Source organism: Papio anubis, chromosome 7, assembly GCF_008728515.1.
Source record: "Papio anubis isolate 15944 chromosome 7, Panubis1.0, whole genome shotgun sequence".
NCBI classification, from domain to species: domain Eukaryota; kingdom Metazoa; phylum Chordata; class Mammalia; order Primates; family Cercopithecidae; genus Papio; species Papio anubis.
In genome coordinates this window covers 86,402,453-86,546,631 of record NC_044982.1, presented here as the reverse complement: position 1 = coordinate 86,546,631, position 144,179 = coordinate 86,402,453, and the positions used below count along the sequence as shown (strand labels likewise).

At 35.1% G+C, this 144,179-nt stretch overlaps 7 protein-coding genes and 1 pseudogene across 7 annotated transcripts; 2 read left to right on the top strand and 6 right to left on the bottom strand.

Annotated features, from left to right (window-relative positions):
- The first annotated feature begins 21,527 nt into the window (after positions 1 to 21,527).
- Positions 21,528 to 25,140, top strand: LOC116275657 (olfactory receptor 4K13-like). Its single transcript, XM_031667754.1, has one exon. The coding sequence runs from the start codon at positions 22,219 to 22,221 to the stop codon at positions 23,131 to 23,133; it is 915 nt and encodes a 304-aa protein (XP_031523614.1). The 5' UTR covers positions 21,528 to 22,218; the 3' UTR covers positions 23,134 to 25,140.
- Positions 25,141 to 37,288: 12,148 nt separating this feature from the next.
- Positions 37,289 to 40,165, top strand: LOC101020932 (olfactory receptor 4K14). Its single transcript, XM_021940301.2, has one exon. It carries the CDS (start codon positions 39,118 to 39,120, stop codon positions 40,048 to 40,050), a length of 933 nt encoding a protein of 310 aa, XP_021795993.1. The 5' UTR covers positions 37,289 to 39,117; the 3' UTR covers positions 40,051 to 40,165.
- An 8,755-nt stretch (positions 40,166 to 48,920) lies between these two features.
- Positions 48,921 to 53,026, bottom strand: LOC101021270 (olfactory receptor 4Q2). Its single transcript, XM_021940937.2, has one exon. It carries the CDS (start codon positions 51,951 to 51,953, stop codon positions 51,012 to 51,014), a length of 942 nt encoding a protein of 313 aa, XP_021796629.1. The 5' UTR covers positions 51,954 to 53,026; the 3' UTR covers positions 48,921 to 51,011.
- Positions 53,027 to 78,928: 25,902 nt separating this feature from the next.
- On the bottom strand, positions 78,929 to 80,188 carry LOC101021626 (olfactory receptor 4K15). The gene has a single exon (XM_003901464.4). It carries the CDS (start codon positions 80,117 to 80,119, stop codon positions 79,085 to 79,087), a length of 1,035 nt encoding a protein of 344 aa, XP_003901513.1. The 5' UTR covers positions 80,120 to 80,188; the 3' UTR covers positions 78,929 to 79,084.
- A 3,440-nt stretch (positions 80,189 to 83,628) lies between these two features.
- Positions 83,629 to 94,839, bottom strand: LOC101023038 (annotated as a pseudogene).
- Positions 94,840 to 107,782: 12,943 nt separating this feature from the next.
- Positions 107,783 to 136,365, bottom strand: LOC103886096 (olfactory receptor 4K1). The gene is made up of 4 exons (XM_031668283.1): positions 136,284 to 136,365; positions 114,409 to 114,491; positions 113,855 to 113,957; positions 107,783 to 109,291 (listed from the first exon to the last, which is right to left on the bottom strand). The coding sequence occupies exon 4, from the start codon at positions 109,270 to 109,272 to the stop codon at positions 108,337 to 108,339; it is 936 nt and encodes a 311-aa protein (XP_031524143.1). The 5' UTR covers positions 109,273 to 109,291; positions 113,855 to 113,957; positions 114,409 to 114,491; positions 136,284 to 136,365; the 3' UTR covers positions 107,783 to 108,336.
- Positions 121,446 to 126,383, bottom strand: LOC101022329 (olfactory receptor 4K5). The gene has a single exon (XM_021940940.2). It carries the CDS (start codon positions 124,369 to 124,371, stop codon positions 123,400 to 123,402), a length of 972 nt encoding a protein of 323 aa, XP_021796632.1. The 5' UTR covers positions 124,372 to 126,383; the 3' UTR covers positions 121,446 to 123,399.
- Positions 133,170 to 136,674, bottom strand: LOC110743733 (olfactory receptor 4K3-like). Its single transcript, XM_021940939.2, has one exon. It carries the CDS (start codon positions 136,646 to 136,648, stop codon positions 135,674 to 135,676), a length of 975 nt encoding a protein of 324 aa, XP_021796631.2. The 5' UTR covers positions 136,649 to 136,674; the 3' UTR covers positions 133,170 to 135,673.
- Between the last annotated feature and the right edge of the window lie 7,505 nt (positions 136,675 to 144,179).

Here is a 144,179-nt window from a genome sequence, read left to right as displayed (position 1 = left end):
TTCGTTTTTGGATCAAATATGGATTCTGACCCAATTAAACATTCCTCCAGGTCCTGTACTTCCCAGACTAATAGTTTTCTTTTTTTTTTTTATTGGTTGATTAAATCTTTATCCTAACTTATTGGCTAGAATAAAACTCTGAGATTCTTAAATTATTCCTTCCCCATCTCAAGTACTTAATATTTTTTATTTATATTCCCTTTATAATATATTCAGTGGTAGCAGGGATTGTATCTATCAAACATCTCTACCCCTAGTTTAATGTCTTACTTTTGGTAGATTTAATAAATTTACTGCTTCTTCCCTGATGGCCTTCAACTCTCTGATGTTGTATATATTCTCTTTTGATTTTCTTTGAACATTTTACTGGGTGACAAATTAAGCTGTTCTAACTTCAAATTTGTTTTCTGGCAGCATATATACTTATAGTGTAGCTCTTGTTCCAAGAAATAAGGAAATTATCCACAAGTAGTTCACAAGGGACTAAAATAAGGCCTTGAAGTTAAGTACTGAACTCAGCAAAACTGAAAGCTTTATTGAGCCTAAACTGGATGTCAGGAACTTGTCCTCAGGAAGCTTTATCATTGGAGACTGACCCCAAATAATAAAATGCTGAGAGTAATAATATAGATATGGCATGAGTCAAACTGTTTTGTGGAGTTTGCAAATTTTCTCATAAAAGAGATCACCTCTTTCAAAAGAAACAGTTGTGCCTCTAATAAGTAGAGACTTTAAAGGCAATAGAAACTGCTAAGAGAAACCCTACTGGAATCACAGATAATCCTGGGAATAAGAGACACTGTGGATACGTACCAGCTACATCCACTTAGAAGAAAATCAGAGAAAGGTATGTGGCAGAAATGAAAACATTCTTCAAGCCACACACAGTTCCACTGACAAAGGGTTGAAGCCTTACTGGCACAAGAAGCTTAAGCAAAACCTCTAAGCAAACGCTAGCTAAAAAACAAACAACATTGAACCAAGAGCAACTTCTTAGGAAGTCGGGCTTACAAATACAATTACACAAATACCTGGCAGCCTGGAGGACTGAGTGAATGTCCACATGTGTGTACTTTTTAGGAGTGATTGGAAGGGGAATATTCTAGTCCCTAAACAAATGTGGGGCAAAAGTGTGTAAACTTCCTGAATTGTGATAGAAGCCTCCTAGCCACACCCACATTTAGTGATAAAGGATAAAAATCTAATTTGTCAAGAAGGATACTTAAGCAAAATCTTTGTTCCATAAGTTGCTTGTGCTGTCTTTGAGATAATCCACAAGTAGCAGGCTAGGAGAATTTTTAAAAGGGATATATTTGGAGTGGAGACATCAGACAGTGCACACTGCAGGGGAAATCGACTTCACAGGATTAAGCCGAGTCATTATATAAACAATTAAACAAACAATAACAAGAAAATCATCAGTGGATGGGAGTGGTGGTCAGTAATCAGTTACTACAATAAAATGTCCAATATTCAAGTGAAAAATGATGAGAAATGCAAAGAAACACAAAAGTGTGACATATACATGAAAAAAGACAATAGAAACTGCTTTTATGGGAACCAAGATATTACACTTAGTAGAGAGCAACTTCAAAAGTTATTATAAATATATCTTGAGAACTAAAGAAAACCATGTCTAAAGAATTAAATGAATGTATAAAGTCCATGTCTTAGTAAATAAAAAATATCAATAAAGATATAGAAATTATAAAAAAAGGGCCAAATGGAAATTCAGAAGTTGAAAAATACAATAACTCAAATGAAGAAATCAATAGAGGAGCTCACCAGTAGATTTGAGCTGGCACCAGTGGACCTGGAAACATATCTATAGCAATTATGCCATCTCAACAGAGAGGGATAAAAATAAGGAAAAATAAATAGAGCCTCAGAGAATGTGGAGCACTAGTGAGAGCACCCATCTATATGTTATGAAATGTCAACTTTGGCTTCTGGATTGGACATTAGCCTGATAATGATCATATTACTTCAAATAGGGAGTACAGAAAAAATAACAGTCTTTGGAAGTTAGGTAATTTAATTTTTTTGCATTTCAGCCTTCAGATACCTTCAAGATAGCTGGGGAAGGGTAAGTAGGAAGTTGAAAATCAAAATAGCTCAGAAAAAAAAGTAGCTCAGAAATAAGGAACAAAAAAGGTTAGATGATATTATCAACATTTAGGTAACTGCAGAAAGCAACTACCACTCTAAAGGCTAGATTAGAAAAAAAGAGGAAGCAATATTATACAGAGCCCACAATTCCTGATGGCAGAGTGCTATCATTGCTGCTGTTGGAACCTCTATCCTGTATTAAAAATTAAGAGCTCACATGCTTAAGAAAGCTTCAAGAGCCTTCAATCTTGCTGATGCTGCTGGTCCCAGCAAGACTTCTACAGCCCACAGTTGCCTGCTACTGCTACTGAGAAAGACAGAAGAGAGATCGAAGGCTTCTCCATTTTTTCATTTTTTTCGCCTTTTAGTGTCATGAATGTCTTCCACTGGCAGAAACTCACAGGAATACGTTTACAAGAGAGTCTAGGAAATGCAATTCTTAGGCTTGTAACTCCCTACTGTAGAGAGAAGACTATAGAGCTGACATGGGGCTGAAAGTCAACAGACAAACATTCAGAATGTTCCACTTTGGTTACTCAGTATCAATACACATCATTCTACATTTATTTAAACTTCCAAAGAATGACAATAGCTTCAGTCTAAAGATGCATCTATCCTGCAAACAAATTAAGACACTCTGGCCTCCTTTCTCTAACTGAAAACCAAAAATCCTCATTGGTTACTATATCCATTTCTGTATGGTGATGCCATCTTTTCAAATTCAGTCATAATCCCACATTAATATTCTGTAACCTAGAGACTAAATTGTAAATTAGTCTCCTTGATAAGGAAAAATTAAAAGGAAAAAAGGAATCAGGAATTTATGAACAAATGCAATTTATATATAAAAAATATTGTAGCTTCTAGAATCATCATTTTACTAACAAGTTGTGAGACAATATTCATGGCTGCCTTCTTTTACTGCCTATTTTATTCCTCTTTGTATGCATTCAGATCTCCAATGACGGTGATTCTTTACATGGTGGAATGAATAAAAATTTTACTTTTCCTAGGCGATGTAATTTTCACTTATTTTTATTACTTGATATGCAAATAATATGAGGTACCACAGCAAATCACTTGGGTTTCAGACATGGTCTTCCCTACCCCACCATACAACAGCAATTCTAGTATGCATTGATAATTGGAGTGAATCAACTTAGCTGGTTTAATAAGCTCTTCTCATTTTAATTAGAGATGAAAGATGACTGAAACGTCTGAGATGGGTGTGGTGAGTCACGCCTGTAATCCCAGCACTTTGGGATGCCAAAGCGAAATCGATTGCTTGAGCTCAGGAGTTCAGGACCGGCCTGGGCAGCATGGTGAAACCTCATCTCTACAAGAAATACAAAAATTAGCTGGGCATTGGTGGCTTGTGCCTGTAGTCCCAGCTACTTGGGAGGCTGAAGCTGGAGAAGTGCTTAAACCTGGGGGGCAGAGGCTGCAGTGAGCTGATATAGGGGCACTGCACTCCAGCCTGGGTGACAGAGCGAGACCCTGTCTCAAAACAAATTACCAAACACACACAAACAAAGAGAAAAAAAACGTGGAGGGGAAGAAGATTCAAATGTCTTGGTCTTGGTGACAGTTTTTACTTTCAGGTTAATAAAATACTACTTATTTTCTTTTTGCAAAGACATTTATTGAGAACTATGATCTGTAAAGAAGGATACAGAACACAAAAAATTTATGTTATTAAAATGTAGATAGGAAAATATTTTTAGTTAGAAAAACATAGATTTTGTAGTTAGGTATAGGATCTGATACTGGATCTAGTACTTACATTTCTGTGGCAAGTTCATTACATTTTATAATGCTCAGTTTTGTTACCTATTGACAATATGTAAATAATATTCTCTATTTTCCTTGTTGTGAAATAGGAGAAAATTTATGGAAAGTGCCTCATACATGAATAGCACTCAATAAATTACATTTAAAAAATCACTTAATCAATAAGCAACATAAAATTACAACATAAGCAAATAACATATTGGAATAGTTTGTACTTGGAGGAAAAACCATAATGTTTTATTGCATATACACTTACATAGGGATCGATTATTGTATCCCAAAATATGGCTTATGTTTGGTACAAAAATCATCCACTTCAGTGTCTTCGGATCATCACGATGACAGCAATACTGGTGATGCTTTTAGTGATTATAGTATTTTAGTTATAAAGTGGATCTAGAACTCACAAAGTTAATCTTTATTTTTCTTAATGCTTTCCTCATGTCGTTATTCCTGAATGTGTAGATGATTGGATTTAAAAGGGGAGCAAAAATTGTTTAAAACACAGACATCAATGGAGACAGTGCTGAATGGCCTTTCATAGATAAAGACACAAGCTCTGAAGAACTGTACCACCACTGTAATGTGGGCTGAAAGAGTGGACAAAGTTTTGGAAGACCCCCTGGAGGAATGATGTCAAATAGTAATCAGGATGATGCTTTAGGAGATTAACAGAAAGATGAAACACAGCAAAGAAAGTAGTCCACTGTCTGCAATGACTCATAGCTCCAAGACGTAAGGGTCTGCACAGGCAAGTTTGATCACAAGGCAGATCACACACAAAAAAAATATCCACAACACTGAGACCACAGAATGGCAAAGTTACTGTGAAAACAATTTGGCTCATGTTGTGCATGAAATCCGTGGTCCAGGAGCGAGGAGCAAGTCTGATGCAATGGACTTGTAATGGAGGAGTTTGCATATGGCAAAGTATCTATCGATTGCCATGGGTAAGAGTAACATCATCTCACTTCCACCTAAAAAGTGAAGGAAAAACTTCTAGGTCATGCAGCCTTCATAGGACATGGTCCTATATTCACTAATTATATTATAGATTATCTTAGGAGTAGCAAAGGAGGCCAGGGGCATATCAATAAAAGACAGGTTGGCCAGTAGGAAGTACATGGGAGAATGCAATTGAGGATCCAGTTTCACTACAAAGATAATGATTAGGTTACCTAATTATGGATATATATATAATGGAAAAAAATAAGAAAAAGAAAATCTGTAGCTCATGAGATTTTTGAATCCCAGTAAAATAAACTCAGCCATCATGGACTGATTTTGTTTTTCCATTTGTTTGTCTGTTGGCATATATGACCTAAAACAAAATAAAAATAGATTAAATTCTGAGAGATATGAGAAATGAAATACATATGCACTTAACACGGCTTTCTAAAATTCACTGAAATGTGCAAAAAGAATCAAAAGTATTGAACAACAATAAATCCAATATCTTTTAAAGAGTAGACATAATTTCTCAGCAAAGATTATGAATAACTGCCAATAGGTTTGAATAAATTTGAAGCCGTCAATATGTAACTCATATCTACATCAATCTTGAGAAAAATGAATAACCCAGTTGGGAAGGAAGTATGAAAGTTTCCTGCCACCTCTTTAGAATTTGAGGAACAGATTTATTGATCCTCCATAGGCAAAGAAGAGGGCCTGTCCATCTCCAAATCTCTTTCTACACTCAAAAATAATGAGGAACATGCAAGTGAAGGAGGAAGCAAATGGTTTTTTAATTGAGAAGGATCAAGAAAAATGAAATTGATAAGATGGAATATAGAACATTAACATACTATGAGTCACTTCTGTAGTTGCTGCTGAAAGTAAGATAAGCAGAGATGATAAACAGAATGAATCTTTGATACACATGAGTCTATGGTTGTGCAAATTGAAGTAACTTCTCACCTTTTTCCTGAGATTGAAAGAAAGGTCCAATATTTGAGTTTCCTCCCATGGGCACATGAATTTAGTATATTGGAAAGTATAGCACACAGAGATAGCATAATGAACATTTATTGCTGGCTTCCCTGCTTCACTTAACTTACTTTCTCTGAAAGTCCAAACAGATCTCTTAAACTATCCATGCTATTTATAACGCTATTATAAAGTGCAGAACTCTGGTTAAAATAAAAAGTGGGGGGATTGACAGGGAACACCTCCATATTGTTCTAGATAGGTAAAGCAGACCCATGTGAAACAACACCCATTTAAATATAAATAACGGTAACCAAAATTTTTGAAACAAGATAGCTAAGACGTAATAACAGAGTATTTTTTAAATGAGAGCTAAAATAAACAGAAAAAGATGAAATAGTTTATATCTAACTGGAAATCTTTTATTTATTTATTTATTTATTTCAGACACAGTCTCGCTCTGTCACCTAGGCTGAAGTGCAGTGGTGTGATCATAGCTCACTACAGCCTTGGAATGGTGGGCTCAAGCAATTCTCCCACCTCAGCCTCCAGAGTAGCTGGGACTAAGGTGCATGCCACCACTTTTGGCTAACGTTTTTTTTAAATAGAGACAGGGGGTCTCATTTTGTTGCCTAGGCTTGTTTTGAACTTCCAACTTCAAGAGAGCCTCCCAACTTGGCCTCCAAAAGTGTCGGGATTACAGGTGTGAGCCACGGTGCTCCGCCAAAGAGACCTTACTAATAGAAAAGACATAATGTAGTTTTTAAATATTTTTAAATGTTTTAAGGAGTCAGAAAAACTAAAGAAAAATATAATAAAGATCTCCATACTACTATTCAGAATTAATAAATGTATTTTTATCACTTTGCTTCACAATTTTTCAATAAAATAAAGAATACTGGCAAAAGAACAGTTTTTCATCTTAGTATTTGGTGTGTGGTTTATTAAAAATTGAATAAGTGGTATCCTGTCATACCATTCTACAAATAAAAATTTTAGTTTTATTAACTAATTGCTATTATAAAAATTAGGCTATATATATATTTACATGTCAAAGACTTTTTCAAGCTTAGATTACAAGAAGTAGATTAGTAGGCCATTTTCAACTAATCAAATATTGTCAAAATTCTCAACAAGGGGTTATATATAATTATCCTGCTGATTCCCTATATATCTGGGTATTTTATTAGCTCTCATTCATTGTAGGAATGCAAGAATGCCTCAATATTGGGGAATCTAAATATGTCAAGTATCTTTAAATTCATCTGTATATTCAACACAATCTCAACCTGAATTCCAGAAGAAGTTTTTTTCTGAAAATTGACAAGTTAATTCTAACATGTATATGGAGATGCAAAAGGCAAAGTAAACCAAGGCAATCTAACAGAACAAAGATGGAGAATTTATGCTATTGTGTAGCAAGACCTACTATTGAACTACATAATAAAACAATTTGGTGTTGACTCAAGGATACAAAAGTAAACCAAATGAAACTGAAAATGTAAGAAAAGTTCTAAATTTTCTACATGATAACAACAAAAAAAAAAACATTCTACAACATTTGGGAGACACTAACAGCATAGTTCACTAGTCTCCAGGGGGGTTGCAGTATGATGCTTTAGCTGCTGCTCATGGCTCTTCCTTAGGAAAAGGGGCTCTTCCTGATGTCAGATATCCACAGTATCAATAAACACCAGCAGTTGGCTTTGTTATGTTCTCCTAAAGAAGCTGACTTCAAAATTCATATTGCCTAGCTTCTATGGCTTGGTAATTTAATCCTTTCTTCTACGTTTGCTTTCAAGTTTTCCTAATAAAAAAAGGTAGAGTCATTAGCAGATGAGGTGGCTTTCCTAGGACACATTACAATGCTGCACGCAGCAGTAACTTGGCCCCTGCATGCTTCTCCATGAGATGACAGGATAAGGAGATGCTTTTCTAAATGTTTACTTATAAGCTTCCCTAATAAATCCTGCCTTTCTTATGCGTGACTATGCCATGTGACATAGCAGCATGTTCCTTCATGCTCTACTCACTCTACATTATAGAGTTACAACATTTCAAGAATAAGGGGCCAGAATAGGAAGAGTGAGACAGTGAAATACAACAGAAAACTATTATCCAGATCTAGACACAAATATTTATGTACATGTGACATATGATAGGAATAGATTTTTTATCAATAAGGAAAATATTGAGTATATGATGACAGGGTAATTTGCTAATGCCTGGAGAGCAGTATCAGATTCTAATCTCATATGAAAATAAATTTCAGAGAAGTAAAATATTTACATCTGTAAAAATAAAATTATGATATTAGTGAAAGAAAAATGGGTGAATATTATTTTAACATAATGGAATGGATAAAAATATTCTAGACATAAAATTAGAATCCATGAAAACAAAGACATACATTTGACTATGAAAGTGAAAAAGTAAAAAAAGAGTAAACACAAGAAAAGAGATGATAATATATTTTCAAAACACGAAATAAAGAGCTGTTATCACTGATTTATGAATAACTTGTAGCATTTAGAACGGAAAGATTAAAGAAGCAATGAAAAATGAAGAGATTATATGGATTGTCAGTCCACAGAAGAGGTACAAATATCTTTAAAAACAAAAGTATTCTTGAGACCATCCTGGCTAACACAGTGAAACCCCGTCTCTACTAAAAATACAAAAAATTAGCCGGATGTGGTTGCGGGCGCCTGCAGTCCCAGCTACTCGGGAGGCTGAGGCAGGAGAATGGCCTGAACCCAGGAGGCGGAGCTTGCAGTGAGCCAAGATTGCGCCATTGCACTCCAGCCTGGGTGACAGAGCGAGACTCCCTCTCAAAATAAATAAATAAATAAATAAATAAATAAATAAATAAATAAATTCAACCTTATCTATAGTTAAAGAAATTCAAGTTAAAATAACAAAATGCGCATTTTTAAATCTATCATATTAAAATATAAATTCAATTTTGGTCAAGATGTGTGATGATGCTATAAAAAGTCTCATAAACTACTTTTTTATATATCAACACAATATTTTTGGAGGACACTTGACACTTTTTCTTATATGTAAAAGTTTTTCAACAACTGGACAGAGAACCTTTACTTCTAGGATTTATAACCTAAGTTTTCAAATAAATATAATCAATAATGCTTATTGTAGCATTGTCTTTAATAAGAAAATATTAGCACCCCAGAAACCCATCCTTAATAGAGTGATTTAAAAATAGAAATCTCTATGTGTTGATATGAAAAATGTATATTACTAAAATTTAAAATGTCATGCTTTACATTGTGATAGTATATTAATGAAAAATTATGCATATATGCATATTAGCATCATAAAAATCTAGGTGAACCATAAATTCATCACACTAGCAACAGTGCTTATCTCTGGTATATTGGCTTATAGGATTTAACTCAGATTCTAGTTTTTACAAGTTCAAAATCTATGAAATTTTATAAGGTACAATTAGACTCTAGCCCTGTCTCTAAAAATGTAGTTGGCATTTCACTACTGAAGATTTCAAATCAGAGATTCACTTATTTTATATATAACTGTAAAAAATAACCTGTAAATAATTTGAGGTTTGTGATGGTAACTGGCTGTGCTGATTCACCATCTACTACCTAAAACGTGGAGAATTGCCACAACACTGAAAATTGAGGTTGACGACTATTGATTAGGCAATCTACTACAGATAGTACAGATTGGAAATACATTCTAAATCATTTATCATCTTAAAATTTTTGTTTATTTACTACTGACCTATAATAATTGTACAAGTTTATGGAATGCAGTGTGATGTTTTGATTACGTGTACATTGTATTGTGATCAGTCACGGTAGTTACCATGTCCATCACTTCGTACATTTGTTACTTCTTTGTGGTAATAAAGAAGTAGAATTAGTAGATGAATTTGTTACTTCTTTGTGGTGTCATCATATACTCAATATTTTTCTTATTGATAAAAAAATCTATTCCTATAATATGTCACTTTTATATAAATATTTGTGTCTAGATCTGGATAATAATTTTCTGTTGTATTTCACTGTCCCACTCTTCCTATTCTGGACCCTTATTCTTGAAATGTGGTAACTCTGTAACATAGAGTGAGTAGATAATTTTGAGATCCTTTATTCTAGCTATCCTGAAATATAAAATACATTGCTATTAGCTATAGTCACCCTACTCCATAATAGGGCACCAGAACTTGTTCTTTCTAACTATAATTTTGTACCCATTAACCAACTTCTCCCTCTGTCTCCTACTTCCCACCCCAGCCTCTGGCAACCACTATTCTACTTGCTACTTCTATGAGCTCTACTTTATGGATTCCATATATGAATGAGATTGTGTGGTATTTGTTTTTCTGAGCCTAGCTTATTTCACATAACCTTATGTCCACCAGGTTCATCTATGTTGCTGAAAATAACAGAATCTCATTCTTTTTTACAGCTGAATAGCATTCCATTGTGTATATATACTACATTTTATTTATCCATTCACTTGTTGATGGACACTTAGATTGATTCCATTTATTGGCTATTGTGAATAGTGCTTCAATAAACATGAGAGTACACATATATCTTTGAAATATATTATCAACTGAGTAAATGTAAAAAATGTTTAAGAAAATATATAAATGATGCTTAAACAACTGAAAAAAATAGTTTAATTTCAGTAGAAAAATAGATTGAGATCATGCACATCAAAGTGCTTTAGTGATTTGCTTTGGAGGTAAAATTACATCTCATTATATTTTTCTTATATCTCTTGATATTTCACAAATAGTCTGTAATGAACATGTTTTACTTTTAAAATTTGAAAAAAAATTTAATAAAATGCTAACATAAAAATGTTTTCAACGTTACTTTTCCAGCATACCTCTTGCTAGCTTTGGAAGTTGTGACCGGAAGTTACTGCAACTTTTAGAATTTTTTCACTTGTCCCCACTTTGTTTAGTCTTCTTTTTCATGTTCCAATTCTCATAAAGTAGAAATTCCTTTTATTTTAAAGTTGTATAAGACAACATGAACAATGTGTCGGTTAATGACCCTGAGAAAACCTTGCGTCTTGTAAATGAATTCCCCCAGCAATTAAAGGCCATGGAATTGGGAAGTTAGACTCTTTGGAATCTCTCAATAGTGTGTGGCTTTTCACCATAAAGAAGATACAAAAATAAGACATTACTAATCAGAAAATATAGCCATAAGTCCATGCACAGACGTAGATATAAAAGGTATCTATTTAGAAAATAGATAAAAATGAATTTTCAAGGCTCCAAAGTAAGAAGAATTTAGGAACACAATATAGAGAAGATTAATAGTATTATATTTCACTTTATTATGGAAAATTTCTTAGAAAACTTTGGTGGCCATAAATCTCTTTCTTTACTCATATTATGTAAATGAAGATCAAGTGTACCAATTTAATTGGAAATATTGGAAATAACTATTTCCTAAGAGTCACATCTCTCTGATACCTTTGTTTACCTTTGTAATTTTCCATTATAATTAATTCCTCTTGGATTTGGGAGCTGTGTTGGAACTGCATTGTGCCAAAACAGTTAACAGTTAAAATAAAAGAAATTCACTATTTTTAATTGTTTGATCTCTCCCATCGCAAATAATAGCTAATTTCTTGTCTCTTGCATTTGATGACCTGCATTTATCATGTCAGCAAACAGCCTATACAGCCCACTGCTTTGTCAAATTACATTGTGATTTCAGTGAAAAGCCTGGTCAACAGGGTTCAAAATAATTTTATTGTTGTTGTCTCTGAATTAGTAACTTCATTTATTGATTACTTACACACTCACAGCTTAGATCCTTTTAAGGAAATAGCATGGCTATTAAAGGTGTTGATGAAATAGATTCATTTTTCATTTCCTAGTTCTGTTTTTCTCCTACAGTGACTAGATATAAATATGTGTTTTCATTTTCTCTCCTTATATCAGGAGATAAAAACCATCTCAATTCCAAATACAAATTTGTCTTTATTACATATTAAAAATATACGAAATGATTTTTATAAAATATCTAGAGGGTAACATATAAATGATAATATCAATATGCATTAACCTACCACTAATATAAAGGAAAAGATTATTTCATTTCTTTCTTCTCTTTGTTTATTTTGTCTTTTTCAAAATAAACTGTTGAGTTTGTTACATAATTCAAATGTGTGCTTATTTATGTTACATGAAGAGATATTTGAAAGATTTCCTACAAACTGCTGTATCAATATGGTTGTGTTTACATTTCTACACAAATTTTGCTCTTTTCAATATAGCCAGTTAAAGTTTGAATCTCTTTTTGTGTCCCCAAATAAAATTCCTTCTGAAAGATCCTTTAGGCAGCTGCAATATACTTATTACCCAAGGCTTTCATTCTGCTTCACTATTCCAGACACAAATAAAATCCCTTGTCTTTTCAGACATTATAATCTTGATAACAGATTATTAAAAATACTATATGAAAGAATGTACTTAATTTATTCCTATCTTAAACATTTGTGTGTTTATTTCTTAAGAGGTGTAACACATATACGACAAATTGTGCAAAATGGTTTTACATAAAGTGTGCAAAGATTTAAAAATTCATTTTTACAGTTAAATAATTTATTTTTATATATGTATCTGCCAGTGTAAACACAGCTCAGATCAAGACATAGAAGTCAGACTAACTTTACATAGGTTGCGGGGGAGTAGAACCAGGAAAGAAGCACAGCACAACTTTATGGGTAGCTGTAACTGTTCTATCGTCGTTTATTAGTTTTGCCTTTTCTTTGCCTGAACTTTATATAAATCAAATTAAATAGTATGTACTACTTTGTGACTGTAATTTTCACTCATTGTAATATCTGTGAGATTCATCCATGTCATATCAGAAGTTTCTTCTTTTTAAATGTGGGGTGATATGCCATTGTGTGATCTTCCAATGTTTTTATCCACCTACCTCTTACTCTTATCCACTTACCTCTTATAGAAACAGTTACTTTGTTTCTATAAAAGTTGGATATTTGTTATGAATATAATCACTCATTTCTCTTATTATATAACTCGGAGTGGAATTACTGAACCATGGGATAGCCATGTCTATTAGAAACTGCCAATGGGTTTCCAATGTGATTGCACCACTTTACACTCCCACTAGCAATGCAGGAGAATTTTAGTTGTTCCACATGCTTAACAGACTTTGGTATTCTCAAGACTTTTTAATTTTAGCTATTTTTTGGGGTACCTACCAATAGTAATTATGGTTATAATTTGCATTTTCCTTATTTTTAATGATGTAGAACATCTTTTCATATTGTTACTAACCATTTGAATATTCCCCTTTGTGAAGTACCTATTTAGCTTTTTGCCCCATTTTCATGAATGGCTGACAACTTGGATATAATAAGCAAATTCCTTGAAAGCACAATTACATGACCAAGAAAAGAAGAAAAAGTTGGCTATTACATATTTATTAAAGAACTGAAAACCATAATGCTAAATTATAAGAAAACATGGATACATAGAGGGGAACATCACACACTGGGGACTATCAGAGGGTGGAGTCTGGGAGGAGGGAGACGATCAGGAAAAATAACTAGTGGGTACTAGGCTTAATACCTGGGTGATGAAATAATCTGTACAACAAACCCCCATGACACAAGTTTACCTATGTAACAAACCTACACAGGCACCCCAGAACTTAAAATAAGAGTTAAAAATTAAAATTAAATAGTCTTTCTAAAAAACAGAAGAACGAGTGGTCTTCATTGATGATCTTTTCCAAACATTTAAGATGGATTAGAGACTTAAATGTTAGACCTAATACCATAAAAACCCTAGAGGAAAACCTAGGTAGTACCATTCAGGACATAGGCATGGGCAAAGACTTCATGTCTAAAACACCAAAAGCAACGGCAGCAAAAGCCAAAATTGACAAATGGGATCTCATTAAACTAAAGAACTTCTGCACAGCAAAAGAAACTACCATCAGAGTGAACAGGCAACCTACAGAATGGGAGAACATTTTTGCAATCTACTCATCCGACAAAGGGCTAATATCCAGAACCTACAAAGAACTCAAACAAATTTACAAGAAATAAACAAACAACCCCATCAAAAAGTGGGCAAAGGATATGAACAGACATTTCTCAAAAGAAGACATTCATACAGCCAACAGACACATGAAAAAATGCTCATCATCACTGGCCATCAGAGAAATGCAAATCAAAACCACAATGAGATACCATCTCACACCAGTTAGAATGGCGATCATTCAAAAGTCAGGAAACAACAGGTGCTGGAGAGGATGTGGAGAAATAGGAACACTTTTACACTGTTGGTGGGATTGTAAACTAGTTCAACCATTATGGAAAACAGTATGGCGATTCCTCAAGGATCTAGAACTAGATGTACCATATGACCCAGCCATCCCATTACTGGGTATATACCCAAAGGATTATAAATCATGCTGCTATAAAGACACATGCACACGTATGTTTATTGTGGCACTATTCACAATAGCAAAGACTTGGAATCAACCCAAATGTCCATCAGTGACAGACTGGATTAAGAAAATGTGGCACATATACACCATGGAATACTATGCAGCCATAAAAAAGGATGAGTTTGTGTCCTTTGTAGGGACATGGATGCAGCTGGAAACCATCATTCTTAGCAAACTATCGCAAGAACAGAAAACCAAACACTGCATGTTCTCACTCATAGGTGGGAACTGAACAATGAGATCACTTGGACTCGGGAAGGGGAACATCACACACTGGGGCCTATCATGGGGAGGGGGGAGGGATTGCATTGGGAGTTATACCTGATGTAAATGACGAGTTGATGGGTGCTGATGAGTTGATGGGTGCAGCACAGCAACATGACACAAGTATACATATGTAACAAACCTGCACGTTATGCACATGTACCCTAGAACTTAAAGTATAATAATAATTAAAAAATAAATAAAATTTAAAAAAAAAGAATGAGATAATGCAAATCCAGAGAAAGAAGGAGCACTTCACAAATATTTGTATTAGTCTAGAATAAAATTGATATCAAGTTTACTAAAGATATGAAACCTAACAAAATACAAAAAATACAAAACTATAGAGCAAAATATAAAGAAAATCTTTAAAAATCAAATACGTAAGATGTATGATAACCAAGCTGACAGCGTCTGAAAAATTAATCAATATAATTCATCACATTAGCAGAATAAAGGATAACCACATATGGTCATAACAATCGATACCCCAAAACAATTTGATAAAATTCAGCCACTCATTTATAATTTAAAAAATAAAATTATCAGTAATGTAGAAATAGAAGAAAACCTCGACAATTTTATTAAAGACAGTAACAATAGTTGTCAGTCAGTTATATTCAGGATTGAAAAACATAAAGACCAGAAAAACAATCTTCACTATTACTACTTCTATGCATATTTTATTAGAGGTCCTAGCAAATGTATAATACAAAAATGAGAAATAATAAGCATAAATACTGGAAAAGAATAAACAGGACTATTTTCATGCAGAAACAACATGATTATCTAATAAAAATTCCAAAAGAATAAAGTAATCTCTATTAAAATTAGTAAGTAGCCGAGCGCGGTGGCTCATGCCTGTAATCCCAGCACTCTGGGAGGCCAAAGTGGGTGGATCACCTGAGGTCAGGAGTTCCAGACCAACCTGGACAACATGCTGAAACCCTGTCTCCACCAAAAGATACAAAAACTGGCTGGGCGCAGTGGCGTTCCGGTAGTCCCAGCTACTCCGGGGGCTGAGGCAGGAAAATCCTTTGAACCCTGAAGGCAGAAGTTGCAGTGAGCCAAGATGGCGCCACTGCATTCCACCCTGGGAAACAGAATGAGACTCTGTCTCAATAAATAAATAAATAAATGAACTCAAGAAGGTTTCTGAATTTAAGATCAATATACTAAAATTAATTGTAACTATGCAAGACGTCTCCACTGAAAATTACAAAATACTGCTGAATAAAATTTTTAAACTTAAGAAAAATAAGAAATATATTACATTTAAGAAGTAGAAGACTCATTATTATTCAGACATCCAATCCCCTCCCACCATTCCTCTATATATTTAGTACAATTCCCTTAAAGATCTTAGCAGGCTTTTTCGTGAAAATGCACAAGAAAATTTAAAAATATATATGTGAAACTTTTACACTGTTGGTGGGACTGTAAACTAGTTCAACCATTATGGAAGACAGTGTGGCAGTTCCTCAAGGATCTAGAACTAGAAATGCCATTTGACCTAGCCATCCCATTACTGGGGATATACCCAAAGGATTATAAATCATGCTGCCACAGAGACACGTGCACCTGTATGTTTATTGCAGCACTATTCACAATAGCAAAGACTTGGAACCAACCCAAATGTCCATCAATGATAGACTGGATTAAGAAAATGTGGCACAAATACACCATGGAATACTATGCAATGATAAAAAAGGATGAGTTTGTGTCCTTTGTAGGGACACGGATGCAGCTGGAAACCATCATTCTCAGCAAACTATCTCAAGGACAGAAAGCCAAATGCCACATGTTCTCATTCATAGGTGGGAATTGAACAATGAGAACACTTGGACACAGGAAGGGGAACATCACACCCCACATTGTTGTGGGGTTGGGGGAGGGGAGGGATAGCATTAGGAGATATATCTACTGTAAATGATGAGTTAATGGGTGCAGCACACCAACATGGCACATGTATACATATGTAACAAACCTGCACATTGTGCACATGTACCCAAGAACTTAAAGTATAATAATAATAGTAAAGAAAGAAAAAAAAGAAAATACTCTGTGTGATACTATAATGATGTATACATGTCATTATACATTTGTCCAAACCCACAGAATGTGCAACACCAAGAGTGAACCACAATGTAAACTATGGACTCTGGGTGATTATGATGTGTCAATGTGGGCTCATCAATTGTAACAACTGTACCACTGTGATGTGGGATGTTGATAATGGGGGAAACTGCATGTGAGGGGCAGTTATTTGAGAAATCTCTGTACCTTCTCAGTTTTGCTGTGAATCTAAAGCTGCTCTAAAAACAATAAAGTCTTAAAAACACAACAATAAATATATAAATGTGAAAATGCAAAAGGCTTTAAATAGCCAACACTGAAGAAGAAGAGCAAAGCTGGAAGGTTTATGCTACTGGATTTGAATGCTTTTTAGGAGCTTATAGTAACTTAGACATTGTGGTTATGGAGTAAGGATATACAAGTAAGATTAATGAAATAGTGTTCAAGATCTAGAAGTTGACTAGCATACATACAACCATTTGATACAGAACAAAATGCTACTGTAATTCAGCGGGGAAAAATACAGCCTTTTAAATAAATTGTGTGGGAGCAATTAGGTATTCACTTGGAAAAATAAATGTTCCTTTTCCTTACCTCATATCATACACAAAATATTAATATGAGATGGAATATATGTCTAATTACGGAAAGTAAAATAACATATTACAATGTCATGAACATAATAAATTATCTTCATATTTTTTATTCCTTAAGCAGTACAAACAACAAGTAGGTGTTCAATTATAATTTGTCTTTTTCTCTTCATATTTTGATGAATATAGTCTCCTGTAATTAAAGTTTAGCTTCTAATACTCAGTTGGATTATCGTTATTGCTCATGAGTCCATGCATTAGAATTAAAATATTGATTTCCAAATTCATGTATCTTTATCCCCAGTTTTTTAATTATCCTTTAAGTTCTGGGATACATGTGCAGAACGTGCAGGTTTGTTACATAGGTATACACAAGCCATGGTGGTTTGCTGCACCCATCAACCCGCCATCTACATTAGGTATTTCTCCTAATGCTATTCCCCCTAGATCCCCAACCCGTGACAGGCCCCAGTGTGTGATGTTCCCCTCCTTGTGTTCATGTGTTCTCATTGTTCAACTCCTACTTATGAGTGAGAACATGAGAACATGCAGTGTTTGGTTTTCTGTTCCTGTGTTAGTTTTCTGAGAATGATGATTTCCAGCTTCATCTATGTCCCTACAAAGGACATGAACTCATTCTTTTTTGTGGCTGCATAGTATTTGATGGTGTATATGTGCCACATTTTCTTTATCCAGTCTATCATTGATGGGCATTTGGGTTGGTTCCAAGTCTTTGCTATTGTGAATAGTGCTGCAATAAATATATGTGTGCATGTGTCTTTATAGTAGAACGATTTATAATCCTTTGGGTATATACCCAGTAATGAGATTGCTGGGTCAAATGGTGTTTCTAGTTCTAGATCCTTGAGGAATCACCACACTGTCTTCCACAATGGTTGCACTAATGTACACTCCCACCAACAGTGTAAAATCGTTCGTATTTCTCCACAGCCTCACCAGCATCTGTTGTTTCCCGACTTTTTAATGATCGCCATTCTAACTGGTATGAAATGGTATCTCACTGTGGTTTTGATTTTCATTTCTCTAATGACCAGTGATAATGAGCTTTTTTTCATATGTTTGTTGGCTGCATAAATGTCTTCTTTTGAGAAGTGGCTGTTCATGTCTTTCACCTGCTTTTTCATTGAGTTGTTTGTTATTTTTCTTGTAAATTTGTTTAAGTTCCTTTGTAGATTCTGGATATCAGCCCTTTGTCAGATGGATAGATTGCAAAATTTTTCTCCGATTCTGTAGGTTGCCTGTTCACTCTGATGATAGTTTTTTGCCATGCAGAAGCTCTTTAGTTTAATTAGATCCCATTTGTCAATATTGGCTTCTGTTGCCATGGCCTTTGGTGTTTTTGTCATGAAGTCTTTGCCCATGCCTAAGTCCTGAATGGTATTGCCTAGGTTTTCTTCTAGGGTTTTTATGGTTTTAGACTTACATTTAAGTCTTTATTCTATCTTGCATTAATTTTTGTATAAAGGGTAAAGAAGGGGTCTAGTTTCAGTTTTCTGCATATGGCTAGCCAGTTTTCCCAGCACCATTTATTAAAAAGGGAATCCTTTCCCCATTGCTTGTTTTTGTCAGGGTTGTCAAAGATCAGATGGTTGCAGATGTGCGGTGTTATTTCTGAGGCCTCTGTTCTATTCCATTGGTCTATACGTCTGTTTTGGTACCACTACCATGCTGTTTTGGTTACTGTAGCCTTGTAGTATTGTTTGAAGTTAGGTGGCATGAATCATTTTAGAATATACTTTAAGTGTTTCACAGTAAAAAGAAAGCTAAGGATCTTTGTTTCTGCAGGAAGGAGGGATGCCAGAAAGATCAAAATGATCCTTTTGAAAGCAAACATTTTCTCTTTTCTCTCTCTGTCTCCCCCTGCCTCCTCAACACCGTTTGAAAGTGTGCATGCATATGTGTGTGTGTAGGGTTTATAATTACAAACTGTTCTGTAAAGGAAAATTATTGATTAGTTTAAGTTGCAGAAAAGACTGAAAAGTTGAAAAATTATTTGGCATGCAATCCATCTATGCCATAGTTAAATATTATTGGTTGCATAATGCCCAGCAAAGTATTTTCAAAGGTTTTCTTTTTAGATATATGTCTGATTCTAGTCAGACACTCTATTGACAAATCTATTGACAACCTACATAATGTGTATTATGAGGAAGATAAGAGTAATTTATCTGTATTCAAGGAACTTAAAATTAACTTGAGGAAAGAAGAATGAAAAATGAAAGGGATCTAGGCTTAGAACAAATTTGTATAACTCTTGTTCAAGTGTTCCTTCTGTTTCAGAATATCAATACAAATGATATAACTGGAAAGTAATTAAGTGTCAGAGTAAGTGAAATGAACCACAGATATAGTGGAGATTGATATGAGTTCCATGTCTAGAAAAGGTTTTACTACTTAGGAGAGAAGGCTTGAGATATACTGAATAATGTGGTTACATATAGACAGAGGAACTTGTGTAGCTAAAAAGAACAAAATAAGCAGGAATAGGACAAAAAAAGTATCAATAATGCAGAAAACCACGAGGCTGTTTTTACTGAAATGTTAAGAAACAAAATTGGATTTTTAGGGTGAGTGAGGAGTTGATTGTGACTATCCAGGAGAATTTTGGGATTGATAAGGCAGTTACCACAGGTTTATAAAGAAGAAAGTGATATGATGAAAAAGAATTTTTATAAGTAATGTGAAATTCCTAAGAATAAACTGTATTTGTGGGGAGATTACATTATGCAACATCTACAAAATGGAATTCTATATACCTATTAAAAAGTTATGTTTCTATATATTAATATAAACATATTTTAATGTAATAAGTTAAAAACTCAAGAAAAATAACTATACATATAATATAAAATTTGCACTCTTAATAAAAATGATATAAATGTAAATATTAATACCCGTAACACTAACACACACACTGTACTGAAGTGTGTATTGTTTTTCTGGAAAGCTATCTAAGAAACTCTTAAAATGTTCACAGTCAGTTATCTTTCTGTTATTTGTGATGTGCTTTTTCACAATAGCATAAACTACTTTTTTTAAAGATAATTAAAAGAAAAATATATATTTTAACCAGCTTTTTAAAAATGGCTGATATATTTCTGGTTTTAAAATACTTCAGCATTCCATTTGACATTTAAAAATAAATGTTGTTAAAATCCCCGATTTTGTGGATTTTTCTGTGGATTGAGTCAACTGACTTAATCTAGATGATTAATATGTACTACATAGTTTATTCATTCAACAGATATTCACTTAGTGCTTTTGATGTGTACTATTACAGATGCTGGAGCATTTATAAACTACTTTGTATGTATTTGAAAACTGTTCTGTTGTGTTTAAATGCAGCTTCAAAAAATAGATTTCAAAAAGGAGCATTAGTAGGAATTCTTAAATATGAGACATAAAACTGAAGGGAGCTATAACCTTTTTAGACATATAAATGAATGGCTCTAATTACATATTTGATGCAATTTAACATTTTGCATCCTTTTCTCAGAGCGAGAAATTGGCCAACAGATATGATTACACAGGGAAAAAAATACATCCCTAGTTGGATAAATGTTCCTATGGGATTATCTCAAGGAAACATATAGCACTGTGTTCTCTCTTTTTTCTGTTTCTGATTATTGGAAGAGTAAATTGCAGGTAACTGTTGGGGATACAGGAAAAGGAGATAAAAGGCCATTCCTGGGATTCACATAAGGCACCATCACGAAAGTATCCTTCCCCTGTCTTGTAAGTGATAATGGCACAAAAAGATGACTACACATACTTTATTTACCGAAGGTGTTTTGTAAAAACCTAGATTAATTTAAAACTATTAACAATTAAGGTAATTTTTTAAAAAGCTGAACCAATACAACCAGTTTGTAATAAGCGCAGGTTGATGACAAATTTTGTCATAAATTTAGATGATTATACTGAAAAAACTGCATTTCTTTTACCAATATAAATGTTACATCAAGCTAAGTCATTCTGAAACCTATGACAAATAACCATGCACAGGCCAACCAACTAACCACTACATAATAATAACCAGGTAAATGAATGAATAAAAACAAGCTGAAAATGAAATTAGTTGTTACATTTGACTGTGAGCTGTTTGTACACATTGTCTAACCCTATAGAGGATGTATTTGATGTGAATAATATGAAATGTTGAATGAACAAATTATATAAATAATTATATATAAATACATGAAATGTATATAATATACATGTTATATATAATATATACACTATACATATATTTGACACTTCAAAAGAGTGTAGTGATTACCACTAATACTGATATGTGAGGGATTCATGCAAGAATGGGGCATGGAGGAAATAAGATAAGTTTCTCAAGACCTAATTCATATATGTTTACCAGAGTCCATTTCAAAACATGGTTCTTGAGAATCCTGGATGTATTTTCTATATCATTTTCATGTTAATAAAACTCAATATATGTGACTATAAAACTCACCAGAATCATTATCTTATTCATAGAGATTTTTATAGCACAAAGAGGCATTAGATACCATGTAGTCCAATTTTTTTTTTTTTTTTTTTTTTTTTACTGAGAAGAAAACCCTCAAAAGGAGAGTTGCTTGTCCTATGTCACCCAGTGAGCAGCTTACCCAGGTGTCCTCTAGACACCTTCTGATTCTAATTCACGACCTATATATTTGTGGTTTCATGTACTATTAATGTTTTTATTTTTGTCTTCCAGAAACTTACATTCTGAATCCTACTGACTATTTGGTATACTTCTCTGGGCCATTAGTAAAATCACTGACCAACAAAATTCCACAAAAGTAAGGGTCCTTGTAAGTTCAAGTGCCTTGACTGAGTGCCAAATGTGGACACTAACATGAACATTTCTTTCCAAAATGCATCATTTCCCTACCCCTTATTCTCACTTATTTTGATCATTATGGGATAAAGTTGACAATATGGAAAGAGCAAACCATTCAGTGGTATTTGAATTTATTTTGTTGGGACTTTGCAAATCTCAAAATCTTCAGATTTTATTCTTCTTGGGATTCTCTGTGGTCTTCGTGGGGATTGTCTTAGGAAACCTTCTCATTTTGGTGACTGTGACCTTTGATGCACGCCTTCACACACCAATGTATTTTCTGCTTATCAACCTCTCCTGCATTGATATGATCCTGGCTTCTTTTGCTACCCCTAAGATGATTGTAGATTTCCTCCGAGAACGTAAGATCATCTCATGGTGGGGATGTTATTCTCAGATGTTTTTTATGCACCTCCTGGGTGGGAGTGAGATGATGTTGCTTGTAGCCATGGCAATAGACAGGTATGTTGCCATATGCAAACCCCTCCACTACATGACCATCATGAGCCCACAGGTGCTCACTGGGCTATTGTTATCCTCCTATGCAGTTGGATTTGTGCACTCGTCTAGTCAAATGGCTTTCATGTTGAATTTGCCCTTCTGTGGTCCCAGTGTTATAGACAGCTTTTTCTGTGACCTTCCCCTTGTGATTAAACTTGCCTGCAAGGACACCTACATCCTACAGCTCCTGGTCATTGCTGACAGTGGGCTTCTGTCACTGGTCTGCTTCCTCCTCTTGCTTCTCTCCTATGGAGTCATAATATTCTCAGTTAGGCACCGTGCTGCTAGTCGATCCTCTAAGGCTTTCTCCACTCTCTCAGCTCACATCACAGTTGTGACTCTGTTCTTTGCTCCATGTGTCTTTATCTATGTATGGCCTTTCAGCAGATACTCTGTAGATAAAATTCTTTCTGTGTTTTACACAATTTTCACACCTCTCTTAAATCCTATTATTTATACATTAAGAAATCAAGAGGTAAAAGCAGCCATTAAAAAAATACTCTGCATATAAATGTAAAACATACTTTTTAGTTGACACTTTTGAAGAGACACTGTCTTGTTTGTTTGAACATTTAAGAAACTCATTTTTAATGTATCAGGTTCATGCAAAAGTAATTGTGGTTTTTGCCATTAAAGTAAATGGCAAAATTAAAGTGCTGGCAAAAACCGCTATAACTTGTGTACCAGCTAATAGTTCAAGTCTGTATGAGGAAACAGTAGATGTAATTGTTAAAAAGCAAACACCTTTTTGTGATCTTTTATGGTCAAACACATAACATCTACAGTTTGGCTTGTATACATTTAACTCCCACCTTTATCTGTTTCTCTGATGCAAATTTGAACAAAATAAATAAGTTACCTGTGATTTAGTTTTTTCGTCTATACAACTTTGTTTATATGCATCTTTCGTTATTTTAGCATGCTCTTAAACCTCAGAAAACACATTATTATTGTTACGATTTTTGTTGGTGGTGGTGGTAATCTATGTTTAGAGAAAGCACACAGATGACATCTCATCACAGTAATATATCCAAGTGCCTTACAGACTAGAAAACTGCATGTTCTGGGTAATCCATGATTAGTGTGTATTAAATTATACTAACTTCCTTGCCGTAAGCACAGTGTGTTCAACCATTCTTCGCATATTTTGTGAGCCTACAGAATGCCAGAAGATATAGCCAGGGCTTCAAGAAACTTATACCTATGGATGGATAGAGAGAACTAAATTAGTAATTGTTCTGTGGCACGAACAGCACTGTTACATGATGCACAGGGTGCTTTGAGAGTGCAGAGGAATGGCGTCTCAATCAGGGCAGGGCAGGAAGGTTTCCACTCATAGTTAGCATCAGCTAGATGGAGAAGAAAGACATTCCATGAGAAAGAAATAGTATGTTGAGAATGCGTAGAAGCATGACACAGAGGAGAACCTACACACAGTTTCATTGAGCTGGGTCGTGGGCTACGATGTCAAGAGATGAGATAGAGAGGTATGTCAAATGTAGTCTGATCATATAATAGAAAATATAGGATACTCTTTGGAATTCAAAACTATGTCATACTGAAATTTAAAAGACAGACAGGAAGGGAAAAAAAGTAAGCATAGACCATTCTTGTCCAAACTTGTACATTGTACTGCTTCTGTTCCAAGTTTACCTCCTGCTTCTTAGCTCTGTTCATATTTCTCTTTGCAATCTAGGCAACTAGGCCTGTAACTGAATAGAAGGCAAAAGCAAATTTAAAGCAACTCGGTATCGGAGATGACTACTGTCTTTCAACTTTAGCAAAAATCCAAAAAGAACTTTATGCCTTTTATCGGATATATTATACCTAGTATCCAGAAAAGCCATTCCAGAGGCTGAAGATAAAACATTGAATACTAGGTCTCTAACATGTATTTAGATTATTTGTTACATAAAGGGTACCTCACATCAGCCTTAGTTGTTTTATACTGAGCAACTAATTTTATGAAGAAAACATTTTATATACAAGTTGAATTATTGTAGCCAAGGATCCCAGCCTCAAAATGCATTTTCAAACTTTTTTTTCTTTCTTTCTGAATCTCAGAATGTAGTCTTGTGTTGTAAGACTTTATCTCCCTTTCCCAACAGGTACGTTCATACACAGTGTTTCTTATCTAGTTAAGTGCTTGCTTAGAAATCTTAGGGGCCGATTTTGAAACAAACAAGGCAGGGAAACCTGGCTGCAGAATCCTCCCTTGAGAGGGGAATTACTTACAGTTAACCCACCACTACCAGGCCACAGTCAGGAAAAGGTAAATCAGACCTCAGGACAGGCCATTACTCAAGATAACCTTCAGAACAAGACACGCAGACCTGCACCTTCCTGCACTATTCTCACATAGTTTCCATATCTTTTCCGTCTTAAACTCCTTTACTCAGCCCCCAAATGGGGAATGATCTGTTAAAGGCATGAACCTGGCCATTTCCCATCTGCTCACATTTGAATAAAATTGTTTTCCTTTTACCACTCCTTGCTTCACTTGTTTTCAGCCTCTGAGAGGGGTGGTAGACATGGATGGGTGTGTTGGGGGCTAGGTGGGCAGCGGGGAGGGGAGACACTTAAGCTGGTTATATTTTAAGCTGGTTATATTAGATCTGTCCACCTTGGTCTCCCAAAGTTCTGGGATATAGGCATAAGCCACCACACCCGGCCAAGACAATCTCTTAATAAATGATGTTGGAAAAACTGTTTATCCATATGCAGAAGAATAAAATTGACCATTATCTTACATTATACACAAGAATAAACTCAAAATGGATAAAATACTTAAATGTAAAACCTGAAACTGTAAAGCTAAGAGAAGAAAACATAGGGAAAATCTCCACAATATTGATCTTGGCAATGTTTTCTTATATAGAACTCCAAAAGCACAGACAACAAAAGCAAAAATAGACAATGGGATTGCATCAAACTGAAAAGCTTCTGCACAACAAAGTAAACAACTAACACAGTGAAGAGACAACTCACATATTGAAATATATATATATTTGCAAACCATATATATAATAAGGGGCTAATATCCAAAACATGTAAGGGACTCAAAAACAAACCATTTAAAATGGGCAAAAAGATATAAAAAGACATTTCTCAAAAGAAGAGTTATGAATGATCAACAGATATATGAAAAAATGTTCAACATCACTAATCATCAGAGAAATGCAAATTATAAACACATCAGATATCCTGTTGACCCAGTTAAAATGGCTAGTATCAAAAAACAAACAAACAAAATAAATGCTAGTAAGGATACAGAGAAAAGGGAGCTCTTTTACACTTTTGGTGGGCGTGTAAATTAGTAAAGCAATTATGAAAAGCAGTACAAAAGTTCCTCAAAAAAATAAAACTAGAACTACTATATGATCCAGCAATCCCATTTCTTCACATATACCCAAAAGAAATGAAAACAGTCCATCTGCACCCCTATATTTATTGAAGTGCCATTCACAAAGGCCAAGATATGGAATTAAATTAGATATCCATCTACAGATGAATGGATAAAGAAAATGCAGCATATATAAGTACATATATATGTATAAACACACACGCACGCATACATACACACACATACAGTGAAATACTACTCAGCTAGAAAACAGAATCAAATCCTGTCATTTGCAACAACATGAATGAGCCCGAAAGACATGTTAAGTGATATAAGTTAGGCACAGAAGAATAAATGCTCTATAATCTCTCCTATCTGGAACCCAAAAAAGCTGATTTTGTAGACACAGGGAGTAAAAACTGGTAAACAGAGCCTGGGAAAGGCAAGGAGAGGAGGAGTACTGGGAGAGGTTGGTCAATAGGTATAAAGTTACACTTAGTCAGAAACAATAAGGCTTGGTGTTCTGTTAAGCAGTAGGATGATTATGACAATGTAGTGTATATTTCAAGATAGGTAGAAGAGAAGATTATGAATGTTGTCATCACAAAGAAATGATAAATGTTTAAATTAGTGGATAGAGTAATTACCTAAAATTGATTGTTATACTATGCATACATGCATTGAAACATTATATTATACTTCATTAACATGTACAATTATTATGTGTCAGTTATATCTTTAAATGCAAAGAGAATAAAATACCTAGGAATCCAACTTACAAGGGATGTAAAGGACCTCTTCAAGGAGAACTACAAACAACTGCTCAACGAAATAAAAGAGGACACAAACGAATGGAAGAACATTCCATGCTCATGGATAGGAAGAATCAATATTGTGAAAATGGCCATACTGCCCAAGGTAATTTATAGATTCAATGCCATCCCCATCAAGATACCAATGACTTTCTTCACAGAATTGGAAGAAAACTACTCTAAAGCTCATATGGAACCAAAAAAGAGCCCACATAGCCAAGAAAATCCTAAGCAAAAACAAGAAAGCTGGAGGCATCATGCTACCTGACTTCAAAATATACTACAAGGCTACAGTAACCAAAACAGTATGATACTGGTACCAAAACAGATATGTAGACCAATGCAACAGAACAGAGGCCTCAGAAATAACACCACACATCTACAGCCGTCTGATCTTTGACAAACCTGACAAAAACAAGAAATGGGGAAAGGATTCCCTATTTAATAAATGGTGCTGAGAAAACTGGCTAGCCATATGTAGAAAGCTGAAACTGGATGCCTTCCTTACACCTTATACAAAAATTAACTCACGATGGATTAAAGACTTAAATGTGAAACCTAAAACCATAAAAACCCTAGGAGAAAACCTAGGCAGTACCATTCAGGACATAGGCATGGGCAAAGACTTCATGATTAAAACACCAAAAGTAATGGCAACAAAAGCCAAAATTGACAAATGGGATCTAATTAAACTAAAGAGCTTCTGCACAGCAAAAGAAACTATCATCAGAGTTAACAGGCAACCTACAGAATGGGAGAAAATTTTTGCAATCTACCCATCTGATAAAGGGCTAATATCCAGAATCTACAAAGAACTTAAACAAATTCACAAGAAAAAAACAGACAACCCCATCAAAAAGTGGGCAAAGGATATGAACAGAAGAAGACATTTATGCAGTCAACAGACACATGAAAAAATGCTCATCATCACTGGTCATCAAAACCACAATGATACACCATCTCATGCCAGATAGAATGGTGATCATTAAAAAGTCAGGAAACAACAGATGCTGGAGCGGATGTGGAGAAATAGGAATGCTTTTACACTGTTGGTGGGAGTGTACATTAGTTCAACCATTGTGGAAGACAGTGTGGGGATTCCTCAAGGATCTAGAACTAGAATACCATTTGACCTAGCAATCCCATTACAGGGTATACACCCGAAGGATTATAAATCATTCCACTATAAAGATATATACACACGTATGTTTATTGCACTATTTACAATAGCAAAGACTTTGAACCAACACAAATGCCTATCAATGATAGACTGGATTAAGAAAATGTGGCACATATACACCATAGAATACTATGCAGTCATAACAAAGGATGAGTTCATGTCCTTTGCAGGGACATGGATAAAGTTGGAAACCATCATTCTCAGCAAACTATCACAAGGACAGAAAACCAAACACCACATGTTCTCACTCATAGGTGGGAACTGAACAGTGAGAACACATGGACACAGGGTGGGGAACATCACACCACGGTCTATCGGGGGTGGGGGTCTAGGGGAGGGATAGCATTAGGAGAGATACGTAATGTAAATGATGAGTTGATGGGTGCAGCAAGCCAACATGGCACATGTATACCTATGTCACAAACCTGCACATTGTGCACATGTACCCTAGAACTTAAATTATAATTTTAAAAAAATAAAAATATTTTTTAAAGGCTGAGAAGGGAATACGGAAGCGAGAATGAAGAGGAATTTGTTAATGGACAAAAATATAGTTTGACAGAAGTAATAAGCTCTAATATTCTTTAGTGCAGAAGGACAATTATAGTTTACAATAACATCAAATAGTTTCAAATAGCTAGAATAGAATTGTCATATTTCCAAAACAAGGAAAAGAAAAAAGTTTGAGGTGATGGATATCCCAATTACCCTGATTTGATCACTACACATTATGTATATGTATCAAAATATAACATGTACCCAAAAAATACGTACAAGTATTATACAATAATAAATATAAAAATATAAATATGTTCCAAAACAAAAGAAAATGTTTTATATATATATATGTGTGTGTGTATATATGTGTGTGTGTATGTATATATGTGTGTGTATATATATGTGTGTGTGTATATATATGTGTGTGTGTATATATATGTGTGTGTGTATATATGTGTGTGTGTATATATGTGTGTGTGTGTATATATATATGAACAACAGAATACTACATGGCCTTTAAAAGAGAAGGAACTTCTTTCCATTGTGACAACATGAATGAAACTGGAGAACAATATGCCAAGTGAAATAAGCCAGGAACAGAAAAATACTGTATGACCTTACTTATATGTGGAATCTGAAAAAGTGGATCTCATAGAAACAGAGTGTAGAAAGGTGGTTACCAGAGGTGGGGGGTATGGGGAGAGATGGAGAAAGGAAAGATACTGATCAAAAGGTACAAAATCTCAGACTGGAGGAACAACTTTTAATGATCTATTGCACTGCACGATAACCACATTTAATAATAATGTTTTGAAGGTATATACATATCTCTAGATAGACAGAGAGAGAGGAAGAGATGGGATCTTGCTCTGTTGCCCAGGCATCCTGGAACTCTTGGCCCTAAGCAATTCTCCTACTTCAGCCTCCTGAGTAGCTGGGACTACAGGTGTGCACCACTGCAACCGCTTGATTAGAAAAATACATTTTAGAGACTCCTTGCCCAGGCTGGCCTCAAGCTCCTGACATTAAGCTATCCTCCTGCCTCAGTCTCCCAGGTAGCTGATTACAGGTACAAGCCACCATACCTGGCTTTGTTTTCTATGTTTTAAAATTGTTAAAAGAATAGATTTTTAATGTCTCATCACAAAAAGGATAAGTCTGTGAGGTGGCACATATATTAATTAACTTGATTGGCTCTTTACACAATGTATAGATAGATTAAGTCTCATAAATATACATAATTATTTGTCAATTAAAAATAAAATTTTAAAAAATGTATTGAACAAACATTTCACCAAAGAAAACACATAAGTTAGCACATGAAAAGATTTTCAACATCATTATTTATTAAGAAAATACAAATTAAAACCACAATAAGATACCATATCATACTCTCTACAATGACTGTTCAAAATAGGATAAACAATAACAAATGTTGGTGAGAATATAGGGAAGTTGCAATTCTCATAAATTGCTGCTGGGAATGTAAAATGATACAGTCACTTTGGAAAACAATTTGTCACTTTCTCAAAAAGTTAAACCTAAAATTGTCATATGAACAAGCAATTTCACAGAAGATAAATGAAAATATATGTCAACATAAATACTTGGGCACATATGCTCATAGCAGCATTATTCATAATAGCCCCAACCTGGAAACAACCTAAATGTCCATCATTTGCTTAATGGATAGATAAAATGTGATATTCAGCAACAAAAAGAAAGAAAGTATTGACACTGACACATGCTACATCATGGATGAGCCTCTAATACACTATTCTAAGTGAAGAAAGCCACCGAGAGATCTGACATTATATAATTTATATTATATTAAATATCTAAAACTTGCAAATTTATAGAGACAGAATGTAAACTGGTGGTTGTTTTGAGCCAGGTAGGGAGTAGGCATTAACTATTATGAGCTTGAAGGATCTTACTGGGGAGATGAAAATATTCTAAAACTGAGGTTTGGAGATGGTGGCATCACTCAGTACAATTACTAATAATCATTGACTTGTATACTTGAAATGAATGATTTTGTGATAGATTAAATATATCTCAACAAAGTTGTCTTTAAAAAGAAAAAAAAAGGCAACCTTCTCTGTTACCTGATAAATTGGTTGGAGGAGAATTCCCAAGGCTATGTTTTGGAGTAATCAGACAACTGGATGCCTAAAAATGTTATTAATGTGGCAGGTACCTGAATATCTTCCCTGGTATGCAGGTGTCTTATCAGGAAACACTAGTGACTAGTAATCAGTAGTAACATCCAGTTACTACTCCCCAGGTACCATTCATAAGTCATCAATACAGTAGAGAAGTTTGGTGTTTGGCGAGATGTCCAGATAGTCAAAATCTCTTCAGACAATATTATGACAGGAGAAATAACATTCTACTGGGATAAGATCATGCATGTATAGTGCCGTCATTTCAAAGTGAGTTCAAATTACAAATGACTGTTTTCCCTGTTAAGAATTGAGAACACGTTTGTCAGACTGATGGCTACATAATTACTAGAACCTGTATCAGTGAATTCTAGTAAATATACTATATTCAGCACAATCGTTGCATTTGGACCTACCAATTGGTTATATTTACCTCACTCCATTGTATTTTGTCATAATTTTTTAAATTTTTCCTTTCTTTCCTTCCTTCATTCCCCCCTTTCTCTCACCTCTATTTTTTCTTCTTTCTTGCTTGGTTGCTTGCTTTCCTTTTTGCGATATCAGACTGGTAAACTAAAGCTTTCTAAAATGACAATCATCTGCCATTCTATCTGGGATGTCACGTTGCTTCTAATTAGTGTTGTTGTCGGTGTTGCAGTTTCAGGGACTTCCGCTTGGTGTTTTCTATTTTAATGCTCATATTCTATATGCCAAGGAACCAATCTGAAAATTCTGTCGGCCACTTAGTATATTCATTCTAATTATGCATCAGGAGCCAGGAAAATGACACAAATAGACCCACTGGAAAGGATTTACTCTAACAGGAACCATAATGGGATTTTTGTTTCCCAGATATGAGTACTGTCTCAGACTCTAGACCTCAAATATCTGAATATTTCCCTTTATTCACTGTTCGGTTACTCTAGTAAATGGGCATAATTAATTCTGGGAAATGATTGGGGGAGTTGTTTTTGTATATACTTACTGTAGTGCGGAGCTCTTCTTCAAATGGACCTGGCCTCTTGAATTGATGGGTGCTAGATCTCATGAGTCACTCATTTTTAGAAACTGGGTAATAGATTGTTTTTATTCCATTATGGTGGCTTTACCAACATTTTGCTTACCACTTCTTGATTTCCTTTTTCCTCCTTAGAATATGTAAGTCAAGCAATACTTCTGTTGGCTGCCTACAGCTCTTGCTCCATCTAGTTATCATAACAGACACCTGCAGGTCAAGATCTAAGCTTTTTGTTACAGACTCGTTGCACACTGTCAAAATTATTATAGTTGCCTCTGATGGCTAATGACTGCTACCCATCCTCTTATAGTCCAGGTTCCTATTGTTGTGACTGACAATAAGGAGTCCATTCTTTAAGCTTTAGTGAAAGACCCTCTAGACCTTCGCTTGTCAGTTGGTCGGTGCACTAGTATTATAAGCTAAATCCATTTGATTTTTCCAAGCTTACTTAGACTTTTGAGCCTTTCGTTTAAAATATGCCAAGGCAGTTCCAGCATTTCTACCTTGGACAGAATGGATCATCCCACACTCTGCCCCCACGCATTGTTCCAGCCTCCAACATTCATTCATTTTCCAGTGCATATTAACCAGTTCATGAAGTTCTGTTGGTTATTTCTCTTTTATTTGAGAGTAGGGTTAGTATTTCCCCAGTCTCATATTATGTACCTATACTCTAGTTATTTACCTAGAAGCAGTGAGGATAGATGGGACTGATCTTAAGATGAATGTGTATTATTTTGCAATGCATATATCTTAGTTAGAGCCTTCAGCTTTTTTTCCAGGGAAAGTGAAAGTGCTACTTTCCAGTAAGAAGGAGGAAGCCACTTCTGCTGGCCCGACATGTTCAAAGGAGGATATTCTTATATCAGATATTAGATTCTAATATTTCTCTTATTAGACCTTAGCATAAAATAGTTTCCAGATTTGTGAATTCAGCTTTTTCTGTAACTTCACTATTCTCACAATTAGTATCTGTCCTGATTTATAGCACTGGCTGTCCCTAGACTCTAGACAACAGAGATCGCTTTGTATACTGTCATGGGGTCTTCTATTTTTTATACTGTGGCCTGAGTTGATAGTTGACTGACTTGAGCCTGTTATTTTCTTCTGCAAGCACTTCGATGCCAACTAGAAATAACCAGCCAATTCCTTATTTTTATAAAGTAGCATTGTCCTGCTCTCAAATTCTAGGTCTCTAACCCAACTTAAATCATCGCAAGTGAGAGTCTGGTAGTTGTGATATACAGTGTGCCAGAGATTCTCGTGATCTTACTTACCATCAACAATGAGGGACTGTTGCATTGGGCTTGTGAGCAATTTAATTTCAAAATCTCATTCTGAGAATCTGTTCTGTAGAAGCAGGTCTAGTATTAACTGTCCTACCTTGTACTCATCCAGAAGTCTCTGAGATCAAGATTGGAGTACAAATACTTTTACTGGCCAAAAGTGATCCTAAGAAAATCTGGTAGTTTTCTGGTAGAGTGAGGAAATGGGAGAAGGGAGAAGAGAACCAATAAACAGCACATAACCAAACTATTTGCCACTGTAGGCAATTGAAGCAATTGTTCTTCTGGCATTCTCAATATTCCTTACTCTGCTTAATTTTTTCCTTAGTGCTTATCATAGATGACTCATTTATTTGTATTTATGTGTTTGTGTTTTCTGCTAGATAGTAAGCATCAAGAGGAAAGTAATTCTTATCTGTTTTATTCATTGATGCAACCTAAGGATTTATATTGTATGTATAGTTAGCTGTCCTCTTTTTTTGGCCTTAACAAAACACCATGAATCCTTCTTCATATATTGAAATGTTTGTTGAAAACATATTTTTCATGTGTTATTATCTTCTGTCACATAGATATACTTTAATTGATTTTAATTATTCTGGCAAATTTAAATTGCTTAATAATTCTTGATCTATAAATTAGTAAATTGCTTAATAATTCTTGGCCTATAAATCAGTAATTTGCTTAATAATTCTTGATCGATTAATCAGTAATGATATTATGGACATATTTTAACATAGAAATGACTAGGTCAAGATCTACTAGCATTTTTTAGTGGGTCTGTTCTATGTTTCCAAAGTGTCTATCAAAAAGTTGTCCCAAATCTACAGTGTGGGCCTGCTGGCTAGAGACCCAGGAGACCTGATGACACAGATGAAGGTCTGAGGCAGTCTGATGGTCTGATGGGGAATTCTCCCTTCCCTTGAAAGTCTGGTCCTTTCGTTCTATGCAGGCCTTCAACTTACTGGATGAGCTCCACCCGCATTATGGAGAGCAGTCCACTTTACTCAAGTCTCATCATTTTAAATGTTAATGGTACCCAAAAATGCCCTCTATGTTGAATCATAAATAAATCCACCACATTTAGTAAATCTTTCCTTATCTCCAAATCCAGTATTCACTTAATTTGTTTGTCAAAAACTTCTCTATGATTCTTTATTTTACACAATATATCTGTACCACCTAATGACTGCATTGCAGAAACAAATCACACTGAAACTGATAGACTGCTTCTGCAGACCTCCTTTAGTAATCGTTATCTGTGTGTTTAAAAGACAGAAACAGAACTTAGATTTTGCAACTCATTTTAAGTGAAACACGATTATCTAATGCCAATGTGCCACTTGAGACTTTTTACTCTACTCAGATGCTGTCTTGGTAGTCAAATGTCTTATACATTTAGTAGAACCTACATACCTAATATGGAAGTAAATGTCATGTGAATAGTTGTAAATGTCATGTGAATAGTTATAAATGTGATGATCATTTATCAGAATGTTTTGAAATATTTGTCTTCAGCATGGACCCATTAGTAGAAGAATCCTGCATTAACCTTGAATGATTTGGGGAAGTAAGTAGGCTATCAATAATAAATGATGAACAAAGTAACCCACACACCTGGAGATTTCATCATGCCTGACCATACAAATCTAGAGAAGGCAAATATTTTGGCACATATAAATCTGATTCTCCTTGTATGAGTAAATCTTTTTCAAAGTGTAATGCTTGATCAAAGTTATATAATGTGCAGAGTTGGCAAATTTTCAGCATATTTTTAGAGTGTAACTTGTTAATTTGATTATTTAAAGATAAATTTGTCATTTTATACTTGATTAACTGGATAATGGTATATATAATTCTGCTTGAATTACTAAAATAAATGCAGCTATGTATACTAATATAAATCCAGCTTATATAATCTGACAGATCTGTAATTATTTTTCTTTTGTCACCTGGAGAAATGAACATGATTCATTACTGCAAATTTCCATCCTCAGATGATTTATTCCCCAGCCTTTGTTATGGTCATTGGTCACAAATGGCCTGTAGTTAAAGCATTCTTAATTGGTGGGAGACAGGGTATATTTATATCTTAACTCCAAGGAAGACTCAAATCTGAAGTTCTCTAACTTTAAGATAATGCTTTTCCCGAATTATTTTTAAGGGGAAGAAGAAAGATGATTAAATCATCTCTGGGATAAAATATGTGTATTTTCAATAGCTCCATTTAAGTATAGTAGATGTAAAATATAAATTGGGTGAGCTACAGTGTCAGCACTGAGCATCTTAACTCCAGGTTAGTAAAGAACTTTTGTAATAAATATGAACATGCATGAGATATAAGTTGAATAGAGACTAATTATTATATTATCTTATATATTAAATCATTGGATTACATCATAATAACTTGCAAGTTAAAATTAATGTTTTTCATTATTAGTTGGATTTTATATTTTAATTTAAAAATACCATTGGTTTGTATACATCAATGTCATTTTTTCTGATTACAAACTTAATGTTTATTTGCTTTTAGATGATTTACACATCATAAAGAGTTCTCAGAAATTAGAACTATAATTGAGACTATTTATTACATTTCTTTTAATATCCATTTTAAAAGCATTATTGAGGTATAATTTATATATCATAAAGTTCACTCATTTTTACATGTATAATTCAATGATTTTTCGTGTATTTACAGAGTTGTACAACCATCACCAGTATCTAACTGCAGAACATCTTTGATTCAATAGCAAATTGAGTTCCTTTATGTTTGTTTCCCGAGTTTTCCATTTGATTATTTCAACTTTCTGTTCACTTAATCTTCATAAAACAGTATATTAAATACAATTATATTTTAGATTTACAAGTGAAATTTTTCAGGGGCATAAAAAGGAAAAGAATGTCAATAAAAGTGTAGCTCTATGACCTGTGATGTGTGTGCTAGAATGGGTATCAGAAGAATCTAAGTAAACTTCCTAAGAATGCTTGCTTTGTGATTATGTCCCTTGTGCCCACTGGAGATTTTGGCTTCAGATTTAAAATTTCAGACTAAAAATGGTTAGCATCTAATTGTCAAAAAAAGTGTTGCAATTAAATGATTTAATGTAATGCTTTTAAAAAATTCAAGGAGAACCAAAGGAATTTTGAATTTTTGTTATCTTGACAACAGTCTGGTTGAGATGGGTGCTATTTGAGTGGACTAAAGAAGATATGGTAATCATTAATCCCTTTAGATTCTAAAATTCTATTACTCCATCAAATTCTCACTGTTAGGCTATTTCACAACTAGAATAAGTTACCTTATTTCCCTGTAGAAGCCTTACAAGACTTTTCTTTTGTGGTATATCCTTCAGTTTTATAAAGGAGCAACATTAAAAAGCTCATATGAAGGAGAGTCCTGCACCTTTTTTGTAATTTATCATGAAGGATTCTATGTGATACCCCTTATAAAAAGGTTTATACAGTATTTCCTTCTCAGTGAGAAGAGTGAGACTCCAGTTTATTGCTCATAAAAAATAACTAATAATGGAACCTATGAATTCTGTTCCATTTCATCAGCAAACTCAGAGCTACATTTTTAAATAACATGATGAACTTATTAGTCAATCATGTGTAATGGTGAAAAGCCCCCCAAAAAATTATTTCATAGGTTTTATGCTCTGATCCTTGTTGAGAGGTCTTGGAAATATCTTTTTCATTGAAAGTCATCCTAACTACATTTTTATACGCATTAATCATCCTCCCTTTATCCTCCAACCCTCCCCACTACCCTTCCTATTGTCTAGTAACCATTTTTATACTCTCTGTATCCATCAGTTTATTTTATTTAGTTTCCACATAATAATTTAAAGTATTTTTTAAAAGAAAGTCATTCTAAATCATCTCAAAGTTTATAAATAACAAATCTATCTATAAATCAATTAGAGCAATGGTTTTTTATCCCAAATACAATTAGTTTAAAAATGATAAGAGCAAAAATAAAAATCTGTGGGGTGAGGAAACTAAATAAAACCTAGGTCAAGTGATTTATTTCTTCTTGTATTGATTGGTTTTTATACCAAATAAAGTGAGATGAAAAAAATGTGTTAGTGTCTTATAGATACAGTCTGAATGAATGAGTGTGTAAGTGAGTAAATGAATAAGGAAGAAGATAGCTTGACTACTGCCAGGAGGGGTCCTGGAAGGGACTGAGATTTTCAAAATTCCAAAGGAAGTGTTATGGAGACAACCAAGTTTGTAAAATAATTTAAAAATAATTGAGCAAACATTTCGAATAGGTGATTTTATAGTGGTTGGGAAAAAAATAAATATTCCAAGCAGATTTAATATGGGAGAAATCTCAACATTATGGCTCTATAGGAAGCCATTTCTTGAGCTGAAATTTAACTGGAGAATAAGATATGAATGCCCTGAACCAGATCTGGATCCTTTTTCACTCATTTAATTAAAAGCACTACAACACATTTTACCATAAATATTTTTATTCATTTTTGAGAAAAAATTATAACACATTAAAAGCATGATTATAAAGAAATATGTTAATAATATAATACTGTATGTCTCTGTTAGACTGATAAGTATCAGTCTACACTCTTCTTTCTTCCTCCTTCCACCTTTTATCTCTTGTTTGCTGGTTACGGCGCATATTTCCAGCATATTGAAATATTCTATAAGTCTGTAAGTAAATCATCTCAGATTTGTGCTATCTGCAAACCTGCAAATTGTGTCATATCCAGGTTGTTGATGAAGGGCAAGGAAGAGGAAAGAGTCCTGTGGCCTGCAATTATAGGCTGTCCTCCCTGATAGCAACGATTAACACTTTAGATTAAAACTTTATGAAACTGAGCTATTATTTAGATCAAATTTTCCTCAAAGATATCACGTGAGAATATAAGAAGAGTCATTCTACAACTCACATATAACACAATAAATGAGGCTTTTATAGCATTACTAGGCAACATACATAACTTGGGTACACGATTTGGGAGCTCGTCTGTATTTATACATCATCCCCCGCCCATAGTTGTTATATCCAAAACATGCGTTTTAGCTTAAAGTAATTTTTCTCCTTTAAATTTTGTCATTGAGAAACAAAATTTGCTTCTCTTGGATTCAGGAGAAAGACATGTAAATCATATTTAGATACACAGATACATCTACCTATCAACATGCCTTTGCTAGGTTTTGTTTTGTGTTTGTGTGTGTAAACGAGAGAGAAGAAGAAGAAGAGACACTTAATAATGTACATTCAGTTGCCCATGTTTTACGTGTTGACATTATTTTTAAGTGAAACTTTAATTTCCATATTTAGTGCTTAAGAATAATTAATTATCCATTGGGCAATGATATCGACACAGATGGTGAGAAGATGGTACCCCTGAAAAAATCTTCATCTTCTCAGTCCTCTTAAGGAATTTTGGTTCACCTACTGCACTTGATTGATGCATGTTTTTACATGGACAAAGGCCATGGAAAGAAGGGGGAAAAAAAAGTTCCTACAACTCTCACCTATGCAGAAGTCTTCCAGAATGTCTAATTGCCCCTCAGGAATCACTGAAGTTTGAAAAAGGCAAATATACATGCTTGGTAGTATATAACATTCTATATTTTACAGTATCTCTTGCAAGTTAAAAATTATACAGAGATAACACTCAGTTGATCACTTTCATGTGCCAGGCAATTGACAGGCACTTTTGCTTACTTCTTTTCTTCCTTCCTCTCCCTCTCTCTTTCTTTCTAATTGACAAATAAAAACTATATACCTTTATAATGTACAACATGATGTTTTCATATATGTAAACATTAGGGAATGGCTAAATCACATACTTATTTTCTGTGATGAGAATGCAAAATCTATTCTCTCAGTGATTTTCAAGTGTATAATATATTGCTATTATCTATAATCACAATGATGAGATCACTTGAATTTTTCCTTCTGTCTAATTGAAACTTTGTTCTTTGACAAACTTATCCCTCACCCTCCTCCTTCCCAGTCTCTGGTAACCACCATTTTACTTTCTATTTATGTAAATTTGACTTTTTTATATTCCACATATTAAGTGACATCATTTGATATTTGTCTTTCTGTGCCTGGCTTACTTCACTTAACACAATATCCTTGAGGTGTTGTTGCAAATGACAGGATTTTTTTCTTTATTTAGATTACAAACAAAGTCTGAAACTCGAGGCAATGCACATGCAGAACTATTCCTTGGTGTCAGAATTTGTGTTGCATGGACTCTGCACTTCACGACATCTTCAAAATTTTTTCTTTATATTTTTCTTCGGGATCTATGTGGCCATTATGCTGGGTAACCTTCTCATTTTGGTCACTGTAATTTCTGATCCCCGCCTGCATTCCTCCCCTATGTACTTCCTGCTGGGGAACCTATCTTTCCTGGACATGTGGTTGGCTTCATTTGCCACTCCCAAGATGATCAGGGATTTCCTTAGTGATCGAAAACTCATCTCCTTTGGAGGATGTATGGCTCAAATCTTCTTCTTGCACTTTACTGGTGGGGCTGAGATGGTGCTCCTGGTTTCCATGGCCTATGACAGATGTGTAGCCATATGCAAACCCTTGCATTACATGACTTTGATGAGTTGGCAGACTTGCATCAAGCTGGTGCTGGCTTCATGGGTCATTGGATTTGTGCACTCCATCAGTCAAGTGGCTTTCACTGCAAATTTACCTTACTGTGGCCCCAGTGAGGTAGACAGCTTCTTCTGTGACCTCCCTCTGGTGATCAAACTTGCCTGCATGGACACCTATGTCTTGGGTATAATTATGATCTCAGACAGTGGGTTGCTTTCCTTGAGCTGTTTTCTGCTCCTCCTGATCTCCTACACTGTGATCCTCCTCACTGTCAGACAGCGTGCTGCCGGTAGCACATCCAAAGCACTCTCCACTTGCTCTGCACATATCATGGTAGTGACGCTGTTCTTTGGCCCTTGCATTTTTATTTATGTGTGGCCTTTCAGTAGGTTTTCTGTGGACAAGCTGCTGTCTGTGTTTTATACCATTTTTACTCCACTCCTGAACCCCATTATCTACACACTGAGAAATGAGGAGATGAAAGCAGCTATGAAGAAACTGCAAAACCGACTCGCGACTTTTCAATGAATTCCAGCCTTCCATAGTGTGACATGTTTCTACTCATACAGGGGATATAATTTCTTTAATATAACTCTGCTCAAAGATTTCATTCTGACACTACATTGATATAATTTGTAATGTGTTATATTACAGGGAAAAAGTTGATTTCAACAAAAAAATATCATTTTATTTTATATTACAAATTTGTAAATATAATGTATTACATATATACATAATGTATGTATTTATATAACAAATATATACACGTATTTATATATTTTTTGTATATATATACAAAGCTTAAAATATATATGCATACGTACATGTATATATGCAATATAAAATATGTCATTTATTCAGAGAAGCTATATATATTACTATATATTCAGAGAAATGATATATACATCATTTATTCAGAGAAACAGTTGATTTCAACAAAAATATATCATTTTATTTTATATTACAAATATATACTTACATGTATGTATGCATATATATATTTTACATATACAGAAATGTATGTATTTTATTACAAACATATACATGCATGCGTGTATATGTATATATGTAATGTATCTATGTATGTGTATATATTAGTAAAATAAGATAAAATGATATATATATCTGTGAAAATATATCTGTGTGTGTATATACACACACACATAACACATATGTATATATATCTTCAACTCCACACATATATTTTGGAATGAACTCTGCATTTTCTAAAACCAGATTTATCTTACTAGTTTATTCTGCCCCAAAAGTTAATATGAAAAGACATTTTTATTTCCTAATCATAGCTCAGTACTGCAAAGTGCATTATTCAAAACACGAGACATTAGGCACAGGGAGGCATGCCTGGGATTAAGTAATGCCCAGCAAATATTTGTCCTAATTTTGGAAGCTTGAAAGGAGAAAAAAGACAGCACCATTTCAAGATTTTATTGATTTAAAAAATATACTTTTCCTAGCAGATGTGTGTTATACTGAACACTTTTATTTAAAAAATGAATACATTCCAGTGATTTTCATTACAGAAATCCATTTTAACATTGAAAAATCCATATTTTACAGCTAAATATTTTATAATGTAAACATAAATGATAGTGTTACATTTAATATATATTCAATTATTAAATTAACACATTTTCACCCAAAGTAGATTTTCAATAAACACTGCATCTCTTTCTGATTTGATTCTGTCTCCTGGGGAGTCATTTATCAGGAAGCGTATGTTTGAATGCCACAGATGCAGATGTTGTGCTGAATTTTTACATGTCCATGGATCTTAAGAAGACAATTATAAACAAGAGTTAAATTTCATTTTTACTAAATTAACGTGCAGGGAACTCAAGCAATTTTCTCCTGGGTTGACTGTGAGATATTAAACCAAAGGAGCAAATTGAGTAATGATTGAGTTACTTAAGCAATTGAATGGAACGACCAATGACTTTGGATATTGTGTTCAATCCAGGAAGGCATGCTCCTGCGTACTTACAACTTGCCCTATAATTGCAATCCAAACATATGCATAAATATAAAAGAACACAGAAGGAAAACAATTTCTGCCTTAAGATAAAGTCCCCTTGCCTATTATAAGACTCTTTTTTTTATTTTATAGACTTTGAACATAGTCAAGTTTTACAATCAATTACACCTATATATGTGAACATTAACAAAAACTTAAAGAGAAATCAAGATCTGCCTTAAAAGTAATTTTCTTTGTTGTTATGGATGTAATACTGATCACTGACTTGCTGCAGACTTTGGACATAATTTTTTAATCAAAATATAATAAATACTATCTATATATTTATTTATTCAATTATTATATGCTTTTCAAGTACCTACAACATTTCAGATTCCAGGCAATGATCTAGGAGTGAAGATAGAGTATTTAAGAACATACATTACCAGACACTTGGATCTTTTCAATTAGTGAAATAAAGACAAGTATACAGACAATCACAAAATATGAGGCAAAATGAAAACTATGATAGAAATAAACAGGATATCCTCTGAAGGCCCATCAAAGAGAAACCTAATCCAATGCTGATTTTTAGGAAGACTTTATTCCTTCAGCTTTTCTCTGATTTTCTAGGATTCTTTCTTATTAAATTTTATATATATAATTATATATTTAAAATATATTTATATATAATATATAGTGTGTATATGCTTTATGCACTATAAATACATATGATATATTGTATGTATATATAATGTGTGTATGTGTATATAAATATATATATATAGTTGGTGTGTGTGTGTGTTTAGCATAGGAATAGTCATGTAGTAAATGCCCAAATATATACGAGATCCCATGAGGTGTTTCTGAGTTCTCAGAACTATCCAATGGCTCATGCTCCATTCCTAATCTCTGCTCAACTCTCCACATTGCTTTGTCCAGATCCATAAAGATAAATGTGGATCATTGCACTCTCTAGGCACAGACATTCCTGGGGTTTATCTAGTAGTTTGGACTGAGTAAACCTGGCTATTGATAGGTTAGTGAAACTTGAGAGAAATCACCAGTTTTTGTTTTTCACAAACAATGTGCATTTGCAGAGAACTTGTCACCGTCAGTTCATAAGAAGCCACAGATTTCAAATTAGAGGAAGCTTCCTGAATTGTGAGGAAGCATTTACAAAGCTCATTTTCTGATTTTGAAATGAGGTAAGTTAAATACATATTACAGTGAATGTTTCAAAGTGCAAATAATATGGTTCCATAATTGGCCAGCTGAATTTGAACGTTAGGAACCAGTGCCAGAAATCTGCTTTTTACTATAAATTGCCTCAAGTGATTCTCATTCACTGTTATGACTGAGAACCACTGAATAATTGCTGATGTTATCTGCAGGAGTAAATGCTATTAAGGAATGGTTGGAAGGGTTTTCTTAACGTATAAGTCTCTATTAATGGACCAGGATGCATTTTCATAATTAAATATCCTAGAAATCCATCATTAGGATATACTAATTTTTAAAAACACAACCTCCTAAGATACATTATTGATGGTTATAAGACCAGGTCAATGATAAGTTTCTGTGAAACTGAAGGAATCTTAAATATCCCTCCATGTCTCTAACTGCAATCATTAAGATATCTGCTGATTCCTCTCCTAATTCTCTTTGATATATTCATGCTTTTCTTCAACATGAATATTAAAACAATGTTAAAATCAAATTATTTTGTCTGAAGACTTTTATTAATGTAAGTCATTTTAAATGCTAAATTTTCATAAGAGAGTTTCAAATTTAAGGGTTTTCTTTTTTTTTCTTTTTTCTTTTTTCTTTTCTTTTTTTTTTTTTTTTTTTTTTTGAGGCGGAGTCTTGCTCTGTCTCCCAGGTTGGAGTGTAGTGGCATGATCTTGGATCCCTGCAAGCTCCACCTCCCAGGTTCATGCCATTCTCCTGCCTCAGCCTCCCAAGTAGCTGGGACTACAGGCGCCCACCACCACGCCTGGCTAATATTTTGTATTTTTAGTAGAGGGGGGTTTCACCATGTTAGCCAGGATGGTCTTGATCTCCTGACCTCATGATCCACCCTCCTCAGTCTCCCCAGGTACTGGGATTACAGGTGTGAGCCACCACGCCCGGCCTAAGGGTTTTCATATGAAGTAAAATGTCTTTCCTATAAATGCGCAAACTTTTTTTTTCACTTAGTTTCTTCCTATTTGAACTCAGAAGCAGTTTGAAGAGGATGAGGTCAGAAAGACTTTTAAGAAAATGTATCCCCAAACATTGGCTTTTGTGGCTCCCTCCATCATGAGTGACCTGTGGATCATGCACAGGGTAATGACTAACTTCCGCAACTCTAAGATTTCATTTAAGCAACCTTTTCTCCCCAGTATCCAATATCTAGAATCTGATGTTCTATCTAGGAATGGTATGCTTGCATTATATTTTGCAACATTTGGTGGCTCTGTGTTTAAAATAAAAAGCTTTTAAAAGTCAATTGTATTTCTATATACTGGAAATGCAAAAATGAAATGTAACCAAAAGAAGAGCACTAAAACAATGATACATGGAACAATATCAAAAAAGATTAATAATATCAGCACTTAGTGGTATACATTTTCGTCTCAGTATTCCTTTTGTTTTGTCCTCTGAATTTTGGTATATTATATTTTCATTTTAATTCAGTTTAATGTATTTTTTGTTTCATTTCAATTTTGTTTCTATGACCATGTCTTATTTATAAATGATTTGGCTTGTTTCCAAGTGTTTGGAGATTGTCTCATCTTTCTATTCTTACTTTGTAGTCTGAATGAATCACAGCTAGAGAGCATCTTCCATATGATTTCAATTATTTTACATTTTTTTAGTTTGTTTTCAAAGCTGTATACTTTTATTTTGATGGCTTCTGGCAAATGTCATGCAATTTTAATATTGTTTTTTACTTTTATTTTAAGTTCAGGGGTCCATGTGCAGGTTTGTTACACAAGTAAACTTGTGTCAAGGGTGTTTGTTGTATAGAGTATTTCATCACATAGGTATTAATCGTAGTACCCATTAGTTATTTTTCCTGATCCCCTAACTCTTCCTACCCTTCATCCTCCAATAAGCCCCAATGTCTGTTCCTCTCTATGTGTCCACTTGTTCTCATCATTTAGCTTCCACTTATAAGTGAGAATATGTGGTATTTGGTTTTCTGTAACTGTGTTTGCCAAGGATAATCGCCTCCAGCTCCATCCATGTCTCTGCAAAGGACATGATCTTGTTCTTTTTATGGCTACATAGTATTCCATGGTGTATATGTACCACGTTTCTTTATCCAGTCTATCATTGATGGACATTTAGGTTGTTGTGTTACGTTTCAGGATATAACCTATCTTGGTAAATGTTCTGTGGGTGTTTGAAAAGGGTGTGCATTCTGATGTCATTGATGGAGTGTCCTAAAAATGTCAATTAGGTCATGTTGGTTGTTAGTGTTGTTGAATTCTTCTATATACTTAATGAACTATCTCTATTAATTGTGTAAAGAGGCATGTTGAAGTATCTAATTATAATTGTAGATTTGTCTATTTGTTCTTTCAGTCTTATCAGTTTTTGTTTAACATAATTTGTCGCTAACTTGTATGGTACATACATATTTAGAATTGCTATGGCTTGTCCCTTTTATCATTGTGTTACATCTTACTCTGTCCCTGGTAATTTTCTTTGCTCTGAATAAAGCTGATACTAACACAGTTACTCTAGCGTCTTTTTGATTAATGTTTGCATGGTGCATCTTATTTCATCTTTTTATTTTTCACACACCTGTGTCATTATATTTGAATTGAGTTTCTTCTAGATGGCATGTAAAAGGTTATTTTTTTCTACTTTGCCAATCTCTGTCTTTAAATTGGTGAATTTAAACCATTTATATCTAAAGTAATGTCGATAGGATTAAGTCTCCTATTTTATTTTTGATTTTGGTTTCTTCCCTCATTTTTAATTTGTTCTATTTTCCCTACTATCCTGTGGGTGACTGTAATGTTTTTTTTAGAATTTTATTTTGATCTATCTATAGAGTTTTTGGTGTATCTCTTTCTACAGGTTTCTTAGTGGTCATTCTAGCTATTACATTATGTAACCAATTTACCAGTTCAAATACAGTATGGAAATCTCATTCTTTCAGTCTTTATCCTCCCATACTTTAAATACAAAATTTTCCTAACTATTTATATACATTGGGTACAACAATAAATAATGCAATAAGTTTTGCTTTAACTGTCAAATTCAATTTGGAAAACTCAAGAGAAGTAAAGGCTATTGTATCTACACATATGTTTCTTTTTATTGTTTTATCTTTTGGTGTTCTAGGATTCTTACATTTTCAATGTTTATTGTTATGTCTTGAAGTTTGCTGATTCTTCCCTCTGTCCTCCCAAGTATGCTTTTAATTCCATTCACTGAGGTGTCCTTCTTGCTTGCTTTTCTGTATTTCTTCTTCCTTTTTTCTTCCCTCCCTCTCTCCCTCCCTCCCTTCCTTCCTTCCTTCTCCTTCCTTCCCTCCTTCCCTCTTTCCCTCCTTCCCTTCCTCCTTCCCTCCTTCTTTTCCTCCCTCCCTACCTCCCTTCCTTCTGTCTCTCTCTCTTTTTCTTTCTTTCTGTTATATTTTTCAGTTCTATAATAAAACCTCCACTTCCATTTGTTTCTTTTTTATGTCTTCTATTTATTTGCTGAGACTTTTTATTTTGTATTTCCTTCAAATATGCTTGTAATTTCTCAGTGAAGAATTTTATGATAATTTTAGTATCTGTTTTATCTTAGAATTGGCATCTATTCACTGTTTTTTCATTCTAGCTGAGATTTTTCTGGTTTGTATGGTGGGAGTTTTTGTTTTTGTTTTTTAAATTAAATCCTAAATTTTTCAATGTAATGAGACTCTGGATACTATTAAAATCTTTTGTTTTATCAGGCTTCATCTGGCACTATGCCATCTGCAAAATGGAAGTAGAAATTAGATTCCCCTCTTGGCCTCTGTTGATTCTATAGAGAAGGCCCAGCAGGGTGCCTCATTACTGCTGGGCAGAGGTGAGGGTCCAAGCTCCTTACTATGTCTCTGCTGGCTGGGAGGGAAAAGGTCACCTTCTTATAACTCCCTATATGACCTCCACTGACACTATGGTGACGGGGGTACTCTTTACTGCTGGAAAGTGTTGACGAACTGGCTTCCAACTCAACCTTCTTTGATATCACCTTGGCAGTGAGGAGAAATTTACCTCACTGGATGGAGTAGAATTGCCAGCTCTTCACATAGCCTCTAATGACACCAATGGGAAGAGGGTTATTACTACCAGAAAGGTTAGAAATCTGGACTCCTTACTTTATTTTGGGGGAAGATAGGCCATCGCTTATTTGTGGCCTTTTGTGGATGGAGAACAGTTATTGTCTTGAAGTTTTCTATCTTTCCAGGCTTCTTTTTTTCTTGTCCTCTGGTTAGAGATAGTAGGCTTCTTCTTCTTTTTTTTTTTTTTTTTTTTTGGCGAGGGGGCATGGGGGTACTATTTATGTCTGCGTCTGTTGGTGTGTTTTTGGGCTGCTGGTTTCTCCAACACCCATTTGGACTTATATGAGGCAAATTAAAAGAAATAAAAAATGCAAAAAGGGAAATTACCATGCCATGTATTGGGTCTTGAAGTTTCTACCTGATTTGCTGCTTCTATCTTTCAGAGTTTCTTTTTTTTTTTAATGTTTGCATTATATAATATCCAGAGTTTTTAGTTGTGCCTAGTAGCATGCGTAGGGGAAAGTGTATCTATTCCATTTTACTCCAGAACTGGGAGTCTACAATTTATTTTCAGACTATTGACTTTCTCATATTCTGTGATTATGCTAACTTAATTTATTAATTCAATTTTCTGTACATTTTCTTGAGTTATCTATATATGTATACTGTGACATTTGTTAATAATGAATATTTGATTGCTTCCTCTCCATTTCTTATACCGTTTTATTTTTTCTTGTCTCATTACACTGCCTAAGTCTCCAGAATATTGTTGAATTATGGTGGCAATATCAAGTATTATTTGTTTCTTAGTTTCAGCGTGAAAGTCCTTAATATTTCAACAGTGAGCATAATATTTATTTTAGAATGTTTTTGTGGATACTCTTTATCAGATTAAGGATTCCCTAGCATAAGGTTACTTGGGATTCGTAGTTTACAAATTTGATATCTTTTTTAAATAAATTGGTATTGAATTTTGCAATAATTTACATCTATCAATTTGTAAACATAGTTAACTACATGGATTGATTTTTGAATTTTCAACTAGTCTTACAAATCTGGAGTAAGACAAGTGGTTCATATTGTATTATCTTTTTATGTATCAATAGATATAATTTGCTAATTATTTAAGTGATCATTATATTTATGTTCATAGGTGAGATTAATTTATAATTAATTTATTATTATTATAACATGGTCAGATTTTGAAATTTAAAACATGCTGGTAACAAAAAGAAATAAAAAGTATTCTCTATTTTTTTACTCACAGGAAGAGTTTGTATAACGTTGGTGCTATGTTTTTCTTGTATGTTTAAAGAACTTGCTAATGTAGGTTTTCTTTGTGGGAAGAAATTTAAGAATAGATTAAATATATTTAATGAATCCCAGTCTATTACAGATTTTCCAAGTCTTCTGCAGAGTACCTTGAATAATCATATTTTAAAGAAGTTTTTCCAATTATTGAACTTATTGGTATAATTCATTTGGTCAATGCAATATGAGAAGATTCAAGAGCCAGGGTGAGATTCACCACATGGCTGTGTTCCTACCCAAGCAATAATGAAATTACATGTGGAAGTAAATAATTCATCAGCATGAATCTATTGGTGACTACAAGAAGCAGAGATCAACGGCTGACATGCATCCCATATTATTATTGTGGCATTAATATAAAATAAACATTTGTTAAGTGAATAATATTTTAGGGATTGTTATTTCATTGTAAGCTGACCCACACTGTCAAAATTAGTAATTTTTTTAAAAATTCTGAGCTTCATATTTTATTTGAACAGGAACATTGTATGTTGGATTTTAGATGTAAATGTATCAATCATTAGATGTATTGCTATAAAATTTTAAAATTTGTTTAATTCAACCATTGTGGAAGATAGTGTGGTGATTCCTCAAAGACCTAGAACCAGAAATACCATTTGACCCAGCAATCCCATTACTGGGTATATACCCCCCAAAATACAAATCATTCTATTATAAAGATACATCCACACATATATTCATTGCAGCACTATTCACAATAGCAAAGACATGGAATCAACCCAAATGCCAATCAATGATAGATTGGATAAAGAAAATGTTTGCATATACACTATGGAATACTATGCAACCATAAAAAGGAGATCATGTCCTTTGCAGGGACATGGATGGAGCCAGAAGCCATTATCCTCAGCTAACTAAGTCAGGAACAGAAAACCAAACACCACATGTTCCCACTTACAGCTGAACAATGAGAACACATGGACACAGGGAAGAGAAAACCACACACCCAGGCCTGTCGGAGAGTGGGGAGAAGGAGGAGGGAGAGCATTAGGACAAATACCTAATGCCTGCGGGGCTTACAACCTAGATGATGGGTTGATAGGTGCAGCAAACCACCATGGCACATGTATAACTGTGTAACGTACCTGCACCTTCTGCACGTATATCCAAGAACTTAAAATAAAATAAAATACAAGTCTGGTGAATTCTTGCATCTTTAACATCTCTGAAAGCGTTTCTATGTCTCAATGAAATTTTTACAAGTTATTTTTACTAAATATGAGAAAAGAAAACCTCTCTAAAATATTTATTCTGTTGTCAATGCCACATTGATGAGAGAAGATATAAAAGCTTCCCGCGTTTATTTAACACATTTTTATCCCATTTTATTTATTTTGTTTTAGGTATTTAAGTTAGTTTGGGAGTATAAAGATAATAAAGATATAAACTCAGTCATTAATAAATTTACCAAACCTCTTTAGCTTCTGTCTTTGTCATGCAGATTTGTTGCTACGATTGCTTTAAAATCCAAAGACTAAAAAAGCTGTAAGTACTTCAATATACTTCACAGTTCTTTTGTATTTTATATTTTAATTTTCATTCAGTTTCTTGTAAACTTGAATGTAGATTTAATTTTTTATCTTTAATTATAAAGATTTGGTAAACAGTAAACAGGCCTATGAATATGTCTTAATGTAACTTAAGGATACAACCAATGTCAATGAGGGTTTTTTTGACGACAATGATGACAGTAATATAAAATAAACTTCCCAAAAATTGACAAATGTGAAAATGTCATGAACTCATTTCTATATACTTTCAAGTATCCTGCACAAACTGACAGATCAAACTGTTGTTGCAATATGGTAAGTCGGCCAATGTAGAACTTTACCTTCTATACCCTATATCATTGAAAAAATCAACTTTAATGAATAAATTATTTTCGAACTGTGTTATGAGGCAGGCACCATAGTAGACATATTCATGTCTGTTTTCATTTTTCATCTTCACACCAGCACTGAGAAGTACACATCATTTTATGCATGCTACATATGAGGAAATTAGGGCTTCAGTTTTTCAGGTTTACATGAATTGTAATTCAAAGAGGGATATTTGAACCCACAATATTGAGCAGCTGCTCTCTCCATTACATGTGATAAGGTGATGAAGCTAATGTATTTCATTAGCTTGTTGTTATATAGTCATAATTGAATTCACTCTAATATATCTAACTGATATTCTCTTAAATATGTACAGAAATAAATACATTTAAATTGACTGCAGATATCTACAGATGCTCCTCACTTATGATGGGTTTATGTCTGAATAAACCCATAGTAAGTTGAAAATACTGTAAGTCAAAATGTATTTAATAAAACTAACCTACTGAACATGATAGCTTAGCCTAACCTCCCTCAAACATGCCCAGAACATTGACACTGGTCTATAGTTAGACAAAATCATCTAACACAAAGCATATTTTATAATAATAAAGTGTTGAATGTAATTTATGGAATGCTCTGCTGAAAGTGAAAAATGAAATGGTTATATGAATACTCAAAGTATGGTTTGTGCACCATCTTAAAGACAAAAAATTACAAGGTGAATCATCATAACTCAGGGACCATCTGTAGTTAGAATAACTTAAAATTGAAGGAAAGAAATAAAGCAAGGTAGAGAAGGCAGTGAAGGCTTAGAAAAAGTGGTTTGTACTAGTTCTAAATGACAAACTAAATGGAAACAGTGGATGAAATAAAATTTGATGAGATGAATAGATGAGATGAAAAAAGAAAATCTGATAGAAAAACAGATTTGATTCAATAAAAAAGTAAACAGATTAGTTATAGTGTACAGTTGAATGATAAAGTCAGTAATAGGACTATTTGGATTTAATGAAATAAATTTAAAAACTAGGCAATTACCTTCTAACTCCTTATTCAAAAAGTAATTATTTTAACCTCAGATTTTCTACTTTGAAAAATTCACATCAATGTCTCATGTCTCCTGGTCTCTCCACGTAAGTCCAGTTCTGACCCAGAGCTTCTGCATAGCTGACTTTACCTCCTTGTTCCGAAGTGTGTAGATGAGGGGGTTTAGCATTGGTGTAATAACATTGTAGAGTACAGACACCATCTTGTCCACAGAAAATGTAGAGAAAGGACGAGCATAGATGAAAATACAGGGTCCAAAAAACAGTGTTACCACCATGAGGTGAGAGGCACACGTGGAAAGTGCCTTTCGCCTTCCTTCCTTGGAGCGAATCTTGACTAGGATAGTGGTGTAGGAGGAAATTAACACCACAAAGGAGCTGGTGGAGATCAACCCACTGTTAGATACCATGAGCAATTCAATGACAAAAGTGTCAGCACAGGCAAGTTTGATGACAGGGGGAACATCACAAAAAAAGTTGTCTACCTGGTTTGGCCCACAAAAGGGTAGACGGATAGTGAGAATGGTCTGGACAGTGGAGTGCACAAATCCTCCCATCCAGGAGGCAGCAACCAACACACAGCATAACCCCCGACTCATGACAGTGGTGTAGTGCAGGGGGCGACAGATTGCAACATAGCGATCGTAGGCCATCACTGTGAGCAGGAACATCTCAGCTGCCCCTACTAAATGGAGGAAGAAGAGTTGCACAATGCATTGGTCATAGGAAATGAGTTTCTCATGATTAAGAAAGTCAGCCAGAAGCTTAGGGGTCGTTACTGTTGAATAACATAGGTCCAGAAATGAGAGGTTGCCAAGAAGGAAATACATGGGTGATGAGTTCAGGTATTTATCAGATGCCACTGTGACCATGATGAGGACATTGCCCACCCAAGTGGACACATAGAAGAAAAGAAATAGAACAAATAGCCCTGCTTCAATAGATGATGTCTGTGAGAAGCCTGACAAGAAAAATTCTCTCACCACTTCTGTTTGGTTTTTATCCATTTGACCTGGTTCTACCTAGATCAAAGAGATTTAAACAATAGGACATTAGTAGTGACATTTAAAATGTATGAGGTAATTCACATCAAATAAAGACTCTCCTCATTTCAAAAGAGAGATTTTTCATCCTCTAAGATACATCCTGATTAATTAGCTGAAAGAAATTATTTTCTCCTTACCTAATATCAGTGTATATTATTTCACCAACTGCAACCTTGAGACACTAATGACATGGTCAAGGTTAATTAGAACATGAAGTTACCTGGCTCCAAGCCGCTAACTTCCGCATGATGCATTTCTCCCTTCCATCATTCAACACATTAACTTCTCTCTCCTTTTCCACATTCAGTCTCAACAAATGTTGCATTTTTCTGAAATATTATTTTTAATAAAAATATTTGGGAAAAAATAAAATCAAAGGTAGAATTTCAGATTCCAGTAAATGGACATTAGATCTGTAGAGCTTTTATTTGAAAAAAGGGAATCCCTGTACCCTTTGCCATCAAGAAAACTCTTGTAGGACTCTAACCTGTGCAAATAGCTACAGGAAAGATCACATTCCACTTGGGATTATTGCTAGTTCAATGACCTCTTACTATATTTCCTTTGATATGCCTCTCCAGCTTACCATATTCTATAATACACTTATTTCTAGTTTATTATTGTCAATGATATATTTTTTATCTTAAATCATAGCTGTGGGCGTGTAGGTATACATTATGCTTATAATGATCTAAATATAATTATAAAATGGTTATTCATGCATTGAAATGACTCTCCTTCGACTAGTCTATCAAATCAAATAAAAATCAACTATTTCTCTGAGACAAAAATAGCAATTTGTATGTTGTGTATATTTTATCCGTTTACACGAGCAATAGCTGGAACATGCTACTGTATGAGATGAAATGGGTGATGGTCCACTGAGAACTGCAGGGAGGGGTGTTTTTGGTGTTTCGTGATAGCCATTATTCACTCAGATTCTACAGCTCAGTTCTGCCATACACAGAGCAACATTCTGAAGACTTAAGACGTAATAATTAGATAGCAATTTAAAGTTTAAATATTGAATTTTCTTCATCTTATTATAATTTGTGCCACTTCTAAATCTATAAACTGTATACTTTCATTTAGGCAAATCGACAAGAATAAAAATGTTAAAAATAAAATTAATTTTAAACTAAATAAAAGCTTAAAAATAATAAAATTTACATATTCCTTATTTAAGGCAATTATGTAACTATAAAGATTACATCAATTATGTGCTAACGGTTAAAAATATCAAGACACTATGAGGTAAAATTTCCAAATTTAAATACTATTTTGTTGAACTGAAGTTTAAAACATATTTATTTACTTTAGAAAATGATCACATAATAAGAGAAAACACAGGACACAAAACTATATTTAAAATATGATACAATCTATATACACAGAAAAGTTAAATTATGTAAGACACTAGACTACATGTAAAGGCAATAAAATATTTATAAAAATTCACTTTAACAATTGAGACTTTTTTCTTACCTACTGAGAGTTCCTATGCATATATGTAGGGTTTATGACATTTTATTTTTATACACAAAAATCAAAAAAATGGATTTTTTATCTTTCTGCAACTTAATTATTACTTAACATTTTACTTAATTTTCAGGTAATAATTTCTCTTAACTATAATCCATTTAACTTGTTTTGAGAGTAAAAGTTGTTGTCTAGAAATAACATCAGTCTGTTTCAGAATCATGAAACACATGAAGAAAATAATTATGTTCCCAATTCCCAGAGGCAAAGATTGTTAATTTTGCTGGCCATATATTCTGAAAACCTTTTAAAAATGCATTGTTTGATTTATACAATATAACATTGCATAGACAGTATTATATTGAAAAAGAGCACATTATTGAATACTGATTCTGCAGGTGGGTCCTGATGACAGGAGCATGAAGAAAGGCTGTCAGTACAATAGATTTTAAGCAAATTACATACCTTCTTGTCTGTAAATTCTTAGGTCCTGCAGTCACGGACTCCTGGCACATTAACAATATACAACCATCCTAGATATTATCGACCAAGAAAATTAATGAATTAAGATGAAAACCCCTGGTTACACTGGCCACCATTAGGAAATTCTGATGTTTAGGGATTTCGAGATTCAGCCACTCACAGTCAAATCACAAAGGAAATCATTAAAAATGTTTAATCAATACTTTTTCAGAAATTATGAAACATAAAAATATAGGTGTTGAGTGATACTGGGATGTGAGGGTAGAAAGCAATTAATAGAAGGGGAAAAGAAGATATGAGAGTTGTAATAATGTCAGCTGGATTTTATAGAGAGGTAAGGGTCCCCTGGTCCACACGGCTGAGGTTAATGGAAAGGATGATGAAACATTAAGGAAAATTTGGCTTCAGGGGCCTTGCATTTCTTCTACCAGTACACCTTTGCTTGTACTGCTTTATCTGGAGTACCTTTTCTAGTCAGAATTATTGACTTTAGATTTAATTTAATTCTGTTTAATATTACAAAAATGTCTTAAGTAAATATAAAAGTTTCCCCTTTCTTCTACTTCTGCCTCTACAGCACTGAGAGGAGAAGAGAGAGAGGGAAGAGAAGGAGAGAGAAAGGCTTTCTTCAATACAGTAATACATTGTGCATGTGATTTCATGTGCTATATTTGGCACTAATTATTATTACTAATTGTTTTTTTTGAGATAAAGTCTTGCTCTGTCCCCCAGGCTGGAAAGCAGTGGCCCCATCTTGGCTTACCGCAACCTCCACCTCCTGGGTTCAAGCAATTCTCCTGCCTCAGCCTCCTGAGTAGCTGAATTACAGACCCATGCCACCACTCCCAGCTATAGCTCTAATTATTTTTTAACTGATATGTGATATTAAAACCATCAAATATGGTATATTATAATAAAATATTCTATCAATGGGCATGTAGATCATCTATTATTTTATCATTATAATAAAAGGTTCTACAGTGAACAATTTGTTCATATTTCTTCAGACTGCTATTCAGTATTTGTAAGAGACAGAGGCTGAAAGTAAAATTTCTGAGGCAAATGTGGACAGGTATTTCTTCCCCAAAAAACTGTAGTAATGCATAATTCCATGAGCCGTGTATGCAATGCTATTTTCATATTCTTTCCTACACTAGATAACATCATTCTTCAATTTTAATGATAATTTTTCAAATGTGATGTGTAATAAAGATAGTACATTTTAGTTTGCATTTGCCTCAGCAGCACTATGAATGAACATCTTTTCAGATTTTTATTAGTCACACACCTTTAATTCTAAACATTGCATGTTCATTTGTCTCTTTAATTCCTGAGTGTTTATCATATTTTCTTTATTAATGTATGAAAGTTCTCTAGACTTCAAGGATATTAAACAATGCAAATGTTTGAAACATTTACTGCAAACCTAAATTTACAGCTGATTGAATTTTTGCTTATGTAAACTTCCAACCAGATGGAGACAGAACATTAACAATGCCTCAAATGACTTCCTCACTCCTCCTCCCAACAAAACGTCTAAAGCTAACCTCTTTTATAACCTCTATCGCCTTTGATTAATTTTGCCTGTGTTTGAACTTTGTATAAATGGGATTGTAAAATATATACCCTTTCTATGTGTGTTGATTACTTTGATTTGACATTATGACTGAAATTTACTCTAGTTATTGCATGTATCATTGTATGTTTTTATTACTGAAAATCTTTGTTATTTCTTCCATTATTTAAGCATACTACAATTTATGCATTATACTGTTGCTGGACATTTGGGTAGTTTCTCATTTTTGGCTTATAGAAAAAAAGCTTTTATGAACATTCCTGTACATATTTTGACGGACGTTACATTCATTTGTGATGGATGGACACTAGGAGTGTAACTTTTCAATCCTAAAGTAGATGTATATCTAATTTGATAAGAAACTATAAAACATTCTTCAGATATAGTTGTATCAATTTACAATACCACCACTGATGTAACAGAGTTTACATTGCTCCACATTCTCCTCAACATCTACCTTTAAAAAGAAAAATAATTTAGTCACTCTGCTGGGTACTAATTGTGGTTAATTTGCATATCTTTGATAAGTAATGATGCTGAACATCTTATATGTTTATCTTCTATTTGAAAATTTTTTTTTATGAAACGTCCATTCAATTTGTTTGCTCAATTGTTGAGTCACTTGCATTTTCTTCCTGACTTATAGGAATCCATTATATATGATATAAACAACTCCTTTGTTGATATATGTATTACAATTATCTAATGTTATCTGTGGCTTACCTTTCTTAGTGGTATCATTTAGTGAACAGAAGTTCTTAATTTTCATGAAGCCTAGTGTGGTAGTTGATTTTTAGTTACAAATGGATTGCATTAGTGGATACCCAGATAGCTGATAAAGCATTATTTAGTCTCAATCATTGTATTAGTTATTCTCAATGCTTCAGTAGGCACTGAACCTGTCCTCCTTCTTCTGGAATGGAAATCCAGGTGGTTTGGCACTTGATTAGAATGACTGGGCTGCCCAAGGTGTGTCTGTAAAGGAGTTTATGTAGGAGATTGCTGTGAGAGTCGGGGAACTGAGTAGGGAATATCCTCCCCCAATGTGAACAGGTACCTTCCAAGAAGCTGAGGGTCCTGGTGGAGGAATTCTCAGCTTTCATAATCAGTGAGCCAATTTCCCCTAATAAATCTCCTCTCTCTCTCTCTCTCTCTCTATCTCTCTCTCTCTCATCTTTCTCATCTCCCTCTCTCTTTCTCTCTCTCTCTCTATATAAAGAGATATATAATATATATTCTTAATTTTCTTTATTGACTGTTCATAATTAGTGTATAGAAATACAATTGTTATGTGATAACTTGTGTATCCTGTTAATTTGTATTGAGGTAGTTTCCTTCTATTCCTAGTGTTAAGTACTTTTGTGATGAAAAGATGTTGCATTTTTTCAGATGATTTTCTGTATCGTTTTCTCCCTTCATCTGTTAGTGCAATGTGATATATTATATTGATTTTTTGTGCTAAAGCATCTTTGTATCCTAGGAATAAATACCACTTGGTCACAGTATATAATCTTTTTAATGTGCTATTGAATTCAATTTACTAATATTTTGTTGAGGATTTTGCAACAATGTTAAGAAGTGACATTGGCCTATCGTTTTCTTTTCCTGTAGGTTTTTTTTTTTTGGTCCGGCTTTGGTATCAAGGTGATACTGGTCTCAAAGAATAAATTAGGAAGTATTCCCTCCCCTTAAATTTTTTGAAAAAATTTTGAGGAGAATGGATGCAAAATAATTCTTCCTTAAATGTTAGTAAAATTCACTAGTGAAGCCATCATGTCCAGGCTTCTCTTTGTTGGGAGACTTTGATCACTAATTCAATCTCCTTACTTGTTATAGATATTTTCATACTTTTTATTTCTTCATTATTAAGTCTTCCTGGGTCTCGTACTAGAAATTTGTACATTTCATCCAGGTTATTCATTTTATTGGTATGCAATTATTCATAGTACTCTTTTATATTTCTTTTCGTTTCCCTGGAGTTGGTAGTAATGTACTGTTCTCATTTTTATTTCTGGGTTTAGTAATTTGAGTCTTCTCTCTGTTTTTGTTAGTTCAGCTAGCTAAAGTTTGCCAATTTTGTTGTCTTTTCAAACAACCAATTTTTGATTCCATTGAATTTTTCTATGGTTGTATGTTCTCTATTTCAATTATCTCTACTTTTTATTATTTCCTGCTTCCTGCTAGGGTCAGGTGTAGTTTGTTTTATTTTTTCCAAGTTCCTTAAGTAGTAAAGTTAAGTTGTTGATTTGAAAACTTTCTGGGTTATACTTTTTCAATGTAATATTTTTAAATTTTAGATTCAAGGAGTACATATCCAGGTTTGTTACATGGATGTATTGTGTAATGTTGGGGTTTGGGCTTCTATAAAAACCACTACCCAATAGTAAACATAATATCCAATAGGTAGTTTTTTTTTTCCTTCCAAGATTTATTTTAGGTTTGGGAGTATATGTGCATCTTTATTACATGTGGTAAATTGGGTGTCACAGGGGTTTAGTAGACTGATTATTTTATCACCCAGGTAATGAGTATAGAACCATATAGGTAGTTTCTTAATCCTCATTCTCCTCCCACCCTCCACCCTCAAGTAAACCCCAGTGTCTACATTTCCCCTCTGTGTGTCCATGTGTACTCAACGTTTAGCTCCCCCTTATAGGTGAGAAAGTGCAGATTTTGGCTTTCTGTTTCTACATTAATTCATTTAGGATAATGGCTTCAAGCTCCATCTATGTTGCTGCAAAGGACACGAGTTCATTATTTCTGATGGCTTTGTAGTTTTCAATGATGTATATATACTCCATTTCCTTCTTTCAATACACCATTGATGGACATCTAGGTTGATTCCATGTCCTTGCTGTTGTGAATAATGCTGTGATAAATGTATGTTTGCATGTGCCTTTATGGTAGAATGATTTATATTCTTTTGGGTATGATATGGTTTGGCTGTGTTCTCAAACAAATCTCATCTTGAATTAGAGTTCCCATAACCCCCATATGTCATGGAAGAGACCCAGTGGGGAGTGACTGAATCATGGGAACAGTTTTCCCCATGCTGTTCTTGTGATTGTGAATGAGTTCTCCTGAGATCTGATGGTTTTCTAAGCATCTGGCATCTCCCCTACTGGTACTCATTCTCTCTCCTGCTGCCCTGTGAAGAGGTGCCTTCCACCATTATTGTTTTCCTGAGGTCTCTCCAGCCATGTGGAACTGTGAGTCAATTAAACCTCTTTTCTTTATAAATTATCCAGTCTTTGGTATTTCTTCATAGCACCGTGAAAATGAACTAATACAGTAAATTGGTACCAGGCATGGAGTGCTGCTATAAAAATACCCAAAAATGTGGAAGCAACTTTGGAACTGGGTAACAGGCAGAGGTTGGAAGAGTTTGGAGGGCTCAGAAGTGTTTTGGCACCAACTGTTTTGATTTAATTTAATGTAACTTAATTTGGGAGAGCTAAGTAATTAAACATGAGGCCAAAGTACATAAGAAAGTGGCAGTCTTTTATTGCAAATATGCATACACTCTCAGACGAGGTTCTCTGGTCCTCAGGTGTGGGGGGCCAGGGAAGTCGCACCGGCGCTCTCGGGTGATGTTCTCCGGTCCACAAATGCGGGGGCCGAAGAAGTCACGCTGGCTCCTGCCAGTGGCAGACTTTTATGCATTGGTACTGGAAGGGGGAGGGCAGTGGGCAGGATAAGGGCGTGATAGGGGCGTCTCCATAGGCGTGGCCGGGTAAGTTTTGATCTCTTCGGATTGACATCACCTGGAGCATGCTCGGTTGATCTGCATCTTCCCGCGCGCGGGAAAGTTGGTGAGGAAGAACCCGGAAGCAGCATGGATTATGCCTTCTTGTTCACCTTCCTCCATCTTGTCCTTTCTCCTTCACCCAAACAAGAAGAAGAGAGAAAAATATGGGAAAGTATGGAACTTTCTAGAGCCTTGGAGGGCTCAGAAGACAGGAAGATGTGGTAAAGTTTGGAACTTCCTAGTATGAACCCCAAAAGTCTGAGACAGGTCCCAGTTAATTTAGAAAGTTTACTTTGCCAAAGTTGAGGATGTGTGCCCATGCGTCAGTAGGTCCTAACAACATGTGCCCAAGATGGTCAGGGCACAGTTTGGTTTTATACATTTTAGGGAGACATGAGATATCAATCAAAATATGCAAAATGAACATCGGTTTGTTCTGGAAAGGTGGGACAACTCGAAGCAAGAGCAAGAAGACTGGAAATGGGGAGGGGGCTTCCAAGTCATAGGTAGATAAGAGACAAATAGTTGCATTCTTCTGAATTTCTGATTAGCCTCTCCAAAGGAGGCAATCAGATATGCATTTATTTCAGTGAGCAGAGGGGTGACTTTAAATAGAATGGGAGGTAGGTTGTCCCTAAGCAGTTCCCAGCTTGACTTTTAGCTTAGTGATTTGGGGGTTCCGAGATTTATTTTCCTTTCATACTAGAGACATATTGAATGGCTTTGACCAAAATGCTGATAGTGATGTGGAAAATGAAAGCCAGGCTGAGGTGGTCTCAGATAGAGATTAGGAACTTGTTGTAAGCTGGAATAAAGGTGACTCTTGCTATGCTTTAGCAAAGAGACTGGTGGCAATTCCTCCCTACCCTAGAGATCTGTGAAACATTGAACTTGAGAGAGATTATTTAAGGTATCTGGCTGAAGAAATTTCTAAGCAGCAAGTGTTCAAGGAAAATTTGCAACCTGATGACCTGATAGAAGAGAAATTCAACCCAGCTGCATTTTGCATAAGTTATGATAAGCTGAATGTTAATCACCAAGACAATGGGGAAAATGTCTCCAGGGCATGTCGGAGACCTTCCCAGAAGACCCTCCCACCACAGGCCCAGAGGCCTACCAGGGAAAAATTGTTTTGTGAGCTGGGCCTAGGGCCCCCCTGCTCTGTGCAGCCTCAGGCCATGGTGCCCTGCATTCCAGCTGCTTCAGCTCCAGCTGTGGCTAAAAGGGTCCAAGGCACAGCTCAGGCTATTGCTTCAGAGGCTATAAACCCCAAGCCTTGGAGGCTTCCATGTGGTGTTGAGCCTGTGGGTGCACAGAAGTGCACTAAGGTTTGGGCATCTCCTCCTAGATTTCAAAGGATATATGGAAATACCTGAATATCCAGGCATAAGTTTGCTGCAGGTGTGGGGCCCTCATGAAGAACCTTGCTAGAACAATGCAGAAGGGAAATGTGAGGTAGGAGCACCCACACAGAGTTCTCACTGAGGCACTACCTAATGGAGCTGTGAGAAGAGGGCCACTATCCTCCAGACCCCAGGATGGTAGCACCACCTACAGTTTGCACCATGCACCTAAAAATTGCAGACACTCAATGCCAGCCCATGAAAGCAACTGGAAGGAAGGCTGTACCCTGCAAAGCCACAGGGGCAGAGCTGCCCAAGACCATGGAAGCACACCTATTGCATCAGTGTGACCTGGATGTGAGACATGGAGTCAAACGAGATCATTTTGAAACTTTAAAGTTTAATGACTGCACTATTAGATTTTGGACCTGCATGGGGCCTGTAGTCCCTTTGTTTTGGCCAATTTCTTCCATTTTGAATGGGTTTATTTATCCAATGCCTGTACCCCCATTTTATCTAGAAAGTAACTAACTTGCTTTTGATTTTACAGGCTCATAGGTAAAAGGAATTTGCTTTGTCTCAGATGAGACTTTGGACTTGGCCTTTTGAGTTAATACTGGAATGAGCTAAGACTTTGGGAGACTGTTAGAAAGTCATGACTGATTTTGAAATGTAAAAAGGACCGGAGATTCGGGAGGGGCTAGGGGCAGAATGATGTGGTTTGGCTGTGTCCCTACCCTTATCTCATCTTGAATTATAGTTCCCGTAATCCCCATGTCATAGAAGGGACCTGGTGGGAAGCAATTAAATCATGGGAGTGGTTTTTCCCCTACTATTCTCATGATAATGAGTGAGTTCTCATGATATCTGATAGTTTCTAAGCATCTGGCATTTGCCCTGCTGGCACTCATTCTCTCTCCTTCCACCCTGTGAAGAAGCACCTTCCATCATGTTTGTAAGTTTTCTAAAGCCTCCCCATGTAGAACTGTGAGTCAATTAAATCTCTTTTCTTTATGAATTACCCAGGCATTTCCCAAGTATTTCTTCCATAGCAGCATGAGAATGGATTAATACAGGGTAAACACGCAGTAATGAGATTGCTGAATACTCAACAGTTTGTTTTTCAATCCTGCTCCTCTCCCTCCTTTCTCCATTTTGGAGAATACAGTGTCTATTATTTCCACCTTTATGTCTGTGTGTGGCCATTTTTTATCCCCACATGTCAAGAGAGGGACCTGGTGGGAGATGATGCATTCATGGGGGCAGTTTCCCCCATGTTGTTCTCATGAGATCTGATGGTTTATAAGTGTTTGGTAGTTCCCCTCTCCCTCTTTCTCTCTCCTGATGCCGTGTAAAATGTGGCTTACTTCCCCTTCACCTTTCACCATAATTGTAAATTCCCTGAGGCCATGTGAAACTGTGAGTCAGTTAAACCTTTCTTGTTTATAAATTACCCAATCTCAGGTAGTTCATTATAGCAGTGTGAAAATGGACTAATACACATGTTGCAGCAAACAGCAGGATTTTATCCTTTTTTATGGTTACGTAATATTCAGTGGTGTATGTGTACATTTTCTTTCTCCAATCCACCATTGATGGGCACCTAGGGTGATACTATGACTTTTCTGACTTTACTATTGTGACTAGTGCTGTGATAAACATAGGAATGCAGGTGTCTTTTTGGTAGAAAAATATCTTTTCTTTTGAGTAGATACCCAATAATGGTATCTATTGCTGAGTCAAATGATAGTTCTGCTTTTAGTTCTTTGAGAAATCTATATACTGCTTTTCACAGTGGCTGAACTAATTTACATTCCCACCTACATTGTATAAGTGTTTCCTTTCCATTGCATTCTCGTCAACACCTATTGTTTCTTGACTTTTTAATAATAGCAATTGTGGCTGGTGTGAGAGGAAATCTCATTGTGGTTTTGCACTGTATTTCTCTGATGATTCATGGTGTTCAGCATCTTTTCATGTTTGTTGACTAATTATATTTCTCTTTTTGAGAAATGTCTGTTTATTTACCCAGTTTTTAATTGATTTTGTTTTTTTCTTGTTGATTTGTTTAATTTCCTTATAGACTCTAGATATTAGTCCTTTGTTGGATGAATAGTTTGCACATATTTTATCCAATTTTGTATATTTTCTTTTTATTCTTGATAGTTTATTTTGCTGTACAGAAGCTCTTTAGTATAATTAAGTCCCAATTGCCATTTATTTATTTATTTAGAGACAGAGTTTTGCTCTTGTTGCCCAGGCTGGAGTGCAGTGGCCCGATCTCAGACCACTGCAACCTTCAAACCCAAGTTCAAGCGATTCTCCTGCCTCAGCCTCCTGAGTAGCTGGGACTACAGGTGGCCACCACCACACCTGGCTAATTTTTGTATTTTTAGTAGAGATGGGGTTTCACTATGTTGGCCAGGTTGGTCTTGAAGTCCTGACCTCAGATGATCCACTTGCCTTGGCCTCCCAAAGTGCTGGGATGCCAATTTTTATTTTTGTTGCATATGCTTTTGAGGTCTGAGTTATAAATTATTTGCCTAGGTCAGTATTCTGAAGATATTTTCCTAGGCTTTCTCCTATGATTTTTATCCTTTGAGGTCTTACGTTTAAGCATTTAATCCACATTGAGTTGATTTTTGTATATTGTTAGAGGTAATCATCCAGTTTCATTCTTCTGCATATGGTTAGCCTGTTATTTCAGCACAATTTATTGAATAGGGTGTCCTTTCCTCATTGTTAATTTTTGTCGAGTTTGATAAATATCAGTTGGTTGTAGGTGTGAGGCTTTATTTCTGGGTTCTCTCTTCTATTCTCATGATCTACGTGTCTATTTTTGTACCAATACCAGGCTGTATTGGTTACTAGAGCCTTATATTACAGTTTAAAGTCAGGTAATGTGATGCCTTCAGCCTTGTATTTTTACTTAGAATTGCATTGGCTATTTGGGCTCTTTTTGATTGTGTATGAATTTTAAGATTGTTTTTTCTAATTCTGAAAAAAAATTATGTTAGCAATTTGATAGGAATTGTGTTAAATCTGTTGATTGCTTTGGGCAGTATGGCTATTTAAATTATATTGATTCTTCCAATTTATGAGCATGCAATGTTTTTCCATTTATTTGTGTCAACTATAATTTCTTTCCTCAGTGTTTGGAAGTTCTCTTTGTAAAAATCTTTCACCTCCTTGATTAGATATATTCCTAGGTATTTTATTTTATTTTTTCTTATTGTAAATGAAATTATGTTCTTGCTTTGCTTCTCAGCTTGAATGTTATTGGTGTTTATAAATGCTACTTATTTTTGTATGTTGACTGAACTTTACTTTACTGATAAACTTTGTTTATCAGATCTAGGATTATTTTGGAGAAATATTCAGTGTTTTCTAGGTATAGAATTGTAATCAGTGAACAAAGATAATTTGACTTTTTTTTCTAATTTGGATGCCTTTTATTTCTTTCTCTTTCCTGTTTGTTCTGGCTAGGACTTTTAGTACTCTACTAAATAGAAATCATCAGAGTGGAAATCTTTGTCTTATTTCAATGCTTTGGGAAAATTCTTTTTTTTTTTTAATTTTTTTTTATTATTATACTTTAAGTTCTAGGGTACATGTGCACAACGTGCAGGTTTGTTACCTATGCATACATGTGCCATGTTGGTGTACTGTACCCATTAACTCATCATTTACATTAGGTATGTCTCCTAATGCTATCCCTCCCCCCATCCCCTCCCCACAATAGGACCTGGTGTGTGATGTTCCCCTTCCTGTGTCCAAGTGATCTCATTGTTCAATTCTCACCTATGAGTGAGAACACGCAGTGTTTGGTTTTCTGTTCTTGCAATAGTTTGCTGAGAATGATGGTTTCCAGCTGCGTCCATGTCCCTACAAAGGACACGAACTCATCCTTTTTTATGGCTGCATAGTATTCCATGGTGTATACGTGCCACATTTCCTTAATCCAGTCTGTCACTGATGGACATTTGGGTTGATTCCAAGTCTTTGCTATTGTGAATAGTGCTGCAATAAACATATGTGTGCATGTGTCTTTATAGTAGCATGATTTATAATCCTTTAGGTATATCCCCAGTAACGGGATGGCTGGGTCAAATGGTATTTCTAGTTCTAGATCCTTGAGGAATCGCCACACTGTTTTCCACAATGATTGAACTAGTTTACAGTCCCATCAACAGTGTAAAAGTGTTCCTATTTCTCCACATCCTCTCCAGCACCTGTGGTTTCCTGACTTTTTAATGATCGCCATTCTAACTGGTGTGAGATGGTATCTCATTGTGGTTTTGATTTGCATTTCTCTGATGGCCAGTGATGATGAGCATTTTTTCATGTGTCTGTTGGCTGTATGAATGTCTTCTTCTGAGAAATGTCTGTTCATATCCTTTGCCCACTTTTTGATGGGGTTGTTTGTTTTTTTCTTGTAAATTTGTTTGAGTTCTGTGTAGGTTCTGGATATTAGCCCTTTGTCGGATGAGTAGATTGCAAAAATGTTCTCCCATTCTGTAGGTTGCCTGTTCACTCTGACGGTAGTTTCTTTTGCTGTGCAGAAGCTCTTTGGTATAATTAGATCCCATTTGTCAATTTTGGCTTTTGTTCCCGTTGCTTTTGGTGTTTTAGATATGAAGTCCTTGCCCATGCTTATGTCCTGAATGGTATTACCTAGGTTTTCTTCTAGGGTTTTTATGGTTTTAGGTCTAACGTTTAAGTCTCTAATTCATCTTGAATTAATTTTTATATAAGGAGTAAGGAAAGGATCCAGTTTCAGCTTTCTACTTATGGCTAGCCAATTTTCCCAGCACCATTTATTAAATAGGGAATCCTTTCCCCATTTCTTGTTTCTGTCAGGTTTGTCAAAGATCAGATGGCTGTAGATGTGTGGTATTATTTCTGAGGGCTCTGTTCTGTTCCATTGGTCTATATCTCTGTTTTGGTACTAGTACCATGCTGTTTTGGTTACTGTAGCCTTGTAGTATAGTTTGAAGTCAGGTATTCTTCCAACTTTTGCCTGTTCAGTATAATGTTGGCTCTCCTTTTGTGATACATAGCTCTTATCACATTTCTTTGATGCCTAGTTTGTTGAGAATTTTTAGCATGAAAGGATGTTGAATTTTATTAAGTGCTTCATTTATGTTTATTAGGATGGTCATATGTTTTTTGTTTTTAATTCTGTTTATATGGTAAATCACCTTTATTGATTTTCAGATGTTGAACTATCATATTCCAGGAATAAAGCCCAGTTGATCATGATAAATTATCTTTTTGATGTGCTGCTATATTTGGTTTGCTAGCATTTTGTTGAGGATTTTTGCATCTATGTTCATCAGGGATATTGGTCTATAGTTTTCTTTTCCTTTTTTTGTTGTGTCCTTGCCAGATTTGGGTATCAGAATAATATTGGTTTCATAGACAGAGTTAAGGAGGAATATCTCCTCCTCAATTTGGGGGAGTAGTTTTATTGGGATTAATACCATCTCTTCTTTTATGTCTGGTAGAATTTGGCTGTGAATTCATCTGGTCCAGAGATTTTTTTAGTTGGTAGAGTTTTTTTATTTTTCTGATTCAATTTTGTAACTCATTATTGGTCTGTTATGGGTTTCCATTTCTTCCTGGTTCAATCTTAGAACATTGTGTATTTCCAGGAACATATCAATTTCCTCTAGATTTTCTAATCTGTGCACATAAAGATGTTCATAGTAATCTCTGGAGATTCTTTGTATTTCTGTAGTATCAGTTGTAATGTCATCTTTGTCATTTCTGATTTTGCTTATTTGGATCTTCTCTCTCTTTTCTTTATTAACCTAGCTAATCCTTTATCATTCTTGTTTAGCCTTTCAAATAACCAACTTTTTGTTTTATTGATTCTTTGTATTTTTTTGTGGTCTGAATTTTATTGAATTCTGATCTGATCTTAGTTATTTTTTTCTGCTAACTTTGTTTAGTTTGTTCATATTTTTCTAGTCCCTTTAGAGGGAAGGAAACGTTATTAATTTGTGATCTTTCTATCTTCTATTTTTTTTTAGATGGAGTTTTACCCTTCTCACCCAGGCTGGAATGCAATGGTGCAATCTCTGCTCACTGCAACCTCCACCTTCCGGGTTCAAGTGATTCTCCAGCTTCAGCCTCCCGAGTAGCTGGGATTACAGGCGCCCGCCACCACGCCAGGCTACTTTGTGTATTTTTTTTTAGCAAAGATGAGATTTCACCCTGTTGGCCAAGTCGCTCTGGAACTCCTAACTTCAGTGATCTGCCTGCCTCAGTCTCCCAAAGTGCTAGGATTACAGGCATGAGCCACCACGCCTGACCTCTATCTTCTTGATGCTAGAAATTTACCACTATAAACTTTCCTCGTAACACTGCTTTCACTACTCCTTAGAGGTTTTAGTATGTTGTGTCTCTGATTTATTTCAAATAACTTTTTGATTTCTACCTTAATTTCCTTGTTTATCTGACAGTCATTCAGGAGCAAGTTGTTTAGTTTCCATGTATTTGTGTGGTTTTGAGATTTTTCTCTTGGTATTGATTTCTATTTTTATTCCACTATTGTTCGAGAGGATGCTTTATATGATTTTGATTTTTTTGAATTTATTAAGATTTACTTTATAATTGAGCATGTGGTCAATCTTAGAGAATGTTCCCTGCATAGATGAGATGAATGCATACTCTGTGGTTTTGGGGTGAAGTATTCTGTAGATGTCTATTCAGTCCATTTGGTCAAGTGTACAGTTTAAGTCAAGAATTTCTTTGTGAGTTTTCTGCCTTGATGGTATGTCTAGTATTTTCAGTGGTGTGTGGAAGTCCTCCACCATTATTGCATGGCTATCTGTATCTTTTCTTACATCTAGTAGTAGTTTTTTAATAAATCTGGGTGCTCTGATGTTGGATGCATATGTATGCAGGATAGTTAAATCTTCTAGTGGAATTGAATCCTTTATTATTATATAATGCCCTTCTTTGTCTCTGTTATGTTATTAGTTTAAAGTCTGTTTTATGTGATACAAGAATAGTGACATGGCTGGGTGTGGTGGCTCATGCCTGTAATCTCAGCACTTTGGGAGGCCGAGGTAAGTGGATCACCTGAAGTCAGGAGTTCGAGACCAGCCTGTCCAACATGGTGAAACCCCATCTCTACTAAAAACACACAAAAAAATTAACCTGTAATCCCAGCCACTCAGGAGCCTGAGGCAGGAGAATCACTTGAACCCGGGAGGCAGAGGTTGCAGTGAGCCGAGATCGCACCATTGTACTCCAGACTACGCAACAAGAGTGGAACTCTGTCTCAGAAAAAAAAAAAGAATAGTGACACCTGCTCTTTTTCAATTTGTGTGATAGATCTTTCTTCATCACTTTACTTTGAGCCTATTGGTGTCGTTGCATGTATGATGGGTCTTTTGAAGGCAACAGAAGGTTGTGTCTTGTTTTATTATCCAATTTGTCACTCTATCTTTTAAATGGAGCAATTAAGCTGTTTACATTCCAGGTTAGTATTTATATGTAAGGGTTTGTTCTGTTGTAGTGTCGTTAGGTAGTTTCTTTGTAATCCTGATTGTGTAGTTGCTTTATAGGGTCTGTTGGCTTTATACTTATGTGTGCTTTTATGATAACAAGTATCATTCTTCCATTTCCATTTTTAGAACTCTTAAAAATTTTTGTTGGACTGAATTTGGTAACAAATTCCCTTAGCATTTGCCTGTCTGGAAAAAATGTTAGTTCTTCTTTGTTTATAAAGCTTAGTTTGGTGGGATGTGTAATTCTTGGTTGGCATTTATGTTTTCTTTCAAAATACTAAAAATAGACCCCCAATCTCTTCTGGCTTATAAGGTTTCTGCTGAGATGTCCACCATTAGTCTGATGGTATTCCCTTTATGGGTAATTTGACCCTTTTCTCTAGCTTCCTTTGAGAATTTTTTTATTCAACATTAACCATGAATAGTCTGATGACTGTTGGCCTTGGGGATGGTCATATTGTTTAGTATCTCTCAGTAGTTTTCTTAATTTCTTATATCTGGATGGCAATGTCTCTAGCAAGATTGGGGAAATTTTGTTTAATTATTTCCTCAAATATGTTTTCCAATTTGCTCACTTTTTCTTCTTTCTCAGGAATGCCAGTAAGTCATAGGATTTTGTTGTTTAACATCATATAATATTTCCTGAAGACTTTGTTCATCTTTTAAATTCTTTCCCTCTATTTTTGTCTGATTGAGTTAATTTGAAACATGGCTTTTGAGCTCTGGCATTCTCTATTCTGCTTGTCTAGTCTGCAATTAAGTCTTCTGATTGCATTTTGAAATTCCTGTAATAAATTTTTCAATTTCAGAAGTTCTGTTTGGGTTTTTGTTAATATACCTATGTCATCTTTCCTATCCTGAATTATTTTACTGTTGTTGTTTTTTTTCCTATTGGATTTCAACATCCTCTTGAATCTCAAGTTTCCTTACAACCCATACTTAGGATTTTTTAATCTGTCATTTCAGACATTTCAGTCTGGTTAGGTTTCAGGGCTAAGGAGCTAGTGCAATCCTTTGGAGATGTTCAAACACTGTGATTTTTTGTACTGCTGCAGTTCTTCTGCTGATTTTTCTCATCTGAGGAAAGTTTTGCTTCTTTTTTTGAATTTGTATTGTTTGGATGGGGCTCTTTATTTTTTTTTTCCCTTGAGGGTGTAACTGTGGTGGATGCTATGTATTATCTTTTGGCTTAGTTTCTGAATGTGTTTGGTGGCGGACAAGGCTCTATATGTTGGTTGTGGATACGTTTTGCGTGGTGGCTTTATCAGATATTGTTTGGTATAGCCATGTATTGTTTATTTGATGGTGCAGTTCAGGCTGTAGTCCATATATAGCACTTAGGAGTGTGATATGGCAGGTAAACTACTGCCCACTGGATGAATTTGCACTGATGAGGGTGGCAGGAAGAGGTCATGATGCAGTGCTCTGAAGATTCCAGGAAAGAGATGGGGGCGGTGCACCAGCTCTTCATCCTGAACTAGCAGAAATGTAGTCTACTTCCCTATCATATCCCTGTCACAGGTCTCATGACCTTGTTTGTAAAATCTTCATCCTTTAGCTTCCAGCACAGTGCCTTTGTGGGCCATGGATCTGCCTCTGATGGCTACCACCATAACGAGGGTCAGGGTAGAACCTCTTCCTCCAGTACAGGACACACAACTTTGTAGTCTATCCTCTGTTGTCAGGGTGCTGCCACTCTGTGTTGGAAGGGGGAGTTGGACCCCACCCCTTGTGAAAGCCAGAGCAGGCACAGTCTCATTTTCAGCAGGGGTGGATCCACCACACCTGCTGAAAGCACAAAGGATCACTTTCTTTCAGTGTCCACTCACCAGGACTGGCAGGAAGAACTGCTGCTGCGTTCATAACAGTGTACAGTGGATTAAAGGTGAGAGACAATCCTCTTCTTCATAATTATTCCTGGATATTGATGCTGTCTCAATTGTTCCTCGGTTGGTGCCACATCTATATTTCCTTTGTCCCAGGTAGTACTTCGGCAGGCTGTGCTCCCCAGCTCCTTAAAGGGTGGCTCCGTGCTGAGAGTAAGATTTTCAGAGAACCTACAATCCCCCAGACACCCATTGGTCCCCTGTGTTTGCCAAAGTCAGAGCAGGTTGTGGAGTATATTTGCAGGTGGTCTGGTGGTGACTTAAGGGCAGAGGATCTTTGGGAAGGAAAGTGACACACTGGTGCACGACTAGTATGGTGCCCACCATACTCAGTTCAGGTCCGGAGGGAGAGTGGGTATGGCTTTGTGAGCTGGAAACTGGTTCTATGTTCTCAGGAAATTCTCTAATCATCACTGATTGTGTTGCCCTGGCTAGCGAGAGCAAAGGGACTCCCCAACCATTTAGCACTCGGCAGGTCGTCAGAGGGGTGTAGAAGGAAGTAACTTCCACCTACCCTTTTGGCTGAGCTCTGAGTTGCTCAGAGGTTGATATCAGCCAGAGTCTTGCTGCATTCTTCTTCTGTGCCACAGCATCTTCCCGTGGGCACTCCAACAGGTCCTCTCTTCTCTACACTTTTCATTCAAAACTTGCTCATTCACTGGTAACTTTGATCTTTCTGAGAAGAGCTGGTAATTTCCCTAGTCAGCTTCAAAACAAAAATAACTTTTTGTTTTTAGAATGTACACATTTATCACTATAAATTTTCTCCTTAGTACTGCTTTTGCTGTATCCCATCAGTTTTGGTCTGTTGTGTTGTCGTTTTCACTAGTCTCTAAATATTTCCTAATTTCCACTGTGGTTTCTCCTTTAATCAATTGATGATTTAAAAGCATAGTTAATTTCCAAAATTTTGTCAATTTTCCAGTTTTACTTCTGTTATTGATTTCTAACTTCAATTCGTTGTGTTCAGAAAAGATATTTTGTGTGATAGCTGTCTTTTAAATCTACAGAGACCTAATTTGGGCCTAACATATTTTCTATCTTGGAAAATATCCCATATACACTTGAGAATAATGTGTATGCTGTTGTTGGGTAAATATTCTATATATGTTAGAACTATTTGGTTTATTCTAAGTCCTCTATTTTCCTTAGCTATCTTCTATCTGGTTGTTTTATCCATATGGAAAGTAGGGTATTGAAGTCTTAAACTGTTATTGTAGAATTGCTTATTTCTCCCTTCTATTATGTCAGTTTTTGCTTCAAATATTTGATGGTTTCTAAGAATTTATGATTGTTATATCTTCTTACCATATTTAACCTTTCATCAATATAGAACGTCCTCCTATGTCTCTTGTAAACATATTTATTTAAATCCAAATTTGTCTGATATTAGTATAGCCACCCCTGTTCCCTTTTGACATAACACCCTACTCTCTTGACTTTCCTAGCCAGGTTTTAGTGAAAAATCCTGTTAAGTCAGTTTGGTAAGAATCCCTGCAAACTTGAAATCAATTTTTTTTTTTTACCACCAATGTTTGATATCTAAGTTCTTGGCCAGCCTTTAACAAGAATCCTCCTAAGCCAACCAGTGATCTCTGACTGATGTTCAGAAGAAACAAGAGGGATGGATAATGTAAAAATCCGAATCAATATTTCTAATTCTGGGCACATATTGGAATTGACTAGTAATCCCATGTTAGCTTGGTTCCAACAATTGCCCAATTCATGGAAAGCCTTCTAATTTAGTTTACTTCAGATATTTTTAATTATTTTGCTTTACTCTTGTGGAATATATTGCTGTTGTACTCTCTGCATAGGAATGTAGTATAAACTTATTCAACGTTTCCTTAAATTAAACACTTATTAATCTTCCAGATATCACCATTTGTCAGAACTCAGAGTTAGGAATGGCCCTCACCATACTGTTGCTTTCTGACTGAGCTCCTCTCTATCCCAAATACAGGGGACGCTAATAATTAGGCAGGAATATCATCGCCCCTATTCAGCCTGAAGAAGTTTCAGAAGATGGATCTTCATCCCTTCGCAACCCTTAGGATTAAGGATTCTCTTATAAAAGTGAAGGGAGAATGTCAGAGGTGTTTGAACCACAGTGACTCCATCTTAAATAGGAGCTAGGTAAAATAAGGCTGAGATCTACTGGACTGCATTTCCAGAGGGTTAAGGCATTCTAAGTCACAGGATGAGCTAGGTCGGCATAAGATACAAGTCATAAAGACCTTGCTGATGAAACAGGTTGCAGTAAAGAAGTCAGTTAAAACCCACCAAAATCAAGATGGTGACAAGAGTGACCTCTGGTTGTCCTCACTACTACACTTCTGCCAGCACCATGACACCTTACAAATGCCATGGCAACATCAGGAGGTTACCTATATGGTCTACAAAGGGGAGGCATGAATAATCCACCCCTTGTTTAGCATCTACTCAAGAAATAACCGTAAAAATGGGCAACCAGCAGCCCTCAGGGCCGCTCTGTCTATAAAGTAGCCATTCTTTTATTCCTCTACTTTCTTAGTAAACTTGCTTTCCCTTTACTGTATGTGCTCAGTCTGAATTTCCTCTTGCATGAGATCCAAGAACCCTCTCTTAGAGTCTGGATCCAGACACCTTTCCTGTAACAACCATGTATGAATTGAAGAAATGATTAGACAGAGTGAAAAACAGATAAAAAATTAGTACTTAGTGTATGATTGCAATTTTCTAAAACTCTACAAAATTCAACTAATCTAAAATGACAAAAAGTAGGCCAGTGGTTCTCTGCAGAGAGGAGAGTAGACAGGATCACCATAGCGTTACAAGGGATCCCTTGGGAGTGATTTATATATTATAAGTAGTGATGTTTTCTTATTAGTTTAACACTTACTTATTGTTTGTTTGCTTGTTTACTTGCTTTCTGTGTCCCCTACTAGAATTGATTATCTATAGCAAGAGTTGGCAAATTATGGCCCCATGGGCCAAATCTCACTTATAATCTGCTTATGTATGGCACACAAGATAAGAAGAGTTTTTATATTTTTAAAGGGATGTAAAAAATAAAAAAATGCAACAGTGAGGAACAATATGCAACAGAGACTATATGCACCTCATAAAGTCTAAATATTTAATATCTGGCCTGTTACAGAAAAAAATTGCCAATCTCTATATGATCAATTATCTTCTATTCTATTCAGCCTGTGTATTACAAAATAGCTAGAAGAGAGTGTTGGAAAGAAATTTTTGGTGCCGCAAAAGAAATAGCACTTGAACATGAATTTTCTCAGCAAGGCAATTTTACTTCTATAGAAGAGTGTGTCTCATGGATGGAGCAATGGTGACAGCATACCTGAACAAGGGAAGGGAAGGGGTTCTTATCCCTGACACAGGTAGCCCCTACTGCTGTGTCATTCCCTATTGGCTAGGGTCGGACTGCACATCTAGGCTAATTCGGATTGGCTATTTTAAAGAGAACAGAGGCATGAGCCAGAGTGGCAGGATGAGTAATTTGGTGGGAAGGATGGTTACAGAACAGGTGACTCAGAATGACTAAGAACAGAGCAGGTGACCAAGGATGATTAAGGTCAGAGCAGGTGAACAAGGGTGACTAAGGTTAGAGCAAGTGATAGAGGGTAGGAGGAGGTTGTTTACTGAAACTAGGGGTAAGGAGACATAAAGAACAAGGAAATTCAACTTTAAAATGAAGAACAAAGAACGAGGAGCTGAACATACTGATACATTGGTTCTTTGGAGAGGATCTTGGAACTCATTGTACTTAACAACTTACAGGCTAAAACCTTTGAGGAGGAATTTATGATATCCTACAATATTCCCCCTTTCAATTTTCATAGTACTTCCTCTTCAAACTTTTTTAACATATCTTGTCTTTGCTGCTCGACTTAATCCTCTAAAAGAAAAAGCTGATCTAAATAGGGTGAAGGAGAGCTAAGGGAGGTTTTAGTAAATCCTGCTTCTATAAGTCTTTGCACTAGCCCACGGATGCATGGTATGACACAACACCCAACAAGAATGAGTACATTCATTCTACAGAATGAATTCTCTTGCAGAACTACTAAATTCTCTTGCAGAACTACTACAGCTGCAAGAGAAGTAAGAATTAAGGCTATGATTCCTTTCCATTTATTGAACCATTTTTCTAGCCACCATGTGAGGGGTTCATTTACTCCTGAGTTTTTGGCTAACTCATTGGACAGGGCAGTTAGACTTTGCAATGCCTTTGTTATACTTCATCACGGGCGGTATTGTTTGGGATGAAGGTACAACATTGAGTTTTAATCATGACGCAAACTCCTCCTCTTTCTGCTAATATTATGTCTAAGGCTATTCTATTTTCCCAAGCCATCTGGCTAGTAAGCCCTAATTGATCAGCTATTCCTTTAACAGTATCTCTAGTGTAGTTAATAAACTGCTGTTGGTTGTAATAAATGTAATTTATCCAATCTATGTTTTTATTCATTGTCACCCACCAAAATATTGACTCAAATCCTGCAGCTATTTGATCTCTGGCTTTAAATTTATCTGGTACTCCTCATGGGACTCCAGTTACATCTAAATAAATGTGAGAGTCACAAGACCCATAAAGGGCTTCCCTTGTTTTACGATACTGTATTTTTCCTCTCTCTGGTTGATGAAATGCCAGGGTGAAAGTGATAGCCAATTAAACTAGAGCACACGTGCTGCTCCAGTTACTTGGCAGAGAATCCAGTAAAGGCCCACCACAATACCACCATACATCTGCTCAGGGATGAACAAGGGCTGACTGATTGGTAAGGTCTTGGAAAGTCTTAAGCTCACTGCATTCTTTCAGGTCTCCAAGAAACACTAAGTTTCCTCCCTGTCGTGAGAGAAAAGAAGTGAACTTAGTGTTGTGAGACAGAAGCTGGATGGCCTTCGGGGGCTGACCTGCAGAGTGTTGAACTTCGGGATATAGCAGAGAGAGAGAGCTTGGCATGACTTGTTACCCCAGGCTGTGTAATCCTGGAAAAGAGCTACCATGCAGCCCATGCCTGGTCGACTGGAGGACCACCCTAGTGGAAAGGGGTCAATCTGGGCCTCTGGTCTGCCGTCTGCTCAAGCATAACAATTGCTTTTGTTTAATGTGTGGAGGGAATATTTGATCTATTCCAACCAGGCATTTGCATTTTGATATCCTGTCTCTATTGCTAAAATTTGTTTTAAATCATTTACTTCTACAACGTCTACTTTGGTCCTATCATTAGATGGAGGAGGAACAACCGTTTCATTGTGAGAGGTTCTGGAAGAAGGCTTAGGGGAAAGTGTAGGCAGTGGGGGATCAATGAAATATATTTCAAAGGATCTGATAGAGTCTGTTCCTGAAACCTCATCCCCCATACCATAAAGCCGGCTTAAAGAAGGGAACCAGCTTAGAGAAGGGGAAAAGCTTTGAGGGTTTGGGATAATAACTTGTATTGGATTGCACTGCTTTAGCTGACAGCTAGGTGAAGCTGTTCCTTTAGTAAAATGAATGTATGGCTTTAGGAAATTACAACTACTGGTTGAGGCAGCCCATCCTTGCTCTTTAGTGGTCCACAGAACGTTGGACCAACTGCGGCATAAAAGCTCTGTCTATGGGGGGCAAGACTCGCAGTTGACACTGGGGTCCTCATTGAAATCTTCCCAGACTAAATGATCCCAATTCACTAATGTCCAGTCTGAGGAGAACCAGGAAGGACAGAGGTGCTTTTCTGAAGTGGAGAGCTGTCTTTGATTTAAAATGTCTCCACAGGATGTAACACAGCAAGCATCAAATGTAATTGTTTGAGGTGAAATTGACTTGGTTACATCAATAACTAGGTGGTCAGCAATAGAGCGAGGAAAGAAGTAATAGGATGGATGAAAGAAAGCTAAATTTTTCTTAGCTTTAGTTTGGTAGGGTTTTCCCCTGGGACTATGGCCCATGACTCTGGAGGGGGCGGTGCTTTCTTGACTCGGGTGTAATGGGTCCAATCCATTTTCTGCTATTCGGACTGTGGTTTCAGTAGTTAGAAGCATTAGGTAAGGTCCTTCCCAGGCCGGTTCCAGTTTTTCCTTCTCTCCAACTTTTGATGGGGATGTGGTCCCCAGGCTGATGTTGGTGTACTGGAAACTCTAGAGGTGGCACCTGTGCTAAAAGACCTTTAGTTCTGAGGAAAGAGAAAATGGAAGATAAACCAAGTATATAATTTCTGAGAAACTGATCTTTTGTTTCCAATGTAGGAAGATCAGTAGTAGAATGTAGATAAGGCAATCCATAAAGCATCTCTTAAGGGGCTAGGCCTATGTCTTTTCGGGGAGCAGTTCAGACTCTTAACATGGTAATAGGCCTTTCTACTTTCCCTAATGAAGATGGGTGCCAGGGCGTATGATATTCCCACGTTACATCCAGTACCTGGGATAATTTCTTAATGACATGTGCAGTGAAATGAGTCCTATTATCTGAATTAATGTTTTCTATTAATCTAAACCTGGGTATAATATTTTCAACTAATGCCTTGGCTACATTATTAGCAGTTGTACTTGAAAAGGGAATAGCTTCTACCCAATGAGTAAGGTGATCTACTACTAATAATAAATACTTTAGACAACCAATTGGAGGCATCTCTGTGTAATCAATCTGGATAGTTTGGAATGGCCTTAAGCCTGGACTCCTTCCCCCAAGGTGTAATCTTTTACTAAGCAACTGTCTGTAACCCATTTGGCCAGGGCATAAATTCCTATAAATTCCTATGCACCCATAAACTCTGAGGACTGCGTCACACATGGCTTGGGGCCCACAATGGGTCCCTTGATGCAGCTGGAACAAGATTTCCCTTATAAGGGGCTTGGATAACATTTCTCTCTCGTCTAGCAATGTCCATTTTCCTTCTAAATTCTCTTTAGCACCTATTTTTATTAGTTTTTAGACCAAAGAAAGCCAAACACCATTTTATATTTGACAATGCTTCCTGTATGATTTTATACCAGATAACCTAAATTTCACCTTTATATTAGTGTGCCATTAATGTTAAACTCAATTTTTATAAAACCTTGTAGGCATATTTATTAATTTTAATGTCTGACCATAAGGTAAAAATTTTTATAGACTCTTTTTAAGCCTTTATAATTTTTGTTAAAGAACAGTTTAGTGCTTTAAGAAAAACCCATTGTGCTTTTATTTTAATGTCCAGGTTACAGAAAAACTGGACCAGTCAGCCTGAGCTCTTGTCATTTGAGTAACTTCGCAAGGAACTTGGGTACCCTCTTTAGTGAAAATCATAATATTCGGAGACTTTTTTGCATACTAGGAATAGGAAAAAGTGTGTGAGAGGATAACCAGAGAATCATGTTTTCTGGACAGGGCACACTGTACTGCACACTGTAATACACAGTAAATGTATTACTATAAGCAGTAATATATTTAAAAAGTGTGCCATCTGGGTCAAAGAAAACAAAAAACAAAACACCACAAAACCTGTATAGGGAATCCATTCTGCTATTTTCTAGCTTTATAATCTTGCACCATATTCTTAATATTTCTTTACCTTATTTTTATCATATGTTAAATGAAAGGAATAAATATATCCTACAGATATTTTAAAGCTTAAAAAGATGTAAAACTATTACCACATTTCTTGTTGTACAATGTTAACTCAGTTGTAATTAGTACTAGTACCACAATATATCTTGTGTTTTATGCATAAAAATAGAATATGCAAAAATATTATAAAATTTTGGAAGCGTATTATTGTAAAAAGTTTACTACTTTTTTATACTTATATTTTTTACTTATACTTTTTTATATTTAATTTTTTTCTTATACTTAAATGTTAATGCATACTTGTTTTATTTTCATTTTTTTATTTCTTAAATAACTTGGAACCCTTTGGCTCAGAAACATTTTTTTCCTTTCACTAATAGGCATTATTGTATCCCTTTAGGAGACTCTAAAGACTGAAGTCTGGAAAACAATCAGTTAACATTATACCAGATTGTGACTAGAACCCATTAAAAAAATACAGGAATAGCCTTGAATGCTATAAAAGAGGAAAAGCCTAAAATAGCCTGTAGTGGTGAATCCCCAAAAATCTTGGTCTTGTAAGTGATCAAGGAGGGGTAAATGTATGATGAACTCTAACGTCTTGAAATAGGGTTCTATCATTTTCAGAGCCTACATTGGGCAATTTAAAAATGAAATGTCAACTGAATTTAAAAGTCCACATAGAAAAATTATAATATCTTCCAAGTACTAATATAAAAATACTCTAACAAGATAAGATCATGAAAATCTAGGGGGAGAATGTTTTATACTAAGATTCAGACTCCTACTATCACGAAGATAAGTGGTAGAGAATTATAACTCATCTCTGGTTCCCCAGATTATTTTATCAGTATTGAACATAAATTAACATAGGCAAATACAAAACACACCAGTAAATAAATTTGTTCAGGTGGTTGTTTTTCATGAAGAACATATATTAAGCAGCCACTGTGAAGAAGGATTTGTGAAAGTGTTGAACGTAAATGCCTTCTGCTGGGTAATGCCCTTTTACATTTTACTGTATCTTTCACACCATTCATAGATGTGTCTTCATGTGCTGTCAGATATATAGTGCAGTAGAAAATGCATTCTTATCTAGATCGATCATATATTGTATATCACATATCATATACTTATAAATAGATCTATTTTCTCTGTGGCTTAGAGATATGCACCTATCATTACTCCAATGTTGGTGTGAGCAGTACTGTTTTCAGAGGGAGAGATAACAGTAAATTAACCACTTACAAGACAATATCATTTTCTCAATATCATCAAATTCTATATCTTAAGAAGTTTTAAAATAAAGAATACAAAGTAGGAAATTAAAAAAATACAATGGAGAAAGAATATTTAAAATCAATAAAGTTTATTTCATGAGTTTTTATTATCATTACAGTTTACTTCACATCAATCAACTGACCTTTCCCATAGGTCAAGTTGATTTGCTTTAAGATTACAGTGAATCCACTTGTAAGTGTATAGAGACAGGGCTAAAGTGGTAACAGTGTCATAAGTTTACTCTGTTTCTAGGAAAGAGCATTTCTTATGACTGCAGAAACCTGACCAGGCTTCAGATACCGACTCTTCAGTTTTGACATAGCTGCCTTCACTTCTTTGTTTCTTAGCGTGTAGATTACAGGGTTTAAAATAGGCGTGAAGATGGTGTAGAATACAGCAAGGACTTTGTCAACTGAGTAACTGCTGAAGGGCCACACGTAGATGAAAATGCACGGTCCAAAGAATAAAGTGACCACAGTGATGTGAGCAGTCAATGTGGAGCGGGCCTTCGCCATGCTCGCAGAGGACCGATTCCTAACTGTAACAAGTATTACAGTGTAGGAGACAACCAAGAGGAGAAAGGAACTCAGAGAGAGAAAGCCACTATCTGCAACTATTAGTAGGCTGACAACATAAGTGTCTGTGCAGGCTAACTTGGTCACTAGAGGAAGGTCACAGAAAAAACTATCTACCTTATTAGGACCACAAAATGGCAGGTTAACAGTGAATGCTAACTGGCTGGTAGTATGGATGAAGCCCACAAACCAGGAAATGAGAACAAGCACAACACATACACGGCGGCTCATGATCGTCATGTAGTGGAGAGGTTTGCATATAGCAACATAACGGTCATAGGCCATGGAAACTAGGAGCACCATTTCACTGCCAGTGAAGAGATGAACAAAGAAAATCTGGGCCAGGCAGGCATCAAAAGAAATAGTCTTGTGCTCAACCAGGGAGTCTGCAATCATTTTAGGGGTAGCAAAAGAGGCAACACATACGTCTATAAATGACAGGTTTGCAAGCAGAAAGTACATAGGGGTGTGAAGGCGGGAATCTGAGGTCACAGTGAGGATGATGAGAAAGTTGCCCAACAGAATTGCTAGATAAAATAGTGAAAATATAAGAAACAAGAAAGGTTGGAGCTCTCTTGAACTAGACAGTCCCAGCAATACAAATTCTGTCACCCGAGAATGATTTGTCTCATTCATTGATTTTGGAAGGGACTTAGTTTCAGTTACCTGAATAGGAGAGAAACAGAGGTCAGTTAATGAAGTGAGCATGGGTTTGATGTTCCAATTACACTTAAACTTTTCAGAATTGCAATTCCTATTCCTATTTATGTGTCTGGGTTTTCATGAATTTTTACAAATTATACAGCTAATGCAGCTAAGTATGGAAGGTTGAGTTAAAGGGGAGCATTGTCAAGGAGATGTTCAACCAACTTGGATATCTAAATACATGAATTTAAGAAATAAATCGACAATTTAAAAATGAATTTGAGCATCTGAAGTTTTGGTGACACTACAGAAATCCAGTCTAAAAATCTATAGAGACAAAATCTAAACCAATTTTTCTAAAGTAAATGATATAAAAATTTTTTGAACATCTGCCACAGAGGAAGATAATTTCACAAACTTAATGATGACTAAAAAAGTTAGACACAGAAGAGTATACACTGTGTTGGCCTATTTCAATGAAGTTCAAAAATGGCAAAACTAAGGTGTAGAAAAACCACATAGCAGTTATCCTTAAGGGACAGGAAGTGGAAATGAGAGGGGCTTCTGAAGGGTTGGTAATACTCTTTCTTGATGTGGTTGATAGTTACATGGGAGTGTTTACTTTTTGAAAACTTACTGAAATATGAACTTTTGCTTTTTTCACTTTTGTATACATAAGTTGCATAATTATGAAAATTAAAACAAGAGAGAAAGAGAGGCAGCATTAGATTTGTGTAAGAGAGCTCACAGGAGGAATCATTGCCTTAAGTGATTATATCTTATTTCTTCTCTACAGTTAAAAATTATATAAACTACAGTACAAAACCCTGGTAAAATTGAAGGCCCCAAATATTATTGAAACTCTTTTATGATTCAGCTCTTCATGGAGTTCTACTTTATCGTGAAACCTAGCACACTGGTTCCTTTCAATTAATCCCTGAAGCTATGAAGCTTCTTTAAACTGAGACATTGGTGTTACTAACCATAGACATTTTATTGAGCTGATTGACATTTGATTTGATGTGATGTGGCTTAACAATTTATAAGTTATATTGCTTGCTATAAATACTAATGTAACTAATAAGTTATATTATTGGGAATTCAGACCAGGAAAAATCTGATTTTTCTTTTCTACTCAGTTATTCTATATTCTATGTTATCAGAACTTTCTTCCTTTTACGTTATTTTTATTTGTAGAAGCCATTTAGAACTTAGAAAGTTTTATGGTAAATAAAAAAAAATGTGAATTGTAAAGGAGCATTATATAATCTGATTTTGAAGAATCTTTCTCTACATCTTAATCAGCTCTTGGGAGAAGATCTCTTATATTTCACTCATTTCTAACCACTTGCATTTTTGATACTAATGTCTTCTTAGATCATAACTGCAAATTGCTTAGTCTCTCCTTGGGTTAGACTGGAGGGTTTATGTATAAGAACAGAACATGTGATAAATAATTTTAACTCCCAGAAACCAAATTTAGACTCACCTCTGTATTTCAAATCTCCAATTCTCCCCCCAAAAATACAAATTTTCTGCATTATTTGCAGGTGATGTGTTCCAAGACCCCTAGTGGATGCTTGAAACCACTGATAGTACTGAACCCTATATAAGCTATATTTTTCCTATACACGCATACCTAAGATAAAGTTTAATTTATAAATTAGGCTCAGTGAGCGATGAACAGTAATAACTAACAATAAAATAAAAAATTACAACAATATACTGTAATAATGTTTATGTGAATGTGTTTCTTTTTTTCTCTCTCTCTCTCTCAAAATAGGTTAATGTTTTTGGACCACAGTGGACCTCAGGTAACTGAAACTGCTGAAAACAAAACCATGGATGGGGGGACTCTTGTATTATCGCAGATTGTATCAAAACTATGGCTCTAGGCTTTTTAGAAGAGTTTAACAGGTGGAACTTGTAGGTAAAGCAGGCTACAGAAAAAAATACACCAATCTCGCTTTCTTCTCACTTCCCAGAAGCCCTGGCCCTTCAATCCTGTGACATAAATACTGCATTGAATCCCTAAGGCATAAATAGAAGTAAAATCTAACAAAATCAGTGAATAAGAGTTCGTAGGTACTCCACCAGAAAGAGCAAAGCCATAAGCACAGGGAATGAGTGTCCTAGGGAGACCCTCCGGTGCTACAGCAGATAAGGGCATCAGGAGGCATTTCTGAGCACAGAAACTTCCTGGCGTCTTTCGGCTAAAACACCTAATCCAACTGTGTGAAAGACAGTCATAAGAATCATCCTCCCAGTAGTTTTTCTGACTCTTCTGCAGAGCTCTATTGTTCCATTTTCATCGGCTTCTTCAGGTGCTCAGAAAAAGAAAAGACTGTTTTTCATGGAGAAAAACATTGGGCAAGTTGATTCAACCAAGAACTTTCTTAGTACATAAGATGAAAGTGGTGGAACACATGAACTCTAAACTTGTTTCTTACCTAAATCCATTCTTGTTTAGTTCACTTGCTTTATATAAATTTAAATGCCTGCTTTTCCCCAAGCACTGTGCTATGCACTGGTGATAAAGCAGTTAGGTTTATAACTTGCCTCCCTAAAAATTATTTGCTAATATTAATAACCCTTTGTTTATTTAGACAAGCTGATGAATTCACTTCCCTTTACCCCCAGTACATTCCCTATTAGATAAAATTGACTGTCTTTTTTTCCCAATAAAATCACTGTACTTCAGTGAAAACAAAGCTATTATTTTAAAATGTTCTATGTTGTATCATTGGGTAACTGTGTGATGCTGAGCAGTTCCTTTAGCCTTTCAAGACTATTATGATCAAATATTAAATCTTGAGGCTATTAACCTCAAAGAGACACTAAACATATTTCTTAAAAGATTATGTAGATGAAAATTATTTAACCAACTGTAGTGACTAAGTATATGTAAGCATTCTTAGTAATGTATTATTTTAGATCAGAAGAAGAAAATATTTTCCCATAATTTTACATTATGTGGTCTGACTCACACAAGAATGAGTTTCCAATAAGTAGATGTGCTTATGTAAAGACCTTTTTTAAAAAGAAGTTCTTGAAAATTTGAAGATGGATTAATGCATGTATAAAGGGCTGTGCTAGGCAAACCTCAGTTTCCTCCTATTTTAAATTCTATCAAATGAATCTTGCCTCAATATTTCTATCTCAGATATTATGACTGACAGATGAAGTGAAATAAATAGGTATCATATGCAGGGGTCACCAAACTCTACCAGTTCAAAGAGGTATCTTTCACAAACTTCCCAATATTGCTGTTCCCCTGACCCTCCCACTCCAAATGCAGATCAGAGAAATAGCAGTCTGTGTTATAGACTATATTAGAGACAAACGCTGGTGCATGGTCTTCAGAAGGATGCTGACAAAACACTTTCACTTACCTAAGATGAAATGGAAAGTGTGGAACTATCCTATAATCTATAGTCATTAATGCTTGGGAAGAATTTCATTGTTATTCCACATCTCCTAAGAAAACAGAACAATCCCTGAGGAGATAAGTCATAAAGAATTTACTTCTAAATAAGACAGAAGTGGATTCAGGGTGTCTGTAGCTGAGTTGTCTTCAAGCAGGTGAGACAGGTCTGGATGCTGTATCTTCATCTAAGTCTTAGGCAACTAGAGGAGCATTTGGAGCAGTCGGGAATCTGAAAGGAGAAAATTAGTAGACTGAAAAGAAATGCTGAAAACAAAATCTTCTGCTTCACAGTTTTGCAAAGGATTCAGCCTCACTGGAGCTATAAACTGGAGAATGTTTTAGGAAGTACCACCAATAATAGTGATTTTTGTATGATTTGGGACCTGTAAAGACTCTGAAGTAGTGGGAATATTGCATCATTTTGTCAAAAATTTCATCAGGGAAGATTTAGGGTTTTCTTCCTTTCATCTGACTTTCCCTTGATTCAAAGTGTAGGTGACTTTTTACTTGCTTCTCACAGATGTAATATATATATATATAAAATAATTACATAACTAAATCAAATATCTTGTACAGTAGTGATATAATGAATTTGCCATAATAGTAGTAATATTTTACAATATATTTTAAGGAATTATACATGGGATAGCTTTTGTTCACAAATAGAATATATATCCAGCAAGAAATGTTGGATTTCATTAGTGGTTTATATTACTACTTTCTAGTCATAGATTAAGAAGGACCATTCTAAACTATAAGCTTTAAAAACCTGAAGTTCAAATCAATGGATGCTGTCCAACCACATTATGGACTATTAAAAATGTATTAGCCATATTGAGTACAATGTACACTACTTGTGTTTGTGGGTGATAGGTGCGCTAAAAATCTTATACTTCACTACTATGTAATTTATCAGTGTAACCAAAAACCACTTGTATCCTAAAACCTATTGAAATAAAAGAATATATTAATTTTTAAAAATTAAATACATATATTAGCCTAGGATATAGAAAATATATTTTCCAATTCTATCTTTCACTAAATAACTTTATAATTGTAAGTAAATTACATGCCCTCCCAGGTGCTCTGTGTTTCCTCAAAAAAGAGTAGAATTCCCTCTCCCAAACGCATTGTCCGGTTTTTGAAAAACATGATCCAAAATGAGTAAGTCAATTCAAAGATAATAATTATAAAAGATTATATTGAAATTAATGTATGTCCAATTAAAATAGTAAAACACCTGGTTTTAGTAAAGTCATGCAGCAATCACTCTTCAGAGTTAGGTATTGGGACAACAGTAGGTAAAATGGGCACAGAATATTCAAACATTAATTTAAAACAATATGGAGGAAAATTGACTGTCTCTGGCCTCTGTTCTCTGTTCTGACTCAATCCCTGTCCTTGGCCTTAAAATATCAGCACCTACCCAGGAAAACAAACTTCACCGGGAGCCATTGGATGAGGGACAAAGATAGAGAACCCATGTCTTTCCAGACTTCAGTCTTCACCCTTTACACTCAAGTATCAGTATACTCAGCACACTGATATAAGAAAAGCCATCACAATTATTACAAACTAATTGGGAATTTGACGTCACTGGGCTGTAGTGACCAAGAGACCCAGAGGAGAGTTGCGATAGCAGAAATCACCTTAATCAGGGATAATTATGTGAGACAATTTGTTTGCCCACAAGAATTAAGTGCATCACCTTGAGGATTTCACAAATGGAAGAAGCAGCAGGCCTAATGGAAATGCTTTGTTCTGTAAGAGATGTAACATTTTTTTAAAGCAGTGAGTAATTTTGTTAGCTAATTCTTTATGCTTCCGAAGAGCTTTAGAAAAGCACTATTGGGAGTGTCAAAAATTGATGGGGAGTCATGATGTGACTGTGCATATTACATGGCAAACACCTTGGCATTTTGACAGCTTCACAAGAGCCATATGCTTGGTTTCTAGGGCAAGGATTCTAGAGTAAAAAAGTGAAAGCTGCTTTATTAATACAATAGAAATGCTGTATCCTACAGAGTAGATTCTAGTAAAGAGACTCCAAATAATTTTGCAAAAATTTATATTTCTGAGTTCAAATAAAGAATCTGAGCATTAATGGGACTCTAGATTCATAACACAAAACTCAAAACTCTGGTACCATGCAATCTAGATGTGTCATGATAAAAGGTCCCCTGTGCACCCCCTTTACAGATAGCCACTTCCCCCTCCTCAAACACCTGGAAACCATTAATCTGTTTTCTGTGCCTACAGATTTGCCTTTTCCAGAACATGATACCAATGAAATTGTACAATGTGTAGCCTTTTCAACTGTCTTCTTTCATTCAGCAATATACATTTAAGATTCATTCTTCTTGTTGCATGGATTAATAGCTCATTCTTTTTTATCATGGAATAGTATCCCATTGTATTATCTACCACAGTTGGAGTATCCATTTGTATATTGAAGGACTTCTTGGTTGCTTTCTCTCTGTTTTTGGTGATTATGAATAAAACTGCTATAAACATTTGTTTGTAGGTTTTTATGTTTATGTTATTTTTCAGGTCAGGTGGAAGATATGATTAGATAAGAAGATATGTTTGATTCTATCTATTTTAAACTCTGAAATTAGGTGCAAACAGATAAGGATTGGTATATCTTCATGATTGATTAAGCCCCTTATCATATGACATGCTTCTCTTTACTTTTGATTATAGCTTTTCTTCTGAAATCTACAGAGTCAGATATTGAAATGACTGCTTTAGTTCCTTTATAATTACTATTTGCATTGTATTGTATATCTTTGTTCATCTTTTTATGTTTAAGTAGTCTGTGTCTTCATATTTAAAGTGGATTCAAGGTAGGCAGCAAATAGTTGGCTCTTGCTTGTATTGTTCATTCTAGCAATATCTGCCTTTTAGTAGACTTCTTATACTGTTTACATATAATATGAATGATATGTTCAGTTTATATCTACTACCTTGCTATTGTTTTTTTTTAATTTGGGACTTCCTTTACTTTCCATTTTTGTAGTAGAATTCTGTCAACCATGATATGCCTTACTTTTGTTTGACTTGAAAAGTCTTCACTTCACTTTCATTTTGAAGGATACTTTTCATACTTAAATGATTGTGTTGACTGTGTTGTTTTCATTCTGTTTTTTAACAATTCTAATCATGTTTTACAATAGTAACTATTCAGTTATTTGAATTCTGGTTTTTCAGAATGTGGTTGTTCTTTTATCCATGGCTACTGTAGGATATTTTCTGTATGACAAGTTTCCCGTATGAATTGTGATATGTCTTCTTCTGATTTCTTTTGATTTATCTTGCTTGAGGTTGGTAGAACTTCTTGACTTTTTAAATTATAACTTTCAGTCAAATTCAGAACATTTTGGTCCCCATTTTTCAATATATTTTTTCTATATGTTCCTTTTATCCTTTCCTCTGGAACTCCAATGACCTATGTGTTAGGCCAACTGGCATTCTCTTACATGTTACTGTGACTCTGTTCAATTTTTTCTTTCATATCTTTGTCTCTGTACTTCGGTTTAGAGATTTTCTATTGCTGTGTCTTCTAGTTTACTGATAATTTCCTTTGTGGTGTCCAACATTTTTCACCTCATGAAATTTTGATGTTGTTAATATATCCTCTCTTCATTCTGTTTACATTTTTATTTATATATTTGAGCATATTTATGAGAGCTCTCTTAAAGTTATTTTATTCTAATTTCCACATCTTGATAATTTCTGAGCTTATTTGAATCAGTTTCCAATTTACTCATTATGATGTATATTTTTATGCTTCATCACATTTATTGATTGTGAAAATTAAAAATATTTCTGAGTGCTGGATTCTTTCTTTTTTATTCAAAAGTAGTAGTCTTTGTTCAGTCAGCAAAGTTACTTATGGGCTAGGCTAATTATGTCATTTTATTTTAAAATATTTTAGGATGAGTTTAGAGAAGGCTTCTCTAAGCTACTTTAGCCTTGGTATTAAGGAATTATCTGATATTTAAGGAATTGCCCAGGATCGACTAAGGTCTTAGGTATTTTTATGTTATTTAGTTATTTATTTAGATGGAGTTTTCACTCTCGTTGCCCAGGCTGGAGTGCGATGGCGCTATCTCAACTCACTGCAACTTCTGCCTCCCGGGTTCAACTCATTCTCCTGCCTCAGCCTCCCAAGTAGCTGGCATTACAGGCATTCGCCACCAACCCCGGCTAATTTTGTATTTTTAGTAGAGATTTAGTTTCTCCATGTTGGTCACGCTGGTCTCAAACTCCCGACCTGAGGTGATCCACCCACCTCGGCCTCCCAAAGTCCTGGGATTACAGACATGAGCCACCACGCCTGGCCAGTGTTGGGAATTTTTAAAACCCACGCAGTTATAGAGTTTCTATATGCCATTGTAAGGATATAGAATTTTTAACTCACCCAGTTCAGCTTATAGCTCTACAAAATTTTTCCTAGATTTTAGGAGCTTTAGCCTTTGTGTACTCATGTTACTATTCAATAACAACTCAAATGGGCCCCATAGAAATGTCTGGAGAGTTTTTTCTGTGTAATTTTTCTGTGTTGTGGTGGTTGTTGTTGTTGTTGTTGTTGTCCTGGATGTAGATTTTGGCCATCATCAACCTTCTGAACTCCATTTTCTGTATTCTCACTCATCAAGTTAGTTGTGCCCTGCTTTGAATTACCTGTGCTGTCCTGAAATGTAGAAAGTACCTCCGTGGAGGAAACTGGGTTGATCATAATATTAATCTTATGTTTTATTCTCTCAAGGATCTTAGTCTTGTGTTGCACATAGATCAGTGCTTAAACACAATGTAGTGATGTATTTTACCCAGTTTTCTTGTCGCATAATTATGAAGGGAAATTAAATCCAGTAGTACCTCATGGCTGGAAGTGGAAGTTCATACTGTCTTTTTTTTAAAATAAAAAAATCATGAATACTGTTTACATCTCTTTTAAAATTATTTATAATTCATTTACCATGAAATTTACCCTTTTAAAGTATACAGTTCGGTAAATTTTATCATATTAACAAGGTTGTGCAGCTATCACTACTGTCTAACTCTAAAACATTTTCCACAACCCCAAAAGAAACCCTGTAACCACTAGCATTTAATTCCCATTTTCCCTAAATGCAGCCCTTGGATACCATTAAACTATTTTCTGACTCTTTGGGATTGTCTATTCTAGACATTTCTAATAAGTGATATGACATAATAATAATGTGTCTGGCTTCCTTAACTTGGCATATTGTTTTTAAGTTTCATCCGTGTTATGGCATGTATCAATACCGTATTCCCTCTTATAGCTATGTAATATTCCATTGTAAGGATATAGAAATTTTGTTTATTCATTCATCAGTTGATGGGAATTTGAGTTGTTTCCAGTTTTGATTGTTGATAGTACTGCTGCTATGATGTTTTTGGATAAACATCTTTCTCTGAAATGAAATAAAATGAAATAGAAACCTATGAACTCTGACTAGAATTGGAATTTCTGGGGCATATGTTTCACTTTTTGGGGAACTACCTAGCAGATTTCCAGAGTGGCTACACCAATTTACATTCTTACAAGCAACAGATGAGGAATTTAATTTCTTGACAATTTTGACAGCATTTGTTATCTTCCATTTTTTAAATTACTTAAAACTATCATAATGGTTGTGAATTGGTATAACATTGTAGTTTAAATTTCCATTTTATTAACAACTAATGGTGTTGAGCAATATTATGTGGTTAAGTATATGTGCATATCTTGTTTAGAGAAAAGTCTATTCAAATCCATTGCCCATTTTTAAGTGGGTTATTAGTCTTTAGTTGTTATTTTTGAGAGTTCTTTATATATTCTGGATACAAGACCCATGTCAGACATTAGTTCACAATTTTTTTTTTTTGTTTGGTGAATTTTCTTTGAACTTTCTAGATTGTGTCATTGAAACCTCAACAGTTTTTAATTTTGATAAAATTAATTATCTATTTTTCTTTGGTTACTTGTGTTTTAGGTGTCAAATCACAGAAATTATTGCCTAATCTAAAGTCATAAAGATTTACATATGTTTTAGTATGTTGTGTTTTCATTTTCATCTTAAAGCATTTTATAATTTCCCTTGTAATTCTTTCTTTGGTCCAATGGATATTAGGAATATGTTGTTGAACTTCCACTATTTGTTAATTTTTCAAGTTTTACTGTGTTAGTGATCTCTAATTTCCTTCCATTGTAATGAGAAAACATAGTTGGCATGATTTTGATCCTTTTAAATTTAGTGAGACTTGGTTTAGGGCCTAATATATGGTCTATCCTGGAGAATGTTCTATGTGCACCTGAGGAAACTATATATTCTACTGTTGTTTGGTGGCGTGTTCTATAAACACATTGTCTGTTTGGCTTACAGAGTTTTTCAAGTCTTTTATTTCCTTGCTGATCTTCTATCTTAGTGCTCTACTTAAAATTAAAAGTATTAACATTTTTGTCTATTATTGTCAAACTGTCTATTTCTCCCTTGAATTATGTAAGTTTTTTCTTTATGTATTTTAGGACTCTGTTGCCATTTAATGAAATAATAACATACACACATGTACAAAATTGTTTAATCTTCTTGATGGGTTTATGCTGTATCATTACACAATGTCCTTCTCTTTCTCTATTAAGACTTTTTGTTATAAGGTCCATTTTATCTGATGTTGATATATCCACTCGAACTCTCTTTTGCTTACTGTTGGCATAGTTTCTCTTTTTTTCATGAACCTTCTGTCAATCTATTTGTATGTTTGAATCAAAAGTGAGTTTTTTCATAGGCATCACATAGATAAGTTGTGTTTTCAATCAATGCTGCTTATATCTGCCTTTTAATTGAAGTATTTCATCTATTTATATTCAGTCATTAATAATAAGGTAGGACATCTTCTATTCTGTTATTTGTTTCTATATGTCTCGTATCTTTTATGTTTCTCTATTTCTTATTATATTCTTCCTTCATGTTAAACATATATTTGCTAGCATATTGGTTTAATTCTCTTTTATTAGTGGTTTCCATGGAGCTTACAATTATCACCTTAACTTACAACAATCAAATTTGGATTAATATCTATTTAATTTCAAAAATATTTTTAAAACTTTGCTTCTGATATATAGCTCTGTTTTTTCCTCTTCTCCCGGCTGTTATTGTCATGCAAATTACATCTTTATATATTTTGAGCTGAACAACAAGTGGGTTTGTAGGTGTTTCTTTGTGAAGTTATCTTCTAAATCAGATAAGAGAAAAAAGTATTACAAATAAAATATATATTTATGTATTTTACGTTGACATATGCCTTTACCTTTATTAATCCTCTTTATTTCTTCATAAGTATTCAAGTTACTGTCTAGGACTTTTATTTCAACCTAACGGGCTCTTTTTAGTATTTACCATTAAGAACCAGACTACTGTTCTTTAATAAATGTTCCCTGGGTTGCTGTGAGCCTTTCTTTAATCTCCAGGGTTTGGAAACTGTGGCTCTGTAAATTTTTGTCAATTTTTCATTTCTTTATGGAAGAGGGATTTTTGTTTAGCTCCTTGCTTTATCATTTTTGGTGGCATAACACTCTATTTTGTAGGGTGTTTTTTCTCTTACCACTTTTACTGGATAGATATTCAGTAGAAAATAAATCATTCTACCAAAAATGCACATGCACTTGTATGTTCATCACTACACTATTCACAATAGCAAAGACATGGAATCAACCCAGGTGCCCATCAATGGTATAACAGATTGGATTTTTTAAATGGTAAATATACACCATGGAATACTACACAACTATAAAAAAAGTGTGAAATCATTATTTGCAGCAACATGGATAGAGCTGGAGGCCATAATCCTAAGCAAATTAACTCAGAAACAGAAAACCAAGTATTGCATGTTCTTACTTGTAAGTAGGAGTTAAACATTGAGCTCATATAAATATAAATATGGTACCAATAGACACTGTGGACTACTAGAGGGTGAAAAGGGAGCTTGGTTTAAAAACCACCTCTCAGGTACTATGCTTACTACCTGTGAGTCTTCTAATTTTAACTATGGACTTGGTTATATTTATTATCCTATAATTGATACTATAGTATTTCATATGTTTAAATTCTAGCACAAATAATAAGTATGACAGAAGGCAGATTTGATAAGCGTTAATGCCTTATTTGTGAATATAAAATTTTACCTTTATAACATTAAGTTGTTAGCCAGAATAATTATGAACTGCAACTGATGAGGTAAAGCAGCACTTTTTAGAGTCTTCATATCGCCTTTTATGTCAAAGCAAGTTCTGTTCAGTGGCGCGATCTTGGCTCACTGCAGCCTCGACCTCCTGGGTTTGAGCGATCCTCTTACCTCTGCCTCTCAAAGAGATATTTTTTAATGGTGCCTGTATAAGGGGAAAAACTGCTTATGAGTTTTAATGCATGTAGTTGCAGCTTTAGGGAGGATGTTGTGAGACACAGAATATAGGAAATGGCATCATAAGATTCTGCACTGTGTTTGCCAACTCCAGATCACCATATTCAGGCCCTCTAATTCAGTCTAGTAAAAAGCTATTTGTGATATAAACACAGTAACAATAATCAAATATGTTCATTTCAAAGCCCAAAAGTAGAAATTTGTATTACTTCTTTGTAATTGTCTAAAAACCCTGCTTGGAACCCACATGTCGTCTCCTTAGCTTCCTCATGGCTTCCTTTATATCTTTATTCCTCAGAGTATAAATCATGGGGTTAAGGAGAGGAGTGAAGACAGTAAAAAAACACAGAGATAAATTTGTCAATTGGGAAACTTTCAAAGGGCCAAATATAGATGAATATTAATGGGCCAAAGAACAGAAGCACAACAGTAATATGGGCAGACAGAGTGGAAAGGGCCTTGGACGTCCCATCAGAGGCTTGGTGATGCACAGTAGCAAGGATGATAGTGTAAGAAATGAGCAAAAGGAGGAAACACATAAGTGAGAGCAGACCACTGTTGGTGAGCACCAGGATCTCAAAAACATAGGTGTCTAAGCAGGCAAGCTTGATCACTAGGGGGAGGTCACAGAAAAAATTGTCTACCCTGTTGGGTCCACAGAAAGGCAGATTGACTGTGAATGCCAGGTGGCTGGCTGAGTGTGAGATCCCAATGGCTCAGGAAACCCCCACCAGAACAGTGCACACCCTCCGGTTCATGATGGTCATGTAGTGCAGAGGTTTGCATATAGCAATGTATCTATCATAGGCCATGGCAACAAGAAGCACCATCTCACTACCCCCAAAAACATGCAAGAAAAAGATCTGTGACATGCATCCCTGGAAAGTGATGGTCTTGTGTTCATTGAGGAAGTCTGCAATCATCTTGGGAGTGGCAAACATAGCCTGACACACATCAGTGAAAGAGAGATTGCTAAGAAGAAAGTACATTGGGGAATGCAAATGAGAGTCTGTAATTACTGTGATGATGATAAGGATGTTTCCCAACACAGCAGCTCCATAAAACACAGAGAAGATAAAGAAAAGGAAGACTTGGAGTCGCCACGAGCTAGACAGTCCCAACAAAATGAATTCAGTAACCACTGACTTATTACTCCATCCATTAACCAAATCTGGGCTGCTGAAGTTATCTAGAGGGAAAAAAAGATAATTGAGATGGATTAAGAATAAGCTTTTTACCATTTTGCAAATGAAATAGATGCTTTGATTCTAATCAATATAAAAATTAAAAGGTGAGGCTATAAGACAATGAGTATTCACATGATTGTTAAGAATTAATATTTTCCCTGGGTTCACTTAGATAATTATCTGAATTATTATTTACTTTTGACTTTATGCTTTGCCAAGATAGATAGATGGATACAGAGAGAGAGAGATTTATCTAACAGATAAACCTATATAGAAAGAAAGAAGTCGAGAGATAGAAAGAGAGAAGCCGAGAGATTTGCCATTGTATTCTAAAATGTTTTTGTAGAAATGTGCAATACCTTAATAGAACTTTGAGAATCATACATACTGTACTTACACATTCAGATTATTAATAGTTGAAAATTAGGAGTCTAGCACCATTTACAGAATCTTGAAGGGACAGGCAATTTGGCCAGGTGTAAAGATATGGAAATCAGCCCAGTTACTTTGATAAATGACATCAAATAAAGGAATGGCATGAGGCCATATATTTGAGGTATCTGCAGCAATAAGAATAGACTGAAATTTATTTGTAAGAAACTAGTGTGAGCGAGATATTGCATTTGCTTATCTGTATCAAAAAAATGTAAAGTATACAACAGTGAGTTAAATAATTTAGCAATGACAGATGTATCTTCCTAGAATCCCAGAAGCATACATCCTTTTTAATCAAAAGTGATTCTTTTAGTATCACAGTTGTACTCTTTACCCTTTCCAATGTGATTTATCTTTTACAGAAGTTAAGTTTAGTGTTATTTAAAATGATTGGCTACCTGCTCTTCAAAGACGGGACTAAATGCAATTTCAGATAGCATAGTAGATTTTCTAATTAAACTTATATTTGAACTACTTACGTTTGCTGATGATTTTACAGCCCCTTCTTACCGTATATGAGCTAATATCACAATAACAGAAGAGTTTTCCAAAGCCTATTGAATAACATCTCTGATGTAATTAATTCATTCAACAAATAATTATAGATTGTCTTTTCTGTACCACTCACTTTTATAGACTCTGGGGACAAAGCAATGGGAGAAAAAAATAAAAACTGTCCCATCCTCATGTAACTTACATCCTAAAAGTGTGGGGGTGGATGGTGTTGGCATAGGCAATTAAAAATAAATAAGCAAAATATGTAGTTAGTGACATCTGACATGATATACATATTTATGAATTAAGAGGGGAGAAGTTGAGAGACAGCAAAAAGAGAAAAAAAGATAGTTTGGTAATGAAGATAACCACCTTGGTCAAAGGAAAATATTTATTGAATAGTGCCATGGAGCAAATAAAGCAGAACACAGGAATATGGACTATAACCAGGTGATCAGTAAAAGCCTCACTAGACAGGTTACATTTCAGAAAGACTAAAGAAAAATGAGGAGCAAGCCTTGAAATCCACTTCAGACCAAGAAAATAGCAAGTATATGCAATACTTATTTGTGAAAAATAAGCATTCCCTTGGGAAACATCAGTGTAATTTTGCAAGTTTATTAGAAATTAATTAAATGAAAATTTAGTTTTTAACCTTATTATGGACTTGACATGCAAAATTGACTTTTTTGAATAATATTCTCCTCATAGGCTTAAGCATGTTTATAATTTTAGGGAACTATAAGTTTAGTCTTAAAATATAGATACACACTAACAACGAGCCTTTTTATTTTCTAGAATAAATATGGATATAAAATTGTTTTTGAAAATATCTATTGACATATGTATGCATATGTATATATGCCCATGTACAGAATTTGAAAATGATTTTATAATTTTGATATAAGTGCATGATGGTAATTTTATCTAATTTTATTCAAAATAAAATGGAAACAATCTGTTTTCTCAAAGAAGAGCCTAGCCAGATCCCAGAAGCTATGTGGAGTTCCCTGTGTGTCTACAATAATAGTCAATAGTTGAGACAGACACTCATGGCACGACTTTCAAATATTGAGGTCATTAAAAACATAAAAATTAGTAATTGGTTTTTTTGGTATTACCTCACAGAATCAGATGCCTTTTGAAGTATCTGATACTGTAGCTATATGTATACAAAGCCTGACAAAAATGTGGAAAGTGATAAGTGTAGTAAGTCAAAATTGTCTAGTCTAAAACCATTTCAGTTTGTCTGCAACTTGGTTCTACAAGTACAGGCAGAATTTCTCTAAAATCATTCTAAAAATATTTTTCCGTAGTAAGAGATGATCATATTCCATATTAATAGTTGTGTGACTCGTCAGTCTTCTTGGAAAGGCAGAGTGTGAATTTCCTCAAGATGCCTTAATATAAGGACACACAGTTTGAGATCAGATGTGGGTTTAATTTCTGGCTTCACTACTAATAAGTAGTGATATTGTAGAACAAACACTGTGATAGTGTTTGTTCATTCATTCCAACTTCTTGAGTACCTTTGGTGATTATGTACCCAAAACTCTGCAGGCCCAGAGAGATAATGATGATCCAAACAGATAGGATTAATGTCCTTGTGCAATTTACTGGAATTCTCTAGACTTTTGAGTACTTATTTGTGATAGTGTACGTTTCAAAGAGCTGTGTAAACTATAAAGTGATATTCTAATTGAAAATTATATAATATAGTTTTACTTTCTTACAAGTAAAGCCAATCTGAATGGAAAAATATTTGCTTCTGAGAATATTAACAATCTAAGAGACTTTTAAAGACCAAATAAGATTAAAATGAAATATTAGAATTAAGTCATTATTTTCTAGAATAAACCTATAATTTATTAAAACATTGGAATATAAATCTGACGAAAAGGAAAGTAAACACTGAAGAAAAACCACATAGAGTTCTTTACAATTCTCTATTCACCCATAGCTACTTCTAACCTTTAGCATTCTTCACCTCTAACTTATTTTTTTTTAAAAAGGAATTTAGTAAACTAGAACTAGAATTATGTTACAAATGGATACCGTTGTGAAATAGGGAAAGACATTCTTTGAAGTTTCGTTATTAACTCTACTTCAGATTTCAAATACAGAGTTAAATAATGCCCTGTCTTGGACATCAGGTTATACTGGAAATAATCTTCTCTACTGGGGTTAACACCCCATTCTGAGTACCTGATTTGGAAATTAATTGCAGGTCTCTGCCTAAGGTAATGATAAATCAAACGTGAAATAAAACTTCCATTTAAAGGAGAAATGTGAAATTTGTATGAATTACTTTCTGGACTCAGAAATTAATTTGACTGAGCAAGGAACTTTAACTAAAAGCATTCTGGTCAAACAGGAAGGAAGAAGCAAATATTATAACACAAGAGGTCAAACTGTAGAATCTTCTGTGGCTCAAACTCTAGATTGCACAGCTCAGATTAACAAATAGATACATTTAAAGGTCTTAGTGAGAGTGGTACAGATGTCAGACATGAAAAGAGCCAATCAAAGTTGTAGAAGAGAAAAGATAGTTTGGTAATGAAGATAACCATATTTATGGGAAGAAATTGCCTTCTTACTATGTAGATAATTAAGTTGGATAAAGGCTTTTGGGTATGACGAGATCGATTTAGTTATCTTGCAGTGATATGTGACCAATAATTACTTTATTATCCTTACAAAGCTATAAAGTAGATACTATTACAATCCTCACTTTGTGTTAGAAGCAGCTACCTTTTAGTGCTAAAGTTAGCGTCACAGGGCACACTGGTAGTCTGAAGGTTTGAATACGCAAAGAACATATGCTTAACTGCTATATATTGCTTAATTAAGGATCTTATTACTGAAAACCTCTATCTAAGGATGTCTACCTGGTCATTAAAATAACTTATTATTATTTTAAGAGACAGAGTCTTGGTCTATCACTCAGGCTGTAGGGCAACTATGTGATCATGGCTCACTGCAGCCTGGACCCCAAGTGATCCTCCCAACTCTAAAATAACAAAGTTGTGCCCAATTATATTCTCTGCTCTTTCTGAACTATACATCAACATGCTCACTTTTATCTTGCTACTTCAGTCCCATGCTTGTGTTAGCAGTGCCAATAATAGCAATAATTCACTATTTTGTTTTATATTAGGCTTTCACACCCAAATCCCAAGTCCTCATGCTCAAAAACCCAGGTTGCCTTGACCGTAGGAATAACTGTAGCCCAGAATCCCTTTATCTCTCTGAATGGCAACATGTAGAGTTGCTCTTAAGCTTGATGTGATTAAATTACACATACCAATTTTGAGATAAATCTCAGGAAAGTAACAACAGGGTGAAGAAGAGAAGCTTCCAAGACTTTTTTAAAAATAATTTTAAAAAGGGGATCACGGGAGCCTATAAGGAACTATTTAAAGATCATGACACCCCAAAGTCTCAGATAGCCAATCCCATGAATTGCGAAAGCCAATTAAAAAACGAACTTTGTTACATGAATTCATCTTTTGGCTATGGGAGTTATTAACACTATTTTGGTTGCTTCTCCCCATATCAAGATGGTAAGAACTTTTAAATTGTTTGCCCATAATTGCAAATGAGAACATATGTCATTGAGAGAGAAATGTAGTGACCTCAAAGTTTGCAACAACTACATTTGCCCTCATTTAACATTCTGCCTCTATCCATGTGCTTTCTTTGTCCTTATGTAAAGTGACTGTGCCAGTACGCACTAGTACACATGCACAGGGCCTGAAGAAAATTAGATCCAAAGAAATATAAATCCAGCAATGGGTCTAAGAAAATTAGAATTTTGTTTTCTCTAATCTTGTACTGCTTCCTTCTCTTGAAAATTTTTATGCCAAAGGTTTTCAAATTCCATACAACACAATATTTTGCCAAGATTATCCAGTATTGTAATTGTCACTATACAATACTTGACCATACAAGAGAATCAGAAAAGAATCTTAGTCAGACATAAGTGGGTAAAACTGCCCAGATATAAAAATAGCTTGCTTTGGGATATTGTGGAAACATATCCCATCAGAGCTGTAGAAGGACTTAGGAAATCTACAGAGAAGAGCAAGCGACAAAGACAAAAGTAAATGTTGTGACACAGAGTGAGTGCCCAGGAAATGTGATCAGCCTAATCGAGGAGAGGAGCCCAGTCGTCAGCCCAGACGGATAGACCACGTTTCTTCTTCACATCTTCTCTTTAATTTTCACAGGCATTTCAATTCTTCTGTTTCCAAATCTAATCCTCCTTTAGTCTCCCTTTTCCCAGGTAATGGCATTTCTATTGCCCCACTGGTTTCAGCCAGAAACTTCACTCCTTCTGTTTTCTCACTCCCACATCCAGTCCTGTTGTGCCTTTCTCTAAAATATTACCAATCCATCAAAGCTTTCTATTAAAATTTCCCTTGTCTAAACCTTCTCTATCTTTATGCTTCAATGTTTCAAAGGCCTTCTAATAATCTCCAACTCTCTACACTGATTTTTTTCCAGTCAATTTCTCCTGAATGCTCAGAGCAGTCTTTAAAAATAAGATAAATCTTTAAAAATAAGATAAATAAGTCAAACAACTTTAAAATGATAAACATGCAGTCATTCCTCTGTATACATGGGTTCTGTGTCTATGGATTCAATCAATCACAGATCAAAAGTATTCAGAAAAAAACAATTCCACAGATCTTCAAAATCAAAACTGAAATTTGCAACACACCAAGTACTACATTGAATTCACTTAAATTAAGTGATATGTAGACATTGTATTAGATATTATAAGTAATTTAGAGATGATTTAAAAGTATACAGGAGAATGAACATAGGTTATATGCAAATGCTACACCACTTTATACCAGGGACTGAAGCATCCATGGGTTTTCGTATCTGCAGGGATCTTGGAACCAATTCCCCATAGACACCAAGGGACCATCATAGTCCCCATTGCTCTGGGAATGTAATCCAATCTCCATAATGAGCCCTTGCTATCCTGTATTTTACATATTAACCTTCAGCTTCATCTCTTCTCACTCATTGGTCATTCACTAAATTCCTGCTTTCATTTTCTGGAACACACAATCCCTTTCCACTTCAGGGAGTTTCCATTTCTCTTTTGTCTGCCTGAATATTGTTTCCTTTGGCTCTTCTCATGTATATCCTTCTCACAGGAACTAAACAAAAGGTTATTCATTACACAGAGCACAGAGAGGCTCTTTCTAAGCGCCATTCCCCGCTCTTCACTCCTATTTCTTTTTTCATCTCACAACATTACTTACTACCTTCCTAACGCTCATTAAACTTTTAATTTGTTCTTTTGATTTTCTTACATGTTTTTGTTTCTCTCTCCTTCCTGCATCTCCACTCCAAGACTGTAGGACCCATGTGGGGAAAAACTGAGCCTCTTAGGATCACTATCATCTCCCCAGCACCTGGCCCAGAACCTAGCAAATAGTAGATGCCCACAGAATATTATTGATTCACTGAATAAATGAATGTACAAGTGGCCTTGAGGTGATTACTTTTTACCTTTCAAAAATACCATAAAACTTTTTTTTTTTTTAATGAGAATGTTAGAATGGGGTCATACGTATGTTTTTATTGACACTGGCTTGTTTTACTCAACATAATGCCTTTGAGATTCACCCAAGTTACTCTGTGAATCAGTAGTTGGTTCCTTTATATTGATGAGTGGTATTCTGCACTGACTCTGGACTTGGCCATGTGTCTTGTTCTGCCAAAAGGAATAATAGCGCAAGAGAGTTTTACATTGGGACTGCCATCTAGTGTTACTATTGGAATACTGAGGCCACCATGTAATTGAGCCTAAGCCAGTCTTCTGGAAGATAAGAAGCGCTGATGTCCTGGTAAATGTTTAAGAGCTGGTTCTTGGGGTAAAGCGGGCAGAGAAGGCTCTGATTTGTAGTATTTTCCTGTGTCTGTGGTACAAATACTCCCACTATGGCAGATTTCAAGCCACTAAGTATATAATAACTACCTCACAAAACCCCTGATAATATAAAATAAGCTCTCATTCAGGTATAAGTCAGCTCCAGCTGATGACAGATGAGAGGCCACGTGGAGAGAATTTGGGGGCCTGGCTGACAGTAAACTAGCTCATGTTGCTAACCTGGCAACTACCAGACATATGAGTGTGGTCAGGATAGATTGTCCAGCTCACCCAGACTCACCAGACATCCTAGTAGAGATCAGACATATTGGCCCAGACCAGAAAAGGTACTCAACCTGGTTTGTGAACAAATATAAAATGGTTCCTAGTTTAATTCAATAAATTTTGAGGTGGCTTAATATGGAGCAAAATCGAATGAATACAATTGGCTATCATGTCATTCCATATCACCTATAGGTATCTTGAATATTATAAATAAACAAATGATAAGCAGTTTCTGAAAAAAAATGAGTCTGCAAGACACCATGAAAAGTAGTAAAATTTTTGTTTTACTGAGATAAGTGGCTATGTTGTTGTCATATTGCTAGTGTACTTCTAGGTTCATGTGGAACTTGAATTTTTTTTTTTAAACAGTGAAAATACGGGTTGTAATACCAGGAGTAAAAATGAGCTGTTGACGCTAGCATCCCATCCTAGTTGATGTTACATTTTTTTCTTTTCATTATACTTTGTTGTGACAATTGTTATAGAACATTTCACACAAGTTTCCTGTAATAACCTGTACATTAATACTAGTGGTCAATGTCAAGAACCAGACCCAAAGCTGAAACCAAATATTTGAAACACAAAGATTTAGAGATGTTCTACTCCTCTTCTTTTAAGAAAAGACAGAATTCATATCATCCTGGTGGTACAATAGGAACTGAGCTAATATTTTAAATTGAATTTTAATGCCAGATAATTTGCATAGAAATGAACCAAAATAAACCACTCAGAATTAGGTCCCTTCTTGTACAGTTGGACAGTAAAGAGATTTAACCATTATGGACCTATGTAACAATAAGGGGAAGAAAGCACAGAAAACAGCCTTGATCGTCATTCTCATGCCCTAAAACAAGATATTTGGATTTTCTTCTTTACATGGACTCTTAGGATATGTATATATGTACTGTATAAACTCATTTCCTACTTTGTAAAACCAAACCCATTACCATGAGTCTGAATTCCCTCAACTTTCTCTCTTAAGTATCTAATTTTCTCTCTTAAGTGTCTAACTTAAGAGATACAATATTCAACTTTATATAACTTTCTTAACACATCATTAAGAAAGTTATATGTGTTAAGAAAATTATATAAACGCATCTCTTCTCATTTATACCCTAAATTCTTGAGATCAACTATTACATCATGTCAGTTGTCCCGAGGTCATCATCTCCCATTCATTTCTCTTGAAGTTTTGTTTAGTTGTTTGTTTCATTCTCCACCCTTTTCCATTCTGGGCCCCTGTTGGCTCACTATCATGGCTGCATTATCTGGGCTTTTCTGCCTCTTGCCTTTACTGAGATTGGAGAATGAAAGGAACTGGCAGGAGATTAGAGGGAAGGAGAAAAAGGTCTAGATTTTACTTCTGTTTCTCCTCCCTGCCACTTCACTAGAATTCTTCTAGTAATCTACCCTTGAGTATTTATATCTTGTAGGTCCCTTTATGGCTCTAGCTCTCATCAGTTTCTAACCCTCTTCTTGTCTCTTCAGGCAAAGAGTAATGAAGTTTCCTGCTGGTTCTGGTGATAGGATGCCTCATTTAATCCTGCCAATATTTTTATAGATAGCTGATCCTCATATTATGTTGAAAACCATTGCCAAATATGTTTGATGTTTCCTTCTGTGACCTTGACTAATACACTTCTTGACCCATTGTAATGGGTCCGCTTCCTGGTCAACACTTACAAAAATGTGACCCACCAAGCTATTTCACTAAATAAATGGCCTCTGGTTTTAGGGAAAATTTTGTCATTCTCCTGTGAGAAGGTGCTAAAAGTATTTTTTTTAATAACATGTTTTTTTCTTTATATTTTTCTATATATTCAATTACCTACTGAGTATCTCCACTTGTTTTCATATGCACACTTCAAATTCATTATGGGGAATATTCAACTTATCTTTCCCATATATGACAAATAATAAAGATATTTTTTTAAATGAATGAACTCCTGGAGTTGTGTATTGTCTTGCTAGCTCCTCAAGCAAGAAAATTTTGCACCAATTTTGTTTCTCCCTTACCTTCAAATGTAGTCAATTAATAGGAATTATCTATACAAACTTTAAATATTTCTGAGTCTGTTCAATTCTATTTTACTATGATCCTCAACTAGCCCAACTTCATTACACACTGGATTGATGCAATAGGTGTCATCAACTTATCTCATTATCTTTATGATTTTTTATTTCTAATACATTTTCTGTGATCAATCAAATTGCTTATTCTAAATAGATAACATTAAACCTCCTACAATACCTCAATCTTTCCATTGTACTTTTAGCAAAGTTGAGATTTCTTAGTAAGACTTACAACATCATTCTAAAATTAATTTCTCTACCCAGGCTTATTTCCCACTCTCTTTGTTATTAGTTTGAGTAATTCTAGCTAATGTAACAAAGTATCATAAAATTTTAGGTACTTAGCCACTTGAAATGATATATCTGCTCATGTAACTGTGCTCAGTAGTGTTATGGTTGGTGACTGGTCACCTGTCAGTGATTGAGCAACCCAGGTTTCTTCCATCTCTATTTTTGAAAAGTTTTATTTTGGTTTTATTTGTCTCATAATAATTTTACATATTTATGGGGCACAGTGTGATGTTTCAATACATGCATACATTCAGTAATGATAGAATCAGGGTATTTAGCATATTCATTATCTAAAACATTGATCATTCGTTTGTGGTACAGACTTTTAAAATCCTCTCCTCTAATTATTTTGAAATATGCAATATTAACTATAGTCACCCTGCAGCCAATAGAACCAATAAGCACTTGGGTGATGAAATAATTTGTGCAACAAACTCCCATGATACAAGTTTACCTATGTAACAAACCTGCACATTGTACCTCTGAACTTAAAATAAAAGTTTTAAGTAAAAGAAATGCTACTGATTTTTTTAGGTTGATACTGTATCCTGCAACTTTACTGAATTTGTTTATCACTTCTTAGCGCTTTTTGGTTGAACCGTTATATAAAATCTATGTATAAAATCATGTCATCTGCAAATAGAAACAATTTGACTTCCTTCTTTCCAATTTAGATCCCTTTTATTTATTTCTCTTGCCTAATTTCTCTGGCTAGGACTTCAGTACTATGTTGAATAAAATTGATGAAAATTGACCTCTGTGTCTTGTTTCAGATCTTAGAGGAAAAGCTTTCAACTTTTCCCTGGTTAGCTGTGGTTTGTCATTTTTGGCTTTTATTGTGTTGAGGTACATTTTGTTGAGAGTTTTGATCAAAGAGCATTGTTGAATATTGTCAAATACTTTTTCTGTTTATCAAAGTGATAAATTAGTTTTTATCCTTGATCCTGGTTAATGTGATGTATCACATTTATTGCATTATGTAGGTTGTATTATCTAGAATGAATCTCATTTGATCATGGTGAATGATCTTTTTAATGTGCTGTTGAATTTGGTTTGCTAGTATTTTCTTAAGGATTTTTGCATCTATTTTTATCAGAGATATTGTCCTGTAGTTTCATTTTTTGTTGTGTCTTTGACTGGTTTTTGTATCAGAGTTATGCCCGCATTGTAGAATGAGTTTGGATGAATTCTCTCATCTTCAATTATTTTGAAATAGTTTGAAAAGTATTGATAACGTCCTTTAAAATGTTTGGTAGATTTTCAGCAGTGAAGCCATCAGATCTGGAACTTTTCTTTGATGAGAGACTTTTTATTATAAATTCTATCTTGTTGCTCACTATTGGTTTCTTCAGAGTTTCTACTTTTTCATAATTCAATTTTGGCAGGTTGTATATGTATATGTTGGCATGTAGTTGTTCATAGTAGTCTCTTAGAATCCTTTGTATTGCTGTTACATCAGTTGTAATGTATACTTTTTTATCTCTGATTTTATTTGAACCTTCCCTCTATTTTTCTAAATTAATCTAACTAAAGGTTTGTTTCTGTTCAAAAGACTCACTATGGATTTCTGTATTGTTTTAGTAACTATTCCACTTATATCTGCTCTCATCTATTTCTTTTTTCTACTAATTTTGTGTTTGTTCTTTTTGTTCTAGTTCCTTGAGGTATGATGTTGGACTGTTTATCTGAGTTTTCTTGTCTCTTATGATACAGGTGTTTATTGCTATAAACTTCCCTCTTGGAACTGCTTTTGCTGTATTCCATAGGTTTTCATATATTGTGTTTCCAATTTCATTTGTCTCATGAAGTGTTCGAATTTTCTTTTTAGCTAATTCATCAATCCATTTGTTATACAGGAGTATGTCGTTAAATTTACATGTATTTAAATGGTTTCTAAAGGTTTTCCTGTTAGTGATTTCTAGTTTTATTCCATTGTGGTCAAAAGAGATACTTGATTTTGGTTTTTATAGATTTGCTGAGATTTGTTTTGTGGCCTAATATCTGATCTACCCTGAAGACACTTCCATGTGCTGATGAGAAGAATGCATACTCTTCAGCTGTTGAGTGGGATGTTCTGTGAATATCTGTTATGTCCACATGATCTAGAGTGCGCTTTATATTTGTTGTTTTTTGCTGAATTTTTGTCTGGATGATTTGTCCTTTGCCAAAAGTGAGATGTTGAAGTCCTCTATTATTATTGCATTGGGGTCTATCTCTCTCTTTACATTTAATAATATTTGCTTTATACGTCTGGGTATTCTGGTTTGAGATTTATATATATTTGTAGTTGTTATATCCTCTTACTGAATCAACCCCTTCATCATTATTATATCATGACCATCTTTGTCTCTTTTTACAGTTTTTGAATTAAAGTCTATTTTATCTGATCTAAGTATAGCTACTCTTGCTCTCTTTTGATTTCCATTTGCATGGCATATAATTTTCTTTTCTTTATTTTTAGTCAATATGTGTCCTTACAGGTGAAGTGAGTCTCCTGTAAGCAATATATAGTTGTATGTTTTTAAAATACATTTTGTCATCTTTTAATTACAGAATTTAATACATGTATATTGAAGGTTATTATTGATAGGCACGGATTTACTATTGCCATTTTGTTGATTGTTTTCTAGTTATTTTATAGGTCTTTGTTTCTTTCTTCCTCTCTTGTGTTTACTCTTGTGGTTTCATGGTTTATTCCATTCTCTTTTTCATTTGCGTATATGCTGTAACTTTTTTTCTTTGTTGTTACTCTGGGTCTTTCATAACAAATCTTATAGTTCTAAAGATCTAAATTTCTTTAGATATTCTTGCCTCTGTATTTCCATATAAATTTTAGAATCAGCATGTCAATTTGCTCAAATGTATTATTAGAAATTTGACTGAGATTGCATTAAATATATGGATCAATTTGGGAAAAATTAACCATTATCAAACAACATTGCTAAATGCACTAATTTTAATAGCTTAAAATATTTTCTACATATATACAGAAATGCATATATATATGCATATATACAGAGAAAAAGTTTTTCTAAAAATATATTTTTTCTAAGTGTATATTTTATTGCTATTTTGTCTCAAACCGTCTGGAATCTTCAGCACATTGAATAGAAATCATGATAATAATATTTTCTGTCTCATTCTTAATCTTAAAGGAAACATATTTTAATTGTAATATGTAGTCTCCAGAATTGTGACATAATAAATTTCTTTTTCTTTAGCCACCCATTTTGTAGAAATCTGTTATGGCTGCCCTAGTAAACTAATACAACATCCAAACATTGAAATCCAAATCTATTCTTTCCATGTCTTTTTTACTTCAGGAGTAAGAAATCAGTTTTCTTTCTCATTTCTGTAGTACATTTCTCCACTATGACATTCTTCAAAACCTAGATTGTATTTTAATTATTTGTATTTAATTTCTGCCATATTCGATACTAAGATTTTGATGGAAAGGGTTAATTCACATTTGTATAATTCTGATAATATATTTTATACACAGTGTAAATTTATTTCTTATTGAATATATTTAATTTGGTTTCTAAGTTGGTGCTAATAAATGATCACTGCAAAATTCTAAATTTAGAGTTGTATATTTTAATAAGGGGAAACAGAGAGAGTGCTCCCATACATCATCAGTTTTGTTTACTTGACAGGCAGAAGGAGCAAAAGGCTACCTGCACAGAATTCATACCCATCCAGGTGCCTGCAGAATTACCTTTTCAAAAGTAATAGCACTAAAGCTATTTGTATGTTTTATGCTTCACAAGGTGACTTTATTTCCATTATATCCTCTTGTGTCACATAGTTGCTGCAAAATAGCTATTTCTTTTTTTTTTTTTTTTTTTGGTGGGGGGGGGGGTTTTTTTTTCCCCCCCGGCGTGGAGTGGCGAGCCCATCTCAGCTCACTGCAAGCTCCTCCTCTCGGGTTCACGCCATTCTCCTGCCTCAGCCTCCCGAGTAGCTGGGACTACAGGCGCCCGCCACCTCGCCCGGCTAGTTTTTTGTATTTCTTAATAGAGACAGGGTTTCACCGTGTTAGCCAGGATGGTCTCGATCTCCTGACCTCGTGATCCGCCCGTCTCGGCCTCCCAAAGTGCTGGGATTACAGGCTTGAGCCACCGCGCCCGGCCCAAAATAGCTATTTTTAACAACTTTATTTTACATATGAGAATACTGAGAATGAGAGCAGTGAAATGACCTCATTTTTGAAGTATACAGTCAACACCTTTTCACTTCCACTAGTAGTGAGGAGAAAATAATACTACCAAAAATATCATCACTAGTTTCATGTTTATTGTGTGTCCAAAATGTTTTTGGCACCATATGAAAAATATAACAGGTAGTCAAGTTTAACAGGTCATTATGTTTGAGAGTGTACAAATGAAGTTGACCAAAAATAACCTGAAGCTCAAAAAAAAACAAAAAAAAACAAAAAAAAAACAGCTAAACATAAACAGTATGATGATTTAACAGGACTGTGTATCTATATCTAATATTTTGCTTCCACTAGGACTTAGCATGCAGAGTTAATATCTGTACATATAGCCACTAACATAACTCTTATAATTAAAATACGAATCTAGAGTGGTGACAATCACAGGCTTTATATTTTCCATAAAGTAGTTCTTTTTTTCATTGTTATTATAGAATACAATTAGTCTTTCTATTCCAAGAACTTTTGATAATGCAAATCTCAGGGAGAAGTACATAAGAAAACTTTTAGCTGGGAAATGAAACAATACTTAACAGACGCTTTTAATCACTAGTATTAGAGGTACATACATTTTACTTTTCTCTCTTCTGTTTTCAAACAAATATGAAATAATAGATTTCAGTTTGGGTCTTCAGTAGCAAATGATTTGTATCATTCTGTACATTTATATTTTTTAGATACTTAACTTTTTCTTTGAACTTAAATATTCAGCATCTGCCATATTTGCAAACAGTTTCAAAGATATTTAAAATTTTCTGTGAATAATGTGGAATTCATTATAGCCAATTTATTCTACTTTAAAAATAAGTAGGCTTGTGAAAAATGTATGTGTGTATATATATATACACACACACATACATACACACGTATATTTATTTATATATATATATATGTTGTTGATGGCACCAAATACCTAGAAAATTTTGTAGAAAGCAAAAATTTGGGTCAAATAATCTAAAGGAAAACAGAAAAAATATAGGAACAAAATAGTAAATAGGGAAAACTATAAATACACAAATATAACCAAATTATAAATTGCTAAAATACTTAATACATAAGATAAAGAAAAGCTAAAAATGTATAACAACAAGGTGAAATCCATGTTGTAAAATGTAATACTTTTTCTACTATGTCAGTGTATGTCGTAATGTTATAAATAAATTGGGTAAAGATATCAGAAATTCAGTATGCCTGTACATTTTGATTGTCAGGTCTAAATATATCATGTATTCAGTTGAAGAGAATCACAAGCTTAGTAACATCAATAACATTTTATGCACATTGGAATCTCTAAATTCTTTATAAAATATTTTAAGTATTACTAAATATTTTCAAGACAATTTATACTTTAGAATTATAAACAATGAAAAAAATAGTTAACATTATATATAAATAGAATCAGAGACTGACTTGATGCAATTCCCTTGCATTTAAAACAAAAAGCCAATTCTGTAACTCAACAACCCATATCTCTGGCAAAGATGGTTGGCATGACACTGTGATACACTGGAGGATCTTCATTCTAATCCAGGATTATGCTTCTTCATAGCAATCTTAGTTTTTCCAGGAGTTCACATGACGGTTTCTCAGCTTCCACATGGCTGATTTAACATCTTCATTCCTCAGAGAGTAGATGATGGGGTTCAACAAGGGAGTACAAACAGTGTAGAAGACAGAAAGAAATTTGTCCACAGAAAGTCTGCTAAAAGGCCATATATAGAAATAAATGCAAGGCCCAAAGAAAAGAATCACCACTGCGATGTGGGCAGTTAATGTAGAAAGAGCCTTGGATGACCCACTGGAGGACCTGCGTCGGACACTGATCAAAATGATCGTGTAGGACATAATTAAAGCCAGAAAACAGCTCAGTGATATCAGTCCACTATTCGTTAGGGTCATAATTTCCATTTCATATGTATCCATGCAAGCCAGCTCTATCACCAAGGGAAGGTCACAAAAGAAGCTATCCACCTCATTGGGACCACAGAATGGCAGGTCCACTGTAAAAGCCAAGTGGCTCACAGAATGAAGAATACCCACCGCCCAGGAAATAGACACAAAAATTATACATAGCCTCTGGTTCATAATTGTACCGTAGTGCAGGGGCTTACATATGGCTATAAATCTGTCATATGCCATAGCTACGAGCAACATCATCTCACTCCCAACAAAACTGTGAAGGAGGAATATCTGGGCCATGCAGCCCTCAAAGGAGATAGTCTTGTGCTCAACAAAAAAGTCTACAAGCATCTTGGGGGTGGCAAAGTTAGACTGACAGATATCAATGAAAGAAAGGTTACTGAGCAAGAAGTACATAGGAGAGTTCAAACGGGAGTCAAAAGAAATAATGATAATAATTAAGACATTGCCTAGCACTGATGTCACATAGACTACAGAAAAGATGGCAAAAAAGAAAATTTGAAGTTCCCGGGAATTAGAGAGTCCCAACAGTACAAACTCAGACACCACCGATTCATTTGTGTGAGCCATGTATCCAATATGCGGTTACCTAAAAAAAGAAATCAGTAAAATATCACAACGATTGGCATTACAATACCTCTAGTTTATAAACAAAAGAAATATAGTCAATTTAATTAAGTTATTTATATTTATATATGTAAATACTCAATTGACTAGTATTTAACACCCATGACTCCTATGAAAGTTGAAAGAGTATGAAAAAGAGGATTAGATATGAATCCCTGTCCCTGTCATAATTAGAAAAAAAATACACATACTAAAAAAAAAACAGAAACAGGAAAGTATAAGTGACAATAGTTTAATAGCGTAAGTATTAATAAGATTAAAGAGATTATGCCAAAGTGGTAAAATAAGTTTTAGCTCGAATAACTTTTATTTTTGTGCTAAAACTTCTTAAAAGCTTGAAATTTGCTAGCCAAAAATGAAGGCAAAGTCTGTTATTTCAGGAAAAAGGAATAACAGGAATAAAGATACAAGCAAGATAATTTTGTTCACAGGAACTTGAATGCCACCTGATTGGAGAGAGGCAAGAAAACAGAATAATCATGAGAAACTTGAATGAGAAGAATGAGTAAATCACAGAATGGAATGAATTCTTAAATGAACAGAAGTGAACCCCAGGAATTGTTCTGAAACTGCCTGAGAAGAAACAATAAAGCCAGCACAGGTCTGGCCATTCCCAGTGGATGGGAGCATGAGTCTAGGGATCACCTGAGTTCTGGAGAGCGCCTGAGACTGAACTGGCTGCATTGGTGAAACCGTCTCTCACAAACAAAAAAAAAAAAAGTGCCAGGAAAACAACTTGGCGCTGTTGGAGGTTGAGGCAGGAGGTCTGTCCTGATGGAGGTCGTTACCGACCCAGTTCAGCACATGCAGAGAGAACTCCTGTAGAAAGGAGAAAGAAAGACAGAAAGAAAGAAAAGACAGATGGAAACAAGAAAGAAAGCAGAAAAGGAAATGAAAGAAAGTGAAGAAATGAAATAAAAGAAAGAAAGAGAGAGAGAGAGAGAGAGAGAGGAGAGGAATAGAAGGAAGGAAGAAGGAAAAGAAGGAAGAAGGAAGAAGGAAGGAAGTGAAGGAAGAAGAAGAAGAAGGGAAAAGGAAATGAAGAAAGAAGAAGAAAGAAAGAAGAAAGAAAGAAGAAAGGAAGAAAGAAAGAGAAAGAAGGAAGAAAGAAAAGAGAAAGGAAAAGAAAGAAAGAAAAGAAAAGAAAGTGAGAAAGGAGAAAAGGAAGGAGGGACATGAAAGAAGGAAAGAATTGAAATGGAATGGAAATGAAGAATGGAATGGAATGAAATAATGGAATGGAAGAAAATGGATAATTTAGAATTTGTCAAAACCTATAACATTACTTGTGAATGGTCCTTTAGGAAATATCTCATATGGTTCATTTCAAATGCATAAGAAGTTCTCAGAAAAGAAAAGCTAACTAGCACATAAATTGCCTCTTAAATGTGTTTGTTTGTTTGAGACAGAGTTTGGCTCTTGTTGCCCAGGCTGGAGTACAGTGGCGCCATCTTGGGTCACCACAACCTCCACCTCCTGGGTTCAAGCAATTCTCCTGCCTCAGCCTCCTGAGTAGCTGGTATTACAGGCGCCTGCCACCACGCCCGGCTAATTTTGTATTTTCAGTAGAGACAGGTTTTCTCCATGTTGATCAGGCTGGTCTCGAACTCCCGACCTCAGGTGATCCTTCCGCCTCGGCCTCCCAAAGTGCTGGAATTACAGACAAGAGCCATTAAACATGTTTTGACATTTTCTTAACACATGTGGCCACTTGGTCCCGGAGAAAACCCTACACAACATTCCTGAAGTGGTTCAGTAAACTTTTTTTAACTTAGCTCTGTGTATCCAACATTAAACAGCAGATACTTATTTGTCCTTATACTAATTGAAGCTCTGCACTCCTCCATATTCTTCAGTGGTTTGTTAGAACCAGGTTAATTAGATATGACCAAAATAATAAATATTATATATTTTAAAAGTTAAAATTGTATAGGTAACCATAAACCAATTTAAAAAGTATTTAAACTGTGTCTAAGCTTTCATTATGTAATTTTAACCTGGATGTTGAAGAACTATATCCTACACTTTCAGGGGCTTCCATGTTTACATATGGTTAAAATATGTAATTTTAAGAAGAATGCAGAAACCTAAGTTACTCAAGAATGTAAATGGATCAATGAGGCATGAACTGACCTAACTACAAGTTTCCATATGGGATCTCATTTCCATGTGGAAGATTTGGGGCAATGCTGGCATGTCTAATCATATGTATACATGAGCAGGGGAAACAAGGTAGCAAAGAAACATTGAAAAAGAAAGATATTCCCATTCCTAAGAGTAAAAAAATTCCTAAAGAGCTATAGTTATGACTTTAAAAAGATAAAATTTGACACCATGAGGGACTGCTTATAGCATTCTATTCATTGTGGAAAGCCTATTAAATATGATTATTTAATAGAATAAAACATTATTTATTTTCATAGGTTATTAAGCAAAAGTTTTCCTTGACACAGAGCATGCAAATAAATTTAGATTCTACTACTATGGGTATGGAATATATACCAGCTCATTATACAATAATAATAATGAACCATTATAATTACAGTAAAAAAATACTCCATAATTGAAATGTCATTTGTGATAAGATTTACCATTTAAATGAACCGCACAGTATTTTGTACATACATCTATCACAGCAAATACTAGAAAATGTGCTTTATATAAAAAATAATAATAATAACATTTATAGCACTTTCTATGTTCTAAGCAGTCTCCTAAGCATGTGGCATGCATTTGTACTCCTTTAATGCTCAAAATAACCCTACAGAGTAGCTACTGTTCAAATATGCATTTTAAAATTGAGGGAACTAAGGCACAGAGAAGCTTAGGCTAAGTAAATTGCCCAAGTTTATACTACTAGTAAGTTGTATACTTGTAGTAATGACTCCTATAGTAGACTGGGAGATGCTTTTGCACAAACAAAGCTAAATCTTATGAGTGATAGAACAGAGTGGTGGGGCTCTAAAGTGGGACAGGCTTGGATTCAATCTCAGCTCCTAAAATTTCTAATGGAATGAACAGTTCCTTGACTTTTCTCAACTCCTTTTCTTTTTTCTTTTTTTTTGTTATTATACTTTAAGTTCTAGGGTACATGAGCATAACGTGCAGGTTTGTTACATATGTATACTTGTGCCATGTTGGTGTGCTGCACCCATCAACTCGTCAGCACACATCAACTCCTTTTCTAACATGTGAAATGGCGATGTCACTTGTTACATTTCAGAGTGGAACATAACAGGCATTTACACGGGAGTGGGGATTGAAAGAGACGAAAGAGGGTGCTCAAGAGGACAAAGGGGGAGAAAGAGGGAGAAGAGAAGGAGCAAGAGAAGGAAGAGGAGGAGGAGGAAAAAAAAGAAGGAAAAGGAGAAGGAAGAAGAAAGAGAAGAAAACATGATTAACAAAAAATTGTTAAATAATGTTAGTGGTATTATTCCTTTTTCAAAAATCATCTTATCTTTGAAAAATATATCTTTTGAAAATATCCAAATTTCCCACAAATTATATCTTTTCAATATCTAATAAATGATAAGGTTTTTAGTCTTATTTTTCAAAATGTAAGAAACAACTAGAAATTCCTCTCCAAACTAACTTCCTACGATTTTTTTAATGCAAGTAGAACAGATCAGATTCAACATTGTATCTCTTTTTCTTCTTAATAATTAAGGTAGTTACCCAATAGTATAGACAAGTAACATTTGCTACTTTCTAGCTGTGTGACTGAACCTAAAACATAGAACTGGATTATCTCTAAAGCTAGTTTCATTTCTAAAATTCTAAGTGCAGAGGCAGTTATGGAAACACATGGAGTTTATAAAAGTCCGAATTCCTTGGGCAGTCTGCAGAGCACCCAGAAGCTTCTTCATTATTGAATCAATCATTTTGTCATTGCCACTATACCTCAGAGATAGGAATGTTTTCAGATCCCAAAATACACCATAAGAAAATTTCCCTCTTCTTCATGTAAAACCAAGTTGGGTATGAAAGGGTTGCTGTTAGATTAATATCTATCTATACAACGTGTCCATAGAACTCTGAAATCATAAGCATGATACTTTTTCTTGTCTTTATTTTAATGTATAATACTTGATTACCTATAAGCCTAGAAGCAAACAATAAAGGATATCCTACTGACCATTACTCTACTGTGTATAGCTACACCTTTCTTCATTTGAGGCAAATTTTGATAGTCAATAAATATTTGTTAAACTAATGGCTACAGAGTCACTGAACAGAAAGCATAAGCGGGTCAGGGAAGGGAAAGATAATGGTTGTAACATATGTTCCTCTGACTATGAGATTTTGATCCTCTTCTTACCAGGGTTGCCCAAAAGCAGTACAGTGGAAGAATGATATAGACAGAGAAGTGGAGAACAGGAATGTTCTTCCAGAGGGAGTTTTCAATTTGAGACAACAATAACTTCCACTTTGCTATCTTCTAGTTGCTGATTTTGCATCTATAAGAGATCTTGTTCATTATTTCTCTAGTGCAGCAATATGTTCACAATGAATGTATAATACTTACACTTTGGAAAAGTTGTCCAAGTCTTTGACTTCTTCCTTATTTTCTCCAGTTTGGTGTCCTCTAGTTTGTTTTCATTTCCCACTTTCTGCTATGAGTCTTCATACTGAAAATATTTATAATATAGTCTTAACTTGATGCATTTTAACTTGGTTCCCTACACTATGCCGTATGGAAGCGAGCCTCTCAAGTCCTGTCCTGAGGTAGTGAGGGCTCTGATCGTCTTGCACTCAACCGAGCAATGATAATATCTTAAGGCAATACAATATAAAGCCTTTTAACCTCATTCTAGAAAACTGATTTCATTGGTGAAGCAAGAAATCACTCTTTAGACCTCTTAGGTCACTTTCCAGTGGGAGTAATTATTTTTCACAAAATAATTTTCCAGAAATGGAAAAGAAAAAAAAAATTGTTTGTTTGTTTTGCCAGCTAGTGGATACATACGAAGCAAAAGATTACTTGATTTTAACTGAGTATCAGTCAGCAAAGGAAGTATTTAAGTATTCAACTCCAACTTTCTGTTAATAAAACAATCACACAATCTTAAAAATGATCACCTTGCCTCGGGGTGTTTCCTCCAATCACAAGGAGGCCACTGCTTCACAAGACAGTACAATCTATGTTCCACTGTTTCTACCATCTGTAATTTAAAGAGTAAATCTATTAGCACTTCAATATTATGTTTCTTCAAATATTTAAAGAGGCTCTCATTTATTCCCTATATAAATTTATTTGTTTCCCAAAATACATCAACAGTCTTTTTCAACTATATTTTATAGAATATGTTTTATAGATATCCACAGGTTCTGATGTAAGTTTCAAGTGGTGATCTTTAAGTATAGAAATTAAAGGTAAGAGTCCCTATTACTTAGTGTTTCTCTCTGTCTTCCTATGTATCCTCTGTGTGTGTACCCCTTAGTAAAACGTTCACATATATAAGCATCTGTGCAAAATGACACATATTGCAGCACTGACTGAAGGAGAGAGATACTGGAAAAAACCTAAGTATATATATAGAGAGAGAGAGAGTGGAGAATTATAATATTTTAGTGTGGTGGAATACATTCAATGATTAAAATTGTTAAATAATATTTTGTACATATATATATAAGGTTAAAAGCATAATGTTGAGGGAAAAAAATTAAGGATTGTAAAATTATGTTCAAATTTTTATAAACCAAAAAAATGGACACACTTATGAATTAAATTTTAAAAATATCCAGACTACAAAGAAAAATTCTAAAATGCATAAAGTCTAATTTAACATCTTAAGCGAGAAATACAATGACAAACAGAGAGTTAAGACACTACCACAATAGTAAAATAATGGTGGATTTCAGCAGCAATGATTCAGGGAAGACTCAGTGTCAACAAAGCATCTGTTTTTACCAGACAAGCGTTAATCTTGACTGTTTTTCATGCTGTCTGACTTCTAATGCTCATTTTCTGAAGCTGCTTCTCTAAATGTACTACCAAACATGCAGATAATGCCAAATCCTCCTAATAATTGTGTTTTGCTCAGGATGATTAGAAATAGTTTCTTTTGATTGCATAAAATAATCATTATTAAAATAATCTACAAAGGTTACTAGGAGATAAATTGTGTGAGAGTAGACAGGAAATATTTTCAAGAGAAAAATAACCAGAAATAACTTTACTAAAAAAAATAACAAAAGCTCCAAGGTGAAATATTTTGGTCCATGCTCTCTGTCTCTCTCTCTCTCTCCCCATACACACACACACACACACACACAAAGTGCAATATGTATAAAATGTATATATTAAATTATATATATTTATATATAAAGAATAAATGGAACAGAATAGTATCCAGAAATTAACCAAATATATATAAATTATAATTTTTAATAATAGTTATTTATAATAATTTAAAGAAATATAGATTACTATATAAATGAAATTCATAGGAAAAGGTAAATTTCTATCTGCATACATATAGTTATAAAAGCAAAATAAATTTTAATTGAATCAAAGATTAAGTTTGAAACATTAGAAAAAAAGCACATGAAGATTTTTTAATAATCTTGGAGTTGGTAAGGCTTCTAAAGCATGACATTAAAGAAGCCATAAATATATGGATATGTAATGTATAGAATTGACTGACTTAATCATTTTTAGATTTGATATATCAAAAACCCCACAATGAACATTAATAAAAATCGCAAACTATAAAATATGTGCAACACATATGACCGCGACTAATTCCTTGTAAATCAAAATACTATTAGAAATGAAAATAAAGAAATATCAACAACTAGGTAGAAAAATGAGCACATACACAGGGAGTTCAAAAGAACAGACATACTTTACAACTCTATGACAATAATAAGACCTCTTTACCTTATAGATTGAAAAAATGTCAACATAATTTGAAGTAATTTGGGGAAAAATATGTTAAATCATTGTCAATGAAAGTTTCATTAGAAACATACATTGTATACTTAGTGAATATATTTAAAGCAGAAAACAAGTAACATTTTCAATTAAGAGACAAAAAATGCCCAATTAAAAATAAAAACCCTATTTCTTATTTGGAGAAATAAACAAATAGGAATTTAAAATAAACAAATAGGAATTTTGAAAAAAACAAGCTTTTTGTTGTCAGTTAAACTGGCAAAGATGACAAAGAAAAGACACGCATTAGATACACACGGGAAAAAGACAAACATAATTGAAGTCACAGAAGAAGAGAGCACAAAGCTAGAGCAATAGCTAAAGAGATACTGGCTAACAGCTTTCTATAACAATTAGAAGTAAGTATACTTCTAGCCATAGAACCAAGATGTTCGATAAACCACTAGCAATAAATAAATAAATAATAAGCAAGCAAGATCATAGTAAATCCTAGAATTGCTGGGGCAGGAAGCACAAAATCCATAAGTGAATCAATGGGAATGTTGGGGAGAGAATCCAATCTATTCCTTGCCTATTTGTTATCTATATGTGAGTATTTTAGCTACTGGTAATGCAAAATTACAAATTCACTGTCGTTTCAATGAATATTTTACATTTTGGGGTTCACCATCTCAACAAATTTGAGTATAATCTCAACAACAGTCTCTTATCTGAGGCTTATATACGCCATTCCAATGTTGTTTATGGCTGGAAGCTTCTCAGAAAAACGGATCTCATGATATGTCTCTACTGTCACACCTCTTCACTGTAAGTTCAATAAATTCCACCTTCTTCACTGTAAATACTTTTGTCTCTAATTCCAGAGACAATCTTTGTGGAATCCTATATCCATATATCGAACACTCTGTGTGCCCTGGAATTGTGTCTGGGGAGAAGGAATACAGGTAAGGAAGGAAAATTCATATCAGGAGTAGGAATGAATTCCAATAAAGACAAGTCACTACCCCCCCTTCAGAGGAAGGGGTGTGACACAGTTGATTTGACACCAAATGCATGTGGTCTGTCTGAGGAATGGCACCATAACAAGGCTGCAGCATGACTCCCTTCTGCCAACAGACCAAGAGTTCAGAAGCTGTAGTAGTGGTATGAGACTAACCTTGATAAAAGAGAGTCCATGTTTCTGGTCCCTGATGGGCATTGCTGTGAAGTACAAAAACCTACACACTTAGAGCCCACTCACATAGGTTCATCCTCATTCTTCCCTCCCAGACTACTTTCGTCCAATTTTCAATTTTGATCTTCAAGACCCCTAACAAGCTAGCAAAGCCATTTTTCAAAGCCCATGAATTCATGTTTATTTTTACTTATGACCAATTCTCCATCTAAAGCTGATAACTAAGTGTGATGTTTATGGCTCTGGCCAATGAGAGAATTCTTCCTCATAAGTGTCCGTGAAGGTCATCTGAGTGAGTTGTAATGCAGCAGCAGTCCATTTTTTGGCTTGCACCAAGACATAGAATGAAGTCATCCATAGAAACTCTCCCATGAGGCCATAATATTGAGCTTAAGAAAATATATTAATGCCAGAGAAATACTTGATAAAGGATTTAGACTCCCTGTTCATACCAATTACTAGTGCCTTTATACCTTCAGCATGGTCCTACACATGCCATTTCCAATGTGTGATGGCTTGCTGCTGTGGCAGCTAGAAATTATGACTTAATAAATCTGATAACAGTTCATGATGAGCAGTGCTCACATAGGCAGTCACTTGGAAATCAATGGTCAGGTACTTAGTCCCTAATAAGACCCAATAGCATACTAAGATCTATGTTTTAAACAATAAGCAATTGTCTTCTGCAGAGATTTTTTTCTGGAATCCTAAAAGTTAGTAATTGTTATTTATCTAGTAATTGTTATTTATCTAATTGACTTTTGTAAATAATCTACACAATCTCCTTATTTATCATGGATATCTCTATTTCATTGGATTCCTGGTTGACATAGCCTGAATGGCAGGGCAGTTTGCACTGAAGACCAGAATTAGTACAGGGACTCACTGAAAACTGGAGATGCTATGAATCAATCTAAAATTGATATAAAGTAGTATTTATGAAGCAGTTTTTATGCTGCCTATAACATTCAATGATCTTGCAAGAACTGTGCCTCTTTCTCAGTGGTAAAGAATATAAAGCAAAATAATGTGTATTTTATGTAATAGGAGGATACTCTAGCCTTCCCTAGTGTATTGAACTCAAAACCTAAATGATTTGGCAGAATTCTGAAAATATCTAAGGGTATTGCTAACCTTCTTGTATGTCATTTCCTACCCACGGGTCTAATCAGAGCATGCCTTCAATGTGTGACTAATACGATGTTCTATAGATTATCATGACCATTAAGTTCCCTAAGGACTATATTATGACAGAGAGTAAACGAGTTTTAAAAAGCTGAACAAACTATAAATGTTCAGAAAGTTATGGAGTAACAAATGTGAATTTTTAAGGGTGAGAACTCCATCACAAGATGAAGTTGAGTGGTTTTCTGCAACTTGTTGTGAACATGTTAGTAGTTTTATGATATCCTTCATGTACTCAGTATGAAGTTAAATCTATTGGAATTTCAATATGTTGCAAATACAACATATAATGTGGCAAGGATCTTCTCCATGGAAAAGTATTTATGATGAAACATAAATTAGTTTAAAATGTAAAACACCTATGGTGAAATACTGGATCGTGGCTCTGCTGACAGATCCATTCCACCCACACCCCACCTTTATGTTCCTCTAAAGACCACCCTGAAGTGCCTTTGCAATCACCTACTCTGTTTTTTCCTGGAGGGCTCTGTTACTCTGTGTTCCTGGAAAGTGTACCTCTGATACTTTCCTCCTTGTCCTGTGATTAACTTGACTTATACTATCGCCAGTTGTCTAGACTTAGTCAATGGAACTAAAGCTTCTTCATCTTTTATCCTGTTGGCATTTTGAAGTACTCTCTCCACTAGCCATGACACCCTCTCTCTGTAAAGTCTGGAGTATCACATCAGCTCCTTCGAACACTTCTGAGCTGGGCATTGTCTGAAGGACTGTTCCTTGTCAGAAGGACTGCTCATCAACTTAGTTCATAAGCATAGCAGAAGTAGCTCAAATTGTGAGATCTCAGGAAACAAATAAAAGTCTGCCCTGGGTTTGGTAGCATCCCTTCTGACTTTTAAAAATATTCAGATTATCAAAAGCAATTTAGGAATATATTCATCTACCATAGACAAATCCCCTAATATGGTCGAGTTTGGCTTAGCCAGGGAGAAATATGTTAATTAACTCATGGTGTGAGTTATCATGAAGAGGGATCCATATAATACAGAGCCTGTGCAGACTAAAAAGTTTTTTTTTTTTCTTTTCTTTATTCTAAGAGAAATACCTAAAAATTAAAAGACTGAAGAGATTAGTGACTTGATCAAAAGCTAAGTAATCTGTTCAAGGTCACAAAATAGTCATATCATCAATGTTCAAATCCCAGTTTTTGACAGCCAACTCAAGACACTTTACACTTTTTCAATTGACTAGAGTTATTTCCACATTTACTGAAATGTTCACTTCTGCCATTTTATACAGTTAAAGGTATTTCTCTGTCAATTTGTACAGCAGTGCAGGGAAAGTCTATAGGATCTGTAAACCAGAAAGAAAAAACAAAGAATTTTTAATACTATTCTGTTACTTTGAAATGTGTGTATTAAATAGTTGATTACCAAGTTATATTAATAGTTGCTTTATTTTTTATATTTTAAACAAAATTTAAGGTGGGATTCTACAGCACATAATATCACAATCCTAACCGAAATGTAATGCTATGTGCCTTTAATAGTTTCCCTTAACTAGGAATTAATTAAATTAGAAACTCATTGCTATTAGCATTAGGAATGTCTCTGTTTTTATTGGAACTAGAGTAATTTGAAAATTTTGTGGAAATATGCTGCAATAAACATACATGTACATGTGTCTTTAGAATAGAATGATTTACATTCCTTTGGGTATATAACCAGTAATGGGTTTGCTGGGTCAAATGGTATTTCTGGTTCTAGATCCTTGAGGAATAGCCACACTGTCCTCCATAATAGTTGAACTAATTTACACTCCCACCAACAGTGTAAAAGCATTCCTATTTATCCACAGTTTCACCAGCATCTAATGCAAATCAAAACCACAATGAGATACCATGTCACACCAGTCAGGATGGCAATTATTAAAAAGACGAGAAATAAATTTTAAACAGTGAGTTTACCAAATGATAGCATTCACTTTATAAATGCTATCTTTTTGTTTTGTTTTGTTTTGTTTTGCTCTTGTTACCCAGGCTGGAGTGCAATGTTGCGATCTCGGCTAACTGCGAAGTCTGCCTCCCAGGTTCAAGCGATTCTCCTGCCTCAGCCTCCTGAGTAGCTGGGACTAAAGGTATGCGCCACCACGCCCGGCTAGTTTTGTATTTTTAGTAGAGACGGGGTTACTCTATGTTAGTCAGACTGGTCTCGAACTCCCGACCTCAGGTTATCCGCCCACCTCGGCCTCCCAAAGTCCTGGGATTACAGATGTGAGCCACCGTGCCCAACCCCACCATTTTTTATATTTTGAAGCATGTTATAGATGAATTTCACTTTATTGCATAAATAGATGAAGCTACTGACATTTTTTATTCAACTAGTTCCTGATTTCTGTCATTATCATATTTGACGAGATGCTTTTGAATGCTTCTGATTTTTTGATATCTTCAAAATACTTTAAAATATCTGTATCTGGCAAAGTCTAGTCAGGAGACAGAACCGACATGAGTAATTTGAACAAAGAATACTTAATATAAAGAATTAGCAACTGGTAAAAGGAATTAGCTACTACAAGGAGAATAAAAAATAACTCTAAAAAAATACCCTAAGGGAGAATTGACATCTTTTACAATACTGTTTTTCTATTTATTAATATAGTGTCTATCTTCACTTATTTAAGTTTTATTTACTAATACACTCTTCATTACCACCTTTTGTTAAGTTTTATAATTTTCTCTAAATGCACATCTTTAAATTTGTACATAAGCTTAGAGTATTTGTTGTTTTGCAAGTTATGTTTTTTATGTAAATATTTGTAATTTTTTGTTAACATGTTTTTTTCTTTTTCAACATTTATTTGTAAATGATGTCAATTCTCTACAAGTTAATAAATGTGTTGATATACAATGAATATAATAAATATCTTTGTATGTTAATTAACACATGAATCCAATGCAATTACAACAAAATCCTGAAATAATATTTTAAGAAATCTGACAAACTGATTGTAAAATATTTACAGAACATAAAAGGGATAAAACTAACAAAGACACTGTGAAAAATAAGATGAGAGAACTTAATCTATCAGACATCAAGATTTATTTTAAAACTATAGTAAATTAAAACAGCGTAATCTGGGTTCAGGGCTAAGCACATACATTAACGAAACAGAACAGAGTCTAGTAACAAATCCATACATACACTGAAGCTGAAAATATAAGAGAGGTAGTATTGCAAACTGAGGGAAATGATGAACTATTAAATAAATGATATCAAGTCTGATTTCTACATATTTACAAATATATAAAAATAGATTTCTATCTCCCAACATTTACAAAATGAATTACAAAGGGATGAAATTCTTAAGTATAAAAAGCAAAATATGTTTTAATTTACAGAAGAAAATCTAAATAATGTCATATGATCTTGACAGAGAGAAAGATTTCTTAAATCAGACACAGACACACAAAAAAAGGTATCAAAAATGATTCACAAATGCAATCACATTAAATTTTCAAAAAATTATTACAAAAGGCCATTTGAATAGCTGATACATTTTACAACACTCTTGAAATGAAAAAATAAAATAGAGTGATGGGGACCAGATCACTGGTTGCCAGGGGTTAAGATCACAGGGAAGACAACACAGGAAAGTTTCTTGGAAGTGATGGAAGAAGGCTATGTCCTTATTGTGGTTTGTAGTAGTCGTGGCTACATGAATCTATTTATGTAATAATATTTCATAATACTATAGAGCAATAGTAAAAACAAAAAAAAAGAATACATGTAAAAACTGGTTAAATCTGAATCTGAATAGTCTTTACTTTACTTTGGAAAAAAAAAAAAAAAACCCTAGGCCTAAAGGGGAGAAACCAAGGAAGAAATTAACGTGGAAGGGTGATGCCCTGCCCAAGGATGAGTTTCAGAACACTTTGGAGAGAATATGAGTGAGGCCCGCTGGATGGAGAGAGGTTCCCTGGGTTGCGCTGGACCAGAGCTAGTTCACAGAGGGTGACTGAAAATGGGGCTCAGAGAATTTAAGGCCAAGGCTGGCAATAAAACTTGCTGGAGGATGAGTACCACTGGGTGCCTGAACATAAGCCACTGGCAGCTGCACTATAGGAACAAGAGAAGTGGCACAAATAAAAATCTTGGTGTTAAAATAGTTCAGCTTTCTAGATTCTCCTCTCTTTTCTACAACTCATACTCTAAAAGGAAATTGGAATTATCTAGCCAATCAGAGAAAGCCCTTTAAATGAAAGGTTTAAAATGGAAGCTTCTGAGTATATTTCATTCCATATTTTAAAGCATGGCTAGCTATTTGAAAACTATAGGATAGGCATAATTCATATGGGGAGAGGAGTCTCATAACCTAATAATCTCCACTTAAACTTAAGCGCTTATATTAAATCATAGATTGGCTATTCCCTGAAGCTGGCAAAATTCAGTTTCAGATTTTTAAATACTATTCATCCATATAGACATTTTAGGCATGTCATTAAGAAAACTCATAAAACCTGACAAATGTTTGAATGTATGTCTACCAAAGAATTAGATTCTCGTTGCTTTTTTCCCATCGTATTTACATTTACCCGTAACAAAAGCAGTAAATGCATACATATTATCCATCTAGTACCCATATTTTTTTTCTGGAACCAGTAATCTAAACAGTGATTTTTCCATGTTTTTGATATTTAGCTTTCGCTTGATACCTAGAAAAAGACTTGTTAATATTCATTAAATATTCTGTATAGTATCTTCTCCACTACTTTCCCCACAATTGAGATACACCACAAAAAAGGACTAAAATATTAAACAGGGTATTGACCTGAGGAATTTGAAGGAATTTTGTCTTAATGAAGGGAAGTTCTCACTACTAGTGACATTTCAGAAATTATCCTTGGCCTCAGGTAATAGTTCACAATTTTCCTTATGGCAGCCTTCATATCCCTATTCCTTAGTGTATAAATAATGGGGTTTAATATGGGGGTGAAAACAGTGTAAAATATGTCAAGTAATTTATCCACAGGATAGATGGTAAAGGGCCATACATAAATGAAGATGCAAGGTCCAAAGAATAATATTACTACTGCAATATGGGAAGCCAGCGTAGAAAATGCCTTTGCCATTGCAGCTGAAGACTTGAGCAAAACTGTGACAAGAATAATGATATAGGAGCTGACCAAGAGAGAGAAAGTGCTTAGAGAAAGAACTCCACTATTGACCACAATTAGTATTTCAATGATGTTAGAGTCCAAGCAGGCAAGTTTGGTCACCCGAGGAAGATCACAAAAAAAGCTGTCTACTACATTAGGTCCACAGAAAGGCAAGTTCACAGTAAATGATAACTGGCTTAATGTGTGCACCAAGCCCACAGCCCAGGATATCGTTACCAAGACAGTGCATGTCCTTCGGCTCATGATGATCACATAGTATAAGGGTTTGCATATGGCTACATACCTGTCATAGGCCATTGAAACAAGTAGCACCATCTCCCCTCCAGTAAAAAGGTGAACGAAGAAAATTTGGGCTATGCAGCCACTGAAGGATATGGTCTTGTGTTCACTCAGAAAATCTGCAATCATCTTAGGGGTAGCAAAAGAAGCCTGACAAATGTCAATAAAGGAAAGGTTTCCCAAGAGAAAGTACATAGGGGAGTGCAAGCTGGTATCAAAAGTCACTGTGAGGATAATGAGAAGATTTCCCAGCACAATGACCATATACAACACAGAGAAGAAAACAAAATAGAAAAGCTGGAGGTTTTGAGAACTACAGAGTCCCAACAGTACAAACTCAGATACCACTGAAGAATTGGCCTTATCCATGGTTCCAGGCTGCAGACTTGTTCTGAAACAACTCTAAAGGAGGATAAATAGAAAGGAATCAGAACTTGAATTAAGAATACTTTTAAGGTGAGGGATTCTGAGTTCTCAGATATAATGTGCATTTGCTGAATGCAAAAATTTTGAAGAGGCCATAGCAGTATGTCTGGATAGATGGATAATAGGAAAGAACTTATGTAAATGTCTAAATACTGCTTAATAATTTAATCAATATAATTAGAACCCCTTGAGTTTTTGGATAGTCCTTGTCTGTTATATAGTAGGAAATGAGCTTACCCAGAAGCTGACTCATGACAACAAGACTAGAGGAGTGACCTAGAGTCCAGCTCCACAGGCCTTATAGGTTGACAAAAAGTGTTTACATCTACTTGTCTTGTGGTCATCTTACATCATCAATTATATGGCATTCTTCTTAACTTTTGAAGAGATATTCATAACTCGATTATTACATGATGTAAAGTCACACAGATTAACTTTTGGCTAATTATTTTGTCTGGACTTTAATTCCACACCTTAAAAAAATGGGAGGTATAAAAATACCTATTTTATAGAAAACTTCAGAGTTTAAGCAGGATAAGTCATGACATTCTACTATCAAAGTAATTGCATTGCAACATAGGATCTTAATATGTTAAACACCCCATATTAATAGAAATTTACCTTCGTGCTGCTGCAGGAGTCGTTTCCAATTTAGGCAATTCCTACTAAACAGATCCTATTGAATGTATATTATACTGGCCTATAGTTCCAACTGAGTTTATCCATTAGTCATCCAATAATTTCTTAAAACACATATTATGACTGACCTGAATTATCTAAATCCCATTTTCTGTTGATTATCCAAGAGCAGAACCTAAATTTTTCATTTTCTTTGCCTATCAGAATTTGATTTCAGCCCACTTACGTTCTCCCTGCTAGAGTTCTCCATGATCTTCTTAAAACATCTTTATAATTAATGCCAGAAAATGAAGTGTTTTTAAAAAAAAAAAAATTGGTTAGAGAAGTAAAAATGATTATAAACCTCTCATGCTCTTGAAAATATCTAAAAATTTGCATCTTATGTTTTTCACCCTGTAAAACCCTACTATATAAATCTAGTCCAGTTGAACTGGAATAGCTTTAAAGAAGTGCTGTTTTAGGAAACCATATTAGTTCTGACAATTAACTGTTGACAACAGTCATAGTAAGAGACCTGAGAGAGTGATGATCTAATTCTGGTCCCATGTGAGAACATGAGCATTTTTTTCTGCTAATTTATTTCATACAAGAAGGCAGAGTCTTTACTTTGTCTCTAGGCTACAGACCTAGCCTCTCACTTAGATGAATGCAGTTGCAGTCCACACAGGGAAGCCCCACAGTAAACAATCATATTGTGTACTCTGTTGGAAGAATGTTCAGAGAAGCATTCCACTGGGCCACATTTTGGATATACGTTATTTTAAACTCTGGAACTATGATAAAAAAAAAAGACTCATTATAATTGTTTAAAGCTTTAGTAACAACAAATCAGTGTCTATAATATACAAAAAGGCAATAATTAAGAGGATTCTGAAACATAATGTAATCACTTTATCCCATGTGTGACTCATTTTGTTCCTCCATTTGTGAAATAAACGTGTCCTTGCTCAAGTTCATGTATTTATTACATAAAATGATCAACTCTACTTAATGAAAAAGTTTATTGTATGAATGTAATGTATTAAGCTAAAAATTGAGGCAGATTTAAATATAGTGAATGATGAATCATAATTTTAAAATTTACAAATGAAGGACAAAGAGAGCTTGTGTTTGTTCCGACGCTGCTAGATAACATCTACTGTGTATACACGTTTTATCAAGTGATCTTTACAACAGACCTTTGGAAAAGGGGTTATTAAACTGCAGAAGAGAAAAACAAAGATTATACATGTTTAGTAATCTGGGGTCAGACAGCTAGTAAGGGTCAGAACATCTCAGTGAGGATTTGAAATCAGATAATATAAATAATATTTAATATTTACTATGCACCAAAGTGTCAGGCACTGTTCTGCGCTCTTAATATATAGTAATTGAATCTTCCCATAATGCTACATGGTAAATGCGCTTACTAATTCTGTCTTACAATAAGAAGTCAGAGATACAAAGATGATAAGCAGTTTCCCTGAAGTTCCATAGCTGGAGAGTCATTAAACTAGAATTTGAACCCTGGTATTTGACTCCAAGGCCACCTCTTGCCACACTACGACATACTGTTTCAGATCTGAATACAAAACCGATGCCATTGACACTGTGCTACAACTGGGAATTCCCTCAATATATGTTCATGATTCTAATCTTTTCACCTACTATGAGCCATTGGTTAGTCGGTTGAGCTAGAGTTTCCCAACTTTGGCATTATTGACATTTGGGGTTGAATTACTGTGTTGAAACAGACTGTCATGTGACTATTGTAGGGTATTCAGGAGCATCTCTGCCATTACCCATCAGATGCCAGTTACACTTTCCCCCCAGTTATGACAACCAAAAATGTCTCCAAACATTACAAAATGTCCAGTTGAGGAGGTGAAAAATGACTCCCAGTTGAGAACCACTGTGCCACTGGGTTAAGCTGTCTTTGGCTTGCATTTTTAGTCTCTTCCTGTTTCATTTCACTTTTCATTTAATCTTTTCATCTACTGACAACTGTTCAGATTCACTTATCAAAGAAATAAGAAAAAAAAAACTCTCCTAAACTCTTCTATTCTCTTTGTTTTTTCCTTAATTTTTCTTTTTTTAAGAAAAGAAATTTTGTGTAGGAGTGTCTACGTTTCCGTCCAAATCTTTTTTACTACTCAGACTTTTAACATGCTTAACTATACCTTTTGTTGCCATGGTCAGGAAAACTACTTTATCAAATGTCCCCAAAGACCTGGTAATGATAGCTAACTCTTAAACAGAACGCCTCTTCATTTTCCTTTCAGAATTTTTAATATTAGCTTTCTTTATTCATGCTACTGCCCCTTAAAAGTAGATTCCAAGAGGTCCTAGCCTCTGGCATTCTAATTTTTTTTCTTTTTCCTTCTACATTTCTTGAACTCTTCTTTATCTCTTTATGTCCTTATTAATCTCTTTCTCCTCCTTGTTATCTCTCTTTCTTCAGCATTCCATTCATCTCCCTAGCATCAGTCATCACCTCTGTATTATGACCGCTAATTTTGCGGTACTGTTTCCCCCTGCCCCCCACATTCCAATATTCCAATCTGTTTCTGACACTTTTTGAATGTGACTGTACACAGCCATCTCAAACCTTGGCTCTCACAATTTCCCAACTCAACTCTTTTCCTTCAAACTTTTCTGAATTAACTGTAAAGGAAAACCTACCTTTCTCCTGGACCTCACTCTTTCACTTGAAACATCTCATCGTTCCTTAAGCTTATATATAAATCTAATGTCCTTAGCATGAGAGCCAAGAATATATAACCTGTTTTTACCTATGCCATACACCGCTCTTTAGCAAAAATAAATAAATAAATAATTTTTAAAAACAGGCTACTCAACATTTATCAAGCTGATAAACAATTCCTTATCCATTTTTTCATGTCCTTCACAGATGTCTGTTCCAACACAGATGTTACCACCTCTAAAAGCCTTCCTAGAGGATTAAGTCAAAATGTCTGTGTTCTAATGTTTCTGTAGCACTTTGATTGCATATGCATTATATCTTCTCCCAAGGTGTAGTGAATTATGTTGGCTTGGCATACATTTTGAATACAAATTCCACTTTCTCATACCAGAAGCAGGGCTCAGTTACCCTTGACACAGTTTCCAGTCCTACACTATATTCAAATTGTTCAAACTGGTGGCCAGAGATTAAAAACTAGAGGCATCTCTCCCACGTGGCAGACTGGGCTTCCTGCTTTCCTGTCACTTTCTTTAAATGGACCATTCAGTCATTTTCCGGTGAACTTAAAGTAACCCATACCCTTTTCCCTCAGGTATACTGCTAGATGACAGACTTTCTCACCCTCCCTCTGCCTGACTCTTCATTCCTGCCCCACATGACCCTGGGATGAAGGACTGCCCTCCCAATTTATTGGACTCTCCCTGCCTGATCGCTAAATAAAAATCCTTGAATGTTTTTGCTATTTCAGTGATGTATTGAATTTGCACCATCCACCTGAAGAACCAGGGGCTGGTCTAGGCTGGGTTTTCCCTGGAATGCTTTGGAGAACACAAGATCAGACTCCCAACCTCCAGAGTGCTGGTCTGGTAGACATCAACTAGACATAGGTCAGACAAAAGCTGCAGGGGCATCTGCCAGTATAAAGTTTCCTGTGTGAGGAACTCCCTGGTCCTCACAATTAGGCATTAAGCCTTTCACCAGGTAAAAGAAATATCCCATAAAGACACACTGGAAACACCCACAACAAGTTCATTTTCGTTTCTTATTGGGACAGGATTGCTAGCCACTCTGGTATGGAGCCCCTGTTTAGCTGGGGACTCTCAAAACATAAGGTAAGACTCCCAGTGCGGAAGAGAAATATTATTATGATGGCTAACTCTATTATTTCTCTTCCACACTGAAACTTCTTGAATTCTTGTGCTTCTTATGAATCATTCACAGGATTTGGTAGAGAGATGTGCCAAAAGCACACTGTCGATAAACATGTTATAGTATTAATGGAAATATATTTCACCCTATATTTGTCATTCACTGAATAGTTTTACCTTCTTACTTTCCTGTGCATAGAATCCTTCCCAGGGAATGGCCTAGAACTCTGCAAACCATAAACCACCCACATAAACTCCATCTTTACATGGAGCAAAAACATTTCATCTACTTGGTAATACAACGTCCTAATTAAGTAATAAAAACCAGTACTAACAATCAACCAGCTAATGCAAAAATAATGACACAACTGGTTTGAGTTGAAGCATAGAGAAAATAGTTTAACCGTTACATTGGAAGTAAACCATACATTACCAATTTTTTTAAGTTATAGAAATAATGAGATGCTTTAAGAAAAATAAATTTGCATTTTACTTCTGTAGGGTTAAATAGTGTTATATACTTTAAGTGCAAATAAAAATAAATTGTTGATTATGCTATAACTACAGACCTATAACATGAGTTTGGTATTTAATATTCTCATTTTGTGTGTGTGTAGTTTTACTCTACAAAGCAATATATAGCCTTGATTTTCATGCCTATTTAATTTCTTTAGGTAATAGGTAAGAGTGTCGTGATGGATTTTCCTAGGTGCAGTCAGAGTTTTTCACAATTTTCTCAAGTGTCTCCCCAAGTATACTTCATCTATTTACATAATTTCTCACAAGTCATCCCTAGCACATTAAGATACAGACACATGAACATCCTCATCTTTTTTTAATTAATCATTTATTTTTTCCATAAGTTATCGAGGTGCGGGTGGTTAGTGCCTTTTTCTTTTGTCAAATTGTAAGAGTACTATGAATTTATCTAAGTGACCAATTGCAGCTTTTAAGATTCAGTATTAAATTAGCCAAGGTTCATCTTCCAATGGGAATTAATATGTTTCACCAGATATTCTCAATTGAACAAGGCAAATAACATCCCACATTGCTGAAAACTACAATGAGGACCATAAGGCCATAGGAGAAAAAGTGAGAGTCATTCAGCCCTTGGGCACTATGTGGAGTGAAGTATCTTCTGCTAATTCTATACAAATGAACCTGCTACTCCAGAGAAAATGTGAGGGAAAGTACATTCTTTTGCCTAAGTGAGAAATACTTTGACTTAGGAATGGAAGGGCATACTGGGTCCTTGCATGTGTAATATGAAACAAAGGGTAATTAATTAGAACTTAAAGGATATGGGTTCCTATTCTCAATTCTAACAACAACAGAGAATATGTTATTGGACAAATCACTGTAAACCTCTTAGCCTTAGTTTACCCTTGTACAAAATGATTTGTAATATTTCAAGGACACTAAAAATAAAGAGAACTATTAAACGATTTATTGGCATATTTATTTAATTTCATACAAGCAGTATCATCCTTCATGTATTATTTGACAATTTAATATTTTTCATTCAATAATTGATTTTTAACAGTTATCAATAGTGACACACATAGTTTCAGTTTATACATTTTAATTCTGTAGGATCTGCATTATATAAATACAGTATACTGCATGTTTGTCATTTTTGGTGAATAGACATCTGGATTGTTTCTAGTTCTTGCTATTATGAACAACATTAAAATGAGCACTTGCATAAATAAATATGTGCTAGAGGTTCTCCAGAATGTACACTTGGAGAGTAATTGCTAAATTGTACAAAATTCAAATCTTCAGCATTGCTATGAGATATTTCCAAATTATTCTACAAAGCTATTTAACAAATTTGTGCTTCTTTTCAGTTATCAGTTTATTGTCTCTCAGGTTTGAATGTACCCTTCAATATGGGCTAGGTGTTGAACAATGGAATTTCTTTAAGTATTTCTCCCTTTAAAGTGAGAATAATATTTAGCTTTCTCAGAGAAAGATGCTAGAAGCACATTGCAGGAGGAAGAATCCCTCTTACCAGTTCAGGCCTCTGCTGGGGTCAGCAACACAGGTGTGAGGAAAACCAATGGAGACTGCCCCAGTCACAGGCCCGAAACTTGATCTCTCTACAACCTCACAGCCATGGTCTTGTGATAACCTTTCACGAGACTTTTCACACAGAAACCAGGGTCCCCCCACCACACACACAATTTGGAAGAGTTCCTACCCATACATACCAGCACCTAGATTTCCTTTGCGCATCCAGTCCACTGATTTCTGATCACCTCCTCCCCAGCTTGCATAAGAGGTGGGCTATTAGTTGCCCACCAGTTGGGAGACCAGCTCTGACCTAGCCAAATCAGTGAGCTTTTTTACTCACCAATGAGATGAACCATTCATTTCCCAGTGAAACTTAACCTCTGTTAAGATTGTGGTTCCTTGGGTACTTTCTCTTTACTATAGGGCACCACCTAGAGTTTCCTTATATCTTATAGTTACTTTTCCATTATAGTTCATTCTTTATACCAAACTACTTAATCTGTTGTATGGTTTCTGTCTCCTGACTGTACACAGACTGCTACATATTTCTACAAACAGTGAATGAAGTGAAGATTTTAATGAAATCTTTAATGATGGTCATGAAGTTTCTCTCTTGTTCCTTGTAATTCTGCATCTTATACATTTTGAGGCTGACATTAGGATTATACAAGTTTAGGAAGATAGTATAATCCTGGAAAACATTTCCTTTAGCAATATAGTCTCACTTAAATTATGTCTGATATGTTCAATATAATTAGTCATTAGGGAAATGTAAATTTAAAATACAATTAGCTGCAACTCCACACTTGTGAGGAAGCTAAAATTAAAATGACAAATAACAAGTTTAGCAAACACGTAGAGGAAGTGAAATTTTCATGGGAATATAGGAACATAAAATAATGTAAGCACTTAAAAAAGGGTCTGTCAGTTTCTTTTAAAAAGTTAAACATACACCTACAACATGATTCAGACATTCCAATGTATTATTTGCCTAAAAATGGAAAAATAAAATATATATCCATACAAAGACTTATATACAAATAGGCAACCATGTTGGTAATAGGCAAAACTGAGGCACAATAAAAATGTCTATCGACAATGAATTAATCAATAAACTGTGGTATTCCCATACAATGAACTACTTCTAACCAATAAAAAGGGAACATAATATTGATACATGTATAAAAATAGATAAATTCAAATAAATATACTGAGTTAAAGTAGGAAAAACAGTAGAACAAGTAGTGGATTGGGGAGGGGTGGCAGAAAACTTTTGGGACCATGGATACATTCATTATTTTGATTGTAGAGACAGTTTTATGGGCATATGTCAAACATCAAATTGTGCACTTTAATACATTCAATTTATTGCATATCAATTATACCTTAGTAAAGCCGTCTTAAAAAAAACATGACTACATGTGACTCAATCATCTTATTCCTAGCTATCTACTCACAAGAAATGAAAACCTAGGTTCACACAAAACCTTATATAGAGATGTCTGTAGCAACTTCATTATTAATTTCCAAACCACCCATATATTCTTCATCAACAAACGGAATAAACCATAACCCTCAAAACAACATTGATAAATTTCACATACATTTTGCTAAAGTGCCAGCAGGAAACCAGATTCCAAAAAGCTACACACTACAGGATTATATGAATATCTGAAAAAAAGCAAAACTACAGAGAAAAAAAGAAATCCGTGGTTTCCAGGGGTGTAGGAGGTGGTGAGAAGTTGTCTATATGGGAATAGCAATGGGAAAATTTTGGTGATGGAACTATTCTGTGTGGAACTGTAGTGGTGGACATAGAACTCTATGCATTTGTCAAAATGCATAGAAATACACAAAACTAAAAGTGAATTTAATCCTAAAAGTTTTTTAAAGGTAATCACAAATATAGAAACAGCTGTACTCTTCTTCAACCCAGCAAAAGTACAAATGGTAATTAAAATAATACTAAGCCTGTAACTGAGAATGAAGTGTTAGGGCAATTGACAAAATATATTTTTAAAGCTTCATTAGAAACTAAGGTAACACAAAATAAAACAATGGTTTTATTTACATTTATTTTCTCATTAAATTAGCAGATTAAAATTTTATGCTCAATGACACAAAATATGATGAATTATATGAAATAGGTCTTCATTCAATTCATTAGGAATTTTTAGTATTTAAGAAAATATTTATGATATGACATATAAAATACATGAGTATATTTACAATATGATATGCAAGCAACTGCACTTGACTGAGTGTGTGCTGGAGAGATCAGGCGTCCTTGACCTGTTTCCCACTCTCAGCTGCTGTTGTCTGTCAGCTGCTGTTGCCTGAGCAGGGCCATGGCCTCCACAGTCCTTGAAACCCCACCCCCTGGGTCACTGCCTGTGAGCTGCTGCAGCCACCAGTCATCTCATTTTCCCCACACCCACTATAACAAAGAAGGAGAAATTCTTCAACCCAAATCAGGCTGAGTGGAAGTTCCTCTACATCCTGACCAGTGAAGAACATTTGGGGCAAATCACCAAGTGCCAGAGGGGCCCTGAGGTGGCGTTTTCTTAGAATCGCCTGTTCCCATTCTGAGTCATGGCTTAATAAATGTTCTGGGAAATGAGACTTTCCATCTCACAGTGATTGTCCATAGAAGAGAAGGCTACAGATGAATGTTAGTGACATGTGTGTTGGTGGCAGCAGCAGAGGCACACTGACCTGTCACCCAGCAGGAGACAGTGCTTCCTGGACTACTAGTGAGAGAGAGGAAAAGAGGTTTACTCCTGCTCTTCTACCTAGTCTTCTGTGGGTTCCTAGCTGTACTCTTTTTGTTCACAATGTGGGCTATGCTTCAGACGCTGAAAGATAAGTTTCCAAAATACCAGCTTCCTAGTTCAGGACTTAAATTTTCTCCAGAACCAGTGATGGCATTAAAATATGCATTCAGTATGTCTGATTCAGCTTCCTAGAATAGATATTTTGTAGATTTAATACTTTTCTAAAGCTGTATTAGATGAACAGAAGAATCTCACAATCCATCCTGATGAAGTTCTTTTTGAAAGAAGGGACTAGTTTATAATGCATGTAAATTTCCTGCTACCTTAGTTGAAGCATGCAGTGGTATGGAGGATCCTGATATTTGTGCTTTCAAAGGAAACCCTTGTATTCTTGTAAAAATTAGCAGAGTAATTAGATTAAATCCTCAAGTGGAACCAAGGCTAATGAGTTTAAAAGAAGAACACCAGACAAGTCTGATAACCTCTCACCATGGATTTATAGACTTAAAATATTTAGCACATTGTGGAAAAAAATATGCATGTATCATATCTATAGCAGTTGTTCTGTCTAAGTAATCTTTGATCATAATGGCTGATACCAGGAAAGAAGCAACACTACAGTGCAGGATTGATGAATCACCCAACGTATAAAACCAAGGTGTTTAAAAGCATAGTGAATGTATAACATGAATAGGATAGCTCCACAGGATAAATGTTGTGTTGTTTGTTTTTATTTTGTGCCAAATGGACTGGACAGTATATAATAGAGTGAAATCACCTTGAAGGAAGTTGGGGTGGTACCTAACACTGGATGTCTTAGTTCATACTGGCTGTTACAACAAAATGTCACAAACTGAGTGGCTTATAAACAATAGGAATTCAGTTCTAGAGGCTAGGAAGTCCAAGATAAAGAAATTGGTAAATTAAGTGGCCTGTACTGACTTCCTAGATCATATATAGCAGTTGCTCTAACCTCACATGTCAAAAAGAAGGAGCTCTCTGAGGCCACTAATGACGTTCACGAGAGCTCCATCCAAAAGACCTAATCACTTACCAAAGGTTTTACTTCCTGATACCATTAACTTGGTGGTAAGAATTTCAATACATGAATAGGACATAAAATGTTCAGACTATAGCACTACAGGAGGTGGGGGACATAAAAATTCAGCCCACAGCTCTGGGGCAGCATCATAATGTACTTTTAGATTACAGTGTTCATTGTTCTGAAGTAACTGCTCTTGCTTCTTGTTCTATTTTTATGTGGTTTTATTGCCAAGTGTCTAAAGCTTTATATGCTATGTTATGTAACTGTTTTATGGACTTAAAACTAGTTAACTGTCATATTTCTGTGTTTAACACCATTTTGGTGACAAAATGATAAGAATAAATGGTACCTTGGTAACATCAAGTGATTTTATATAGCTTCATAAAAGGTGATCTCTTGCATCTCTCAAGTTTTGTGTGTGAGGAGGAAAAAATAAAATAAAAGTAGATTTGAAAAGTGTTATCTTAAATTCTTATAAAGTTAATTTTACATGCTTAATGGATCTTTTTAATACAGAGCATGAACTTTTTGATGTAAAATGTATGAAGAAAAGAATGTTAATGGAATGTTTTTACTGCTAAAGGTAAATCTCACAAATTACTTAGTATATCTTAACCATAAAAGAAACAGCATTTTTAGTTTAGCAAGTATGAATATGCACATAAATTTTTATCAAACAATTTCCTATTTTATCAAAATATTTTAAATTGTGCAATCATTTGTGAACACTCTGCATTGATTTTAGTTAGCAAATATAAGCAAATTAACTACAAAACTATAGCAAGTATGACTGAAGAATGCATAATTGTGTATAGGCTTCTTTACAAGTATTTAACAAAGAACATGCATTTATAATTTCAAGCAAACAAATTAACTGTTAAATACATTGACGGTTAGAAGAAAAAGACAAAGTCTGTGTCTCGAGTTCCCACTTGTCTACTCAATTCAACAGATCTAGTCTTATGAGAGGGAGCTGGGAAGACAGCCTGGAAGTTACATACTGGGTCTTCAGTTTATGAATTGCTGATTTTACCTCTTTGTTTCTCAATGTGTAAATAAGGGGGTTTAATATAGGTGTGAAAACTGTAGAGAATACAGACAAAATGTTATCCACTGGTAAGTTGCTGAAAGGCCAGGCATAGATGAAGATGCAGGGCCCAAAGAACAGGGTCACCACAGTAATGTGGGCAGTCAGAGTGCTGCGAGCCTTGGCCATACCTGCTGCTGAGGAATGTCGCCGCACAGTAATCAGAATGACCGTGTAGGAGATCAGCAAAAGAAAAAATGACGTTGCCCCCATAAGACCACTGTCCAAAAGCATCAACACTTCAGGGATATAAGTATCTGTACAGGCAAGTTTGATGACCAAAGTAAGGTCGCAATAATAACTGTCCACTATGTTTGGGCCACAGAAGGGCAAATTTACAGTGAAAGCTAACTGGCTCAGGGAGTGCATAACCCCAATGACCCAAGATCCTACCACTAGGCCTGTACATGTGCACAAGTTCATGATGGTTGCATAATGGAGAGGTTTGCAAATGGCTACATACCTGTCATAGGCCATGGCTACAAGGAGCACCATCTCACCACCAGCAAAGACATGGAGCAAGAATATCTGGGCCATGCAGCCCTCAAAGGAGATAGTCTTGGGTTCATGAAGGAAATCATGGATCATCTTAGGGGTTGCATAAGAGGCAAGAAAAATATCAAAAACAGAAAGGTTACTGAGCATGATGTACATGGGTGTATGCAGGGCAGGTTCCGAAATCACTGTAAAAACAATGAGAAGATTGCCCAGTACAATGGCAATGTACAACAAGTTAAAAAACACAAAGAAGAAATACCGGAGCTCCCAGGAACTGCAGAGTCCCAGCAAAACAAACTCCGGCACCCTAGAATAATTTCCCTTGTCCATGGTCTCAGCCTACAGGAGAACTACCTACAAAGAGAAACATCAATGGGTTATTATCAAGATCTAGAAAAGCAGACTACAATCCAAAAGTGTTGTTCTCCACATTAATTTAAAATGCTCTAGAGTTATCCCACTAGGAAATGTCTTATCTGTAATTTTGACATATATATATTCTTCTCTCAATTATCCTTATTAATGAAGAATGGCTATGAGGTACAACCATAGTAAGTCAACAACTCCATTTTATAAATTTGTGCGTTAAATCTGAGGCTAAGCAAGTAACATATATATACCACAAAAACCTCAATTAAGAAGAGATGCTAATATATCCAGATTATTTGTTCCACCTTCCTTTGCCCTGCTTCTTTTTATATCCACTCAGAATTATCTACAAGCAGCTTCAATTCACAGAGAATCCCCACAAGGCCACATTTACAAGGAAAATACCTATCTTTTCCCCCATATTTTTTACTCTGGTTTTCTCTCCTGTTGCCTCTGTCTTTACTCTATAAGCAACACCTGCAACCTGCAATGATTTTATGGATTAAACCATGAAAACTGCTTAATCCATATTATCTCTGAAGTTATGTGAACTGTTTGGGTTTGAGGTAAATTCCCTTGCAGTTAACCTTGTACTGTATGAGAATATGTAAACTGAAATGTACATATGTCAGCACAGAATATCAGTAGATAAGGTGATAATAGCCATAAAATGAAGATTTGAAAAATGCCAGAAATCCTCATAGAGAATGGCACCATATCCTCTACTGAATGCCATTTTTGTCTAGATGTTGCACTGGGCAGGGTTGAACTGAGGTAAGTATAGAATGATATTAGTATGCTTCTGTAGAGTCTCCTCTATTCAATATTTCAGAAAAAGAACCCACAGAACTAAAAGAAACCTCAAATATTACAGACACGGATCTTTAAGTCATTTTCTGTCATACCCAAAGTCAAATTTTATGCTCTAGACTAAAATTGATATAATTATTTTGTGGTAGAGTCAAAGGACTTTGCACAAAACTCGAAGTCCAAGTATCATAAGCCATTGCTCCACCTTTCATTCTCCAGTTAAAGGTCTTATTGCTATTTTCCAAAAAGAAAATCTCAAGCAATTGGATCAAGCAAGTTGTTGACATAAATTTTTTTTTTAATAAAAGCATACCTCATTCAATTATTTACAGATTTTGAGAAAGTTGAAACAGGTTTTGGCTTCTTTCAGATCAAATGTTCTTGTAGGGGAGCCGCACCAAATGTGCACATACTTTTGAGTTAAGGTGTTATAACTGTAATAAATATTGACTTAGGTAAACCTCCTCTTCTCAACACTCTATTTCACCCGTTTCCCGTTTTATCATTTACGTATTTCATTTAGGACTTGGGATTGAACAAGGACCATGGGAGTATGAATGTGTCCCATGATGATTCCTTACCATTAAATATTTGTTGGCTTATTGAATAGGGAAAAAGGCTCAAGTCCAGACAGCCAAACCACTTTCAGCTTTCTTTCAACTCCCAGAGCTCTTTCCCTTGTCTCACTACCAATTACATGCACTATGTCTCTAATAGATTTAGAAAGAGTTTTACATGGAGAAATTTCTGTAACACTACAGGAAGAATTGAATTGAATTGAATCTTCAGTGATATTCCACACATCAGTGGGAAGAAACTCAGCAAAGAACAGCTGATGCACTGCAATAGGAATGTTAAATGAATTCCTGTTGTAATTTTAAACGTTAAAAATTATTGATAGGATATCCCATACAAACATATTTGTATTCTTAGCATACACTCCACTTAATTATGGTGTGTTATATGGGAGTATTATAACTTTGGTCTGATGTGCTAATACTTTACTTAGGATTTTTTCATGTAGGTTTCCAATTACAGTAGTTTTAAGTTGTTGGGCGATCCACTTCCTATTTTGGTAGTAAGACGATAGGCTTACAAAATTAGTGGGGTTGCTCAGAAAAGTGTTTCTATATCCTAGCATTATCTGTCCTTTGACAGGTTTGGGAAAGGTTGTACATAAACATGAATGTAGCTTGTGAGTTTTATAGGATGATACTTTTGACTTCTTTTAATGTATTCCATGATGATTCGAGCTTTAATTTTCTCCTCAGAAAATTTGACAACATATGATTTCTGAAAAAATTAAAAATTCATGTCAATGAATGTTGTCTTCTACTTTTACATTATTTAAGTTGCTTAATTTCCTAAACATAAAAATTTATGAACATTTTTCTAATCTATAATGATTAATTGTACAGTCTCTTTTTAACTTTAATTTTCATCAGTACTGATCTTTTCTTTTTTTTTTCTTGTTGTTCTTTTATTTTTGCTTTTCCAAGAGCCTATATTTGGTTTCACAAGGAACTACACTAGATTATTTGTTTTTTTATTTCAAGAACTTCTGTAATTCTTTAATTGACAAGTAAAAATTCTATATATTTTTATTGTACAACGTGATGTTTTTGATGCTTTAATGTTTGTGTACACTGCATAATGACTAAATCAAGCTATTTATTATGGGCATTACCTCACATACTTTAGCATTTGTTTTTGTGATGAGTACCACTTAAAATCTACTTTCTTAGAAATTTTCAAATATACAACATACTGTCATTACCTGTAGTCACCATGAAGTATAATGGATGTCTTGAATATAGTCCTTCTGTCTAGATAAAATTTTATGTTCTTTGACCAACATCTCCCCAATTGTCCCACCCCCAATCTTCTGGTGACTACCATTTTACTTCATGTTACTCTGAGTTCAAATTTTACAGTTCATATATAAGTGAAATCATGCAATGTTTGTTATTTTGTGCCAACTTTATTTTACTTAATATAATGCCCTCCAGTTTCATCCATGTTTTTTCAAAAGACAATATTTTTTTCTTTTTTAAGGATGAATAGTATTTCATTGTATGTGAAGGGTCTTCAAAAGGTTCATGGAAAATAAATATAAAATGACTACACATGTATTTCAAAATTTGCACTAAAATAAATTCAGACTAACTTTTTATAACATATCTGAACAGGATCTAGTTTGAGGCACTAAGAAGGATAAGATATCAATTTGAAAAGAAGTCCTATGAGAGCAACAAGAATTCTGCTAAAACTGAAGCAAGAACACACATCAAATTTATAGTGAAGGTGAAATGGAAGAATGGGGTGAAATAATTGAAACTTTACTAAAAACTTATAGGTACAACACCCCAAAGAAATCAAGTATTTACAAATGGATAACTTGTTTTAAGAAGGAATTAGATGGTGTTGAAGATGATGCACACAATGGCAGACCATCCACATCAATTTGTGAGCAAAAAATTCATCTTGTTCATGCCCCAATTGAAGAGGACTGATGAGAACTAAAAATAGTCAACACTTGTAGACATCTCAACTCATTCAGCTTACACAATTCCGACTGAAAAATTAAAGTTGAGCAATCGTATTGTCCAATGGGTGTCAAAACCACTGTGCCCAGATCAACTGCAGATGAGAGCAGAGCTTTCAATGGTAATTTTAAACTAGTATATATCAGTAGGTTCTTGCATTACTGTAAAGCAATACCTGAGACTGGGTAATTAATTTTAAAAAGAGGTTTAATTGGCTCATGGTTCTACAGGCTGTACAAACATAGCATAAGCAACTGCTCAGCTTCTAGTAAGAACTTCAGGAAGCTTACAATCATGGCAAAAGGTAAAGGGGAAGCAGGCACATCACATTGTGAGAGCAGAAGCAAGGGGAGCAAGAAGATGCCACACGTGTTTAAACAACCAGTTCTCATGAGAACCGACTAATTACCAAAGGGATGGTGCTGAAGCTATGCATAAGGGATCTGCTTCCATGATCTAAACACCTCCCACCAAGACTACCTCCAACACTGGGGATTACATTTCAACATGAGATGTGGAGGGAAAAAATATGTAAACCATATCATTCTACCCCTGGCCCTCCAAATCTCATATCGTTTTCACATCATAAAATAATCATCTCCTACTAACAGTCCCCCAAAGTCTTAACTCGTTCAAACATCAAATCCAAAGTCTTAAGTATCATCTGAGACTCATCTCCTTTCACCTGTGAGCCTCTAAAATCAAAACAAGTTATTTACTCCCAAGCTCTAATAATAGTACAAGCATTAGGTAAACATTGCTATTCTGAAAGATAAAAATTGGCCAAAAGAAAAGGGTAATAGGTCCCATACAAATCTGAAAACCAGCTGGACAGTCATTAAATATGAAAGCTCCAAAATAATCTCCTTTGACTCTATTTCTCACATCCAGAACATATTGATGCAAAGGGTGGACTTTTAAGGCCTTGAGAAACTCTGCCTATATAGCTTTGCAGGGTGCAGACCCCATGGCTGCTCTCACAAGTTGGAGTTAAGTGCCTGTGGCTTTTCCAGGCACAGTGTGCAAGCTGCAGGTGAATCAACCGTTCTGGGGTCTAGAGGGCAGTGTCCCCCCTCCCACAGCTCCACTAGGCAGTGCCCCAGTGGGGACTCTGTGTGGGGACTCCAACCCCACAGTGCCCCTGAGCATTTCCGCAGTAGAGGTTTCCTGTGAAGTCTCCTCCCTTGTGGCAAGCCTGGGTATAGAGGCTTCCTCATATACTCCATGAAACACAGGTAGAAGCTGCCAAGCCTTTTTCACCCTTGCCACAGTGTCCTTCTGTGTACATGCAGGATTGACACCACATGGAAGCCACCAAGGATTATGGCTTGCACCCTATGAAGCAGCAGCCCAAGCTGTACCTGGGGCCCATTTAACTGTGGTTGGAGCTGAAGCAGCCAGAATGTGGGAGCAGTGTCTTGAGGCTGAGCAGAGCAGCGCCATCTTGGGCCTGGCCCCTGAAATCATTCTTTCCTCCTAAGCTTCTGGCCCTATGATAGGAGGGGCTGTCTCCAAGATCTCTGAAATAAATACATTTGGGGCCTTTTTCCCATTGTCTTGAGTATTGGCACTTGGCTGCCTTTCAGTCTTGCTAGTCTCTCTAGCAAGTGAATGCAGCCTGCTTGGATTGGATTCTTTCTCTGCCACATGTCCAGGCTACAAATATCTCAGAGTTTTACACTCTGCTTCCCTTTTAAATACATCTAAATTTAAGTTATTTCTTTTTTCTCATATCTGACCATAGGCTGTTATAAGCAACCGGGCCATATCTTGAATGTTTTGCTGCTTAGAAATTTCTTCCATTAGATACCCTAAATAATCACTCTTAAGTTAAAACTTCTACAGATACCTAGAACATGAACACAATGCAGACAAGTTCTTTGCTATGGTGTAACATGAGTGACGTTTACTCCAGTTCCCAAAAACTCTAATTTCTATCTGAGACCTGATCAGTGTGGTCTTCACTGTCAGTATTTCTATTAGTATCTTGGTCACAACCATTTAACCAGTCTCTAGGAAGTTCCAAACTTTCCCTCATCTTCCTGTCTTCTTCAGAGCCCTCCAAACTTTTTCAACCTTTGCCCATTTCCAGTTCCAAAGCTACTTCCACGTTTTCAAGTATCCTTATAGCAACATCTCACTCCTCAGTACCAATTTTGTGTTACGTCATTCTTGAATTGCTATAAAGAAATACCTGAGACTGGGTAATTTATAAAGAAAAGGGGCTTAATTGATCACAGTTCCTTAACTGGCAGGAAGAATGGTGCCAGCATCTGCTTCTGATGAGGGCCTCAGGAAGCTTACAATCATGACAGAGGACAAGTGGGGAGAAAGTGCATCACATGGCAAAAACAGGAGCAAGAGAGAGAAAGAGGAGTCCCAGACCCTTAAACATCCAGATCTCACATGAACTAACTGAGCTAAAACTCACTTATCATCAAGGGGATGCTGCTTAGACATTCATGAAGGACCAACCCCCTGATTCAATCACCTCCAGCCAAGCCCTACCTCCAACACTGGAAATCACATTTAGACATGAGATTTGGAGGGGACAAACATCCAAACTATATCAAGTGGGATCAATATCTGAAGTATTTCTTTGAAGAATTGTAACAGAACATGAAACATGGCTTTACCAGTATGATCCTGAAGACACAGCACAATCAAAGGAATAACTACCAAGTGATAGGATTGGTACAAAGTTGAGCAGTCAAAAACAAAAGTCATGGCAACAGTATTTTGGGATTCTCAAGGCATTTTGTTAGTTTACTTTCTGGGGGGCCAAGGAATGGTAACATCTGTTTATTATAAGAGTGTTTTGAGAAAGTCAAACTTTGACAGTAAAATGCACAGGAAAGCCTCAACAGAGTCTTTCTTCACCATGCCAATCCTCTTGCTCATTCTTCTTATGAAACAAGAGCAATTTTGTGAGTGTTTTGATGGGAAATTATTAGACACACACCTTACAGTCCTGATTTGGCTCCTTCTGACTATTTTTTGTTTTCCAATCTTAAAAAGCAATCTGTAAAGGGCACCCATTTTTCTTGAGCTAATGAAGAAAGACTGCATTGACATTGTTAAATTCCCAGGACATTCAGTTATTTAGGGAAAAACTGAATGGCTGGTATCACTGCTTACAAAACTGTCGAACTTGATGGAGCTTATCTTGAGAAATAAAGTTGTTTTTAAAAAATTTTATCTTTTAAGTCCATTTTTTTCATAAACTTTTTGAAGTACCCTCATATATATGCCACATTTTCTTTCCCCTTCATCCATTCATGAACATTTGATTGATTCCATCTCTTGGCTATTGTGAATAATGATGCAGTAAACACGGAAGTACAGATATCTCTTTAACGTACTGATTTCGATTCCTTTGGATATATACCCAGTAATGGAATTACTGGGTCATATGGCAGTCCTGTTTTTAATTCTTTAGGAACCTCTATACTGTTTTCCATAATGAATGTCCTAATTTACATTCCCACTAACAGGGTACAAGAGTTCCCTTTACTTTCTCGCCAACACTTGTTATCTTTCATCATTTTGATATACCTCTTCCAAGAGTTGTGAGTTAATATCTCATTACGGTTATTTGCATTTCCTTGATAATTAGTGATGCTGAGTATTTTTTCACTATCTGTTGGCCACTTGTATGTCTTTTTTTGGAGAAATGTATATTCAGGTCCTTTACCCACTTTATAACTGAGTTATTCATTTTAGTGGTATTGAGTTGTTTGAGTTCTTTATATGTATTGGATATAAACATTGTATCCCATGTGTGGTTTGCAAATATGTTCTCCCATTCCATGGGTTGATTTTCATTTTATTGGTTGTTTCTTTATACAAGGAAAAGATTGTGTAGAAGCTTTTTAGTTTTATGTAATCAAACTTGTCTATTTATGCTTTTTATCTTTTTTTGGTCTATGCTTTAGTATCCAAAAAATCATTGGCCCAACTAACAGCATAGAAAATTGTTCCTATGTTTTCATCTAGTAATTTTACAATTAAGTCTCATGTGTAAGTCTTCAGCCATTTTCAGTTGAGTTTTTAAATATGGGGTGAGATAAGGGTCTAATTTTATTCTTCTGCCTGTGGATGTCCAGTTTCCCAACACCATTTATTGAAGAGACTGT

Coding starts and splice junctions, on each gene's coding strand:
- LOC116275657 (XM_031667754.1), top strand. CDS start 22,219: ATGGAAAGAGCAAACCATTCAGTGGTATTTGAATTTATTTTGTTGGGA.
- LOC101021270 (XM_021940937.2), bottom strand. CDS start 51,953: ATGGATAAAAACCAAACAGAAGTGGTGAGAGAATTTTTCTTGTCAGGC.
- LOC101022329 (XM_021940940.2), bottom strand. CDS start 124,371: ATGGATAAGGCCAATTCTTCAGTGGTATCTGAGTTTGTACTGTTGGGA.
- LOC110743733 (XM_021940939.2), bottom strand. CDS start 136,648: ATGGACAAGGGAAATTATTCTAGGGTGCCGGAGTTTGTTTTGCTGGGA.
- LOC101021626 (XM_003901464.4), bottom strand. CDS start 80,119: ATGCTCACTTCATTAACTGACCTCTGTTTCTCTCCTATTCAGGTAACT.
- LOC101020932 (XM_021940301.2), top strand. CDS start 39,118: ATGCACATGCAGAACTATTCCTTGGTGTCAGAATTTGTGTTGCATGGA.
- LOC103886096 (XM_031668283.1), bottom strand. CDS start 109,272: ATGGCTCACACAAATGAATCGGTGGTGTCTGAGTTTGTACTGTTGGGA.